Source organism: Oratosquilla oratoria, unplaced genomic scaffold (assembly GCF_046742065.1).
Source record: "Oratosquilla oratoria isolate Oo_2021 unplaced genomic scaffold, ASM4674206v1 SCAFFOLD52, whole genome shotgun sequence".
In the NCBI taxonomy this organism is placed as follows: domain Eukaryota; kingdom Metazoa; phylum Arthropoda; class Malacostraca; order Stomatopoda; family Squillidae; genus Oratosquilla; species Oratosquilla oratoria.
Window position 1 is genome coordinate 1,670,799 of NW_027467716.1, and position 144,179 is coordinate 1,814,977.

The following is a 144,179-nucleotide window of genomic DNA, read 5'->3' on the forward strand; positions in this document are numbered from 1 at the left end:
TTTTTCTTCATCAAGTGCAATAGCGATTATTGCCAACTCGGCGTCAGAAAAGTCACACATCCTTCGTAACTGATGGTAAGACTTCTACTGGTGTCGAGGGAGGGGGGATGACGGGAACGAGAGCGGACCGATAGTGTGAATACCTCAGAACCGAGAGCGGAGCGCGACCGGACCGATAGTGTGAATCAACCCTGAATACCTCAGAACCGGAGCGGAGCGAGAGTGGAGCGCGACCGGACCGATAGTGTGAATCAACCCTTAAGGTCATTCCGTCGTCATTGACGTAGCTTGGACGGACCTCCACTGTCCCCCACTGAAGGATGTTCCCTCAATGAGGCTTGGTAAAGTTGTGTGATTCACCATGGTCTTGGACCACGTGTTGGACTCGTGATCTACTGCTATTTTCCTCCCGGAAGAGAGCTCAGAGCTCATATATGACCAATCTATGGGTAATGGTGTGACCTTACACGCACATACACCCAACTCCCCGCCCACGAAAGTTGGTGTAACAACCCACAGCGCAGCGATACTGAAATTATTTTAGCCCTGGGTGGGATTCGAACCCAGATCGCCGTAGTGGCAGGCGGGGAGTCTAACCACTGCGCCACGAGGTAAAAGGTGCATGTGAAGTGGTTTTTGGTATGTTTTGAACAGGCTGTGGTTTGTGAATGAAATCTGAAATCAATGTTATCAGATCGTACTGATTACGTTCTAGCGTATAATTACGACACTAAACTATCGTATCTCTAATGTATCGTAACTCTATCGTAACTCATTGTTAAGAGAGTTGGAATGCAATAAAAGTACTTATATACTTCACGGGGATCGAATCCGGATCGTCCACATTCAGAGGTATTGAAAGCTACCCATTGCACCATGCTGACCACTAAATTCACTTTGGTAAATAACCTTTAATACTTTAAAGAAGAATGATAAAATAAGGTGATGTCTTGAAGAAATAGAATTTTTCGTGAGGTAATTTTAGATTTTCCGTCAAAGTCCAACTAATATCGTTCTGGGAAGATTTGTCTCCCAACTGTCGAGTCTAAAGAAAGCTAATTACTTCCTTACTAACTTAGTACTTACATGTGTAATCTGGCTGCTTCTATTCCAGTATAACGCAAAAAAAAAAAAAAAAAAACTTTCTTATTTTATTTTTATTCATTTATTTATCTATTTATTTATTTATTTATTTATTTATTTATTTATCTATTTTGTATTTTAAATATCTAGTCTTCTATGAAGTGGTTACGTTAGGTTAAGTTGGTTAGGTTAGCTATGTTAGGTTAGGTTTAGGTTATATAGTAATAATAGTATGATCGCCTAGTGAATTTCATGTTAAATATCCATGTAAACTTTAAACCCACAACCGGAGAAATAATATCAGAAGTACAGGAAATCTGTATATTTCGACTACTATCTGTAGTCCTCTTCAGCAGAATGGTTACAAGAAGATAGAGTATAGGTATAAATGAGGTAGTGAGGAGTACAGACAAGGGGACTTTTCACTTCCTCTATCTTCTTGTGACTATTCTGCTGAAGAGGATTACAGATAGTAGTCGAAATATACAGATTTCCTGTACTTCTGATATTATTTCTCCGATAGTCGCATAGTGGGTTTAAAGTGTACATTTACAAATGTGTAATAACATTACACTTTTCCATTAAATATCCTTTATTTTATTTCATTTTATTTGATTCGGATTCAATCATATATACAGTAAAATACAATACATGTAAGACTCATATTATACATAGTAGGTACGCGCGAATCCACGCTCGGCGCCACTGTCGACCATGTACTGTTTACATCGCCATTTTTTGCGGCCCACTAGCTTTTGATTAGCTTGGTTTGAATGCTTGCTGCGTTCAGCGCATGCGCAAGATATTCAAATTACCTTGTTGTTTTACAAATGTATGCTTAATTCTTTAAATAAAAAGAAAAATCAGCGATTTAAACGGAAATTTGGTTATCAAACTTGGCAACATAGTTTTCCGAGTAAAAATATTAAGGTAAGGCATTATTAAATATTATTTTAATTTATATAATCATGTTTATCAACTTATTTTCTCCCGGAAATGAGAAGCTTAAGATCGTTGATCACTTGGTGTTTGAGCTTAGGGTCATCACATGTAGGCATATGGTCACGCGCGAAACCATGCGCGGCGCCGATATCGCCATCTTTTGCGCCCCGTCCGTTGGATTTTGATTTTTGTTTGGCTTAGTTTGAATACTTGGAGCGTTCAGCACATCCGCAGGGTATTATCTTGTTGTTAAACAAGTTTATGCCCAGTTCTTCAAAACCTTACTAATTCTTGCCGGTTTCAACGCAATTTTTTACATTAGCCTTGGCAAATTAGTTTTCCGAGTAAAAGTGTACAGGCAAGAAACTAAATCATACAATATTGAATGTAATAATGTTGTTTATTAGCCTCTATTCTACCGGATATGAGCAACTTTAAAATCGTTGGTAATAGTGCAGTTGTGCAATCTAATGATATTAGCCTGATTATCCTGCAAGTTTTTCACTAGTGTGCTAAGGTCATTATTTTGAGTTTCCGTGCTAACTACATTTGCCTATCAATTCTTCCCTATTTTCTAAATGTAAGAGTTTATATTTATTTCCACCTGCAGAATCCATTACCTTTAAGGACCTGAGTACCTTGGTGAATCTGCGAAAATAGTTTTACTATAAACTAATAAAAGGGCTTATAAATATTTTATTTTGTGTGTAAATTGTTTAGGTTATTTTGGTTTACTATAGTGGCTTTATGCAGGTTGTGATAAACTAGTACACTAATTTCAAATGAACTATAGTTTTTGTCCTGAACATTGTCGACATTTTTACAGCCGAAAGTGCTTAGTACGGCGGGAGCGTTCTTTGTTTGAACGTATTCTTTTCTTTTCTATCATAGTAAATACACTGCGCCCCCATAAGCTGGAAGCCCAGAATAAGAGAATGCGTTTTCCACAACTCACTAGAATTATCAGGTAAAGTAATTATGAATGTAGATGTTGTCGTTTGTTAAGTAATGATAAAAAACCCAATCAATCAAATTTTTATCTTAGGTGGCCGTTTACATCATTATCATATCGACTTCTATGGCGAGAGCGATGTGCCTTTTCATATTCGTTATTTTCGTATGTGAAATATAAGGAGAATGTTTGGATATTCACTTAATGAATAAATGAATATTTTCTGGTTTTGTTGTATCAATGTATACAAGAAAGTACTCTCAAATCGTGTGTACCATGAATACAAAGCGAATCCAAATATCGAATAATAACGCCTAGAAATGTAGTGAGAAATTAATTCAAATTAATTGGGTTGTTCTAGGTACTCATGAGCGAAGGATTTCCCGGAATAGAATTAAATATTTTGGAGAAACCTAGTGTAAATATTCAAAGTAATGCAACTACTACGCAAGTTAATAGTTCGGGGAAAACTAGAATAATTATAATGATGAATCTATTGGATATCCCCACCTTCCCTTCCTCCTACCCCTTCTCCCCGTCTTCGGCATACATGAACTCGTACACGATACGAGCATAGCTCCCCTTTCCGTAAGATACAACCAGGTAAATGCATACGGATACATACATACATGCACGCATTCACACACGTGAGCACAGACGTGCACTCGTGCACGCGCATGAAGACGTACACATACACCCGCATGGGTTTGGACAAATACACGTTTGCACGCATACACCTTAAGTGACCTTTGGACACAGGGAAGCATATACGCGCGCGTGCGCACACACACATATCCTCGTGGCGCAGTGGTTAGTTCTCGCCTACCAATACGGAGGTCCGGTTTCGAATCTCACCCAGGGCTGAAATAATTTCAGTATCGCTTCGCTGTGGGCTGTTACTCCAACTCTTGTGGGCGGGGAGTTGGGTGTGTGTGTGTGCGTGTAAGGTCACAGTATTACCCATAGATCGGTCGTACGAGCTCTGAGCTCTCATCTGGGAGGTTAACTGTTGATCACAAGTCCAACACGTGATCCAAGACTGTGGTAAATGGTGAATCACACACACACACACACACACACACACACATGCAGTGGATAGAATTCCTGGCTGCCACTACGGTGGTCTGGGTTCGAATCTCGCCAGGCTGAAATAATTTCAGTATTGCTGTGCTGCGAGTCGTTACTCCAACTCGTGAGTGGGGAGTTGGGGTGTGTGTGCATGTAAGGTCATAGTGTTACTCATAGGTTGGTAATATATGAGCTCTGAGCTCTCTTCTGGGAGGGAAATGGCTGTCAATCACAAGTCCAACATGTGATCCAAGACCATGGTGAATCACACATGCACACATATACATGCATGTACCTATACTAGGCACACACACACAAAATAACATGAACGCTGATGCATTATGGGAATATATATATATATATATATATATACACACACATTAATTACATTCGTAAATATCAAAACCAAAAAATTTACTACTACTGGACAACATTGTGCAGCAAATTTTCCTACCAAGTTGAGGGAATGGGCAAACCATGGAATATATTGACAAATGTACCCCTTTCCTTAGTGATGGCCTGTAGTCCATTGTATTTACCACTCATGTTACTTGCATTGTCATAACTCTGGCATCTACCATCTTCAGAGCCCTTACATGCCTAAGTGCCACCCCAGAGGCAAAGTTCTCAGTGATGTCCCCCCCCCTTCCCATCTCCACTATTCCTGACTGCCTATTAAAGCTATTGGCTTGTGAAATAATTAAACAGATTTTAAAATTGTTATTTAATGTCCCTGTTGCAGAAAAGACCAGGAAAAATATTTCATTCAGTTGATTCTCATACAAAATTTGTATATTATGGTAAAATATTCAGGGCTCCTCAGACTTTTTTTTATTGTATTTATTTTGTCAGCCTTATGGGCGGCATGTCCAGACTAGAATTGGCGCCCCCAGGCATATGCCCGCCCCCAGCCCCCCCATGTGAGGGCCCTGACCATCTTCGATGTTGATTTCCCTTTCTGTAAAGAAATCTAGTAAACTGTCAGTAAGATTTGCAGAACTAGGTCCTTCCATCTTGAAAAAAAAAATTATAGGTATTTCTACTGATCCAGAAGGCAACATATATTGCACAATTGAAGTAAGTTGGTCAATGTGTGCTAAATCTGGTGTTGAATCCAGTGAAACTGAATAATACTTGCACTTTTTAATTTCATAGATTATTTGGTCAAGTATCTTGGTCCCGATCAGACTAATAAACTCTGCACACACATCTTTGAACAGATATGAAGTATGGACTTTTCCTTTGTTCCCATGAGCATTTGTGCTCAGATAGAAATGGGTCAAACTTGGCCAGCAGTTATAGCAGTCCAAGGAAAGGGAGACCTTGTTCTGATGAAAACTTTAAAACTTCTACAACACAATCAACCGCTTTTCACCAGTACTGATGTTCATATTCCATCTGTTTGACAAGTACAGCATCAACACTATCACCCTTCTTCTTCTTCTGAGCTAACAAGGCAGCAATAGCTTTCTTGTGCACAGTACTTTCTTTGTGTCAAACCAGTCCAGTGTTAGCATTCTTGCAATTATCAAAATCTTCCTCGGCAAGCTTAGAAGGGAACTCTGGGCTCATAACTTTGCATGGAAAGCAAAATAGGTGGCCTTGGCTTGTTGAGTAACAGAGCCAACATCTTTCTTTTATACATTTTATAAGTTTGTGACAGAGAGGGGGGGTCGCCGAATTTATGAAGTGGCCTTGCTGTGGATGTGCTGTGTCTTGCGACTGCTTCTGACCCAGAGTAGTGGACAGGATGCAGGGATGACCCGTCATCCAGGAGGTGCCAAGATAAGAGGGAGGGAGAGAGGTGGAGGGGAGTGGAATATGTAGGAAATGGAATGGGTGGAAGTGTTTTCTATGACTTTTTCTTTTTGGCTAACCCCCCCGCGTAAGGGAGAAAAAGCCTTTGGTATATTTAAGATTGTGAACCCTGTTAAAGTAACTTTTCTTATAAAATCTTGTTTTATTTTCACTTTTGTATTATCTTCTGGAGGAAATAAACTCAAAGTATTTATTTTGACAGTCCTAGTTTCCTTTAGCATTCCAGTATTCTTTCAGAACCTCATCAAATTTTGGTGGCCACTTTCCTAGAGAAGTGGAAAAAAAATGTTTTTGTCCTCCACATCTTTTGACACTGGTGTTAAATCTATTGTTTCTATATTTTGGTATTCTTCTCTACTGTGTACCACTGTTTTGGCTTCTTCCAAATGGTCAGGCTTGAAACTGTTATCCTCATCATACTTGGGTGGTTTCTTGACCTCATCTTAAGTTCAACAACACTTTCATCAACTGATGTTAAAGGGTGGTGTCCACCTTCAGGTTCAGATGTGTCAGTGTCACTAGGTTTTATCTTAAAGAAAGTAGTTAACTTTGGACACGGCCACTATCTCCTTCAGTCTGTCCTCCTTAGTTGTTGTTGTTGTTGTTTTGTATATATATATATATGTATATATATATACATACACATATATATATACATATATATATATATACATATAATATATATAAATACATATAATATATATAGATACATATATATATAATATATATAGATACATACATATATATAATATATATAGATACATATATATATATATATATATATATATATATATATATATATATATAACACGTCCAGACAGTAACTGTACCCAAAATCTTGTTAACAATTCACCATTAATTTTTCTGGAAAAAAAAAAATTGCCAGAATAAAAAAAAAATAAAATAAAAAAAAAGGCATAAAAAATTAAATGACAGCCAAACAATAATTTAAGATATATGATAAGCCAGTTATTACATATTGCATAGCTTGCCAGTTATACAATATGCAATAACCAATATAAATACAACCTAACATGACCTAACAAAACTTGGCTTAGTATTTAAGTAATTATAAAGTATTTATCAAGTTATTAAGTATTTAGGTGATTCTTAGATGACACCACCTGAAACCACTTTTCTCACCTTTCTCGATGCTGGCTATACATTAAAGAAGACTAAAGAAGAACTTTTCTAGGAATATGATATTATATCATGGCTTAAAAGCATTAATGGCTTTCTTTACAGAAATACAACCTAACATAACATAACCAAACTTGAATATTTAAGTAATTATTAGATAACACTCAGAATCTCACTTTTCCCATTTTTCCCGATTGTGCCTGTTATGGCGGGGTAATTCCCAAACAAGGCAGTTTGTTTCTTAGCTTTTAATCCTGACCATGTTTACATGGGCCCCGGCATGTCTCAAAATCATTAGTACAAGTATATCTATGCCAGGTGTCAGTGGGCAGTAACAAAATATAAACAGTCAAGTATTATGAAAGAGAATCAGAACAAATATAGCTTAGGATCAAACTCTAAGTAGTAAATGAGGGATTTATACACTTATACAAAAACAATGATAGAGGTAAATGTATATACAAGAAACATACTGAAACACAAACATGAATCCTTACATCCTTTTTTTTTTATGACAACCAATTAGGGTGCCACAACCATACAGCACTACAAATCAAGGCGATCTGGAGGGTTTATAAGTCTGCCAGATTTGGTTCTATTCTCACGTTCCCTGATAGGAGATTTAACCGGAGAATTGTTAATGTGAACCTTGTCTTTATCCGGGTCATCAGGAAAATTAACATCAGTGTTAGGAATATCACATGAAGGTTTGTTATGAGCATCAGAAGGGCAAGACTCATCAACAGAACTATTATCCATTACTACAGGAGTTATAGGCTTTTTAACCTCTTCCATACGGTGCCGCCTACGTAGGCGGCATGAGGAGCAAGTGGATACGCGAGGCTGCCATATCGGCGTCTTGATTATAATTATTGTATTTGTCCCTGCGTAACTGACATACTCTGTAAACTGGCTTCATCATATTTTCTATGGTCATCAAAATTCATGGGTGAAAGAGAGAACGATCGATATAAGCGGTGACTATTTTTTATGATGTGAGTATTATGACGCAACATCGTACGTCTGGCAGCTAATGCTGCCCGCGAGATTTTGGCCTGAAGTGAAGTGGTTAACACTCTGAGCCACAGTGGTTACATATCTTGGCATAATCTGATCAGCATGCCTTCTCCAAAATACATTTCCATGATCCGTTAATTGAATCTTATAATTACGTACACCTAACTCTTCAATTTCTTTTCCTGGCAACCATTTCTCTCCCTTTCCATAATTTCTTACAAACACAGCATCCTCTAACTTATATTTGGATACACCTACAACCTCTTCCTCAATCTTACTTCTCTTCTTTTCCTTTTGAAGGGAGTGCAAAGGTCCCTTAAAAGTTCTACCCATTAACATCTCTGAGGGTGTTTTGCCTGTGGAAGCACTAACAGTTCTTCTCTGATTATATAAAAATCTACATATTCTAAGATGAATATCCCCACTTTCAAATTTACGCAATCCACTTTTAAAGGTTCTCACTGCACATTCTGCTAACCCATTTGAGGAAGGATTGTATGGTGCTGGCATCACATGTTTAACACCATTCTTAGACAAAAATTCCTCCATTTCTGCCGAACAAAAATTTGCAGCATTATCTGACACTATTTGGTCAGGTAAGCCAAAATTTGCAGATGTTCTTTGCAACAACTTAATAGTAGCTTTTGAAGAAATGGTTTCAGTAACATGCACATCCATGAATTTGGAAAAAGAATCAACAATTACTAAAAAATATTGTCCATCTATAGGTCCTGCATAGTCAATGTGTAATCTTGACCATGGTATATCTGAATCTGGCCAAGCAAGAGACTGAGATTGGGGCTGCTGGTGATTAGAAATAGAACAAATAGAACAACTTTTGGTAACTTCCAACAGATCTTGATCCAGCTTAGGCCACCATACTCATTTTCTTGCTTCAGCTTTCATCGCATTTACTCCATTATGACCTAAATGCAAATGATCCAACACCACTCCTTAATTCCGACGGAATTACCACTCTATTTCTGAACAACACAATTTCATCATGAAAGCTAAGATCATTTTTGATCTTGGAGTACTCTGAAACATTAGGTTTATTTTGCCAAATTTAAGGTTATTTACAACATTTTTAAGAACTGGGTCCTTTCTGGTATACAGTTTGACTTTGTCCAAAACAATATCACTATATGCCATTACCTTGATTAAATTGACATATTCAACAGGTACACTAGATTCATTGTCTGAATCTACTATGGGTAATCTACTTTAAGCATTCGCAACATGATTTTCTCTGCCTGCTCTGAACACCAGATCAAAGTTAAACTGTGATAACAATATAGCCCAACGCTGCAATCTGGCATTGGCATGAATTGGAATTTGTTTCTGTTTACCAAATAAACCTAACAATGGTTTGTGATCAGTTTTTACAACAAATTCTCTTCCTAGTAAGAAATATTTCAACTTAACTACTCCATAAACCACCGCAAGAGCCTCTCGATCCAGCTGAGAGTAATTCTTTTCAGCGGAAGATAACTTCTTACTAGCAAAATACACAGTCTGTTCTTCCTTATTCACAACTTGTTTTAAAACACATCCAACTCCAACTGGGGATGCATCAACCTCTAAGATAAGGGGAGAACAGCCATCAAAATTTGACAAAACCCTTGAGTTACACAATTCTTTCTTAATAATCAAAAAAGATTTTTCTTTTACCTTAGTCCACTTAAAAGTTGCATTTTTCTGTAGATCATACAAAGGAGCAAGATTGTAGCAAATTGTGGAACAAACCTACAATAATAAGTTACTAAGCCAACAAATGACTTTACTTCTGCCACCAAGGTAGGAGCTGGGGCTTGGGCAATTGCTCTTATTTTACATTCAGAAGGTTTTATACCCTTCCCACTCACATCATATCCTAGATATTCAATTGAATCAGCTTTAAGTACATATTTACTTTTATTAACCTTGACATTGTTCTCTTGAAGTATGCTTAGTACTTTTAAAAGTCTTTCATCATGTTCCTGTTCAGTGGAACCAGTTACAAGAATGTCATCCAAAAATACTGCTACCCCTGGAATTTTACACTGAACCATGAAGCGCTGAAAAATAGCAGGAGAGGAAGCAAGCCCAAAAGGTAATCTGTTGTATTTAGATAGACCTTTTGGAGTGTTAATCACTAAGTACCTCTGAGCCTCTTCATCTACTGCCATTTGCAGGTAAGCATTTTTTAAGTCCAGCTTGGAAAAGAGTTGTCCCTTTCCAACTACAGACAAAAGTTCATCCACCTTTGATAATGGATACTGATCTACTAGCAAAAACTGATTGAGGTATTTAAGTCTGCACATATGCGTACAGATTTCTGGTCTTGTTTTAAAACTGGTACTATCGGGGCTGTCCATTCACTGAATTCTACAGGGGAAATGATACCCTCCTTAAGTAGGTTGTCCAACTCGTCTTCCACTAACTTCCGAAAATGGAATGATACTGTACGAGTTTTGTAACACTTAGGTACAGCTTCAGGTTTAAGATGTATTGATGCCTTAACACTAGTTATGGGTTTTGTTGAATCAACTGTGTACTCATCTAATAAGGTACTAACATTCACAATATTATTTACTCTAGACACTCCAGAGGCATCAGGAATACCTGTAAGAGAAATTCCTACTTTTTGCTGTAAATCGTTACCACATAAATTTGTATTACCAGAAGCTACAACACAAATGTATGTTCCAAGACATAATTATTATATGATACTGTAACATCCACTTTTCCTAAAACATCAATGGCTGTGTGACCATAAGCACGCAACCTTTTATTACCAGGTGACATGGATAGTTTTAATGAATGTACCCAATTTTGTGATTATGTGGAAACACAAGCACCTGTATCAATCTCAAATGGTATTAAATTGTCATTAATCTTGAAGTTGACTAACTCAGATTTAACAGAAAAGATATCTGATTTAACACCAAACAAATTGTTATCTGCACTGTCTGAATCTGAAGAATCTTCCAGTCTGTTTGCAGCTGCATTTCCTTTTCCCTTACTTTTCTTTTCAAACTTTGAATCTTTTAATCTACAGACTGCTTTCAAATGTCCCTTTTTACCACACATGTTGCAATGTCTATCTTGAAACCTGCATTTTTCACTTGCATGGGGAAAACCAGTGTTTGCATGTGAGCTTAGACTTACTATTACCTGATTGATAATAACTAGAGGTCTTAGGGTCATGTCTACTTCCTTTTTTCTTATGTAATTTTTTACTCTGATACCGCTCTTATACTGTTATTTTCACCCACAAATGCCTGTTCCATATTTAATATTCTATCAAAAGTTTTCTGGGAAGTCAAAGTTTGTAATTTGAAATTTTCTGCCACTAGATTGGGAAAATAAATTTCATTGTCCACTGCCATAAATAATTGATCTCGTTCATGGTTGTCAAACTGGTCAGCGAAATTACAATCTTTGGCCAGAGCCTTTAAATCTGCATATAGATTATTTAAACTTTCACCTGGCCGTTTTTTTCCTTTGTTGAAATGCCACAAGACTTCTATGGTAGGATGGAGTGACTATATAGCACTGCTTTAACGCTTTCACTAACTCATTAAATGATTTTGTATGAGGGAGATCAGGAGCACAGATCATTCCCAACTCTGCGTACACAACACTTTTGACAGACACTAATAATAAGTTTTTCTTCTTCACTAAATCTTCTTCACTGTTGCCAGTTATTCCTGTATATTGGAAGTGAGCTTCCAAAAGACTCAGCCATAGGTCTAGTGAAATCCTATCTGGCTCAAATCTGTCAATCTGTCTGTCCTTAGACATTTTTGTGCAAACACTAAGAATTACTGCCGATGCAAAAGCCGGTGCCTAATCTGAGGCTAATAAATGCATTGTAGACATACTTAGTCGTGTAATCTCAATGTCCACTTTACCATAGCACTCATAATCTAATCTCGCCCTTGTTGCCACTGTTATGGCGGGGTAATTCCCAAACAAGGCAGTTTGTTTCTTAGCTTTTAATCCTGACCATGTTTACATGGGCCCGGCATGTCTCTAAATCATAAGTACAGGGATATCTATGCCAGGCGTCAGTGGGCAGTAACAAAATATAAACAGTCAAGTATTATGAAAGAGAAACAGAACAAATATAACTTAGGATCAAACTCTAAGTAGTAAATGAGGGATTTATACACTTATACAAAAAAATGATAGAGGTAAATGTATATACTAGAAACATACTGAAACAAACATGAATCCTTACAGTGCCTATACGGTAGAGAAGAAATTTCCCAGAAATTCTATATTGTATTATTGAGGACATTATTTATTTATTTTCATTATTTATTTCATTCTGGGTAGATATAAATGAGTGCATAGAGGGATTAGGGAGAAATGTCAATGTAGTTGTATTGGGAGACCTAAATGCTAGGGTAGGAAATGAACCAATTGACGGAGTGATTGGAAAGTATGGAGTGCGAGGCAAAAATCGTAGTGGAGAGTTAATGGTGGAGATGTGTCTTGAAAGAGTTGATGACAGCAAATACAGTGTTTAAGAAGAAAGTCAAGTATAAATACACATGGGAGAGGGTGGTGGATGGAAGGGTGGCAGATAGAGCGTTAATGGACTATATAGTGGTGACTAGGAGTATTTTTAGGAAAAGTTAAGGATGTACATGTTCAAAGGGGAGAGAGTGGGGGAATATCAGATCATTTCCTGGTGGAAGGTAAATTGAGAGTGGAGAAAGAGGAAAAGGGCAGAAGGTAGGGAGGTACTTAGCATAAAATGCTTAAATGAAGAAAAAAAAAGGAGAATGAGTATAAGAAGTTGAGAGAGGAGTGGGAGAGAGTAATGGATAGAGTAGAACTAGGAGTGGAGGAGGAATGGGGATGGTTCAAGGAGGGAGTCATAAGGTGTGCAAAGATGGTGTGTGGAACAAGGAGGGTGGGAGGAAATAGAAAGAAGGGTAGTGAGTGGTGAGATGAGGAAGCAAAGAAGGGTGTAGAAGAGAAGAAGCAGGCATTCATAGATTGGCTACAAATTAGAATGAGGGAATTGTATGAGAGGTACAAAGTAAAGAGAAGGGAAGTTAAGCATAAGATAAAGGAAGCAAAGAAGAGAGCAGATGTGAAATGGGGAAAGAGTATGACAGAAAATTTTGAAAGTAATAAAAAGATGTTTTGGCCAGGAAGTTAAAAGAGGAAGAGGAGGCTAATCAAGTAAAGAAGAAAAGGTAAAAGGTGCAGATGGAGATGTGATAATGGAAGAGAAGGCAGTGAGAGGAAGGTGGGCAGAGTATTTTAGGGACTTGCTAAATGTGAAGGAGGATAGGGAGGGAAAGGTAGTTGCAGTGGGAAGCGCTAAGAAAATGAGAGTGATGAGTGAGGAAAATGGAGGAGAAATAGGGAAGGATGAAGTGAAAGTAGCTGTTAAGATGATGAGAGCAGGTAAGGCACCTGGTCTGGATGGATGCCATGCAGAATGTCTGAAGAAAGGAGGTACAGTTATGGTGGACTGGTTGGTGAGGTTATTTAATGTTTGTTTAAGAGAGGGTAGAGTGCCAGAAGACTGGAGGAGTGCCTGTATAGTTCCACTTTACAAAGGAAAAGGGGACAAGTGTGAGTGTAGTAGTTACAGAGGGATCAGCTTGTTGAGTATAGTTGGGAAGGCTTATGGGAGGGTCTTGATTGAGAGGATTAGGAGAGGAACAGAGGGAGTAATTGGTGAGGAACAGTGTGGTTTTAGGATAGGTAGGGGATGTGTAGATCAGATTTTTGTGGTAAGACAGATATGTGAAAAAGCTATAGGAAAAGGTAAGGATGTTTTTTGGGCTTTTATGGATCTAGAAAAGGCTTATGACAGGGTAGACAGGAAGGCACTGTGGGAGGTACTGCAGATATATGGGATAGGAGGAAAGCTGTTAAGAGCAGCAAGAGTTTTTATGAGAGTAGTAGAGCTTGCGTTAGGATTAGAAATAGAGAGAGTGAATGGTTTGAGGTAAAGGTGGGACTTTGTCAGGGGTGTGTTATGTCACCCTGGCTGTTCAATCTTTACATGGATGGGGTGGTGCGAGAGGTGAATGCAAGGGTAGTGGGTCAGGGGTTGGAGATGATTAAAGAAAATGGAGAAAAGTGGGAGGTAAGCCAGCTGTTGTTTGCTGATGACACTGCGCTTGTAGCAGGATCGGAGGAGGGATTGAGGAAGTTAGTGACAGAGTTTGAGAAGGTGTGTGAAAGAAGGAAGCTGAAGATAAATGTGGGCAAAAGTAAGGTGATGAGATGTACAAGGGGAGAGAGTGACAGTAGGCTGGAAGTGAGCATTAACCACTTCCATACGGTGATGCCTACGTAGGTGGCATGAGGAGCAAGTGGGTACTCGATGATGCCGACGTCGCCATCTTGATCATATTTATTGTAGTTGTACCTACGTAATTTCCATTCTCTCTAAACTGGCTTCATCAATTTTCTATGGTTATCAAAATACACGGGTGAAAGAGAACGAACGATTGAGCACTGACTTTATTTTTTATAATGCGATTATTATGACGCAACATCGCACGTTGGGCAGCTAATGCTGCCAGACGTGCTATGTGCCCCGGAGTGAAGAGGTTAAGAGTGAGAAACTGGAGGAAGTGGATAGTTTCAGATATTGGGTGCAAATGTGACAGGGAAGGGAGGAGTGGGGGTCGAGGTAGAATGTAGATTGAAAGAAGTGAGTAGATGCCTTGGTGGATTAAAAAGTGTAATAAGAAATAAACATCTGGGAATGGATGCTAAGAGGAGGTTATATGAAGGAGTGATTGTGCCAACAGCAATGTACGGGCCAGAAACATGGAACATGAAAGAGGAAGAGAGAAAGAGTTTGAATGTGTTTGAGATGAAATGTCTGAGAAGTATGATAGGGGTTACTAGGCTAGATAGAGTGAGAAATGAGGAGGTGAGGAGGAGAACAGGGGTGGAAAGGGAGTTGGGAGATAGGGTTGATGAAAGAGTATTAGGATGGTTTGGACACATGGAAAGAATGAGTGAAGAAAGATTAGTAAAAGAAGTGTGGAAGGCAGAGGTAGAAGGAGTGAATATGAGGAGGCGTCCTAGGATGAGATGGATGGATGGGGTGAAAGGGGCTTTACAAAAGAGAGGAATGTCTGTAGAGGAAGGATGAGAGAGAACAGAAGATAGGGGTGAATGGAGAAGGTTTGTATATAGATGAGACTGTGATGCATGAGGGGAGTGGGTGGGGGATGGGGGGTGAGGAAGTATGTATGAGAAAAAATTTGACGCAGCCCGAAGGGATTTCTCCCTGTCTTCTCCTTTTCTGCATGAGGGGATGGAGAGGGGGGGTTGCTGAATTTATGAAGCAGCCTTGCTGTGGATGTGCTGTGTCTTGCGACACTGCTTCTGACCCAGGGCAGTGGACAGGATCCAGGGATGACCTGTCTTTGTATCTTTCAGCATCAAGTTTTTTTCTTAAAGTCTTGAATAGTATTTGCCAGGTAGGTGCCCAGATAGGAGGGAGGAGGGTGGATGGGAGTGGAATATATGGGAAATGAAATGGGTGGGAGTGATGTCTATGCCTTTTTCTTTTTGGCTACCCCCTGTATAAGGGGGAAAAAGCCTTTGGTATATGTTTGTATGTATTATTTATTTATTTTATTTTTTATTTTTTTCCTTGGCCATAAAAAAGCTGGATATTATCAGTCATGTCAAACTCAAAGTCCACCATGGGCCATATTAAAGTTGTTGTTAGTGCTGCACTTGCTCCAATTAAAATTATTTAATACATCATTAAATGCAATTTATTAGACAAAATTATTGACAAAATATGCAATTTATAGACAAGAAACCAAGAATCACAAGGTTGTGAGATCAAATGGCACACTCGAGTAACACAACAATGCACAATAAAACACACACAACTGGCCGAGAATGTTTTCATGTTATAATCAAATACCAGTGAGTTTGAAGGATTCCTGTATCAAGGGCGCAGCACTAACAGATCATTATTGGTCGAATTCGAATGATTGTTGTCTTCATGTTTGTACGTCTGTGTGCAAATGTGCATGCTATTTTTCATATGTTCCTATGAGTAGTTTTTCCAGAGCGCTTCTACATTTGGATGCCATAATTGATGCGACTCTCTGCATGTGCATAGGCATATAACTTTTTAAATTTACAAAATCAATTGATAAATCTACTGTTAGTCTGTTAATGCTCTTATTATCAGACTTGTTATACAATGCTCTAATGAAGTGTTCTATATTTTTATTTAATAAAAAAACTCGGGAAAATTAGTAATTTTTTTCTTGGGCTTTTGTACGTACATAAGGGCAAAAACTTAATTATATTTTTTACACCACAGGGCCCCCTGAAGCACGAGGCCTGTAGCATGTGCTTTATGTGCTACTAGGTTAAACCAGCACTGTATACAGCTATTACTATGGGTGTGTGTAGAAAAATGGAAGAGAATGGGGCTTACCAGTCACCAAGGAACAGTGTACAGGTCCAGGATGAGTTCAAAGCACCCCTTCCAAGGGCTTCAAAGGATATGGAGGGTCAATAAGTATGGAAAATGGTAAGCAGCGCTAAGATGGGTGAGTAGACTATAGAAATATTAAGTTATATGGCAATATTTTTGCATTTTTACTATGAATTGCTCATGTAATTTGAGAGGTTGCTGCTTTTTCCCAAGGGGGGCTCCTGGAAATTACTGACCACCCCTAGGAGGAATGCACTCCCCAGGTTAAGAACCACTGAATTAGATACTTTGTGAAGGCACATTGATGTAATTGCACAAATAACAAAATTGAATTAGTGTAATGTAATGGTGTAAAAATTGTGTTGGGTAAGGTTATGATCGTGTGGAAATAGGCAGAAAAGGTTGTCATGGCTTGGCTTTGCAAAGATTTGAAAAGGTTGTCCACATCAATCGCAGGCACACTCATGGCAAACCAGACCAATGTGGAAAAGGCAGGTTCCGCGAACAGTGTCTGCAGGAGAATTAGTGTAAGGTGTGGTGGTGGAGGCGGCACGAACATCCTCCTAGTTGTATTACATGGAAAGGGAGCTATACTAATGTTGACCCGTCTTTGAATCTTTCAGCATCAAGTTTTTTTCTTAGTCTTGAATAGTATTTGCACTCACTGTTTCTTTAAGTTATTCCAGATATAGCACTCTGTCTGGGAAGTTTTTCTCTTTTTTTTTTTCAGATCTCTTCCAGTTATCCTTTTTGAGTTTCTTTTCATGACCTCTTGTTTTTCCATTGTCATTTTTTAGTAAATCATTCCTATCAAGGATTTCCATTCCTTTCATGATTCTATAGATAGTAGATCACCTCTTTCTCTTCTCTGCTCCAGTGTAGGTAGTTCCAATTTGGATAATCTTTGTTCATATGTTAATTTGGAAAGAGCTGGTGTCAACATTGTCATTTTACAAAGGATTACAAAGGTGGAGCATGCCGACAGGAGACCTTTTGGTCCATAACTAGGTTGGATGCAAAAGAATATATACATACATTTACCAAAGGGTTTTTCCCCTTACATGGGAGGTAGTCAAAAAGAAAAAGGCATAAAAACCACTCCCACCCATTCCATTCCCTACATATTCCACTCCCCTCCACCCTCCTCACTCCCTCTTATCTTGGCACCTCCTGGATGACGGGTCATCCCTGCATCCTGTCCTCTGCCGTGGGTCAGAAGCAGTGTCACAAGACACAGCACATCCACAGCAAGGCTGCTTCATAAATTTGGCGACCCCCCCCCTCTGTCCCCTCATGCAGAAAAGGAGAAGACGGGGAGAAAACCCTTCGGGCTGAATCAAATTTTTTCTCATACATACTTCCTCACCCCCCATCCCCCACCCACTCCCCTCATACATCACAGCATCATCCATACACAACCCCTCTCCATTTACCCCTATCATCTGTCCTCTCCCATCCTTCCTCCACAGACGTTCCTCTCTTTTGTAATGCCCCTTTCACCTCATCCATCCATCTCATCCTAGGATGCCCCCCTCATATTCCTTCCTTCCACCTCTGCCTTCCACCTCTGCCTTCCACACCTCTTTTACTAATCTTTCTTCACTCATTCTTTCCATGTGTCCAAACCATCCTAATGGTCTTTCATCAACCCTATCTCCCAGCTCCCTTTCCACAAAAAATATATAAATGATAAGAAATATAGATAAAATAAAATAAAAATTATAATAATATAATTGATAATAAATAAAACAAATAATACATAGGTATAGTTAAATGATAAACAGGTAAATAGTAAATAATAATAAACTGGCAAGTAAATAATAATAAATAGAAATAAGCTAATAATAAATAAACAGACATAATAACAAACAATCAAATACAGTAGAAGCCCGATTTAACGAATCTCAATTTAGCGGAAGCTCAAATTAGCGAACTGCAAATAGCAATAACGAAAATGCTCAACTTAGCGGAAATGGTCCGCTAAGTTGACCATTTTCCACTAGCTGGCCAGACGCATGTCTACGGAAATAGCTCAATTTAGCAGGAACGGTAAGCTAAGTTGAGCATTTTCCATCAATTGGCCACATGCGTGTCTCAGAGTCCAATGTTACCAGATGTTACCAGATTGTGGTGGTGGAGTCAAGGAAAAATTTATAATTTAGTACTTTGGAGGTATATAAATATATATATATATATGTACGTACTATAATATATATACAATAATATATAATTCAGTATATGTATAAAGTATAATTGTAGCAGAAATATATTCAAGTAGAAATAGATGGTATAATAGGAAAACAAAATAATGAAACGGTAAGTTGATGGGAAAATTCAAAATCAGTAAGCAAGAGTAATCACCACGAAAAACACTTCCATAATAACGAACTACGTTTTCTGCAACAACACAACAATAACGCTCACTATCCAAAAACCAACTGCCCAATCCTATTAATCGCTAGAATTATGTACATTGAACCAAACACGAAGCTATGACTAATATTCCGCGAAATTCACACAGCTCATATCATTGTTACACGACACACACACACACACACACACACACACACACACACACACGGCTCAGTGGCGGATTGATAAAGCACTGGCCTCACAAGCCAGAGAACCGGGGTTTGATTCCCCGGCCGGGCGGAGATAAGTTGGGTTTGTTTCCTTTCACGTGTAACCCCTGTTCACCTAGCAGTGAGTAAGTACGGGACGTTAGTCAAGGAGTTGTGACCTTGCTGTCCCGGTGTGTGGTGTGTGAGTGGTCTCAGACCTACCCAGAGATCGGCAAATAATGAGCTCTGAGCTCACTGCCGTAGGGTGGTGTCTGGCTGTCTTGACAGAAACTGCAGCAGATCTGAGGTGAATACACACACACACACACACACACACACACACACACCAAAGAAATCTGCTGGGAAGAGATGACCATAAAGGGTGGAGAAGACTCATGGGGAAATGTTCTACTTGAGATGATTATTGACCACACAATGACACAATGGATCCAAGAGAACACTAGGTATAGAAATGAAGACGAACCATCAAGACTAGACCTAATAATCACATCAGAACCTGAAATAGTGGAAAAGATAGAATACCAGGTACCGATAAGTAAAAGTGACCACATATTGATAGAACTAGAACTAAATGAGAAAAAATACATGAAAAGAAATGAACAATATAGAAAAGGAAGAATGATGAATAAAAAAACAAATTTTGATAAAATAAGAGAATTCTTTCAAAATGAAAACTGGGAAAGAATACACAAAGAAGATACAACAGTAGAAGAGAAATGGAATATTTTGACAAAAATTAAAAAAAAAAAAAAAGTGTGGGAAAAGTATGTCCCAAGACAAAAACAAGAAAAAGAATATGTAAAGTGCTGGTACAACAAAAGTTGTAGAGTGTTAAAAGACAAAAGAGACAAAGCTTGGACCAAATAGGAGAAAGACCAAAGACCTGAAAAATGGAAAATATATACTTGTTATAGAAATGAATATGTACAAGCGTGCAGAGAGGAAAAGAGAAAATATGAAAAAGATGTCATAGAAAAATGTAAAGATCAACTAAAACTATTCTACAGATTTGTAAACAAACTGAAAAATAAACAAGACTTGGAGAAATTAAGACAAGGAGGAATTGAATACACAGAGGAAATAGAAATGGCAGAAATTATGAACAAGCATTTTAAATCAGTGTTTACAAGGGAGAATATACAACCGGAAGAGATCGAATGGAAAGAGAAAGTCCCCCCTATGAAAGAAATAGAAGTAACAAAGAATGAAATAATGAAACACTTGAGTAATCTTGATGTTAGAAAATCGCATGGACCAGATGAAATAGCAAACTGGATTTTGAAAGAATGCAGAAATGAACTGGCAGACAAAATACATAGCATAATAGATAGTTCCTTGAAAGAAGGAAAAGTTCCAGAAGATTGGAAAAAAGCAAATATAGTACCTATATATAAAGGAGGTAATAAAGAAGACCCTACCAACTATAGACCAGTCTCTCTAACAAGTACATACATATACCAAGGCTGTTTCCCCCTTTCAAGGGAGGTAGCCAAAAAGGGAAAGGCATAAAAACACTCCCACCCATTTCATCCCTAAATACACTCCACACCCCTCCCACCCTCCCTCTCATCTGAGCACCTCCTGGATGACGGGTCATCCCTGCACCTTGCCCACCGCCCTGGGACAGAAGCAGTGTCGCAAGACACAGCACATCCACAGCAAGGCCGCTTCATTTAATCTGCGACCCCCCCTCTCCGTCCCCCCTTGCATATAAGGAGAGGACGGGGAGAAATCCCTTCGGGCTGCGTCAAAATTTACTCACACATACTACCTCACCCCCCACCCCCCTGCCCATTCCTCCTCATGCAATCACAACATCATCCATATACAACCATTCTCCACTCACCTCTGTCTTCCGTCCTCTCCCTTCCTTCCTCAACAGACATTCCCCTCTTCCCCAAAGCCCCCTTCACCCCATCCATCCACCTCATCCTAGGACGTCCCCTCATGTTCACTCCCTCCACATCTGCCTTCCATACCTCTTTTACTAGTCTTTCTTCACTCATTCTTTCCATGTGTCCAAACCATCCTAATATTCTTTCATCAACCCTATCTCCCAGCTCCTTTTTCACCCCTGTTCTCCTCCTCACCTCCTCATTTCTCACTCTATCCAGCCTAGTAACCCCCACCGTACTTCTCAGACACCTCATCTCAAACACATTCAAGTTCCTCTCTTCTTCTCTTATGTTCCACGTTTCTGCCCAATACAGTGCTGTTGGCACAATCACTCCTTCATACAGTCTCCTCTTTGCATCCATTCCTAAATGTCTATTCCTCATTACACTCTTTAATCCACCCAGGCATTTACTCGCTTCTCTCAATCTACATTCTACCTCCACCTTCACTCCACCTTTTCCTGCTACACTTGCACCCAAGTATCTAAAACTATCCACTTCTATTGTATTCATAAATTTAGATAGCATTAAACTACATGTAGATTTAGATAAATGCGTAGTTTCTGTATGTGTGTGTGTTCGTGCGTGTTTCAGCGTGAGTGTTCCAGAGTTTCTAGAAAGCCGTTTGTACCTGTTGAATTAATTGTCAAATAGATTGTAATGCGAAAGTTGAGTGAATGGGATATAGATCATCATTGCTGTAAATTTAAGTTGTTACAAAGGATTACAAAGGCAAAGCATGCCGACAGGAGACCTTTTGATCCATATCTAGGTCGGATGCAAAAAAAAAAAAAAAAAAAAAAAAAAATCATATTAATAATAAATTAAAACTATAACAATGTAAATAACAATTAAAATACATAAATAAATGCATTGGTATAGTTGAATAACAAACAAACAGGTAAATAGTAAATGATAATAAATTGACATATAACTAATAATAAATGAAAATCAGACAGACAAATTATAACAGGACAGGATCAAATAATATAACATAAATTATAATAATTACAGCATCTTACTTAGGTATTTATCTAAATGATTCTTAAAGCTTCGAACTGAACTACGTTGCACTACCTGTGCAGGAAGTTTATTCCATTCATTAACTACACGGTTGGCAAAGTTGTTTCTACCTACTTCCAAATTGAATCTATTTCCGGACAGTTTGAGACCATTGTTTCTTGTCTGATTCTCATTCAATGTGAAAATTTTGTCACTTTTGATGTCAATTCCCTTTAAAATCTTAAAGACCTGTATCAAGTCACCTCTGAGTCTACGTTTTTTTAGGGAAAACAGATTCATGTGCTTAAGGGACTGTAGGGCGCGAAAACACGAAAAATTCTGGAAAATCAACGAATTTTAGGTAAACATTTCAAAAGATTCTCTATGATGGTGGTAACACTTTAGCCAAATATTACAGCTCAATTCCGTTTCTTTTCTTATATATAAAATAAAATAGATAAATTTTTGGCAACCTCTGGCAACCCCATTGCATGAAAAAACATTCTGTATATTGAAATAAAGTCAAAATTTTGATACCCAGTTCTGTTTTGTTTACTATAATTAATATATATGGAGATATCTGGCAACTTGCCCAACACTAATCGTCAATCACCACAAGGATCTCAGTATCTCTTCAAAGCTAAAGGAGAAAGGATGTCGCCCTGTCGCGTATCTGTTAGCCTACCAGTCATGCATGCGATCGTATTATCTTTTATTCTACCAACAGGTATTCAAAAGATTCTCTATGATGGCTGTAACACTTCGACCAAATATTACAGCTCAATTCCGTTTCTGTTCTTATATATAAAATGAAATAGATAAATTATTGGCGACATCTGGCAACCCCATTGCATGAAAAAACATTCTGTATATTGAAATTAAGTCAAATTTTCGATAGCCAGTTCAGTTTTGTTTAAAGTTTTAAACGGAAACGTAAAAAAAATAGACAATGTCACGAGTGAGTACGCGGCCGGAGGATTTTAAATGCCGGTGCGCTCCTTTAAACTTTAAATGCCTCTCCTGAAAAGTTTATGTTTTTTATATTTAAATAGCCATATCTCTGTTTCTTTTTGTCCGATTTCATTCATTCTTTCGAATTTGTAAAGAGAAAGAGTAATTCTTTAATTTGATCAGGAAAAAACAAAGGAAACTGTAACTTAATTTTTTTGTTTAATTTATCATAGCAGATTTTCACTGAAGTTTCTACTATTCAAAATAAAAAAATCATAAAAAAGAATAAAAGAGAGTAGGAAAAAATCTAACTCAATGAAGTTGTTTCCAAGACTCTAATCTTTCATTTCCTACATAGTAGGCTGATTACCTATGCCTGTGGATACTTCAATGATTACAGATACTATCATAAAAAAAAGAAAGAAAAAAATTAACTACACGTAATATATACATGTTACTAAAACAATTTAGTATGCAATAATACTCTTTCCGATAGAGTAAGTATACATAAGTTCACCAAAGAAATTGAACAACTTTTATGACACGTTCACCTATAAGCACTTCCCACAGTCCCTTAAGTCGATTTTCGTATGATTTATTTTTGTTGTGTAACTGAAAGTGAATGAATGTAAAATTTCTGTGTGCAAATGAATAATTAAAATAATTAGATAAATTAAATTTAGCAACTGTTTTGTGGATTGAATCGCGGTGCTTTGTCACGCACCACAACAGATTTTTGTGAGCTCATTGCGTACGGACGAGTGCATTTTCCGTGACTGTGGTGAAGAGTGAAGACGAAGTTGTACCTAAATTCTACAAATATTAACTTTAAATACACGAAGTGTTTCACTACACCTTTATTGTACCAAAAACAATAAATGGTGGCGCGGTGTTGAGAATTAGAAGTGCTCCCCCGCCCGGCCTACCCACAGCGTCTACGCCATTACGTAAATTGGCAGTGTACAAGTCTCTGCATTGTTTACAACAGAGTGAAGATCTGTGTGACCCTTATTCCAGTCTGCGCTCCTTGGGTGATCCCAAATTGAATTTTCAAGCAATTCTCTGCCCTCCAAACGGCTTTCCACAAGGCGCTTATAGGGTCACCTCACCTGCCCAACCGAGTTCGTCGCTACCCAAGCTCGAAGTGTCTTCGCCCGCATTTCCCGTCTTTCACTCTCACCGTCACCCTTCAGCTCGCCCCCCTACCCAGCTGTCAATCATTCGTACGGTTCAGCTCACCCACAGGAAGTACCTCACAGCATACGCGTGACTCCAAATTCCCGCAGACGCGTACTTCCAGTATCATCTCCTTCTTCAAGTGGATTACGCAGTTCCAGTCTCTGCTCCACTTCTCCACTTCCCAAGTGGAATTCCGGAAACCACGAGCGTTTGGAAGTCTTCCGCTCCAGCTTCAACCACTTCCACGGACGTGCTGTACTGTGCTGTGCCTGCTGTGCTGTGCCCAACGTATGTGACCTCCACCTCCACTTCCACTGTCCAGCATCGTGACGTCAAACGAGGTCACCATCTTCCAGCCCTAGCTGCATGCGTGACGTCACGACCGTCCTCGCAAGGCACCATCCACCTCCATCCGCTCTATGTTCCTCACAGCGGACCAAGCGGCCTACACCTCCACTGCACACCATCCACCTCCATCCGCTCTCCATTCCTCACAACGGACCCCAACGGACTACACCTCCACTGCACCCCAACCGTCTCCGCGTCCGACGCCCCACGTTCGCTCACCACCTCCAAAAGTGACATTCTTAAACTTAAGTTCCAGTGCAGTTTATTATTATACTCTTAACTTTACAGTGTTTGTGTGATATAATGATAAATCTTTACAAACAATAGTGTTACCTTTTGTTTTGTTTTTATGTCATTACCATTATTATCTGCATTTTGTATATATTTACCAATAATTCTGTGTGCCTTTACTAAAATCTTCCACTGTTTGCAGCCAAGTTCCACTGCTCTTCCATTTCACATGTGTGTTTCTCCATCCCTCTGTGTCTTCTCTCTACATCTCAAGACGTCTTCTTCTAATATTTCTAAGGTAAGTGGAAAACCATTTTGGCAGTCAGTGCATCCCATATGACAGACTTTCCTTGTAATATTTTTCGTAGCCCCTCCCTCCAGAGTCTACCTTCATCCACAGAGTCAACACCTTCACCTCATCCCTCCCCGAAATTCTCATCGCTACTCAGTGTGTCACTAAACGACCTTCCACCCCTACTTTCTTCTCCGTTCTCATCCCCAAGTTTAAGCCCTACCAACATGGCTTCTTCCTCATCCCAACAACCCCGTCAACTCATGACTATTGTACACGACACGGTAGATGTACCCAAATTCACAGGTTCCAATATTCCCTTCCATTCATTCCTTAACAATGTCGAAGCAGCTATTAATTGTAGAAATTGCACTACTGATGATGAAAAACTCAGTGTCCTACGCAGCTTTGTTGATCAGAACTCCGTAGCTGGAGACATCCTGCAAACAGATGCATTTCAAGAATGCAACACTTATACTACTTTTGTTGACTTAATTAAGACTCAATTTGGCCAACACACTACCCTTGGTGTTCTCACTCCCCTATATGACCTTGCCTTACAAATAAACTCTCCTCCTTATGTCAGAAAAGAAAAGGCTGCAAGACTTGCTTCAGACCTAAAGGCTCGTCTAAAATCCACTCTAGCATCGTCCAACTGGGTTGATGCCGATGGAAAAATCTCCCTTAACCAAGTTGCATCCCTCTTTGCCTACTTTCGCTTTCTTTCTCTTCTCCATCCAGACACCTTAAACAAAACTAAATCCATACAGTTCACTCCAAATATGACCATCTCAACTTTGTCTCATCAGATCCAAGAGTCACCAAAGACACTGACAGACATTGATGCCCAGCCAGCCCCAATCCCCAAACCTACCTTAGCAGTTGCACATGTGTCCCGATCTGCCTCTCGGCAAAGATCCACCTTCCGTCCCAGATCCATTTCTCGACCTAGACAAAGATCCTTCTCACGTTCAACTGTTATTTGTTACTATTGCAAAACCCCAGGCCACTATGCTAACAGATGTGCTATTCGTCTCTCCACTCCTCCTGATAAAGATTGCCCTGTCCACGGTAAATGTTTCCACACAGCTGCAGAATGTCGTGTTTTGGACTCCAACCCCTCTCAACAGACTTTCTCTTCCCGTCGAAGTTCCCCTTCTTCTTCTCCTATATGACTATCTCCCTCTCCTTCTCTCAGCACAAACCCTCCTAGCATGCCTCTCCCATCCCCACCACCCACCCTTCCCATTTGTACTCTTTCTAACTCTAACACATGGTCCAATGCTATTTCCATTCCTGCTATGGTTCATACCTTTCCTATATCTCTCTTCATAGATACTGGTTCTCCTGTAAATATCATAACTTCTTCCACCTTCCACAAACTCTGCCTATCCTATAAGCATGTTACAATCTTGGAACCTTCCGATCTCCAACTTACTAACGTAGATGGTGTTCCATTTCCAGTTTTAAGGTCAGATATCAAGACTTCCATAACTTTTTGTATTTACAGTTTAATGTACATAAAAAAGCATACTGACAGTATTCTATATAATTCCACAATCTACATCTTATCAAATTTGGCAAAAACAGTTGTTTGTCTTCATCTCATTGTGTCGTCTGCTATTCGAAACAACCCGCCCGTGCGCTTCGAGACGTTTGGGGAATTCCGCGTTCGTGACGTCACAGTTGCCAAACAATATTGTTATTCTGAGAGTGCATCGTATTGCTTTTGCATTGTCAGTCGTGTGTCATCTCTTGAGTGTCTCAATTTTTTTTATTTTATTGTCACAAAATTGTGATAATAATGGTGTACTGCATTGCCGCAGGCTGCAACAATGGTAGTGGAAGTGGGAGGAGTTTCTTTCAATTTCCTACGGAGCCAGCCCGATGATCGGAATGGATAGAAAGGTGAACAGAGCAGGCAAAAGACCGGGCAAACTGTGGGAGCCTTCGAAGTTTTCAGAACTTTGCTCTGACCACTTCGAAGAGGAATGCTTCGAAATGAATCTAGCGTTATCGATTGGATTTATGGAGAAGACCAGGAGACATCTAAAACCTGATGCCGTGCCCTCAATTTTTGCAGCTACTACAAAGCATTCCACGCCGAAACCAAAAAAGAAAAGTAGGAGGTAAGCGTTTGATAAACGCCGGAGGCTTGAGGTACCGTAGGCAGTTTACTTTTTCTGACTCCATGCATCATGTGCATGCGTTAGGCTTAGGCTGCCTATGTCAGAGAGGGCTTGTTATAAATTCCATGGACATGCAGGATGGCCTATATAGGTCTAGTAGGCCTAGTGAATTAAACTGGCCCTGAAGCCATGGACCGGAGCAGTGGCGGCGCCATGGGTGGGCTTTAGCCCCTCAAAAAAGTGGCCAGGCCCCCCCCCATTAGCCCCCCCAACTGAAATGAGCAAATTGAAAATTTAAAACACTCATTGAAATAATTTTATTAAGTGGAATTTTTAATTGCCAGGGCTAAAGATTTGTCAGCCATCAGTGCTAGCCCTACCATTAACCCCCTCCCCTTCTGAAATGAGGATAATATCTGTATATTATCATATTACTAATAGCCCCCCAAAAATTTGCTCAGCCCCCCCCCCTTAGCCTCCCCAACTAAAAATTCCTGGCGCCGCCGCTGGACCGGAGGTATAAAATATTGCAGATACCTACAAAAGACACACTAAATCAGATGTAGTGTCTGAAAGACAATCGCGAACACGGTTTAATCATTGAAGCACTGACTAGGTTGTGTACAGCAGCAGTATTGCCATCACATTTACATGATAAAGAGTCAACAGACTAGTACATGGTACATGAGTTTGTAATCAAACTAACAGTGATTTCATAAGTCCACATTGCTTCCTGATATTTATATCACATGTCATTGCGTTCACATCAAACTTGGGGATATTTGAAACCACAGTATGTATAGTCCTCACTTTCCCACTGTGCACGAATTCGTGAGACTGCACAAGATGGCAAAACTTTTTTTTTTTTTTTTTTTTTTTTTTCCTTTTTTTTTAACAAGGATGTGGTAAATCCATCTGGTGAAGTGCCGGTAAGCAATATATCTGTATAGCCTGAAAGAAACAACTGCATAAATATTGATAATCATTTTATGATGTTTTTCCTTGTACATATTTTTATTTTTATGCACTTTACTGTGTTTAGTAAAATAGAAAATACACAGTTGACAGTACTTATTAAAAGATTATTTGGCTTCATTTTATTTACATGTATTCATTCATTCATTCCAGTATTTTAAATGAATAATCTCGATCTTGCAGGAAGAAATGGCCACAAGGCAATTCATATCATTTAATTTTCCCCCCATGCTTGGAATTTTAGAGAGAGACTGACAAATGATCGTCGACATAAAAACAAAGGACCCCATCCCATGCTTGCAATGATAGCCTAAATAAGGTAAGAATAATGCACTGAATTTCATACCAGTTGGTATTCCCAATCCTATGAGAGTGGTCAGATCTTTTGCGTTTGCGTCTAGGAGGGGTGGTAGGCCCATCTTGATTCTCGGCACCGTCTAAATCAACGTTGCCGTCGAATTTCGTCTCCTCCCCCGTGGTCTCGGGTTCTGAATCTGCCAAATCACTTTCCCCTTCTTCTTCGCTATTTTGTTCACCACTTTCTTCATCTTCACTTGCACTGTATTCCGACGAAGAAACGGGCTGTCCTATTAATTATCAGTTCGAACTGGTAAGGCTTTACAATGCGATGTTCGGCGACATCAAACTCCTCTTCCTCTTCTTCTTCCACCATACATACTATCCTTCCGAATTGGAATGCACAATGGGCCATATTTGCGAACAAATTTGGATTAAAAACGAACATGAAGATGAATAACTCGATTGGAATGACTGAGCTGAACTACAGCGTGTGTTTCTTTGTCCGATTGTTTGGCAACTGTGACGTCACCGCCGGTTCACCTAGCGGCGATTACTGGTACTAATTACTAATCGACTAGAACATCTAGACTTCGGAAAAGTGGTATGTGAGGCGCAATTAAAAGTGAATTTTCTGAATAAATTCTTCTGTAACAGGTAAAATCTTTATTTGTATGTTTTTAAAAAGTACTTTTTCGAGCAATACGATGATTTTTAGCGAATGGTATATCTGTTGATATCTGACCTTTTAGGTAAGATCCATCTTCCAATAATTCTTCATCCTAACAGTCAAGAGATTCATATCCCTCTCTATGTGGCTGATGTACAGTTTCCTGCAGATGTCCTTCTGGGACTAGCCACTATGCAGCAATATGGAATTAGCGTCTTTCCCCAACACCATGGCATTGCTTACGGTCGTCATTTTATACCTGCCCTACCCTTGGCGACTACTTCTCACCCACCTTCTGCAAATTCCCCCTCCCACAGCATGCCAACTGTGTCAGTGCCCACTATTGTTGCTCCTCCTACCCCCTCTACCCAGATTCAGATAACTCAGACTGAGAGTACTTCCTCCCTTTCTCCTCTAGCTCCCCCGTCCCAGGATACTGTACAATCATCATCTGAACCTTCTCTTCAGAATTCACTTCCTCCTTCTAGTGAACATACCTTGCACAAAGTTCCCACCCGTACAAAGCGTTTGCGTTCTTCTCGCATGCCTAAATCAAGGAAAAGGAATACCAAATGTTCTCCCCCTTGTACAGAATTCTCTCCAATAGAAAGCCAGATTTCTCCTTCCTTGGATGATTTAGTAATTACCTCCTCCCCTGTCTCTGATGTGCTTTCCACAATGTGTCGCACTACTCATGCAGTGTTAACAAGACCTGTGACTCTTCCACCACATGAGTATTTCAAAGTGCAGCTTCGCATTTTCCAAGCTCCGGAATGTGATGTTCTCTGTATGCCAGAATCCACACGTGTCAAAGGCATATCACTAATTTCAGCCTTATGCACTACCTCCAAGAAAGGTCGTACTTCTTTTCTTGTTGCCAATGACACTCATGCTCCCCTCCACCTCAAACTTGGTACTAACTTATGTGATTTTCTTGTGTATCCTTCAAGAGTAAAAGTCATTGATGACCAAAATTCTTCCTTGCCAGTTTGTACCATTAACTCCGATGTGCATCAGGCACAGGTTCCTATTGAAGCATCTCACTTCAAAACCCTTGACTTCCCCGATGCTCAACAGGATTTAATTTCCTTATGCAATGCCTTTCGCCATGTCATTGCCTTGCCAGGTGAATCCCTAGGTTCTACAGACCTCATTCACCACCACATTCCCCTTCGTGATGGCTCTAAACCTTGCTATATTCCGGCTTATAGACTCCCGCACAGTAAGCGCAAGATTGTGGACAAGCTCATTGCAGACATGCTTGCCCAAGATATCATAGAACCTTCTATTTCCGAATGGAACTTTCCCCTATTTGTTGTTCCCAAACCAGATGGTACATTTCGCCCTGTTGTTGATTTTAGAGAGCTTAACAAAATCACTGTCCCCGAAAGAACGCCCATTCCCGTTCTCCAGGAAATCCTACATTCTGTTGGTCAGAATAATACTGTCTTTTCAACTTTAGACCTAATGTCAGGATATTTTCAAATTCCTCTTGCTCCGGAAAGCAAACCTCTAACAGCCTTCTCTACCCCTTCTGGTCATTTCCAATTCAAACGTTTGGCTATGGGTCTCACCTCTGCTCCTTCTGTCTTCACACGACTTATGCATACCGTACTTCATGGCTTAATTGGTGAAAATGTCTTCATGTATTTGGATGACATCATAATAGCTTCCAAATCTGTACCTGACCACATTAACACACTTCAACAAGTCTTTTCTCGTCTTGCAGATGTCAACCTTAAACTTAAACTCAGCAAATGCTCCTTTCTTAAGAAAGAAATTTGTTTTCTTGGACATGTACTAACTTCTAATGGCATTCTTACGGTTCCTGATAAAGTCAAAGCTGTTGCTGACTTCCCTCATCCAACGGACCTTGAGCACCTTCGCTCCTTCCTTGGTCTTTCAGGTTATTACCGTAGGTACATCCGCAATTATTAAAAATTGCAGCCCCTCTTACTTCACTACTAAAGAAAGATGTACCTTTCCACTGGTCGTCTGCCCAGGAACAAGCCTTTGCAGACTTAAAGAATGCCCTTACCACTGCTCCTGTCTTAGCCTTTCCTAACTATGACTTACCCTTTATTCTCTACACCGATGCCTCATTCCAAGGTCTTGGTGCTGTCCTCATGCAAGAACAAGACACACACCTTCGCCCTATTGCCTTTACCAGCAGACTCCTTAACAAAGCTGAACGGAACTATTCTGTCACAGAAATTGAAGCTCTTGCTGTAATATATGCACTTAGACATTTTAAGGAAATCATTCTAGGCTATCCTGTCACAGTCCATACAGACCACCAGGCACTTCTTCAACTTTTCAGAGGCAAGAACTTGTCCGGGAAACTTGGTCGCTGGTTCTTGACTATTCAAGAATTCAGTCCCACCTTCTCATTTGTGCGTGGATCAGCAAACCATGTTGCAGACGCACTTTCTAGAAATGTTGCTGCTATCAATACCCTCCCTCAGCCAGTCACTCTTACTCATGCGTGTATACAAGCAGCTCAAAGATCCGACCCAATGTGGAAACGTGTGATATTCTCTCTCGAGTCAGGAGATACATCTGATCTTACAGACTTACCTACCTCCTTGGACCACTTCAGACTTGTCAATGACGTTCTTTATCACGAAACCACACCTTCCAACAAGCATGAACCAAACAGACTTGTACAACAACTCGTAGTTCCTTCTGACTTAGTACCTGAAGTTCTGTTCCTTTTACATGATTCTCCACTTGCTGCACATCCAGGAAAAGACAAATGCTTAACACAGGCCAGACTTCAGTACTTTTGGCTTACGATGAGAAAGGATATCCATAACCACATTGACGCCTGTCATTCATGTGCTTGCCATAAAGGTCATATTCAGAGTAAAGTTCCAATATTGACATACCCAATCCCTAGCAAACCCTTTGATATGGTTGCAATTGACCTTCTCAAATTACCACTCACTTCTAGTGGAAACCAGTACCTGTTTGTGTGTATGGATCATTTTTCCAGATTTTGCATACTTGCACCTATCCCAGACAAGACTGCGACAACAATTGCAAAGACATTCATTGACAAAGTTATTTGCCCCTTCACTACTCCCAAAGTTCTTCTCTCTGACGATGGCACGGAATTCAACAATGAGATTCTTTCCAATATTTGCAAGTCCTTTCAAATCACAAAATGTAATTTTGTTGCTTACTACCCCAGTTCAAATGGCCTTGTTGAACGGCAGAACAGAAAGATTCTCAATGTTCTCCGACACCTCGCTTCTGATCTCCATCTCTCCTGGGATCACCATGTCCCTATGATTCAGTCTTGCCTTAACAGTGCCATCAATAGGTCCATATCAGAGTCGCCTCACTTTGTCATTTTTGGTTCCGACAAGCGACTCCTTGCTTCAGAAATAGGTCCCATTGACAACCTTGATGATTTTGTAAAGGTTTCACTTTCAAATTTCAGCTCTCTCTTCAAGAGAATTACTCAGTGTCTTTCTCTCGCTAAAGACGAGATGGCCCGTCTTCACAATAAAAATGCTAGAGAATCTACCATTGCAATAGGTGACATTGTATATGCCCAGAACCATTCTCCATCTTCCAAGCTTTCACCAAAATTCCTTGGTCCTTTCTGTGTCCTCGCACTAGAACCTACAAACAAAGTCAAACTAAAACACTTGCATTCAGACACAGAATCCATCATGCACCTGGACACCCTTAAGCTTTTCTCTCGAGGTGTAGACTGTGACAATGACCCTCCGACTCCCACAGAACCCCTTCCTCCCTCCCCTCCCATTTCAACATCCCCTGTCTCCCACCCATATAATCTTCGCAACCGTCATACTTCTTGAACTTTCAATCCCTATAGCTGCCAAAAATGTTCTCCACTACCTTCCTTTAATAAGTTAATGTTCCATGTATGTTCTCCATGTACATACATACATACATATACCAAGGCTTTTTCCCCCTTACAAGGGAGGTAGCCAAAAAGGGAAAGGCATAAAAACACTCCCACCCATTTCATCCCTACATACACTCCACACCCCTCCCACCCTCCCTCTCATCTGAGCACCTCCTGGATGACGGGTCATCCCTGCACCCTGCCCACCGCCCTGGGTCAGAAGTAGTGTCGCAAGACACAGCACATCCACAGCAAGGCCGCTTCATTTAATCGGCGACCCCCCCTCTCTGTCCCCCCTTGTTCTCCATGTATATATATATATAATGTTCATATGCCAGCAGGTACTAATTGCATTTATATCTTTTGTACGTTACATTGTAAGTCGCTGGGGCCAGCTCCTTTCACATGGCCGAGCGTTTATTGTATTCATAAATTTAGATAGCATTAAACTACATGTAGATTTAGATAAATGCGTAGTTTCTGTATGTGTGTGTGTTCGGGCGTGTTTCAGCGTGAGTGTTCCAGAGTTTCTAGAAAGCCGTTTGTACCTGTTAAATTAATGGTCAAATAAATTGTAATGCGAAAGTTGAGTGAATGGGATATAGATCATCATTGCTGTAAATTTAAGTTGTTGTGTAACTGAAAGTGAATGAATGTAAAATTTCTGTGTGCAAATGAATAATTAAAATAATTAGATAAATTAAATTTAGCAACTGTTTTGTGGATCGAATCGCGGTGCTTTGTCACGCACCACAACAGATTTTTGTGTGAGCTCATTGCGTACGGACGAGTGCATTTTCCATGACTGTGGTGAAGAGTGAAGACGAAGTTGTACCTAAATTCTACAAATATTAACTTTAAGTACACGAAGTGTTTCACTACACCTTTATTGTACCAAAAACAATACTTCCTCCAGTCGCTCTCCCGTAATGTTCACTTCCAGTCTACTGCCACTTTCACCCCTTGTACATCTCATCACCTTACTTTTACCCACATTTATCTTTAGCTTTCTTCTATCACATACTCTCCCAAACTCTGCCACCAACTTCCTCAATCCCTCCTCCGACCCTGCCACAAGTGCAGTGTCGTCCGCAAACAACAGCTGGCTCACCTCCCACTTTTCTCCATTTTCTTTAACCATCTCCAATCCCTGACCAACTTCCCTAGCATTCACCTCTCGCACCACCCCATCCATGTACAAGTTGAACAGCCAGGGCGACATAACGCATCCTTGATGAAGTCCCACCTTTACTTCAAACCACTCACTCTCTCCATTTCTAATCCTGACACAAGCTCTACTACTCTCATAAAAACTCTTGACAGCTCCCAAAAGCTTTCCTCCTATCCCATAAATCTGCATAACCTCCCACAGTGCCTTTCTGTCTACCCTATCATAAGCCTTTTCCAGATCCATAAAAGCCCAAAAAACATCCTTCCCCTTTCCTATAGCTTTCTCACATATCTGTCTTACCACAAAGATCTGATCTACACAACCTCTACCTATCCTAAATCCACACTGTTCCTCACCAATTACTCCTGTTCCTCTCCTAATCCTCTCAATCAAGATCCTCCCATAAGCCTTCCCTACTACACTTAACAAGCTAATCCCTCTGAAACTACTACATTCACACTTGTCCCCTTTTCCCTTGTAAAGAGGAACTATACAGGCACTTCTCCAGTCCTCTGGTACTCTACCCTCTCTCCAGCAAACATTAAATAACCTCACCAACCAGTCCACCATCACTGAACCTCCCTTTTTCAGACATTCTGCATGGCATCCATCCAGACCGGGTGCCTTACCTGCTTTCATCATCTTAACAACTGCCTTCACCTCATCCTTCCTTATTTCTCCTCCATTCTCCTCACTCATCACTCTCATTTTCTTCGCATTTCCCACTGCAGCTATCTTTCCTTCCCTATCCTCCTTCACATTTAGCAACTCCCTAAAATATTCTGCCCATCTTCCCCTTACTGCCTTCTCTTCCATTATCATCTCTCCATCTGCACCTTTTACCTTTTCTTCCCTACTTGATTTGCCTCCTCTTCCTCTCTTAATTTCTTTCCAAAACATCTTTTTATTACTTTCAAAATTTTCTGTCATACTCTTACCCCATTTCACATCTGCTCTCCTCTTTGCCTCCTTTACCTTTTGCTTTACTTCTCTTTTCTTTTCTTTGTACGTCTCATATGACTCCCTCGTCCTCTTTTGTAACCAATCTGTGAATGCTCGCTTCTTCTCTTCTACAGCCTTCTATGTTTCCTCATCCCACCATTCACTACCCTTTCTTCTATTTCCCCCTGTCCTTCTTGTTCCACACACCATCCTTGCACACTTTATGACTCCCTCCTTGAACCATCCCCATTCCTCCTCCACACCCATCTCTGCTCCATCCTTTACTCCCCCCCACTCCTCCTTCAGCATCTTTTCGTACTCTTTCTCCTTTTCCTTTTCATTCAAGGAGTTCACTCTAAGAACCTCCCTACCTTTTGTCCCTTTCCTCTTTCTCCATCTATCCTCCACTCTCAGCTTACCTTCCACCAAAAAATGATCTGATATTCCCCCACCCTCTCCCCTTAGCACATGTACATCCTTAACTCTTCCTAACATAATCCTATTTACTACTACATAATCCATTAGCGCTCTATCTACCACCATTCCCTCCACCACCCTCTCCCATGTGTACTTATGCTTGACTTTCTTCCGAAACACTGTATTTGCTATCATCAACTCTCTTTCTAGACACATTTCCACCATCAACTCTCCACTACGATTCTTTCCTGGAACTCCACACTTCCCAACCACTCCATCGATTGGACCATTTCCCACCCTAGCATTAAGGTCTCCCAGTACTATTACATTGACATTTCTTCCTAAACCCTCTATGCACTCATTTAAATCTATCCAAAAGGCCTCCCTTTCTTCCACGCTCTTCTCACTGCCAGGCCCATATGCACATACAAAGACCCATATCTCCTTTCCCAGTTTCACCTTCATCCACATTATCCTTGAGGAAACCTTCCACTCCACTACCTGTTTACCTATCTCCTCACTAGAATAGCCACCCCTTCCCTCCCTCGCCCTCTCTTCACTCCTGATAACCTCCCACTTACACTCCCAAACTTACACTCACCCTTCCCTTTCAACTTAGTTTCACTCAAAGCCAACACATCCATCTTTCTTCTCACAAACATACTACCTATCTCTTCCCTTTTACTCTCATCTGTACCACATCCACGCACATTAAAAGACCCAAACCTTAGGGTGCTGGTCCAAGGCCCTCCAGCACCCCTTATGCCTTCACTTTTATTTTTAGGATATATTCCCCGTGGGGCTACAGGGAGAAGGATGCCTAGTCCCACTCCCCGTCCCTTTCTTCTCGCCTCATACGATCCAAGTGGGATACTTGATGGCAGTATTCTTTTCCCCCACCACAGGGAATTCCCCCATCACAGAAAGAGAATACTCAGAGAAATGGTACAGGACAGCAACAAGGGGTTGGGGGACAGCATAACGGAGGGACAGTCGTAGTATAAAAGTGTCATCATTTCTCTATGAACAGAATTTTCTTCTATCATAGACAAAATGATGTGTGGCTCTGGTCCATAGGGGCGCCCCATATAGACCCTAAAGTATCGACTGCATGCTACTTTGCCACAATAACAAGCAGCCAATACCCCAGACGGTACTCTAACAAGTACAATAGCAAAAATTTGTGAAAGAATTATCAAAAGTAAATGGGTAAAATATTTAGAAAAAAACAGCGTGCTTAATCCAAGACAATTTTGATTCAGACAAGGATGATCATGAGTCACTAATTTAATGTTTCTATTCAAGGCTAGTAGATATAATACAAGAAAGAGATGGATGGGCTGATTGTGCATTTCTAGACCTAAAAAAGGCCTTTGACAAAGTACCACATAAGAAGTTGCTTAAGAAATTAGAAACTGAAGGAGGAATACAGGGCAAACTGCTTAATTGGATGGAAGACTTTTTGCTAGAAAGAAAAATGAGAGTAGTGGTAAGAGACAAACACTCAAGATGGGGTGACGTAATAAGCGGTGTTCCACAAGGAACAGTTCTGGCCCCAATAATGTTTGCTATATATATTAATGATATGGATGAAGAAATTGAAAGTTATATGAGCTTCTTTGCAGATGATGCAAAACTATTAAAAAAAGTGAACACGGAAGATTGTGAGTCACTACAGAGTGATCTAAATAAAGTATGGTAATGGAGTAGGAAGTGGGAGATGGAGTTCAACACTAAAAAGTGTAGTATTATGGAATTTGGAAAAAGCAAAAACAGAATAACAGGATCAAAAAAATTGGGAGAAGGAATAAAAAAAGGTAGAAAATGAGAAGGACCTGGGAGTCATTGTTATGAATAATATGTCACCTGAGAAACATATAAATAAGATTTTTGGAGAAACTTATAATTTAATAAGAACAATTAAAGTGGCATTTACATACCTGGATGAAGAAATGGTGATGAAAATTCTAATCACTGATAAGACCAAGATTGGAATATGCTGCAATGATGTGGTCACCAAGTACAAAAAAATGGATAAAAAAACTTGAAAGAATACAAAGAGCAATTACAAAATTGGCACCAACACTCAAAACTATCATATGAAGAGAGACTAGCAAAACTTGAACTACAGACACTAGAGCAAAGAAGAGAGAGAGGAGATTTGATAGCTATTTACAGAATCATGAAAGGCATAGAAATTATTGATTGAGAGAATCTGATAAAATGGGATGATAGAAATACAAGAGGGCACGGAAAGAAAATCAAGAAAGACAGCAATAGAAGAGATGTGAAAAAGAACAGCTTTCCTCACAGAATGATAGACAGTTGGAACAAGTTAGATGAGAAAGTCGTGTGTGCAAAAACGATACATGAATTTAGAAATAGTTTAGATAAAATGAGATATGAAGACGGGACACCACGAGCATAGCTCCCCTTCCCGTAAAATACAACTAGGTAAATACATGTTGCAACAAATTACTGCACGTTGCTGTTCGTTTGCAATTCATGATTGTGCTGCCTATAATTCACTTACAATAATATATATATTGTATGTGTGTGTGTGTACACTAGGGAATTTTTAGGTACGTATCATTTTTATAATCCGCTCTGGCAACACTGTTACACCAATGCTCACTCGCTCAATTTAACGGAAAATTCAATTTAGCGGACTGGACCTTGGCTGAATTAGTTCGTTAAATCGGGCTTCTACTGTAATATGAAATAAATGGCAGTCATTACAGTATCTTGCTTAAATGTTTATCTAAACAAATCTTAGGGAACCTGGGAGTTCTTATATGTGAATGTGTCATAAAAGTTGTTCAACTTCTCTGGTGAACTTGTGTATAATTACCCTTTTCAATAGAGTATAATTCCCCACTAAACTGTTTCAGTCACATGTATATGTTAGGTGTAGTGAATATTTTTATTTTGTAGAATAGTGTATAGTGAAGATATATCTAAACATGAAGGTGTCCATATCAACCGCCTTTGCAGGAAATGAAAGATTAGAATCTTGGTAACAACTTGGTAAGATTATATTTTATTTTATTTATTTATTTATTTTTTAATAGTGAAAAATGCTGTGAAAATCTGTTAGGATAAATTAAAAAAATAAATTAAGTTAGTTTCCTTTTTTTTTTTTTTTAACAAATTAAAGTATGACATTTTCCCTTTACAATGGCACAACAATCAAAATCATATGTAAAATAGAACCAGAGATATAGCTTATTAACCCTAGAACCACATCGTTGTTTTTGACGAACGTGAACCACATTGCCGGGAGAATTTTACCCTTTTTTGGAAAAAAAAAAAAAAAACATGCTTAACTTCAAAACAGGTTTATTATAAAATAAACATTGAAAGAGTAACTCTTAAACTTTAGAATATGTAAACTTAATTAGTACTTTACGTTAACCCTGTAAGTGATTTAATGCAAAGTAAGGTAAAATCACTAAACGAAAAGTATGTTTAGGAAAAAAATTCGCAAAAAAAAAAAAAAAAATACTGCAGCTGGCGACTTCTCTTTCACACTTGTTGCTGAATAGATGGACCCTTACCTCAGTCAGGTACAGCCCACTGTTGCCACTAGAAACTGTATGGAAGATGCGCAAAAAGTGGCTGTATTTTTTTTTTTTTTTTTTTTTTTTTTTGAGGTTTCATTTTTGTTTTTCATGCTTTCTACAAAGCTTATGGCCACTTATTTCAACACGGATAACCCTACAATGAAGACACATAATGAAAAATTAACTTACCTCTTACAGACAGTCACCACAGACGGGGTATGCATGCCGAGGGCACTTCGGTAGTGCACACTTGATGCAGCGGTGGCGAGTCTTCCGGTCTGACTTGTTAGGACAGGCCAAACAGTGTACCAGGGGCGAGTTGCTATCTGAGATTGAAGTCCCTGGTGCCCCAGTAGCCATGCCCACTGATGACAGATCCAACACAGTTGTGATGAGAGTGGGAAGTTGTCTTGACATATTAGGTGACGTCATGTGCATCTGGGCCCAGGGAGTGATGAGTGCTGTGGTGATTTCCATCATGAAACTCCTCCTTGCTGGTATCTTTCTTCCTGTTCTTCCACAATTCTCTGAGCTTATAATGTATGCATTGACGATTGCTGCATTTAGGATGCCGTACCACACACATAGGGGCCAATGTCGTGTCTTCCTTGAGGTGGAAGTTATAGCACACATTTGATTGAAAGTATCAACACCTCCTTTAGTTGAATTGTAATATTCAATGACTTTGGGTTTGCTACTGGGTGCAATGGTAGGCTGGGTGTGCTGCAATGACAAAAGGAGAACCATCTTCAGTACCTGAGATGTCTTTGAAACATAGGACACAAGCATCATCTCTGTTGTGAATAAGAAGGCACTTGAGTCATGGATGCGGGTTTCTTTCACCTTCATCTCGGGTGGAATTTCTGTCTTGTTGGCTCGAATAGTGCCAACAAGTGTCATCCCACAGTTGTTCAGCAGGTTGGCGGTAAGGGGAACTGATGTAAACCAGTTGTCAGTGGTGACATTTCTGTGGAATCCATGGTATGGCCTGGTTAGTTCTTTCGTATAGTAGTGTCCGAGGCTTATTCCGTCCTGTGGCAGTGTTGTCCCCCCCCTTCCCAAGGTAGGGTTTGGCACCAAGCATTTATCTAGTGCTTGCATCACATATAAGGACAAGCTTGATCCCATACTTTGGTGGTTTGTTTGGGATGTACATTCTGAAGGGGCACCTCCCTCTAAATCCCAGCAGTTGCTCATTGAATGTTAGGTTTTCCCGGGGGACATAGTACTGGGTACACTTCTTGATGAATTCTTCCCACACTTTCCTTATAGGGGCAAACTTGCCCTGCTCCTGCCTCTCAATGCAGGTTTCAGGGTCATCAAACCTCAGGCAGGATATAAGGAATTCAAACCTGCCCTTGGACATTGCTGCTCTATAAATAGGACAACCAGTCACCTGACTCCACATCTCAAGGACAGACAAATTGTTGCCCTGCTGCTATGAGCACTCCCAAGAGTGCTAACATCTCTTTTGGCTCTGTTTTTGCATATGTGCCTGACTGGGTTTTCTGCTTTGATGCAACAAGGTCTATACGTTTATTTGTCCAGGTGACACATTCCTGCACAATTGCATCTGTAATAAAGAGCCTAAAAGGCTCCTCTGCTCCCACAGTGTGTCGTGCCTCATGAGCTGACCCTGGAGTGAATGATGCCATTACATTCCTTGCCAGCCACTTCCGTGATTGCCCATGTTGAGGATCACACTTCCACTTGAAATTACTTCTTGAGGAAATCAATGTTTTGTTGAAGTCTATCACAGGTGGAACTTCAACCGCCTGGCCTCGTCTTCCTCGCATTACAGGGGTGGCAGCAGCAGAGGTAGTGGCAGGGGTGGCAGCAGCAGAGGTAGTGGCAGGGGTGGCAGCAGCAGAGGTAGTGGCAGGGCTGGCAGCAGCAGAGGTAGTGGCAGGGCTGGCAGCAGCAGAGGTAGTGGCAGGGGTAGGCATTTTGACAGGTGTGGATGTGTACATCTTCCTCCTTTTTTTCTTTGGGGGAGGGTCTTCACATTCTTCACTGTCATCATTTTCAGGTTCTAACGTAGGAAAGTGTCATTGTCACTGTCATAGAGTAGGTCTATTTCTAAATCATCATCAGGTTCGCTTTCTAAATCACCAATTGATTCCACATCTTCAATGTCACTACCCATAAGTGATGATGCACCAGTTTGGTTCATAAAGTCAACCAGCTCTTCATCATAAAGTGTTTTGCCTCAGCCAGCCATGGTAAGGTTATATATGAAGTATATCACTCTTAAACTGAAAAGAAACACACGAATCACATATCTCAATATCACATTATATATGGTAAACCACATCGTAGGGAAATTTCCACCCAGGTAAAAAGTCCGACGGTCACCACATTGCAGGGTGGAAAACTCCCTAAATCACAAACTTTCCCCCTCTCTGGACAATTCCAGGCAGAGAGCGGGACAGCGCACCCACCCATCACCCCTATCTTCTGTCCTCTCCCTTCCTCTACAGACATTCCCCTCATTTGTAATGCCCCTTTCACCCCATCCATCCATCTCATCCTAGGACGCCCCCTCATATTGACTCCTTCCACCTCCGCCCTCCACACTTCTTTTACTAATCTTTCTTCACTCATTCTTTCCATGTGTACAAACCATCCTAATACTCTTTCATCAATCCTATCTCCCAGCTCCCTTCCCACCCCTGTTCTCCTCCTCACCTCCTCATTTCTCACTCTAGCCTAGTAACCCCTATCATACTTCTCAGACAATTCATCTCAAACACATTCAAACTCCTCTCTTCCTCTCTCATGTTCCATGTTTCTCCCCCGTACATTGCTGTTGGCACAATCACTCCTTCATATAACCTCCTCTTAGCATCCATTCCCATATGTCTATTTCTCATTACACTTTTTAATCCACCAAGGCATTTACTTGCTTCTCTCAGTCTACATTCTACCTCTGCCCCCACTCCTCCCTTACCTGTCACATTCGCACCCAAGTATCTGAAACCATCCACTTCCTCCAGTTTCTCACTCTTAAGGGGGTATGCGACACATGGAGGTAATTTTCTAAACTATTTAGAGTAAAGAGCTGAAACTTCTCAGGTGAATAGGTATCCATGTTGCCTACATTTTAGGTGAAACAGATTGATGTATGTACACATGTACACATATACATATACCAGTAGCGACATTTAAAAGTGCACAGCACCATAATACGTGGACCAATTTGTTTTATATTTTGGCTATGATTAGTCAGTAGGCACACCTAGGGCCGGTCATTGAGTAATTGAACAATTTCCTTTATACTTTTGCATACAGGCATTTCAATTTTAATGTCCAGCAAAAATCGTGAAAAATAATTTTTTTTTTGGTCTTGTTTCCATTATTACTCCAAACTCTTTCATTCTATTCAAAATATTCAAACGATCGGTCCTAGCAGTTACTAAAAGTAATATTCCCTGTAAGTTTCATCTAAATCTGATGTATTTTAGATTTTTTTATTAAAAAAAAAAGTAAAAAAAATATCGAAAGGAGATTTGGCAACTTGAAATATAAATATATCTGTACCTTGCTTATAGTTTCACCAATTTGACTGATTTTTTCATGGCTTAATTCTTATTATATAATGAGTAAGTACAGTAAAAGTCATCATTATATGTTAATTATAAGTACTTTAAATACTGAAAATATAAAGTACAAGTATATCACAGTAGTGACGATGCACAGACGACACCATCATATAATTTGCTTTTTTGCACTTTTGGCGGTTTCTTCATATGAAACCTCACTGCTGGGGGTCTTCAGGGTATCTAAATCATTGGAAAGAGGTTTATTTTCCAGCAGTGGGCGCCTTCTCTTTCCTCATCAGATTCCCCTCACCAATCTATGTTGGTAGGGCACCCCCTCCAGCATCATATGATGTCCCTTCTTTCTTCCTGTATAGCCTTGATCTTTTTCCTCTTGCTTTCTTCTTTGGATTTAATCTTCCTCTTTGAATTGTTTAGTCTAATGTTGTCCCTTACCTCTGTCACTGTCACAGAGGTGCAGGTGAGGGCGGTGGTGGAGTGAGAGGTGGTGAAGTCTTGGCTAGTCGGCTTTGACTGCTTGCCATCTTTAACTGCTGTTTTTTGTCATTGTGGATGTTCTTTTGTTCTTTTTGCTACCCATGATGACTGTACTAAAGAGTAATATGTACTAGCTAAAGTAATAGATTGCAATTAGAGCTCATGAGACATGCGCACTTTTCCTTTCAGAGCTAGCCGGTAACTGATGCTTAGTTTCGCTCAAAGTTGGCAAAACTTCTCCCTCCACCTTCCTCCCTTCCCCTCCACCATCATACTGGCCATTGAAGCACTGGGCGAGCGTAAATTCAATCAAATTTCAACGTTATTCGATGCGCCTGAAGGTCCTAAATGGCACGCCTCTCTCTAGTGTGGGTTGCGCCTTTAACTCTGTCCCTTTAAACCTCACCCAAGACCTTTAAATTGCGTGCGGCTGGAAAATTATTTGTCGGGATTTATTTCTAAATGGTATACGAACATTTTGAACACAGTTTTGAAAAATGCCATATCTTGACCAAATTCACCCCCCCCCAGGTGTCGCGTACCCCCTTAATGCTCACTTCCAACCTACTGTCACTCTCTCCCCTTGTACAGCTCATCACCTTACTTTTGCCCACATTTATCTTCAGCTTCGTTCTTTCACACACCTTCTCAAACTCTGTCATTAACTTCCTCAATCCCTCCTCTGATCCTGCTACAAGTGCAGTGTCATCAGCAAACAACAGCTGGCTCACCTCCCACTTTTCTCCATTTTCTTTAATCATCTCCAACCCCTGACCCACTACCCTTGCATTCACCTCTTGCACCACCCCATCCATGTAAAGATTGAACAGCCAGGGTGACATAACACACCCCTGACGAAGTCCCACCTTTACCTCAAACCATTCACTCTCCATTTCTAAAGGCCCCTACACACTGTCAGTCATGATTGCACAATATTCATAATTGCGCCAGCATATCCTGTGTGAGTGGGTGTGATTGAGTGTTTGCGCAGATGATTGAGGAATTATCAACACGGTTTGATTTTGTAAGTTCAAGCACAGTAGTTACACCATCATGAGTGATAGTGTGATGATTGCGCCAACAGCTCAGTCTTTCCTTTGTAACCATGGGGAGTACACAGGACACTCAGGAATTTTGGAGGGAGTTTATCCAACTCCAGAAACTCCAATCTTACTGGTAGTGTGTGGCCCAAACACTGCTTGCACAATCTTGATGACTGTGCAATCATGACTGACAGTGTATAGGAGCCTTAATCCTAATGCAAGCTCTACTACTCAAATAAAAACTCTTGACTGCTCTTAACAGCTTTTCTCCTATCCCATATATCTGCAGTACCTCCCACAGTGCCTTCCTGTCTACCCTGTCGTAAGCCTTTTCCAAATCTATAAAAGCCAAAAAAAACATCCTTACCTTTTCCTATACGAGGGTCATTCAAAAAGTTCTGAGCCCCCCTTCACAAAATTTTAACCCCTTCCATACAGTGCTGCATACATAGGCGTCATGAGAGCCCAACAGCATATACGGTGCCGCACACGTAGGCGTCATGATTTAATTTTGTTTCCGCTCTTGTTGCGTTATCTCGTATGTTGTACTGGTAGTAAGTAAAGATTCCGTATGCTGTACTTGGGATTCTGTTGCTCCTCCCACCATCCTTGTTCCCACAAATCACGATAATGAGCTACAATATGCCCCGCCTTCTATCTACATTGAGTAAGTCTCATTAGGTAAAGCTCTCTCTCTCCCTCCCTCTTCTCTCTCTCTCTTTCACTCCTCCCTCTCTCTCTCTCTCTTTCACTCCTCCCTCTCTCTCTCTCTTTCACTCCTCCCTCTCTCTCTCTCTCTCTTTCACTCCTCCCTCTCGCTCTCTCTCTCTCTCTCTCTCTCTCTCTTTCACTCCTCTCTCTCTTTCACTCCTCCCTCTCTCTCTCTCTCTCTTTCACTCCTCTCTCTCTCTCTCTCTCTCTCTCTCTCTCTCTCTCTCTTTCACTCCTCTCTCTCTCTCTCTCTCTTTCACTCCTCCCTCTCTCTCTCTCTCTCTTTCACTCCTCTCTCTCTCTCTCTCTCTCTCTCTCTCTCTCTCTCTCTCTCTCTCTCTCTCTCTCTCACTCACTCCTCCCTCTCTCTCTCTCTCTCTCTCTCTCTCTCTCTCTCTCTCTCTTTCTCTCCTCTCTCTCTCTCTCTCTCTCTTTCTTGCCTCTCTCTCTCTCTCTTTCTCTCCTCTCTCTCTCTCTCTCTCCCTCCCTCCCTCTCTCTCCCACCCCCCCCCCCTCTCTCTCTCTCTCTCTCTCTCTCTCTCTCTCTCTCTCTCTCTCTCAGAGCTGGACGCTCGGGTGGTAGGGCAGCTGGAAGGGTGGAGGTGACAAAGATAATGCGCTTGCTTTCCCCCGCTGAACTCATTCTCTCCCTCCCTCCCTCCCTCACTCACTCACTCACTCACTCACTCCCTCCCTCCCTGGGCAACCAGCAGCAGTGAGGTATAGGCTGCAGGTGCATCCTCCCTCCCTCCCTCCCTGGGCAACCAGCAGCAGTGAGGTATAGGCGGTCATACGACTGGTAACTTATCTGACCTCTTCTGCTCTCTCCCTCCCCCCCTCACTCTCTCCCTCTTATACACACACACACACACACACACTTTCAACGAACGGACGGCTTGAAGAACGCTCTGAAGAAAAGTGCAGATTGTGGATACCAACGCAAAGAGAAGTGCCTTTTTGTATTTGCAGGGGGGGGGGAAATTGCTCGTGAGGTAGTGGGAAAGTAAGAAAAGAGGAGAGGGGGAGGGATTGCTGGGGAAATGGAAGGTAATGAGGAGGTGGAGGAAATGGCCCTGACGGGCCGCCGGGTAGACAAAAGACCCCAAGACGAGTTGGATGATAACATGTCTAATAGGAATGTGAAGATTAGAGGTATAGATAGGAGCAATATAGCAGAAAGTGATGAGAATATTTTCAAGGGATTTAAAGAGAGTGGGGGGGACACAAACCCCCCCCGACTGACAAGACTAGAGAAGAAGGTTGATAAGGTGATCGAGGACTTGGAGAGTAGGTTAGGTCATATGAACACCATTTTAAAAAGGGTTGAAAGATTGGAAGAACTGGAAAAGGCGAATAAAAACTTAACTGATGAAATAGAAGAACTAAAAAGACAGTTAAGAGAGGTAAAGGGGGAGAATGAGGAATTGAAGAAGAATAGTAAAGAAAACAGAGAAACAATAGCTAAAGAAAGTAAAAATTGGAAGCAAACCCAAGAAGGAAATAAGATTTCATTCACTGACATAGTCAAACAGCAATTGAAAGAACATACTGAAGACTCAGTTATTAAAGTGATGAGACAAAAGGAGAATATAGTAAGGGATTTAGCAGACAAGAAGAAATGTATAATTATATTAGGAATGGAAGAGAAACACAACACAGATAGAACCACAAGAATCAAAGAGGAAAATGAAAAAGTAAGCCAATTACTAGAATCAGTTCAGGAAGATGAACCAGGAATTATGAAACAAATCGAAGAGAAATTTAGACTCGGAAAGTATAGCACAGACAAGACCAGACCAATTAAGATTAAATTCAAGTCACAAACAACGGCAGAGAATATCTTATCCAAAACAGGGAAACTAGCAACAAGTGAACAACACAAAAAGATATGGATAAAAAGAGAAATGAATAAAGAGGAAAGAGAGGAAGAAAAGCAGAAAAGACTGGAAGCTAAGACAAAAAACGAGAACAGAACGGAGTCAGAGAAAGAGAGATTCTATTGGAGAGTAGTGAACATGAAACTAAGGAAGTTCGACATACAAAAGAAAAACATAAGGGAAACAGAGAACACAATGGAAGTGGCAGAAAACTAAGAGTGTCTTACACAAATATAGATGGATTAATAACAGGATTGAATGAGCTGAATGATTATTTGAAAGAAAAAGAACCGGACATAATGGGAATTGTAGAAACAAAATTAAAAGGCCCACTACCACCCAACAGTGTAGGACATGATGCATACAATTATTGGATTAGAAACAGAGAGAAAAAGCAAGGGGGTGGAGTTATGTTCCTGACTAAGAAGGATATAAACGTGAAAGGTGTCATATATGGAAAGAATACAGTAGAGATGATTATGATAGAAGTGGAAGACAGAGATAAGAAGAGCAGAAAATTTGTGATCAATTATGTGCCTCCGAAAACAGCCTCATGGGAGGAGAGTGAATATAAAAGTATGTTAGAGGACACAAAGATAGCATTAACTAAAATAATGGAAGACGGAGGAAGAATAGTTATGATGGGCGACTTTAATTGCAAAGAAATCTGCTGGGAAGAAATGACAGTAAAGAGTGGTGATGACTCATGGGGAAATGCTCTACTTGAGATGATTACTGACCATTCAATGACACAATGGATACAAGAGAACACTAGGTATAGAAATGAAGAAGAACCATCGAGGCTAGACTTAATAATTACATCTGAACCTAGAATAGTGGACAAGATTGAATATAAAACACCAATAGGTAAAAGTGACCACATATTGATTGAACTGGAACTTAATGAAGAAAAATATATGAAAAGAAATGAACAATATAGAAAAGGAAGAATGATGTATGAAAAAACAAACTTTGATAAAATAAGAGAATTCTTCCAACAAGAAAACTGGGAAGAAATATACAAAGAAGAAACATCAGTGGAAGAGAAATGGAATATTTTGACAAAAATTTACAAAAAAGGAGTGGAAAAGTATGTCCCAAGACAAAAACAAGAAAAAGAATATGTAAAATGCTGGTACAACAAAAGTTGTAGGGAGTTAAAAGACAAAAGAGACAAAGCCTGGACCAGATGGAAAAAAGACAGAAGACCTGAAAAATGGAAAATATATACTGGTTATAGAAATGAATATGTACAAAAGTGCAGAGAGAAAAAAAGAAAATATGAAAAAGATGTTATAGAAAAGTGTAAAGATCAACCAAAACTATTCTACAGATTTGTAAACAATAAACTGAAAAACAAACAAGACTTGGAGAAATTGAGACAAGGAGGAGTTGAATACACTGAGGAAATGGAAATGGCAGAAATTATGAACAAACATTTTAAATCAGTGTTTACAAGGGAAAATATACAACCTGAAGAGATTGAGTGGAAAGAAAAAGTCCCCCCTATGGAAGAAATAGAAGTAACAAAGAATGAAATATTGACACACTTGGGTAATTTTGATGTCAGAAAATCGCATGGGCCAGATGAAATAGCAAACTGGATTCTGAAAGAATGCAGGAATGAACTGGCAGACAAAATACATAGCATAATAAGCAGTTCCTTAAAAGAAGGAAAAGTTCCAGAAGATTGGAAAAAAGCAAATATAGTACCTATATATAAAGGAGGAAATAAAGAAGAACCTACCAATTATAGACCAGTCTCTCTAACAAGTACAATAGCAAAAATTTGTGAAAGAATTATCAAAAGTAGATGGGTAAAATACTTGGAAAAAAACAACGTACTAAATCCAAGGCAATTTGGATTCAGACAAGGACGATCATGCGTCACCAATTTAATATGTTTCTATTCAAGGCTAATAGATATAATACAAGAAAGAGATGGATGGGCTGATTGTGCATTTCTAGACCTAAAAAAAGCTTTTAACAAAGTACCACATAAGAAGTTGCTTAAGAAATTAGAATATGAAGGAGGAATACAAGGTAAATTGCTAAATTGGATGGAAGACTTTTTGCAAGAAAGAAAAATGAGAGTAGTGATAAGAGATCAGCACTCAAAGTGGAATGAAGTAATAAGCGGTGTCCCGCAGGGAACAGTTCTGGCCCCAATAATGTTTGCTATATATATTAATGATATGGATGAAGGAATTGAAAGCTATATGAGCTTCTTTGCAGATGATGCAAAACTACTGAAAAGAGTGAAAACTGAAGAAGATTGTGAATCACTACAGAGGGATCTAAATAAAGTACAAGAATGGAGTAGGAAGTGGGAGATGGAGTTCAATACAAAAAAGTGTAGTATAATGGAATTTGGAAAAAGCAAAAACAGAATAGCAGGATCATATAATTTGGGAGAAGAAGGAATAAAAAAAGTAGAAAATGAGAAGGACCTGGGAGTCATTGTTATGAATAATATGTCACCTGAGAAACATATAAATAAGATTTTTGGAGAAACTTATAATTTAATAAGAACAATCAAAGTGGCATTTACATACCTGGATGAAGAAATGGTGAGGAAAATCCTAATCACCCTGATAAGACCAAGATTGGAATATGCAGCAACGATATGGTCACCAAGTACAAAAAAATGTATAAAAAAACTTGAAAGAATACAAAGAGCAATTACAAAACTGGCACCAACACTCTCAAAACTATCATATGAAGAGAGACTACAAAAACTTAAACTACAGACACTAGAGCAAAGAAGAGAGAGAGGAGATTTGATAGCTATTTACAGAATCATGAAAGGCATAGAAATTACTGATAGAGAGAATCTGATAAAATGGGATGACAGAAATACAAGAGGACACGGAAAGAAAATAAAAAAAGACAGCTATAGAAGAGATTTTAAAAAGAACAGCTTTCCTCACAGAGCAATAGACAGTTGGAACAAGTTAGATGAGAAAGTGGTGTGTGCAAAAACAATACATGAATTTAAAAATAGTTTAGATAAAATGAGATATGAAGACGGGACCCCACGAGCATAGCTCCCCTTCCCGTAAAATACAACTAGGTAAATACAACTAGGTAAATACACACACACACACACACTTCAGCGAATGGACGGCTTGGATGACGTTCTGAAGAAAACTGAAGTCTGTGGATCCCAACGCAAAGAGAAGTGCCTAGTGTTTTTTGCAGGGTGGGGGGGAAATTGCTCGTGGAGTAGTGGGAAAGTAGGGAAAGAGGAAAAGGGGAGGGATTACTGAGGGAAATGGAAGGAAATGAGGAGGGAGTAGACTTGGCCCAGCCAGACAAGCGGAAGGTAAACAAACGACTGAGTGAGGATGACATGTCTAATAAAAATGTAAAGATTAGAAGTATAGAGAGGAGCAATACAGAAGAAAGTGACGAGAATATGTTCCAGGGATTTAAAGAGGGTGGGGGGGGACACAACCCCCCCCCCCCGACTGATAAGACGAGAGGAGAGAGTTGATAAGGTGATCGAGGACTTGGAGCGTAAGTTAGGTAACGTAGACTCCATTTTCCAGAGAATTGAAAGGTTGGAACAACTAGAGAAGGCTAACAGAAACTTAACTGAAGAAATAGAGGACCTAAAAAGACAGTTAGGAAATGTAAAGGAGGAGAATGAGAAATTGAAGAAGAATAGTAATGAAAACAGAGAGAAAATAGCTACAGAAGCTAAAAATTGGAGAATAACTCAAGAAGGGAATAAGGTTTCATTCACTGACATAGTCAAACAGCAATTGAAAGAACATAATGAAGACTCAGTTATTAAAGTGATGAGACAGAAGGAGAATATAGTAAGAGAATTAGCTGACAAAAAGAAATGTATAATTATATTAGGAATGGAAGAGAAACATAACCCAGATAGAACCGCAAGAATCAAGGAGGAAAATGAAAGAGTAAGCAGTTTATTAAAATTAGTCCAGGAAGATGAACCAGAAATTATAAAGGAAATTGAGGAAAAATTCAGACTCGGAAAATATAGTACAGATAAGACCAGACCAATTAAGATTAAATTCAGGTCACAAACAACGGCAGAGAAAATTCTATCCAAGACAGGGAAACTAGCAACAAATGATCAATATAAAAAGGTATGGATAAAAAGAGAAATGAATAAGGAGGAAAGAGAGGCAGAAAAGCAGAAAAGAATTGAAGCTAAGGCAAAAAACGAGGAAAGAACGGAGTCAGAGAAAGAGAGATTCTATTGGAGAGTAGTGAACATGAAAATAAAGCAGTTCGACATACTAAAGAAAAACATAAGGGAAACAGAGAATACAATGGAAGTGGCAGAAAACTAAGAGTGTCTTACACAAATATAGATGGATTGATAACAGGATTGAATGAACTGAATGATTATTTGAAAGAAAAAGAACCGGACATAATGGGAATTGCAGAAACAAAATTAAAAGGCCCACTACCACCCAACAGTGTAGGACATGATACATACAATTATTGGATTAGAAACAGAGAGAAAAAACAAGGGGGTGGAGTTATGTTCCTGACTAAGAAGGATATAAACGTGAAAGGTGTCATATATGGAAAGAATACAGTAGAGATGATTATGATAGAAGTGGAAGACCGAGATAAGAAGAGCAGAAAATTTGTGATCAATTATGTGCCTCCGAAAACAGCCTCATGGGAGGAGAGTGAACATAAAAGTATGTTAGAGGACACAAAGATAGCATTAACTAAAATAATGGAAGACGGAGGAAGAATAGTTGAGTAAAGGCAGCAATGACTGCAACAGTTCTGTAGGGAAGAGGCCAAACGCAGAGTATGGGAGTCCAATATATTTTACGTTTCGCCCAGCAGAAGAAGCCCTGCTGGGCGAAACGTAAAATATATTGGACTCCCATACTCTGCGTTTGGCCTCTTCCCTACAGGAAGAATAGTTATGATGGGCGACTTTAATTGCAAAGAAATCTGCTGGGAAGAAATGACAGTAAAGAGTGGTGATGACTCATGGGGAAATGCTCTAATTGAGATGATTACTGACCATTCAATGACACAATGGATACAAGAGAACACTAGGTATAGAAATGAAGAAGAACCATCGAGGCTAGACTTAATAATTACATCTGAACCTAGAATAGTGGACAAGATTGAATATAAAACACCAATAGGTAAAAGTGACCACATATTGATTGAACTGGAACTTAATGAAGAAAAATATATGAAAAGAAATGAACAATATAGAAAAGGAAGAATGATGTATGAAAAAACAAACTTTGATAAAATAAGAGAATTCTTCCAACAAGAAAACTGGGAAGAAATATACAAAGAAGAAACAACAGTGGAAGAGAAATGGAATATTTTGACAAAAATTTACAAAAAAGGAGTGGAAAAGTATGTCCCAAGACAAAAACAAGAAAAAGAATATGTAAAATGCTGGTACAACAAAAGTTGTAGGGAGTAAAAGGACAAAAGAGACAAAGCCTGGAACAGATGGAAAAAAGACAGAAGACCTGAAAAATGGAAAATATATACTGGTTATAGAAATGAATATGTACAAAAGTGCAGAGAGAAAAAAAGAAAATATGAAAAAGATGTTATAGAAAAGTGTAAAGATCAACCAAAACTATTCTACAGATTTGTAAACAATAAACTGAAAAACAAACAAGACTTAGAGAAATTAAGACAAGGAGGAGTTGAATACACTGAGGAAATGGAAATGGCAGAAATTATGAACAAACATTTTAAATCAGTGTTTACAAGGGAAAATATACAACCTGAAGAGATTGAGTGGAAGGAAAAACTCCCCCCTATGGAAGAAATAGAAGTAACAAAGAATGAAATATTGACACACTTGGGTAATTTTGATGTCAGAAAATCGCATGGGCCAGATGAAATAGCAAACTGGATTCTGAAAGAATGCAGGAATGAACTGGCAGACAAAATACATAGCATAATAAGCAGTTCCTTAAAAGAAGGAAAAGTTCCAGAAGATTGGAAAAAAGCAAATATAGTACCTATATATAAAGGAGGAAATAAAGAAGAACCTACCAACTATAGACCAGTCTCTCTAACAAGTACAATAGCAAAAATATGTGAAAGAATTATTAAAAGTAGATGGGTAAAATACTTGGAAAAAAACAACGTACTAAATCCAAGGCAATTTGGATTCAGACAAGGACGATCATGCGTCACCAATTTAATATGTTTCTATTCAAGGCTAATAGATATAATACAAGAAAGGGATGGATGGGCTGATTGTGCATTTCTAGACCTAAAAAAAGCTTTTGACAAAGTACCACATAAGAAGTTGCTTAAGAAATTAGAATATGAAGGAGGAATACAAGGTAAATTGCTAAATTGGATGGAAGACTTTTTGCAAGAAAGAAAAATGAGAGTAGTGATAAGAGATCAGCACTCAAAATGGAATGAAGTAATAAGCGGTGTCCCGCAGGGAACAGTTCTGGCCCCAATAATGTTTGCTATATATATTAATGATATGGATGAAGGAATTGAAAGCTATATGAGCTTCTTTGCAGATGATGCAAAATTACTGAAAAGAGTGAAAACTGAAGAAGATTGTGAATCACTACAGAGAGATCTAAATAAAGTACAAGAATGGAGTAGGAAGTGGGAGATGGAGTTCAATACAAAAAAGTGTAGTATAATGGAATTTGGAAAAAGCAAAAACAGAATAACAGGATCATATAATTTGGGAGAAGAAGGAATAAAAAAAGTAGAAAATGAGAAGGACCTGGGAGTCATTGTTATGAATAATATGTCACCTGAGAAACATATAAATAAGATTTTTGGAGAAACTTATAATTTAATAAGAACAATCAAAGTGGCATTTACATACCTGGATGAAGAAATGGTGAGGAAAATCCTAATCACCCTGATAAGACCAAGATTGGAATATGCAGCAACGATATGGTCACCAAGTACAAAAAAATGTATAAAAAAACTTGAAAGAATACAAAGAGCAATTACAAAACTGGCACCAACACTCTCAAAACTATCATATGAAGAGAGACTACAAAAACTTAAACTACAGACACTAGAGCAAAGAAGAGAGAGAGGAGATTTGATAGCTATTTACAGAATCATGAAAGGCATAGAAATTACTGATAGAGAGAATCTGATAAAATGGGATGACAGAAATACAAGAGGACACGGAAAGAAAATAAAAAAAGACAGCTATAGAAGAGATTTTAAAAAGAACAGCTTTCCTCACAGAGCAATAGACAGTTGGAACAAGTTAGATGAGAAAGTGGTGTGTGCAAAAACAATACATGAATTTAAAAATAGTTTAGATAAAATGAGATATGAAGACGGGACCCCACGAGCATAGCTCCCCTTCCCGTAAAATACAACTAGGTACAACTAGGTAAATACACATACACACACACACACATACATACATACATACATACATACATTCTGTGATGCATAATCAGGAGAGGGAGAGAGAGAGATAGGGAGGGAGGGGGGATGTGTGTGGTCAGAGTAGGAATAGCAAATGTTCCAGTGAAGGGAAAGAAGGAGGTTAGCCTATGCCTGGATTACTCCATCACCCCCTGGGAGTTCGCGTAAGACATCGTCATTGACGAGAGGATTTCTATATGACTGGTAACTTGTTTGATCTCTTTCTCTCTCTCCCTCCCCCCTCTTTCTCTCTCCCTCTTACACACACACACACACAAACGCGCACGCACGCACGCACACATTCTATGATGCATTATCAGGAGACGGAGAGGAAGAAAGGGAGGAAGAGAGAGAGAAAGAGATAGGGAGGGAGGGAGGATGGATGTGTGTTGTCAGGGTAGGAATAGCAAATGATTTCAGTGAAGGGAAAGAAGGACGTTTGTTTAGCCTTTGTCTGGATTACTCCATCACCCCTGGAGGTTAGCATAAGACATCGTCAACAACCAGAGGGTTTATTTTTACCAGGGATGGGCTCTTCCTCTGTCTATGATGCCTTACAACCCATTGTCTCTCGTCTCTCTCAGTACCTCTTTCTTTTAGGCTTGTTGTGCCAGATGTCGAAGTGTTCCATGGAACACAAGCCTGGTTGGTCTTCACACCCAGGGCAGAAATAGAGTGTTTCCCTATGTTTAGGGTAACAGATTCTGCATCTTTTCTTTGTTCTTGTCTCCCGCTTCACAAACCGGTGGGTTTCTTCATATGAACGGCGGCCCCCTGTCCTGAGTTCTTTTCTTCTCTGTGTGAAGAACGTTGCCAGAGCAGCTGCCCCCAAATTGTGTTCAAGCAAGATTTCTTTAGTCAGTGAAGTGATAAACTCCAGGAGAGGAGTCTTTTCATCAGTGAAATTTTTTAAAGTAATGTGGGCATCAGCACCATCCTGAAGAGCATGTGTATTCCTATTTTCTTGAACCATGCCATACTTTTTCTATGTGGAGTGTATGGTTCAAGTAATTGATCTGCTAGATCTACACTGCCCATCTTTTCATTATATTTCTCAATATGAAGTGGCTTATTGTAGAATACGGTTTTATTTCCAAAATAAGTTTTGGTTTTTTCTACCATACCAGCATGGTATTTGGTAGTCAGAACTACAATATCTTTTTTGTCCGCCCACTTCACTATGAGTACATTGCCATTTCTCGCAAATGCTGTTTGGTAAGTTTCCAGTGCCATGTCCTGCACTTCCTTTGGAGGCCCTCTTCCATACCTCACAATGCCAGTAATCTTTGTCGTTCTCCGCTCTAGGTACCTAGCCAATCTCAGGCTAGTGTACCAATTGTCAGTTATGACATGCCTCCCTTCATCTAGCAGATCTTTCATCAGAGAGACAACAATTCTCTCTGATACAGACAAGTGGGAGGCAGACTCATCTTGTACCTGGTAGGTATCTTTACCGTAGTACAGATCTATATTCCACGAATAGCCATTCCAATTCTTGTCTGATGGGCATAGCACGTAAAGCTTCACTCCAAATCTTGCTCTCTTACTTTTTATGTACTGCCTGAAGTGAAGCCGCCCTTTCCACAAGATAAGGGCTTCATCAACTGCCACATGGTATCCAGGTCTCATGACCATCTGGCAGTTTTCTCTAAGCAAGCACATAAATGGCTCAATACGTGTGCGAGGGTCAGTTTTTACTACCTTCGCAGGTGATGAAAAGCACAAGAACTTCATTATGCTAAAAAATCTATCCCTGCTCATCACCTGGGAACAAAACACTGGTGATCCAGTTCTTATCCAGTCACTTGCCCAGTAATCGTGCATCTGAGGAAGTTGATTTAGTCCCATTACTAACACAAGGGCTATGAAAGTGTACAGGTCACCTTTCGTCACTTCCTTCCATACAAGATTGTGTATCTTCCTCTTTTTCTCTGGATGCACATTGAAAAAGCGTTCTGCTTTTTCATTTATCCATTGGCATAATGTGTTCATCACCACTTCACTAAGAAACAATGTGAAGGCATCTAACGGTGTATTACAGTTATAGCCTTCCAATGCTTCATTTATGCCTTCATATAAGGCAGTGAGGGGAGGCACCTCGTCGGGGCGGTTATCGCTGAATGGATCAGCGAGCAATTCCCATCCATCACTAACAACTTGTTCATCGTCACTTGATAAGTCATCAGTGAAATCACCCTCAAGGGTGTCTTCACTCTCCGAGTCACTAGATTGGGTCGGCACCCATTCAATATCACTTTGTTCGCTCATGTCTTACCAGGTCAAAGGCTCAACGGTTTCTGCTGTATTCGATACAAGGTCAGAGGGAGAGGGAGGGTGATAAAAGAAGGCATGCAGGACAACAGGATATGCTTGTGCGTAAACACACACACAAGCACGTACACACACACACGCATGTACACACATACACACGCACGTACACACACACTTTCAACGAACGGACGGCTTGACGAACGCTCTGAAGAAAAGTGCAGATTGAGGATACCAACGCAAAGAGAAGTGCCTTTTTGTATTTGCAGGGGGGGGGGAATTGCTCGTGAGGTAGTGGGAAAGTAAGGAAAGAGGAGAGGGGGAGGGATTACTGGGGAAATGGAAGGTAATGAGGATGTGGAGGACTTGGCCCAGGATGACGGGCGGAAGGTCAACATGAAACGACCACCGGATGACGAAATGGCAAATAAAAATGTAAAGATTAGAAGTATAGAGAGGAGAAATACAGTAGAAAGTGACGAGAATATGTTCCAGGGATTTAAAGAGGGTGGGGGGGACACAACCCCCCCCAGACTGATAAGACTAGAGGAGAGAGTTGATAAGGTGATCGAGGACTTGGAACGTAAGTTAGGTAATGTAGGCTCCATTCTCCAAAGAATTGAAAGATTGGAACAACTAGAGAAGGCTAACAGAAACTTAACTGAAGAAGTAGAGGACCTAAAAAGACAGTTAGGAAATGTAAAGGAGGAGAATGAGAAATTGAAGAAGAATAGTAATGAAAACAGTGAGAAAATAGCTACAGAAGCTAAAAATTGGAGAATAACTCAAGAAGGGAATAAGGTTTCATTCACTGACATAGTCAAACAGCAATTGAAAGAACATAATGAAGACTCAGTTATTAAAGTGATGAGACAGAAGGAGAATATAGTAAGAGAATTAGCTGACAAAAAGAAATGTATAATTATATTAGGAATGGAAGAGAAACATAACCCAGATAGAACCGCAAGAATCAAGGAGGAAAATGAAAGGGTAAGCAGTTTATTAAAATTAGTCCAGGAAGATGAACCAGAAATTATAAAGGAAATTGAGGAAAAATTCAGACTCGGAAAATATAGTACAGATAAGACCAGACCAATTAAGATTAAATTCAGGTCACAAACAACGGCAGAGAAAATTCTATCCAAGACAGGGAAACTAGCAACAAATGATCAATATAAAAAGGTATGGATAAAAAGAGAAATGAATAAGGAGGAAAGAGAGGCAGAAAAGCAGAAAAGAATTGAAGCTAAGGCAAAAAACGAGGAAAGAACGGAGTCAGAGAAAGAGAGATTCTATTGGAGAGTAGTGAACATGAAAATAAAGCAGTTCGACATACTAAAGAAAAACATAAGGGAAACAGAGAACACAATGGAAGTGGCAGAAAACTAAGAGTGTCTTACACAAATATAGATGGATTGATAACAGGATTGAATGAACTGAATGATTATTTGAAAGAAAAAGAACCGGACATAATGGGAATTGTAGAAACAAAATTAAAAGGCCCACTACCACCCAACAGTGTAGGACATGATACATACAATTATTGGATTAGAAACAGAGAGAAAAAAACAAGGGGGTGGAGTTATGTTCCTGACAAAGAAGGATATAAACGTGAAAGGTGTCATATATGGAAAGAATACAGTAGAGATGATTATGATAGAAGTGGAAGACCGAGATAAGAAGAGCAGAAAATTTGTGATCAACTATGTGCCTCCGAAAACAGCCTCATGGGAGGAGAATGAACATAAAAGTATGTTAGAGGACACAAAGATAGCATTAACTAAAATAATGGAAGACGGAGGAAGAATAGTTATGATGGGCGACTTTAATTGCAAAGAAATCTGCTGGGAAGAAATGACAGTAAAGAGTGGTGATGACTCATGGGGAAATGCTCTACTTGAGATGATTACTGACCATTCAATGACACAATGGATACAAGAGAACACTAGGTATAGAAATGAAGAAGAACCATCGAGGCTAGACTTAATAATTACATCTGAACCTAGAATAGTGGACAAGATTGAATATAAAACACCAATAGGTAAAAGTGACCACATATTGATTGAACTGGAACTTAATGAAGAAAAATATATGAAAAGAAATGAACAATATAGAAAAGGAAGAATGATGTATGAAAAAACAAACTTTGATAAAATAAGAGAATTCTTCCAACAAGAAAACTGGGAAGAAATATACAAAGAAGAAACATCAGTGGAAGAGAAATGGAATATTTTGACAAAAATTTACAAAGAAGGAGTGGAAAAGTATGTCCCAAGACAAAAACAAGAAAAAGAATATGTAAAATGCTGGTACAACAAAAGTTGTAGGGAGTTAAAAGACAAAAGAGACAAAGCCTGGACCGGATTGAAAAAAGACAGAAGACCTGAAAAATGGAAAATATATACTGGTTATAGAAATGAATATGTACAAAAGTGCAGAGAGGAAAAAAGAAAATATGAAAAAGATGTTATAGAAAAGTGTAAAGATCAACCAAAACTATTCTACAGATTTGTAAACAATAAACTGAAAAACAAACAAGACTTGGAGAAATTAAGACAAGGGGGAGTTGAATACACTGAGGAAATGGAAATGGCAGAAATTATGAACAAACATTTTAAATCAGTGTTTACAAGGGAAAATATACAACCTGAAGAGATTGAGTGGAAAGAAAAAGTCCCCCTATGGAAGAAATAGAAGTAACAAAGAATGAAATATTGACACACTTGGGTAATTTTGATGTCAGAAAATCGCATGGGCCAGATGAAATAGCAAACTGGATTCTGAAAGAATGCATAGCTCCCCTTCCCGTAAAATACAACTAGGTAAATACAACTAGGTACACACATACACACGCACGTACACACATACACACGCATGTACACACATACACACGCACATACACACTCGTGGGCGGGGAGTTGTTGTTGTTGTTGTTGTCGTTCCCTAGACTGTCTGTCCGAGCAGTCCCGTCTCCCCAAGGAAGGCCACAGCCGAAACTGGGTTTTCCCACAAATCCTTTATAGAGTGTATGTTGTGTTGTTTGCGTGCATGATTGTGTATAATACAGTCTTCCATTATGTGTTGTATGGTATGGGGTGAAGTGTTACATCCTGGGCAGCTGTTCACAACACGGTCGTCCAGCCTCTTCTGGTAGCTTAGAAGTGCTGGGTGGTGACCGCATCGCAGTCTGGCCAAGTGGACTCTGTCCTTTCGTGGGAGAGAGGATTCAGAAGGGTGGATATCAGGAGGTCTGGCATGCAGCAGTGTGTTGTCTTTCAGTGTGTTAATGGAGCGGTGAGTGATATGATTATGAATATGTTTCCGGAGGCTGGTATTTGGTGGTTGTGGAGGAAGAGAAGAGAGTATCTGTGCGTAATAAAGGTCTTTGGGTGTAGTTTTAATGTTTCTTGGTGTGTGTGGGTGTTCTGCTATGTAGTGTAGCGGGTGTGATGTGTTTGTGGTGGCTGCAGCAAGTGTTTGTGTGCCTCTCATGTCGAGGTGGTCCTTGACTTTGAGGACTTTTGTTTCATGGTGTAAATGGTCTGTAGGTGATGTATTTGTGCAGCCTGTAATTGTTTTTAGGGCTTTGTTTTGTATGATTTGAAGGGTGTTGTGGTGTGTCTCACTGAGATTAGGAGCCCATGCAGGACTCGCATAATTCATCACTGAGCGTATGCATTGTTTGTATATTGTTATATTAGGGCGGGGAGTTGGGGGGGGGTGTAAGGTCATAGCATTACCCATAGATCAGACCTACGAGCTCTGAGCTCTCTTCCAGGAGGGAAATAGCTGTCGATCACGAGTCCAACACGTGATACAAAGACTAAGTAAACACACACACACACACACTCTATCTCTCTCATATTTTCATGATCAATGGAAAAGGTAAATAAAACAACATATCAGTTTTTTTCTTTTTATTATTCAAAATTGGTGGCGGTGGTGGTGGTCGTGGTGGTGGTGGTGGCGGGGTGGTTGGGCGTGATAGCTCGGCTTCTTCCTGGCCCCCATTGCCCAAGTACTTCCTGGAGTGGTGGGGTGGAGTCTCTTCCCTCAGCTTGGTAGTAATTTACCATCGCAATGGTATTCCCAAGCTATATATAAAAAGAAAAAAAAATGATACATTAGAATCTTCCTAACAAAAAAAGAAAAAAAAAAAGTGATATATACATTTTTTATTGTTTACACAGCATATTGTTTATTTTCAACTAGGTAATGAAGTAAATACGTACAGAGAAATGAAACTCCAGCTCCATGTCTGGAAGAAGGCGAGCTTCACTTTTCTCACCTCAAGATATCACGTTCATTGCATATCTTGTTGTCATGACTAATATGATTTAGCAGCAAAAGGTGTAATTGCAGATAAAAACGAGATGTCATTGGTTAGGCTTTATCGAAGTTAGTGATTGGCTGAGCTCAATTGTTTCCGCTCTAGTATTTCCATAATGAATTATTTTTTACTACTGAAGACTGCACCCATCCTTATGGATATTATATCAATGGCTTCGTTATTAGTTGTAGTAACATACATACATATACCAAGGCTTTTTCCCCCTTCCAAGGGAGGTAGCCAAAAAGGGAAAGGCATAAAAACACTCCCATTTCATCCCTAAATACACTCCACACCCCTCCCACCCTTCCTCTCATCTGAGCACCTCCTGGATGACGGGTCATCCCTGCACCTTGCCCACCGCCCTGGGTCAGAAGCAGTGTCGCAAGACACAGTACATCCACAGCAAGGCCGCTTCATTTAATCGGCGACCCCCCCTCTCCGTCCCCCTTTGCATATAAGGCGAGGACGGGGAGAAATCCCTTCGGGCTGCGTCAAAATTTACTCACACATACTACCCCACCCCCCCGCCCATTTCTCCTCATGCAGTCACAACATCATCCATATACAACAATTCTCCACTCACCTCTGTCTTCCGTCCTCTCCCTTCCTTCCTCAACAGACATTCCCCTCTTCCCCAAAGCCCCCTTCACCCCATCCATCCACCTCATCCTAGGACGTCCCCTCATGTTCACTCCCTCCACATCTGCCTTCCATACCTCTTTTACTAGTCTTTCTTCACTCATTCTTTCCATGTGTCCAAACCATCCTAATATTCTTTCATCAACCCTCTCTCCCAAATCCTTTTTCACCCCTGTTCTCCTCCTCACCTCCTCATTTCTCACTCTATCTAGCCTAGTAACCCCCACCATACTTCTCAGACACCTCATCTCAAACACATTCAAACTCCTTCTCTCTTCTTCTCTTATGTTCCACGTTTCTGCCCCATACAGTGCTGTTGGCACAATCACTCCTTCATACAGTCTCCTCTTCGCATCCATTCCCAAATGTCTATTTCTCATTACACTCTTTAAACCACCAAGGCATTTACTCGCTTCTCTCAATCTACATTCTACCTCCACCTTCACTCCACCTTTTCCTGCTACACTTGCACCCAAGTATCTAAAACTATCCACTTCCTCCAGTCGCTCTCCCTTAATGTTCACTTCCAGTCTACTGCCACTTTCACCCCTTGTACATCTCATCACCTTACTTTTACCCACATTTATCTTTAGCTTTCTTCTATCACATACTCTCCCAAACTCTGCCACCAGCTTCCTCAATCCCTCCTCTGACCCTGCCACAAGCGCAGTGTCGTCCGCAAACAACAGCTGGCTCACCTCCCACTTTTCTCCATTTTCTTTAACCATCTCCAGTCCCTGACTCACTACCCTAGCATTCACCTCTCGCACCACCCCATCCATGTATAAGTTGAACAGCCAGGGCGACATAACGCATCCTTGACGAAGTCCCACCTTTACTTCAAACCACTCACTCTCTCCATTTCTAATCCTAACACATGCTCTACTACTCACATAAAAACTCTTGACAGCTCCCAAAAGCTTTCCTCCTATCCCATAAATCTGCATAACCTCCCACAGTGCCTTTCTGTCTACCCTATCATAAGCCTTTTCCAGATCCATAAAAGCCCAAAAAACATCCTTCCCCTTTCCTATAGCTTTCTCACATATCTGTCTTACCACAAAGATCTGATCTACACAACCTCTACCCGTCCTAAATCCACACTGTTCCTCACCAATTACTCCTTCTGTTCCTCTCCTAATTCTCTCAATTAAGATTCTCCCATAAGCCTTCCCTACTACACTCAACAGGCTAATCCCTCTGAAACTACTACATTCACACTTGTCCCCTTTTCCCTTGTAAAGAGGAACTATACAGGCACTACTCCAGTCCTCCGGTACTCTACCCTCTCTCCAGCAAACATTAAATAATCTCACCAACCAGTCCACCATCACTGAACCTCCCTTTTTCAGACATTCTGCATGACATCCATCCAGACCAGGTGCCTTACCTGCTTTCATCATCTTTACAACTGCCTTCACCTCATCCTTCCTTATTTCTCCTCCATTCTCCTCACTCATCACTCTCATTTTCTTCGTATTTCCCACTGCAGCTATCTTTCCTTCCCTATCCTCCTTCACATTCAGCAACTCCCTAAAATATTCTGCCCATCTTCCCCTCACTGCCATCTCTTCCATTATCAACTCTCCATCTGTACCTTTTACCTTTTCTTCCCTACTTGATTCGCCTCCTCTTCCTCTCTTAATTTCTTTCCAAAACATCTTTTTATTACTTTCAAAATTTTCTGTCATACTCCTACCCCATTTCACATCTGCTCTCCTCTTTGCCTCCTTTACCTTTTGCTTTACTTCTCTTTTCTTTTCTTTGTACGTCTCATATGACTCCCCTGTCCTCTTTTGTAACCAATCTGTGAATGCTCGCTTCTTCTCTTCTACAACCTTCTTTGTTTCCTCATCCCACCATTCACTACCCTTTCTTTTATTTCCCCCTGTAGTAACATACCAAACCAAAAAATCATGAAAAACAACAATATATATATCGAGTTTTGAACACTGAATAAATTGTCTACAAAGAAAATTTCAACTTGCCTTCTCTTTATCAGTCAATAATTCACAACTTTGTGAGTCAACATTCGAAGGTAAATGCATTTTTATTAGCAGAATTTTATGAGGATTCTCACAGTATTATCAGATTTTCAATTGAACAATTAGCACCCTGATTATAAGCAGAAATGTATAAGTTTTCCCTGAAACACATTCAAGTAAAAGGTGGTAACTGCAGATAAAAATGAGATGTCATTGGTTAGGCTTTACCGAAATTAGTCATTGGCTAAGCTCAATTGTTTCCGCTCCAGTGTCATTATCCATAATTTTTCACTGCCGAAGACTGTACACATCCTTATGGATATTATATCACTGGCTTCGTTATTAGTTGTAGTAACATAACAAACAAAAAAATCATGAAAAACAATAATAAATATATCGAGTTTTGAACGCTGAATAAATTGTCTACAAAGAAAATTTCAACTTGCCTTCTCTTTATCAGTCAATAATTCACAACTTTGTGAGTCAACATTCAAAGGTAAATGCATTTATATTAGCAGAATTTTATGAGAATTCTCACAGTATTATCAGATTTTCAATTGAACAATTAGCACCCTGATTATAAGCGGAAACGTATAAGTTTTCCCTGAAACACATTCGTATTCTCGCTAGGCCTCCCACCCCATATTGCTCGCCTGCGCACAGTTTGAATGCCCAGAGTGAAGTGGTTAATCAGAAGATTTATTACAAAAACTTTATTTGTCACTTTCAATATATTCTCCATTCTTGGTTATGATGGCTTCCCAGCGCTGAGGAAGTTTGGGAACACTATTTCCCAGGCCTTCACATTGGATGGTCTTCAGGCGGTTGGAAACGGCGATGTTTATCTCATCTTCGTCCTGAGGGTTGCAAACAGGTGGAAGTCACATGGAGAGAGGTCTGGGGAGTATGGAGGATGTCCAAGGACTTCCCAATCCCAGTTGTCCAGCTGATTCACCACAGAAGCTGCCCGGTGTGGACCTGCACCGTCATGCAGAAGAATTGGACCAGCCTCAAGGATCTCCGGCTGCTTCTTGTAAATTGTGGGTCTCAATTTGTTGATGAGCACCCAGCGATAAAGTTCAGCATTCACAGTGGTCCCCTGAGGTACTGCGTAGTCCACCAAAATCTTCTTTGAGCTGTAGAAGACAATGTGCATTGTCTTCAGTTTGGCCAAGCCGCGCACAGCCTTTTTCGGTCATGGGGATTCTGGAGATTGCCACTCTGCACTCTGTCTCTTGAGCAGTGGCTCATAAGACCGCATCCAGGTCTCATCCCCGGTTACTATTCTGTCCAAGAAAGCATCTCCTTCCCTCCTGAACTGTCGAAGATGCGCACGAGCCAGTGTGATGCGGCAGGCCTTCTGCTCGTCGGTGAGGAGGTGTGTAACCCACCACGCACACTTCTTCCGCTTCTGCAGTTTGTTGTGGAGGATATCCCAAATGCTTCCTTCAGATATCCCAACCTCCAAGCTGATCTCCTGAACTGTCAGACGCCGATCTTCTGCTAACAGCTCCTGCACCAGCGCCACATTGTCGTCTGTGGTCGCTGTTCTTGGTCGTCCACTTCTGGGGGCATCCGAGACTTCTGCTTCTCCTTCACGAAACTTCACCGCCCAACGCTTCACAGTGGAAAGGCCAGGTGCAGATTCCTCACCAAGAACTTGGGCAAGTTCTGCGTGGATGGCAGAAGCCTAGAAGAACCAAAAATTTGATGATCGTTTGCACTTCTTCCTTTGAGAAGCTCATATTTCTGAAATGGAACAAAGTGTGTTGATCAAGGTCATCTTTGTACTAGTAAATGATGAATATATTTAACAAAATTCAGCTCAATGTTACATTACACATATACAATCAGGACCTAGAAGTTTGATCACGTTTTGTTCACTGTGGCAAATTTTATGAGGGGGGGGCTCAGAACTTTTTGAATGACCCTCGTAGCTTTCTCACATATCTGTCTTACCACAAAAATCTGATCTACACAACCCCTACCTGTCCTAAAACCACACTGTTCCACACCAATTACCCCCTCTGTTCCTCTCCTAATCCTCTCAATCAAGACCCTCCCATAAGCCTTCCCAACTACACTCAACAAGCTGATCCCTCTGTAACTACTACACTCACACTTGTCCCCCTTTCCTTTGTAAAGTGGAACTATACAGGCACTCCTCCAGTCCTCTGACACTCTACCCTCTCTCCAACAAACATTAAATAACCTCACCAGCCAGTCCACCATAACTGTACCTCCTTTCTTCAGACATTCTGCATGGCATCCATCCAACCCAGGTGCCTTACCTGCTTTCACTTCATCCTTTCCTATTTCTCCTTCGTTTTCCTCACTCATCATGGTCATTTTCTTAGCGCTTCCCACTGCAATTACCTTCCCCTCCCTGTCTGCCTTCACATTTAGCAACTCCCTAAAATACTCTGCCCACCTTCCTCTCACTGCCTTCTCTTCCATTATCATCTCTTCATGTGCACCTTTTACTTTTTTTTCTCTACTTGATTCGCCTCCTCTTCTTTTAATTTCCTTCCTAAACCTCTTTTCATTACTTTCAAAATTTTGTCATACTCTTTCCCCATTTCACATCTGCTCTCCTCTTTGCTTCCTTTATCTTATGCTTAACTTCCCTTCTCTTTACTTTGTACCTCTCATACGATTCCCTCATCCTAATTTGTAGCCAATCTATGAATGCCTGCTTCTTCTCTTCTACACCCTTCTTTGCTTCCTCATCCCACCATTCACTACCCTTCTTTCTATTTCCTCCCGCCCTCCTTGTTCCACACACCATCTTTGCACACCTTATGACTCCCTCCTTGAACCATCCCCATTCCTCCTCCACTCCTAGTTCTACTCTATCCTTTACTCTCTCCCACTTCTCTCAACTTCTTCTTTAAGGTCCCCTTAAAGCTTTGAAATGAACTACATTGCACTGCCTCTGCAGGAAGTTTATTCCATTCATTAACTACACAATTGGCGAAGTTGTTTCTACTCGCTTCCAAATTAAATCTATTTCCTGACAGTTTGAGACCATTATTTCTTGTTGGATTCTCATTCAGTGTAAGAATTGTGACTTTTGATGTCAGTTCCCTTTTGTATCTTAAATATCTGTATCAAGTCACCTCTGAGTCTACACTTTTTTAGGGAAAACAGATTCATATATTTTAGTTGGTTTTCGTATTTGTTTTTTATATTTGGAATCGGTTTTGTGGCTCTCCTTTGTACTTTTTCCAATCTGTCAATGTCTTTAATGAGATTTGGTGACCATACAGAAACAGTATATTCCAAATGTGGACGAACTAACAATTTATATAGCTTGTTAATGAGAGATGAGCTTTTGAAGTTAAGATTGTGTGATCAGTCCTAGAATCTTACTTGCTTTCTCAGAGGCTGAAATACACTGTTTGGATTATTTGAGATCGTTACTGGTAATATGCTGAGATCCTTTTCACTATCCACATTTGTTAACGAATTTCCGAATAACTTGTAATTGTACTTACTGTTATTTTTACCTATGTGCATAACCTTGCATTTACTTGTGTTAAATTTCATTATCCACTTTTCAGACCATTGCTGTAATTTATCAATCTTCTTGAATATCTAATTGATTGAAGTGATCATTTGCCATCCCGCACAAATTTTGTATCATCAAATTTGGAGACAACAGATTTTAGTCCGTGGTCTTTATCATTTATAAAGGTGTGTGAAAGAAGGAAGCTGAAGATAAATGTGGGCAAAAGTAAGGTGATGAGATGTACAAGGGGAAAGAGTGACAGTAGGTTGGAAGTGAGCATTAAGGGTGGGAAACTGGAGGAAGTGGATGGTTTCAGGTACTTGGGTGCGAATGTGACAGGAAAGGGAGGAGTGGGGGCAGAGGTAGAATGTAGATTGAGAGAAGCGAGTAAATACCTTGGTGGATTAAAAAGTGTAATGAGAAATATACATCTGGGAATAGATGCTAAGAGGAGGTTATATGAAGGAGTGATTGTGCCAACAGCAGTGTATGGGCCAGAAACATGGAACATGAGAGAGGAACAGAGAAGGAGTTTGAATGTGTTTGAGATGAAATGTCCGAGAAGTATGATAGGGGTTACTAGGCTAGATAGTGAGAAATGAGGAGGAGAACAGGGGTGGAAAGGGAGCTGGGAGATAGGGTTGATGAAAGAGTATTAGGATGGTTTGTACACATGGAAAGAATGAGTGAAGAAAGATTAGTAAAAGAAGTGTGGAGGGCGGAGGTGGAAGGAGTCAATATGAGGAGACGTCCTAGGATGAGATGGATGGATGGGGTGAAAGGGGCTTTACAAAAGAGAGGAATGTCTGTAGAGGAAGGACGGGAGAGGACAGAAGATATGGGTGAATGGAGAAGGTTTGGGTATAGATGAGGCTGTGATGCATGAGGGGGAGTGGGTGGGGGATGGTGGGTGAGGAAGTATGTATGAGAAAAAATTTGACGCAGCCCGAAGGGATTTCTCCCTGTCTTCCCCTTTCCTGCATGAGGAGATTGAGAAGGGGGGTCAACGAATTTATGAAGCAGCCTTGCTGTGGATGTGCTGTGTCTTGTGACACTGCTTCTGACCCAGGGCAATGGACAAGATGCAGGGATGACCCGTCATCCAGGAGGTGCCAAGATAGGAAGGAGGGTGGAGGGAAGTTGAATATATGGAAAATGAAATGGGTGGGAGTGATTTCTATGCCTTTCTTCTTCTTCTTCTTCTTCTTCTTCTTCTTCTTCTTCTTCTTCTTCTTCTTCTTCTTCTTCTTCTTCTTCTTCTTCTTCTTCTTCTTCTTCTTCTTCTTCTTCTTCTTCTTTTCTTCTTCTTCTTTTCTTCTTCTTCTTTTCTTCTTCTTCTTTTCTTCTTCTTTTCTTCTTCTTCTTCTTCTTCTTCTTCTTCTTTTCTTCTTCTTCTTCTTCTTCTTCTTCTTCTTCGTCATGACCAAATGTTTGCACTTGTATACATAGTGATAAATTCACATTTTGTTCTACAATGATGTTAGGCAATATACTAATTAGTAAACACACACTTGGGAAAATAAACACTCATAACAATCAGGTATATAACAATTATTATTATACACAAGAAAAATAGTCATAATGAAGGAGCAAACTTAAATATGATACATTACATCATTAAATGCTAGCCTAACTGTCTATACCTCTCTATCACACACACTCTCACTCTCTCTCTCTCTGTTATAAAAAGAGCTTTACACTTCAGGAGATTTCAATAGATGCAAGACCTCTGATGGCAGCTGCTGTAGCTTATGCGTACATTTCTTTTGGAATCCAGCAAGGACGGGATCTGATATTAGTAGCAGCCAATGCATGAGATCAGTGTTGGACCTTATTCTTGATTTTTTGCAGGTATGGTTCTCTCTTGCATTCCTCAGGATCTTGTGTGTTCTCTCTAGTCCCTCTTCAGATGCATGTCCCACAGGTACACAGAGGGACTTGATCACTTGACTGCCATGCATTAACATCTTGTGAACTGAAACAGGCATATAGTACCACTTGTAGAGTTCAACATAGAATTTGGCAGTTTTCTTAGCATATTCTTCATAGCTGGTACTGTCCTATGTCATATCCTGCATTAAGAGCACACATCAGAACAGAAAGTTGATGAATTATCCTTGCATCAACTCCAGTAATCCTTGATATATTTTCTGGATCTGCAAAAAACCTTCTAGCTGTGTTTCCATTATTTGTAGTTTCAGATCCTTGAGCCGGACAGTCTACATTTAGGCCCAATTCATTCTTTTTTATTCCATGTATATCCTCTTTTTTCTTCATTGTATATCTTCTTTTTCTTATCTCCCTTTATCATCCACGTTATTAGCTTCATTCTGTATCCTATATGCAAAATGCATTCCATATTGTTGATGAGGAGGTGCAGTGGAGATAGTCCAAAGGAAAGTGCATTTTCATCAATCTCTTTTTCCTCTATAGTTTGCAAGTTATTCATAGCAGATGGGTTTGTCTTTGGTTTGCATATACAGCAGGATTCTGCAGATGGGAGTATTTTAGTTGATTGATTTATGAAAATTTTGGCTTGGAGGCCAAGCGCTGGAGCCAGTAGGCCATTCAGCGCATATTTATCTTATGTAAGTAGATGAAAATTCAAGTAAAACAGTAAAAAATATAAGCACTCACAAAAACACATCGGAACAAGATACACTCACAAGCATTCATAAACACAATTTTAATTTTCATAAAATAGATTGATGTCTTTTAAAACCTTTAACATCCTTCACATGAGCTTCCTCCCCTAAAATTTCTTTAAAAGATGAATTTGTTAAAAAGTTTGCCCTGACATTGGGGGGCCAGCCTTTCTGCTCCACTTGTCATACAAAATTTATGGGTAGTGTAGGAATGGCCAATTCTTAATCTTGTTAAAACAATACTTGATCTTCTGTCCAAAGAATGACACTTCCAAGGGTTCACCAAGGGGTGAATCTCTTTTAACTTGTAACTACTGTCCAGCCTTGTCCATTATTCTTGCCACTTCTCCATTGCATAACAATGGATTACTTGTTTGAAGTCTGTATGTGGGATTTTTTGGTCTGTTATATGGCTGAGCGCCTAGTAGTGGCTTTGGCTGCAGCATCGGCCTGTTCATTTCCATTGATACACATGGGACGGCACCCAGCAAAAGTTTACTTTTATTTTCTTTTGATTGTTAATAAGAATCAATCAGTCCTGTATTTCTTGGGACTATAAAGTGAAGAGGCAATAATGTACTTAGAGAGGATAGAATACTCATGGAGTCTGTAAAAATAACAACATTCTTATTAGATGGAACAGAATTAAAAACAAACTTCAGGGCATTGCTAACTACCAGCAGTTCAGCAGTAAAAACAGAGCTAAAATGAGGCAACTTTCTCTTTAAAACTGTGCTATCAGATACAACAGCACAACCAACAGCAACTTGGGATTTTGATCCATCTGTATAGATAAAAACTGAATCAGCATGTACTGATAAATGTTCTAAAAATTTACTTTTTATCTTTACAACAGTTCTATTTTTCTTGTTTTGAAGAGGACAAATTACAGTGGGGCACTGGTTTCAAGAAGGGAATTTGGGAGGCGTGATCTTGGCAATTGTAATAGGAACAAGTCCTACCTCCTCTGCCCCAACTTCACATCTCACTTCTAAAGGTTTCGGCAGAGTACTTTTTCTTGGAGCTCTGTCTACCGGCTGCTTTATATATTTGAAGTTTAGATTTTGTTTTGATGTCAAGACACGAGATATATATCTAAGGCTTAATTCCTCCCTGTGAATATAGAGGGGAGGAATTCCTGTGTCCACATACAAGCTATCCACTGGAGATGTTCTATAAACTCCTGAACAGATCCGCAAAGCCGTATTGTGGACTATATCAAGCTTCTTTAATAAAGTTTTACATGCTGATCCATAAATTTGACATCCATAATCGATTTTGCTAAGGCACAATGTTTGGTAAAGCCTTATATAATCTGCTCCCCAGTTGAAGAGAGACACTACCTTTAGTATATTAAGTTGCTGTGTAATAGTGCATATAACCTAGTTTATGTGATGAGTGAATGCCAGCCTTTTGTCCAAAACCAGACCCAAATATTTTACTTGATCTTCATATGGTAATATGACACCCTCTGAGAATAATGTTGGTATCTCTTCCTTGCGTCTTAGTCTAGTGAACCTTGGCTTTTGTTTTTTCAGCAGAGAATCTGAATCCTCTGCAATTAGCCCATGCTTTTACTAAGTTAATAACCTCTTGAATCTTTTGGCCTGTTTCTAATGTTGTCGATCTGCACACAATAGTGAAGTCATCAGCATAAGCCAATCCATGAACTCCTGCAGGAACTTGTTCTAACATACTATTGATGTCTGTGTTGAAGAGTGTAGGACTCAGAAAACTTCTTTGGGGAATCCCTTCCTCTTGAAGAAATGCAGAAGAGAAAGAAGAGCCCACTCTGACTTTTAGATAATGGTCAGACAAGAAATCCTTTAAACAATTGAAAATATTACCCCCGATACCCCACTCTGGAAGTTGCTTCAGAATGCTTCCCCGCCAGGTAGTATCGTAGGCATTTTTCAAGTCAAAAAGCAAAGCAATGCTTGAGTTCTGAATTGCAAAGGCATTCTGAATCTCACGAGTGATAAAAAGTAAGGGGTCCAGAGTGCTTTTATTTCTTCTAAATCCAAACTGTCGGTTAGATAGGAGATTTTTAGATTCCAAAAACCAAACTAAACGCATATTAACCATTCTTTCATAGATCTTACAAATGCAGCTAGTGAGAGCAATAGGTCTGTAACTTTGTGGGTCATGAGAGTCTTTTCCTGCCTTTAAGATTGCTATGATAATTGAAGTCTTCCAAGATTTAGGAGAAGATCCAGAAGACCAAAATTTGTTCAGCACATTTAAAAGGAATTTCTTCGACGATATGGATAAGTGAGCAACCATGGAATAAAGAATGTCATCCTCTCCAGGAGAGGTTGGGGAGGATGAAGATAAAGCATGATCCATTTCATCTAAGGTGAAAAGAAGATTATATGCCTCCGAGTTCATATTGGTAGGAGGAATAATCGTGGTCTTTGCTCTAATTCTTCTGAAATCATGTGAATAATGTAGTGGACTTGAAATATCAGCATAATGTCTTCCAAAAGCCTCTGCTACTTCTCTTGTATCTGATATAAAAGAGTCATTTATCTTGAGAATGGGCAAAGGAGATGGAGTAAACTTTCCTTGTAATTTTCGAATCCTATTCCATACTAAGGTAGGGGAAGAGTCATATTTCAATTCGCTAATATATTTAATGAAGGATTCCCTCCTTGCTTTCTTGAAGATTTTCTTCTGCTTTGCTTGAGCTCTTCTGTATGTTATCCTATTGACTAAACAAGGATATCTCTGATATCTCTTATAGCGGTAGAGTAAAAAGAACTTCATTCGATATTAGAGGGATACAGGTGTTGCCTGGCTGTAGAACAGAAAACCGATATTTTTCACACGCATCTACAAAAATTAAGGCGGATCTCCCCCTTAAGCAAGTATGTACCGCTAAGGTCTCGGTCATTTTTTTACCATTAAAACCGTTTTTTTATTTATTTTTTTTTTTTTTTTTTTTTTTTTTTTTTTTTTTTTTTTTTTTTTTTTTTTTTTTTATTTTTTTTTTTCCCTGCACTTTTTTTTAATTTCTCTATAGAATTAATGTTACTTCTGTGATCAGCATACGAAACTGTATTAATTGTGAAAGTTTCATAAAAAAGATTCCGCGTGTCGCCAAACGAAGACCCATGTAATTAAATGGGTCTTCGTTTGGCGACACGCGGAATTTTTTATACGAAACTTTCACAATTAATACAGTTTCGCATGCTGATCACAGAAATAACATTAATTCTATTGAGAAATTAAAAAGAGTGCCAAAAAAAAAACAGTTTTAATGATAAAAACTTACCGAGACCTTAGTGGTACATACTTGCTTAATGATACAAGTTTAACCGGTAAAATTAGCGGGGCACTGGGCCTGTCACCACTGTCACTCAGTACCACCAAGCTGAGACATGCTTACCGCTCTCTTGAGTGTTATGGTATAGCTTATTGAGTTATCGGTTAACGAAGCTTTACAGGTAGCAGAATTTTTGTCGGTAAGCTATCATTAAGTTTGTTGCCGATAAAACCGGTAATTTCACTGGTAGCTGCCCACCACTAGTGCCAACAGATAACTGCCGTCAAAGCTCATTTTTTCAATGATAGCATCAAAGAAAACCGAGGAAAGACATTTTTATGGTAGACTACACGGTGCCGCTTTGGTATGCGATCTGAGCGGTTGTGTGATCTCAGTGAGTTTAGATTTTACTTTGGTATGTGATCTGAGCGGTTGTGTTAGCCCAGTGAGTTTAGATTTTACTTTGTTATAATTTGCATATTTAACATATATAAAATATATGATTTGCAAATAAAATAAAATAGATAAAATATGGCATATTTGAAAAAAATAAAATATTAGTAATAAGGAATTTATTTATTTATTGGTTAATTGATACAATATCTGATAAAAAAGCAAGAAATAGATCAATAGACGATTTCCTCATTTTTTGCCAACGGAAATAATCAAGATGAGATTGAAAGGTATTTGCAGGTACGCCTCTCAATTTTTTTAGTATTCGATTTTGGGAATCTAACCATGACCTTTCGATTGCCTGAGTATGGGCTCCAGTAGCTGGGTCTACATAATTTACTTGGTGATTAACTGTCTGGTGATTGTAATTAAAGTTAATTAAGTTTGAGTATGAAGGCCATTCATCCGAATGAATGACTGAATTTTCTTCTACTTCTCTCAGAATTATGGGTATAAGCGTATCTTTATCTCTTTTCTGTACATAAAAATATCTGCAGTCATCCCCTTTCTTCAATCCAAATACCCATGGCCCGTCAATGCGTCTTCCATGGTTTCGGTTGTTTTCCACATCGGCTTCACTGTCAATTGAATCTGGTGCATGATCTCCCTGCAGCATTCGTCCTCTGTTATATTTCCGACGTCCAGCAAATCTTGCTTCATCTATTTGAACTGGCTCTTCTGCAGTGCCAACCAGTTTTCCGCGATTTGTTACGGAAATTATTTGTGAGCATATTTCACGACATAAATTGAACCAATCACAGATAGCTTCAGTTCCTCGACCAGTCAGTGTGTGGACACTATCATATGGTAAATCCTGAATGAAATAAAATATCAACTCTAAAATCTGACAGAGCGTTAGTTTGCAATTTACTCTATCATTTAAATCAGTGAAATGGAAAAATTTGTTTCCACAGCGAATAGAGCGATAAGTTTGGCATCTTGCATTCTTGCAACGGAGAGCTGGTGTGAATTCACCTTTTCTATTTCTTCTTTGGACATCCTTCATTTCTCCACCACAGCGATGACAAGGAGCGACATTTTCTTCTTCAGCTAGTAGACCATGTCTTCTCAAAAAAGCAACTGCTTTAATTTCATCAGCAATTTCTTGATAAAATTCCGTAGCTAACATCTTGATGGGTTCCGCTTCTCAGAACTATATTGGAAAGGAACTAAATTCCATGAGAATATCTCTTGCTTATATATGAATTTCGAGTCTAATTAGGAAAGCTTTAAATGCTTATATACGAATTTCGAGTCTAATTAGGAATGGTTTAAATAGAGATCAAAATAGATTAAGATCTCCTGGATTTTCAGACTGGCTTAGATTAAGGTCACAAATAGATTAAGATTAAGCGAGATCACGTTAAGCAGTCAGATCGCATACCAAAGTAGTTTTATGATGCACCGACTACACAATTTAGAAGCATTTTAGGAGAAAAAACGAAAATGCAAAATTTTTCGATTTCTGCTTCATGGCCCCCCATTACATCACTATAGTATCATGGCACCACGGAGGGAGAGAGGGGGGGAAGGGGAAGAACAGATAGAAATGACGGAAGGAAGAGAGAGAGATAGGTTTCCGGGCTTTCGGCATGCAGGTAGTTCCTACATCAGTTAGGGGGGGGGTAGAGCCCACGCCGCCACCCAGACAAAGATGGAAAGGTGTGTTTTGGTTGAGGCAGAACTTAAACCTTATAACTTAATCACTTAGACAAAATGTTGTAGCACATTTGTAAATAATAATCACGAAGAACCCTCAGCCCTGAAGAGGACTATAGCTATTAGCAGAAATATAGAAGTTACACGTTCTTCTAAAGTTTCCTTTTATTCCGACTGTGGGTTCTTCGTGATTACTAATAACTTAATCCTATTTTTTTAACTTGACTCTTAAGTTTTGAATTTTTGATGTCTTGATGTGTGCCTATGCTCGCTTTTTATTATTCATGAAAAAGATGGGGTATAAATTACGTCTGAAAAAAAGGGGTTTGTGATTACGTTTGCGATAAAAGGGGGGTGTGGGATATTAACCCTCGGTCATGATTCTATTCCTACGTATATAGTGTGTATTGTGTGGTGAGTAGATTGCCGCCTTGTGTTCTTTCGAAGCTCAGCGGTAATCTAGCGTGTTCCCATGTAATGAGAGTGTGTTGTCTGTGAGTGAACGTGTAGTTTCAGTGTTGATTTGTATGAGCTTCTCCCATATACGAGAGGCACACTCGTGTAGATAAGTGTTTAGTGGTTGAATGTCAGCCTCCTCGTGTAGTGTTTGTGCTGTTTTTATGTTAGGGTAGTACGTGTTTGTAATGAATTTTAGTGCTTTGTTTTGAACCGCTTGCAGTGTTTGCATGCCTATCTTTGATAATATGGTATTATTGGATACATAAGCATGCTCCGTATAAGTGCGTGATACTTTTTTTTTGTTTACTTAACAGAGAGGTTTTTGAATCTCTGCAGCCGTTGTCGGCCGAGAGATGCAAACACCTTCCTGTCGCGCACATTGGTGGTAAACGTCCAGCCGAGTATCTTGCCCTTATCTGCGTAATTGCGCGGAGCCCTGTCAATGACGACGGGTTCACGCCTACGTCCCTGAATGGGAATGAGTTTAGATTTGTCTGAGTTTGTTCGTATTTTGTGTTTCCGCTCGGATCCACGACATTTAGGCACAAGACATTTGGGCAGAAAGTGGCAGGTACGACATTTGGGCACACTATGAAATCATCATAGTAACAATCAAGCAAATTAGTCTTTTTTTCAACAACTGAGCTTTATTAATTCACACTGCTGTTTCACTTGAGTAACTCAGAGGTTCAAGAGATTACATCACTGCTTTTGTACAGCAAAAAATAGTTAAAATTGTAAATTAATAGCCAAGTTTGTCACGATGTCTTTATAAATCTATGTTATGCCTATCAATAAAATAATGTATTTGTCTATCAAAGTACTAAGTCAGGCACTAAAATGAGTACTTTTTTCAAACTAAAGTTTATTCATCACTGTCACGTCTTTATAAATGCATGCTATGCCTATCAATAAAATAGTATTTTGTATCAAGAAAGTTACTAAGTCTAGCAATGAAATGAGTATTTTCAAACAAAACTTTATTCATCCATGAGGATTTGGAGACCACAGATCTTCAGATTTAAGGTTCATCAACATTGTTCACAGGTTTCCAGCGGATTTTGTGGCCGGCACCTCTCAGGCACTCTTCAACTGTTTTGGGTCCAGAAGCTCTAGCCTGGCACAAGGTCTTCAATATCTGCTGAAGATCAGTGTAGACTTTACGCATACGTTTCATAGGTGGCTGTCCTTTGGCATCCTGCTGTATTGTCACTGATACAGAGCATTCGCCCTTCTTGAGTGCCTGTATAAGCTTCCACACAGATGGGTGGTTGTGGCCAACCAAGTTGGAGAATCTGTTATTCCATGCCTCGCAGAAGTTGTTGGTGCGTGGCTCATCGTTTAGTGTGGCCTCCTGCACATTCCAGAGATGTGGAGGGAACAGTGGCGGTAGTCTTCTCATCTGTATACCAGTCTGACCTGGGATCGCTTGGGCCTGCCGGAACGTACCTGTCACATACGTCCTGTCGAAGTACTTGACAAGTGGCTTGGCACCATCGGGTATATGGTCCTTCAGCCACCAACACCCATCCTCAACATCAGAGTGTGGCAGAAGAGCGAGCGCATCCAGCATCCCACAAAAGTTTCATATCTTCATTTTTGCTTTACAGCTGCACAAGACCAAGTTCTTGTAATTTTCGTCTTGTGCTCTGGGTTAAATGGAAAAAGCACCCACAAACTTGAATGTGCTCACCAAGGACAACCCTTACAGCACTGATAACTACTTGTTCGAAGTCGCATAGGACAGTGGTCGGATCTGGATAAAGGTCCTGTCTGCGCAGTGGTCCAACACTATCTGAATAAGATCTTGATAGGTTTCCTGTGATTTTCTTTGAAGAAGCGCATACACTGTTGTCACTGCGGTGTTACCAAGCGGTACCCTGATGATGTAGAGTTGGAGGAAATGACGTGGTGCCATTGAAAAGTTGCCATACATCATCCAGGTATCTGCATGGGCTAGGGTTCTCAGGGCTGTAGGGGATGCAAACACAATGATCCTTGAGTCAGCATTCTGGCCATTGTCGTGGATCAGGAACCTCTGTGGTGAATCGCTTGCTGTTTCAGCCCACTCGCCATCAATGATCAGATCTTCAGTACTCGCTGGTTCCATTGGAATTTGCCTTCCTTGTTCGGTGTCGTTGAATAAAACGCTTTGCTCACTTACCCATAACATGTTTGCAACAATTTAGTTATTTGGATTATTTTTATTTAATTAATTTTCATGTTTTTTCCTTATTCATAGAGAATCAGAAACAATGCATGTCTCTAATGCTCTGTGATTCTCATATGTATGTCTGAAAGTTTATGGCAGGAAACTAAGTAATTTATCATCTTTTTGTATTCGTCACGTGGCACAGTAAAACCCAACTAATATAAATTATTCATGCCTAATTTAAAATTTTCATGCCTGTTGTTCAACAGAATCATCTTTTATTATTTTTTCTTGGTTTGGGATCATAATATACAGCACGAATTATGCTGTGCCCAAATGTCGCACCCAGTATTTTGTGACCAAATGTCTTGTGCCTAAATGTCCTGTGCCCACATGCCGTATGCCCAAATGTCTAGATAGCATGGCCCATAGTGGTTTTGTATACGTATGCAAGCAGTTCGGTCTGTAATGAAATCACAAAGTGTTCGTGTGAATGTTGGGTGCATGTTCATCTGTATCAGTTTGTGTTTCAACCCGAGCCACCATACCTTGTCGAAGGCTTTTCTCACGTCCCGCAAAAACAGATTAACCTGCATTTTGCGGGCTTTAGCAGCAGCAATCGTCTGGTATGTTGTGGCAAGAGCTGTGTCTGTGCTGTGTAAGGCTCGAAAGCCATGTTGATTATGAAGCAGTATGTTGTTCGTTCTGATGTGTGCTTGGAGGCGTCGGGTAAGTATTTTTTCAAATACCTTCCCATGTGTTTCAAGAAGTGATATAGGGCGGAGGTTGGTGATGAAATGTATGTTTGTGCCTGTTTTAGGTATAAAGATCATAACCGCCGATTTGAATGCGTCAGGGAAGTATCCTAGAGCAATTGCGGCACTGTAAATTTCCGCCAAGTTACATAATACTATTTCTGGGGCATTAGGGAGCATAGGCTTAGATATTTGAGTTTTGCCTGGAGTTTTACTGTGCATTAGAGATAATGCACTCTTAACCTCCGAGACGGTGACTCTAGTTGCAGAGCCTCTCACAGGAAGACGGGATATGAGGGCGTGGGGGAGGGGGGAGGTGATGGATGTGTGATGTTGCATGTCCCTCGTTATGTCATCTTCGTAGTTTTGATCAAAATCCTGATTTTCCTCTGAGGAAATAGGATTGTCTGCCAGTGTTGACGTAGAGCAAGTTGTTTGTCTTCGACATCGTGGTGTCTGATGCCATTAGTCTCAGTGATGTATGGTGTTACATGGCTTACTACCGCCGGAGAGCTTCCTGACCGACCACCAGAAGGCTGCCGGGTCAGTACTGAGGTCCATTCGGTCTATCTATTGTTGCCAATTCAGAGCTGCTTGAGTGGCGTAATGTTTGCGTAAAATAGGTCTGATTTGATTAAGTCTTCGTGTGTGGTGGGAATAGCAACCGTGTCGTGTCATGTATTTGTGGGTATGTCTCGCTTGAAAGAGGAGACGGTGTATTCTGTAGTTTATTGTTGGGTGGATGAGTTCTGTGTGCTATTTTTGGGATTGTGAGGTTGGCTGCCCTGAGTATGGCTTGTTCTGTGTGAGTGATGGCAAGGTCAATGTCCGCCTTCTCGGCTCCCTCCAGGTCTAACGGTCAGGATTGTTTGAGGTGGTATGCGTATCTGTCCCAATGAGCTTTTTTGTGTGAGTATCTGCATGTAATGGGTATCTGTATTAGATTTGTGGATAGTGTTAGAATTACGAATATGTGGTCGCTCGTTGTTTGTGTGCCAGGCTTGATGTAGTGATTGTGTGCTGCGTGTTTATTTGCAAGATTTATGTCTGGTGTGGTGGCTGTGTTTGGTTCTCTGATGAATGTGGGAAACTCAGGCCCCAACACGTTTACGGCGAGATTCCTGGTCAAGTAGTTCAGCCCTCTTGCCGGGGGTTTTAGAAGCTGAGTGACCCAGCGTGTGGTGTCGTGCGTTTAGGTCGCCCAGACTGTATGTGGGATGGTGGAATTTGGCAAATCTAATGAAGACTGGGTATGGGGAAAATTCCTTCTGTGAGGAATATATGTAGTAGCAATGGTGGTGGGACCTAGTGTTGTTTCTATGGTGATGGGTAGTGTGTCAGAGAAAAAAATTGTCAATGAGTGTATGTTTAATGTGTGTTTGTACTGATATGCTGAAGTGCACGACAATTCGTCGAATGGGACAATTTGTCGAACATAACATTTCGTCAACACGTAAAAATTGTACTTTTGGTGTTATATTTCTAAAATATTTGGTAATATTTGTGTTCTGTGTGAAATTTCCGATCATTTGATGTATTACTCAACATAATTGGATGACCAGGCTCAGAGTTATAACTGTTTGAAGTTTTAGACAATTGCACTTTTCGCCGACACCTTACTTTGTTGCCATTAGAGCCATCTTGATTACCTAGATCAGCAGTAGATCATTGCCAGAGCCAGCCTATTCTCCAAGCAGATCAGCAGATTTTCTTGAAAGGATCAGCAATGGAATGTAAAATTTAATTGGATATTTGCAATTTATTTCTCAATATTGTGACACAAGTCAAAATAAATAATTGCATACAATATATTTCAGAATAGTACACAATTTCAACAATAATTTCAACCAATGTAAGACAGTGAATTGCAGTACAATAAAAATATTAACAATTTGAATTGTAAACACAAAAAACAATTGCAAACAAAGTAAAAAAGAAAAAAAAACAATTATTGCATATAACCAATGTTGTACGGAGGCCCAGAAGGTAATTGAGGGTAGACCTCTCAGCGTACTGGTTTACAATGTTAGCAATATGGTTCTTGCGCAGGCGCATTTTCTTGTGTGGTGGCTCAGGATCATCGCCAGCAAGTAGCTTCTGGATCAAGGTCTCAGTGTGGCACTGCTCACTGCACAAACTCTGGATAAATTCAAACAAGTTCGGGTGGGCCTTTTTGATACAGTTTTTCATCCTGTGATGCCAACCTTCCAACGCATTTGTTGTTTTGGGCTCATCAGCTAGTGTCCGGTCATACACACTCCAGAGATCGGAAGCAAACTTGGGAGGATGACACGTTAGTCTGAGTTGCAGGCCATTACCATCAGCACGATACGAGCCAACGTAGGTGTTCTCAAAGTATCCCACGTCTGCAGTTGGAACATACGCCATGGCGAAGATCATTCGACAGTTCAGAGCGAACTCCTCATCTGTTGAGTAGCGTTGATTGAGTCCCAGAGTCGCGAGGTGACGATAGTTCGCCTGACAGAGGTGGAAGAATCAGCCCTCAGCCTCAACATTCAGGATGTCTGTGGCTGCCGTGATACACGCCTCCTTGTAGTCACAGCGGTACTTGGCGACGTTGACTTCCAGAATCTTTTCCTCCAGCGTGCGTAGAAGTGTCGTGAACATGTGCGTGTACACAACCTGGATTTTGCGTGGTAGAAGGAAGTACACCAGTGGCATGATCTTCCCAAACACGGGCGCATGAAGAGTGTACAGCTGATAATACAGGGACGGGACTATTGAGAATGTTCCATCGCCGTACCACCTGGTTGCTGACGACAAGTACCGAAGGTTTTGATCAGTAGCAAACATCAGGATCTTCTGGTTGTCGAGCGTGGTACTGGTCGCCCAAGGTTCCCCAGAGGTGGTTTTGCTCCAGGTATCGTCTAGGTCAATGTCCATAGTTGTCTGGGGCAGGGGAGGCTGATGTTGGCGCCTGGTTCTCTGGATAGTTCTCTTCAGACTCGCTAGCTTAGGCAGAGATGGGTCACCAGTGAAATAGAAGAAATGACATAAGTACACACGAAAAGACTGCAAAGATGTGACATTAAGGCAATATGCAATAGCATAATAATAGTAGTAAATAATAAACTATGATAGCAGTAGTAAATAGTTTCAAATAGTAACATGTACAACAATAATAATACAAAATATACCTGTGTTTTCTAGGGGTCTGGTGATCATCCGGTTGACTATGGATGCCGTTGTCTCAGTTGAGTGAGCAGCAGCTTTCATTTTGCTTATCTGAGCAGTAACTTTGGTTTTAGTCACATCCGGAACATGTGAATGCTCTTTGGTGGACAGAACATTGTTATCTTCTGTGATAGCTCGACCTTTACAAGTACGATCAGAGCATTTCCAGTAAATCTTCGTGGCTCATTCACGATCTTTGGTGTAGGTGTAGCCTTCAAAAAGCCATTATCAAAATGTATCAAAGAATGTTCTGATTTTTGTAGGATATGGTCAGACAGTATCGACCATTGGGAGAGTGCACGACAGTTGGTCAAAAGACTTTGGAATACAGCCATGAAAAAAAAATCCTGATCAACTGTGATATGCTAGTGTGTACGGAAATACTGTAAAATTATCCTTGCCAAAACTTACATTGATGTATTTAACATATAATGTGTAATTATTTTATCTTATTGCAATGTCTCAGTGTCGCCAATCAATGAACAAATGGCGGCATAAGTCCTAAATATTCCTTTTAATTCATTTGATATTGTAACTTTTTCTCATGGAATGTCATCTAAACCACTCTAGCATTCCTCCAAAATGAAAATATATGAATATATTGATTAAATTAGTACTTTAAATGTATTTTTAATATCTGTCGATGAAATGTCACATTAGACGAATTGTCGTTCGACCAATGATTGTAGACCCATATGCTGACGCCAGCATGTGTTTCTGCATATGTGTTTTTTGTGTATGTGTGGTAACCAGGGATTCTGATCAGATGTTCTTTAGAACACCCGTGTGCATTCGTAATGATGATGTTTGTGTAAATGTGCTTGTATGTGTTGATGAACTCAAAACGTCTCGGCCGGCAAGCCAAGACGTTGTGTTGGAGGATGGTGATGGTGCTGTGCATGGTTATGTGCTACCTGTGTTTATTTCTTCTTGTTACGTCATGTGTTGGTTTGTGTGTGTGGGGGAGGAGCTGATCAAATTGCTCTTGACCGATAACTTTGAATTGTACTTGGGGGATGTACTTATTCTGTTTCCAGTCGTCGTATAGTTTTGGTGTCTTTGGGTCATTGAAGTTGTGTATTTTGTATCCGTTTTTCTCTATTTATTTTAGTATGTCTTGGTGTTTGGCGGTAGTGGGGAAAGGGTTATCCATGTACATGTAGATTTTTATGTTTTTGGTCCTTGTTTGTGGTCGAGCCTGTTGTGGGGGAGGTTTTGGAGGAGGAGGAGGAGGTGTTTTTAGTTATTGTTGAGCTTGAGGTCAAGATGTTGAAGTTGGATGCGGGAGGGCAGGTTGTAGTGGTGGGGGTGGAGGGGTGTTGGAGGAAGAGAAGTGGATGCCTAATAAGGCAGAGGAGTCGGGGTTTTCACCAAGGTTAACTGTGGAGAGGCTGTTCAGTTTACATAGTTCATTTAGTTTTGAGGAGAATGAACCGGGATGTTGAATGTTATGTAAATGAGCTTGGTAGATGATGCCCACCATTCGTAGTTGGGCAGTGGTGGTAAAATGAAGATGAGTGGGAGTGGATGGGGTTGCAACTGAAGAATTATTCTTCGTGACGGAGGCAAAAAAAAACATAGCCTCCGGCCGTTTCACTCAGTCGGGTCACTGGGATTTCCATTTTGCAAAGGGTCGTCAACGTTGTCTTGTATTTAGGTTTGGTCAAGATCCATACAAACAGGTCTGCCAATGTGAAATCGGGTGAGGTGTCTGTGACCTCACCTGAGCCCCTCTTGAGCAGTAGGGCTCAACTAGGCCAGGGTCCGTCCCATCCATACCTCATTCTCCGTCAGGGTCCGTCACATTCATACCTCATTCTCCGTTACTAAGTTTTTCTTCCCTACTTGTTCAGTTTTAAGTGACTATTTCCAGTTACAGTATAAATTGATTAATTTCTAAGTACTGTCAATGTTATATGGAAAATCCAATTTAAAATAAAACTATATATATGAATGAAACTTTATTGAGACAACTTCTTTAGTAACAAATGTTAAGCCGTATGCCATAAAGTATGTTTTTAATTTCTATCTTGTATAAATATACACAGCAATAAATCACTTTACAAACTCTTTAAATGGGAACCTGCACCCAGTGAAATCATGAAAATGATGCATGTTTTGAACAAAATAAAGGGAATTCACATGTTAAAGATTCTCATAGTTGCATTACATTAATTTCTTTGTTTTGCGAGCCTCACTTCTGCATTCTCTCTTTTTTTTTTTTTTTTTTTTCCCAAAACTAGAAGGTTATTGAGATGCCTCATTGTAAAGTACAAGGAAATTTTAAGCAAAAAAAGCTATGACACCTTTAGGTAAGTCAATATTTGCACTTTCAAGATCAGAAGTGAGAGTTTTCAAACAATTGGTTCCTTCTGTAAGGTTTTCAGAATGTAGAGCCTTGAGCACCTCTCTCATGATTGTTAACTGGGAAAAGAAATGATCAGAAGGAATATACAGATTACCTCTATTTACCATATCTATCCATGTCTTATATGAGGATGGCTGATCACACATTTTTCCGTAACCGAGGATACTTTGAAGCAAATTTCTTTGCTATATAACCTCCTATGTATCGCAATGACTCTTCTTCAATTACTGTTGCAATAGAGTTTACTCCATCTTCAGATATATCCACCTCACTCTGTTTCCATCTGATGATGGCAATCCCTCAAGGTTGAGGATGATAGTCTTCGTGCAAAGCTACTGGTGAGTCCGTAGGTGACTGATAAGACCGATTCTTGCTTGAAAAGATTGGTCGCAATGTGGACATCTTGTGCCGGAAGGAAGAGTCAGCCGTGGTTGTTGTTGGCGCTCCTTCCGTCGTCGTCCTTTCTCCTCCAGCTCTGTAGACCTTCTTGACTCGAAAGTCGCTGTTCCCTCATGGATGGTGGTTTTCCAGAGTCGTCTATTTTTAGCCGTTTCCTCCCAGTTAAAGAAGTCGATGTTGCACTTTTTGAAGTTCGTTTTCAGGGAGTCTTTGTAGCGTTTCTTCTGGCCTCCTTTTGTACGCTTGCTGTCTTTGAGTTGGGAGTAGAAGATCTGTTTGGGAAGACGTTCGTCCGTCATTCTAACCATATGGTCGCTCCATCTTAGTTGGCCTTGTTTAGTTGTTTCCATCTATGTCAGCATCAACATCAGTGTTATCAGACTGCAAATCAACATCCATGTTTTTAAAAATGAGACTAGTTAAGCATATTTCCACTGCTAGCCTTCTCTTATTAGATGTTTAATTTATATCTTGATTTTTCCCCTGAGACGCATGACTTGAAAGGCAGTCATAATCGCTATCCTTACTTCTGGAATTTGCTTTGTCACTAACTAATGTGACTTCTTTCCCTAGCAACACCTTTCTTAGCCTGAATTTAAAACGTACAACATTTGGGTGCTCGAATGGACCACTCATTTGTCTAATGCACCCGAAAAAATGCTCAAGACAATCCTGGTTAAGCCTTTGTGTGAGTATGTATTTAACATCATATAACTTCTGAACCATTTGAAATAGACCTATAAGTGACTGATTCGATAACATTATTCCCTTCTGAAACTTATAAGGGCTCTTTAATTAATTTTTTTTTTTACTCTCATTGTTGCCATCAGGTCAGTCATCTTATTCAAAATGTTTATCTGATTATCTAACTGAATTCCAAATGCATTGAGTGAGCTTTTGTCACCATACATGGAATAAGAAATCATAACATCAAACCACTCGTCCACCAGACTTATCATTTCTGCAGTTTCAAACCAGTTAGGACTTTCGAACAGTCCTTTTTCTCCTAGATATTTAACTGAACTTGAACATGACTGTGAAAGTAACTGCATGTTTGACACGTTGTCTTTGGTGCTTACGTACATTCAGGTGCATATCATTCAGTATATAAACTAAACCATATTCTGTCTTGGTTTTGACGAACATTTCCCGAATACAGGGATCAGAAACAAAACTTCCATCCTTCAAGAAGAACCCTGAATCCACAAAGTTATTTCTAATCAGTTTGATCAAGTGAGGAGCGAGCATCTGCAAATACAAACACTTCTCCTCTATCAGCACATGGGTTTCTGAAGGAAGTTTTCTTTGCTTCAATTGGGTCAATACCAAACTTTTCCCATATATGCAAGTTAGTAGATCCTAAGTCATGTACCACTGCAACAACAGGATAACCAACATATCTGACTTCTTTAATTATGTCTTATAACTGATCCTGCATATTCAATTCATCAAACTGAATATATATTGGTTGCTTCCACTTCCATACAAGACCTCTTAACATAACAACCTGAACACTTTTATATGGTTTATAAAGTACATCATTCCCTTTGTCATAACTCCATTGTTTTTCAATACTCATTTCATCCAATGAGAGTACTGTAAGCTTTTCAACTGTCCCTAACATTTCAGATTTAACAACAGATGGTAAGAGGCCAGGCTCACAAGCAAACTTCTGTGCTCAGTGATTTAAAGTGGAAACAGATGGCAATGGAAATCCCTTTTTGTTCCTATAACATCTTGGACTTAAACTTCTAAGAGTAAGGGCGGATGCTATATCTTCTTCAGTCCACGATTTTACTTTCTTGCTTTTCATAATTAGAGCACCTATTTGGGTTTGGGCTACATGGCTTTTCGCCACCGTTCACATTCGCCCCCTTGACAATTTGCCACCTGTTTAGATCGCCACTGAGACTTATCACCACTCATTGGTATTACATGCTAGACATTTCGCCACCCATTCGTTGGACTTTTCACCACTAATTGTTATATTGCGCTATAATTCTACATACATACATATACCAAGGCTTTTTCCCCCTTTCAAGGGAGGTAGCCAAAAAGGGAAAGGCATAAAATCACTCCCACCCATTTCATCCCTACACTCCACACCCCTCCCACCCTCCCTCTCATCTGAGCACCTCCTGGCTGACAGGTCATCCCTGCACCTTGCCCACCGCCCTGGGTCAGAAGCAGTGTCGCAATAATTCTACATACATAGCATTAATACAATTAATCAATGTCTAAAACAAATTTATTAATAACAAGGCCACGAATAATGCCCGGAATAATGTCTTTATCGCCGCCTGATCGTTCTGGTAAATTAAGATGTTTTGATCCACATGGCGTACGGCAGTGAATGCACATCATGCAGAAGATGCAAACACTATAAGCTACTATAAAGCTCCCTTACATCATTTATGATATGTTTTGTTTTTCTTCTCTGAACATGGCACTCCTATTTCAACAAACATTCTAACTGTTTGTATTAGCGCCGCTGCCAGGCTTGTTACAAATGAAGTTACCGGCTGTGCTTCCCCTATCCTGAGAAAAGTGTATTATTTCCAATACAGACAAATGATAATTATTAATGCAGACATATTTTTTCCTTTCTACTTGTTGTTGTTGTTGTTGTCGTTCCCTAGACTGTCTGTCCGAGCAGTCCCGTCTCCCCAAGGAAGGCCACAGCCGAAACTGGGTTTTCCCACAAATCCTTTATAGAGTGTATGTTGTGTTGTTTGCGTGCATGATTGTGTATAATGCAGTCTTCCATTATGTGTTGTATGGTATGGGGTGAAGTGTTACATCCTGGGCAGCTGTTCACAACACGGTCGTCCAGCCTCTTCTGGTAGCTTAGAAGTGCTGGGTGGTGACCGCATCGCAGTCTGGTCAAGTGGACTCTGTCCTTACGTGGGAGAGAGGATTCAGAAGGGTGGATATCAGGGGGTCTGGCATGCAGCAGTGTGTTGTCTTTCAGTGTGTTAATGGAGCGGTGAGTGATATGATTATGAATATGTTTCCGGAGGCTGGTATTTGGTGGTTGTGGAGGAAGAGAAGAGAGTATCTGTGTGTAATAAAGGTCTTTGGGTGTAGTTTTAATGTTTCTTGGTGTGTGTGGGTGTTCTGCTATGTAGTGTAGCGGGTGTGATGTGTTTGTGGTGGCTGCAGCAAGTGTTTGTGTGCCTCTCATGTCGAGGTGGTCCTTGACTTTGAGGACTTTTGTTTCATGGTGTAAATGGTCTGTAGGTGATGTATTTGTGCAGCCTGTAATTGTTTTTAGGGCTTTGTTTTGTATGATTTGAAGGGTGTTGTGGTGTGTCTCACTGAGATTAGGAGCCCATGCAGGACTCGCATAATTCATCACTGAGCGTATGCATTGTTTGTATATTGTTATATTAGTTTCTTTGTTTTGTCCAAATGTTGTTCCAGTGATTGACTTAAGTGCGTTAAGTCTAGGTGTGCATTTGTTTTTTATGTTTGTGAGGTGTTGTTTGAAAGACATGGATGTATCGTATGATACACCAAGAATTTTCGGTGTGTTTGTGTGTGGTATTAGAGTGTTGTTGATGTAGAGATGAGGTATGTATTTGTGTTCTTTTGTCCAGTTGGTGAGAAGTGTTGCTGTAGATTTGGTTGGAGCTATTTTGAGTCTGTTTGTGATGAACCATGTGTTGAGTGTGTCAAGGTAAGGCTGGATTATTTCTGCAGCTTTGTCTGTGTTACGATGTGTGCATGTGATTGTTATGTCGTCTGCGTAGGAAGAGATTTGTATTTCTGAGGTGTCTGGCGTGGGTAAGTCATGCATGTATAGATTAAATAATGTGGGGGATAGAACCGAGCCCTGTGGTACTCCGTTCTTAATGTTTCTGATGTGCGATAGCTGCAACGTCTACGTCGTGGGACCACCCCCCAACCCCAAGAGTTGGGGGCCAAACAGCAGCATCTACCCCTGGCCATCAGCTCTACGCAGATGGCACCGATCCCCAAGGAGGAGCTACGCCTACCTGGGGGAGTACCACAATCCTTTTTTTCCAACACACAATGTTACGTTTTTTCTGCACTGAGGGGTCATTTTCCGGCGATCACCCCTCTTCTTCTACTTTTAGCCGGAGATGTAGAGAGCAATCCTGGGCCCACCACAAAATACACATGCCCAACATGCTCTAAACCCATTACTTCGAGCAGACAGACAAAGGGCTCAGTTCAGTGCAATATGTGCAAAAACTGGGCCCACCTCACTTGTACAACACTTGCTGACACAAACCAATACACAAACACTTGGACATGTTCTACCTGCCCTCCAGTAACCCCAATCCCACCTCCCCAACCACAGCCAACACCCTTACCCACTCACAATTTCCCTTTGCCCTTACCCCCGATTAGTACTCCCCTTCCTTTGTCCCCGATCTCTCCTTTCCCCCCCTCTGACCCAGATCCTACACCTTCCCCACTACCACCCCAACCTCAACCCCAAACGGCAACATACAACACATACAAAACACACAACATCAACATATTACAACACAACATTGACGGTATAAACACTAAAAAACATGAACTTGAACACTTTCTTAAACAACACAACATACACATTGCAATTCTACAAGAAACAAAATTAAGACACTCACACAAAACACCATCATTTCATAATTACACCACCATCAGACAAGACCGGACTGACGGCAATGGCGGTGGACTCATCACCCTGATCCACCATTCCATCTGTTTTGTGGACACAAGTGCCACAACCAAAATTCTCCTCCCTACCACAGATAACACAACAGAAACCCAATCCATTCGTATCCGTACAGGCAACAATTCAACACTAACAATAATTAACATGTACATTCCCCCCCAATCATCCCCCACAGTTCCAAACACCTTCAGACCTCAACTCAGCCAACTAACCTCAATCCCCAACCTGATCATGGGTGGTGACTTCAACGCCAAGTCGTCTGCCTGGTTTGTCGACAACCCTGACACAGACAGAGGGCTTGATATACAGACTCAATTCGACTCATTGACTATCATGAACAACACACATAATCATACACATATCCCATACCAAGCCCTCTACACTCCCTCCTCTCCTGATATCACCTTTTGCTCCCCCTGCCTAACCCCAACAACATCATGGAGAGTGGTCGGAGCCCTTGGTTCTGACCACCTTCCAATCATCATCACCACCAAAACAAGATGCACCCCAGCTGGCCACAGACACACTTACACCAATTACAAGAGAGCTAACTGGGAAGCCTTTAATGAAGAGACAGAACAACATTTTGAAACACTTAACAGTACACCAATCACAAACATAAACAATGCTGTGCACGCTTTTAATACAATCATACAAAACGCAGACAAGAGATACATCCCTAGAGGCAACAGAAAATCACACAACCCCAACTTCACACCAGAAATCCAAGGCCTCATCAGACAACGTGACACACTTAAACACGATACCCCCACACCTATCCCTCAAAACATAGCAGACCAAATACAAACACTAAACACTGTGATTGCCAATAAAATACATGAACAAAAAACACAAAATTGGCAAAACTTTATCAATACACTTGATCACAAAACAAACACCAGCAAATTGTACAAAACACTCAACAGCATCACACTATCCAACACTAACACTACACGCTCTCACGCAGCAATAATCACAACAACAGATAATCTACCCTCAAACAGACAACAAGCAAACGCACTCATACGTCATTTTGCACAGACGAGCCATCTTACATCTCACCCTGACGACCGATGCACCATTCGATGTAAGAAAGACTTTCCCACAGACTCAGACTATACACCCTTCATAGACAGTCAGACAAAACTCATATTGCATAGTCTCAAGCACTCATCTGCCTGTGGCCCTGATAACATAAGCAACATACACCTAAAACACATTGGACCACAAGGTATACACGCACTCACAAACATTGCAAACTACAGCTATTCACACAACACAATACCCGACATCTGGAAGCATGGTAAAATAATCACCATTCCAAAACCGAACAAAGACCCAACAATCCCAACATCGCACCGCCCAATCACACTTCTCTGCACCCCCTCTAAAGTCATTGAACGCCTAATACTTAAACTTGTCACACCATATATTCCCCTTGCTGACTCACAACACGGTTTTAGGCCACTACACTCCACAAACACTCTTCTGACAAACCTCACACAAAGAATTTTAGATGGCATCAATTCAGATAGGCCCCATCACAGAACACTTCTTATAACATTGGACATTAGTAAAGCTTTTGATGCTATCCCCCGCCACAACCTAACAAATAAAATATATAACACAGACATGCACAATAACACCAAAAGATGGCTGGCCAATTACCTTTCTACTTGTTCATGTATTTGATTAAAATCCAATAGAACTGGCCCTCTATAGTATAGGCATATTGTTGCCCATGTCTACAAATATCAATATCAGGTTAAAGTCACATAAAAGACATTGACACATTTTGTCTCTTGATCTATCAGTTTATCCGCTCCTGGGTATTAAACATTTTGTCTCTTGATCTATCAGTTTATCAGCCCCCGGGTATTAGATCTATCTGTATCGGCCATGAACTGTATGTAAATATTTTCAAAGCGTTTTTGAGTTTGACCTTGAAGTTTTGAGCTTAAGACAATTCTGCGTGTAATCTTGTCTTTTATAAGTACAAAATACATTGACAGAAATAGGCCTAGCAAGTTCAAAATCCGCAATCTTTTTTTTTTTTTTTTTTTTTTTTTTTTTTTTTTTTTCAAATTTGTCATTCACTCATTCATGATGGGGTATTCATGATGCTGTACAGCTTGATGTGTGTTTGAATTAAGTTAATTCCCAAAATATATCAAATGCGGGTGCACTGAGCATTGAGTGGGTTATTGATTGATTGACTGTGTGAGTGATTAATTGATGTACCTTATCCACATCTTTATTTAGCACTCCCAGTTATTAAACGCTTGTGAGTTTTAAACAATTGGAATTTTATTATATTAACAGAACACAAAGTATTCTTATTTTAATTTATATTTATAATTCATTAAGCCTCAAAAGATCATACAAGTCGTATAATAATTTTTCATTTTCTAATGTTAGGACTTCCAATGTGACATTATACAAATAGTAAATATTTTTCATAACGCCTTTAAACTTTTAGCCATCTCAGCGGCCGACTAGCTATAAATTTTATCCCTTCATTTTGTCTAATCATACATGCATTTAACAGAAATTGTGCTTAAATGCTTCATAATATATGTTTATGAAAGTTGTGTTACATACTATAAGTTATGAAACAGCTTACCACTTTCCAATATCTAATGCCACTTCTATAACTTTGCAGTATTAGGTAACGTACATACACAATATCCAAACATGCATACAGACCTGCACAGCTTTACTAAATTGCCATACTTGCACAATCTCAACTATGATACACTCAATGAACAGTGCAATTGCTCTGTGGTTTCAGTACATCATTGTATTAAATTGTCTACATAGTTTTATTATCAAGGAGTGTATACACTCTTTGCTTCTTTACACATGCTGTATTGTTGGATATTCTATAAACAGCATCTTGTTATACAATAAACATGTTTTGGTCCGGGGTTTTGGTATTCATCTACAGTCGTGTGGGCGGCTGGTAAATCTTAATGATTTTCTTCAACAGGGTTGTGGGTTCCAGTGCCTTCGGTCCCTTGGTGATGAATCTTTGCCATAGGGCGAAGATTTTATCTTATTTCTGGAATCTCGGACTTTGGGATCATTTAAGCTTCTCGTTGGATACAAATTGGACGAGAAGCACATGTATCAATGGATAGAACGGTAGATGATGCCTGTGAATGATGGTATTCAATCGGCGATGCTACCCCTCGGTGTCGTTATTTGTTCTAACTGAATGCATGTATACGGACCATGCTGATGGAGGCCATATCTTGCTTTTCATCCATGTCGAGTCTATGTAATCCAGCAGCTGGGGAAGTGGTTCTGCCATGGGCGTTGTTGGAGTATCCAAAGCCGCCATTATCTCAGCCAGCAAACAAAGATGAAAGACGCCGCTTGTGATGCATTCAGGGGGGAGAAATGGAAGGCGACGTATCAACTTATGAGTACTCTTGTTCTGCATATATGCAACTGCCAAACCAAGTTCTTGCACCTTTTGCCAAACCGACTGTGCCCAATGGAAGGAGCAGCCACGAATTTGGACTTCTGGCAGTACCTGCTGCAACGCTGTCCAAACGGCTGCCTCGTCATCTAACAACACTGATGTCACTGACGGGGTGCCAAACTCAAATGTACTGTACATTATATTACACATTGTACATTGTATTATATTTTTAAAGATACATTGTCAAGCTAATTTTGCACTCGACTAGGCCTTACATGGAGTTGTTAACGATGTCTGGTGTAGATAAGATGTTCTCATGACAAGTAGAGTTGGTGATACTTTCAAGCAGGGGGAAATCCAGCAAGGAAAGATTTACACCCAGGGACAACCTTGTCGATTCGGCTGCAGGGGGTTGTAAAGCAGTGAGTTCCCTTTTGTAATAAGATTTCGGCTAAGGCTTCACGTGGACTGGCAATGCCAAACCACCATGTACGATTTCGGCAAACATTGCCGGTGCATTGTCTCTGATGGGAGTATCCACCGAAGTATCCAAAATGACTGACCGTGTTCTGCCTTCAACAAGGGTACAAAGTGATTGGGAGTCCATGTATGCCCTTGTACTTTTGCAACTGTCCCCAGAGTATGTGTCCACATAATGACTACAGGCGATCTACGCTTGGATCTTTGAGCCTTGAAAGTTCTACTGAGGAGTGCCACAGTTTTGTCCTGGATACTGTTTAATGCTGGATATATGAACTCCACTGGTCGGTGAAGGATGTTTGCTGCAGCCTGCATATGCCAGGTACAGGCATATGCCCCAAGATCGATGGAGGACAGCAGCGCTGTCTCATATGTCGGTGAAACAACTGACAGGCCACTAGTCCTGTGTAAGTGTTCATGGGTCTCTCTGTTGACCACCAAGTCAACACATATGCGAACACGAAGTTCCACCATCAGCAAGGTGTCGCCGCAGACAGCCGGACAAGGCATGTTACAGGCAATTACCGTCTCCTGGCACTGGCACTGGTATGTGTCCTGCATATCCGCCCACTTCTGACAGGATCTTTGCAGAGGGTGTGTCTACAATACCACAAGCAGAATTGGCATCAGTGGAGGCTGTGGTCTTCTGGATTGGAGGAATGTCTCTCATCAAGATGGCTTCTCTCTTTGCTGCGGCTTCCATTGATCTCATGCTGTGTCTTGCAAAAGACAATCGTTGCAACGCCGCATCAAAGTCAAACATCCCTCCAGCATTCTTACTGCAGTTTCTACAGATGTAGTCGAGGGGACTGCCTTGCAAGATGTTGACGTGATTACATGTGAGACCCTCACATTTTGTGTGGCACCACCTATCACAGAGTTCACAGCAGATTGCGTTCGTGTTGTGGGCACTGGCATTACATATGCCACATGGCCAGTCGACAGGAGGATGCTTCTTCAATGACTTCTTGGGAGGCATTTTCTTGACGGAATGATAAGTAGATCTATTGACGTTGATTTCTAAAACTCAGATTGAAAAGTGAAATCTGCTGACCGAAGTTGTATATTCATACAAAACTCACGTACCTTTCAATCCCTAAAAAGGGGCGAGATCCAATCACAGTACCACGAGCTTTGTCAGCCAGGGTTGAAGGGCTGGGGTTGGCTGGGGCGTTGGCTCCCTGACCCACATGATTTTCCAATAAAAATCCCATGCTATCCGGCTCTAGTATCTGGCTCTGGGCTATAGCCAGGTCGCTTGTTGTTAGAGGTATCATACCACGTCAATTTCTATTAGCTAATTCCACCACAAACGTGATAACAGTCCCACCCACCTCTTTCACCCAGAGGAAAAATAATTAACTATCTATGCTATTGCATGTTGTTTTCACACATCACTTGTTCAATGATTTACCTTGGTGTATGGTAAACTACATTGTATATTATGATTGAATAAGTATATTTCCACTTTACTTTAATAAGATAAAATTTAATGTTTTGTATATGGGCAATTTTACAGTCGCTCAAAAGTGTCTCATAGGGTCAAAATTTAGAATTCAATTAAGCAGCCAAAAGGCCGTGATTCTCTGATTACCTCGAGGTTGTATTTCTTTTAAGATGGAGTAGAGTGCATATCCCAAGTTTTACTATGCCTTATCATTCATTTTCTGGTGTTAACAACAAGGTCTTATGACATGTGGATGTACACCTCTAAAAATGCTAAACTGAGGAGGGAAAATCATTTTCCGCATAGGGACCCTATTATCCCTAGACTTTCTTTGCATAAAACTTACTTCAAATGCCCGGCTTCAAATATCTGAAACTGACCCATTATTCTATATATACAAACAATACACTATAGCTTGCTTCATACTGTACAATAGTGTTTGTCAGATCTTATACGTATTTCACAGTTATATAACTACGGTTGTGTGTGCTTATTGCAAATTTTGCATTGACAACGTTTATGTTACCTTCATAAATTCCATCTTTCATTTATAATAATAACAGTGGCTGTAATTTGCTGTGTTACTGAATGCATAATTTAAAGAGATGATAATACACATATTATACACATAAACGTTTGAACAATACAATTTTCAATTCTAAGCTGTGCACGACCTGTACAAATGTATTTAGTTAATTAGTTAATTTATTACTTGTAGATATGTGTAGATGTGATGCCTTTTCTTTGATTTAATAGATGGTATTTCAAAGAAATCGTCTCACACCATACAGAAGTTACCAGTTCTACAGTCCAACTTGTAACTCAGTCTGGGCGTCAATACTACATTGAGCATGTACACATACCCAAAGCTTTTTTTTTTTTTTATCACAGTGTAAGAACTTATTTTTCGAAAATATTGCATTTTAATAATATTATGCATCAATAGCTATACTTGACAATAAAGGCCACAGTAGTTCCCGGGTAAGTGACAAGTTAGATTGCATGATTTATCTCCAGCATAAATCTGGGGGCGCAGATAACCTATATTGTTTAGCCGGGCCACAGGTTTCCAGCTTGCCATATTACGATGTTCGATGGTCTTGCATTCTGCTTCCGACATTGTAATAGCTTTATTTCTATCTCGCATACGTTTAATCCCTCTTTCTGTGTTGAATAGAGGCATATGGAGTTAAGTACAGTAATATTTTCAATAAATTTCTAATGGTGGCGAATTGTCCAAAGAAAAGGTGGCAAAAAGTCCACTCAACAGGTGGCGAAATGTCCATGCAATGGGTGTGTGGTGGGAGTCAGGGATAAGGAGAAATGACTAAGCGGTACTGACTTCTTCACAGAGACTGTCACCTGCATTTATTAGCTCTATTTATAGGTAACATAGCAGAGCATTGTGGGAACTTTGCCAAAGTGGATCAATCAGGAGTCAGATATAATGTATAACAATTAGATAACGTATTGACAAACAGACATGGGGAAAATATTATAAGTATAAATTCTTAAAATATTAATTACAAGTGTGAAAAGTTATGAAATTAAACAGAGGCGAAGAAATAATTTCCATCCGACCACAGCGACACGGGCCCAAACAAACATAGCAACGGGTACACACATTTTCAATATTTAACAATAATACACTTGTACGTGAGTAAACAGGAGTGTTTAATATTAATTTATGGAACAAACTTCGTAGGTATACAAGTGCCATTTCTACAGAATTTGCGTCATGCGGTATTTTCTTTTCGTATGTAACTTCGTATGCTGCATTTGCTGCAGGATGCCACAGGACTCCCCCACCAGATGTGGAGCATATCAGATGTACGGAGGTCAATAATAGGAGAAATCTGGGTCTTGCTTGAACGTGACTTTACGTCTTGATCTGGTATACACTGGTGCACGTGGAGTATACTCTGTCTCGAATGTGGGTACGTTAGTGGTGCACTGTGGTTCAACGAGTCCATCATTCGCGGAAAGAACTGGCGCTGGAGTAGGTGCTGCTGCTGGCGGTGTTGGGAGATGAGCCGGTTTTAACCTGTCGATGGAAACTGTTTTGTTAGCACCGGACGGAAGTAGTATGGTGAACGTATTGTGAGAACGTCGGAGCACCTTGAAGGGGCCGTACGGCGCTTCTAGGGGCTTACGGACACACTCCACTCTAACCCAAACCTGGGCACAACTCATCAGCTGGTGTGGAACAAATGGCTTAGCAGAGGAGTGGTCAGTCGTTGCAGTGACCTGGTGAAAATCAAGTTCTGACATACATGCGCAGAGGTCACGGACGAATTTGTGTTGAACACGGGTGGAATCTAATTCAGTGTTGACTAGGACGCGAGGACACATAAGCTGGCTGCCTGTAATGGCAGTGAATGGCTATATGCCAGACTCGCCAGGTAGTAAGCGGACTTTGAGCATCACTACGGGCAGTGCAGATAACCAGCATTGACGTTGCGCCATCATAGATGTCATGATCACACAGTGAAGGCGCTCAATCAAGCAGTTAGACTGGGGGTGGTAGGATGTGGTGCTTAGACGATGGAAACCGACCCGTCGTGATATCTCTTGGAACAATTCGGACTTGAATTGGGTACCATGTTCAGTCACCACATATAGTGGGACACCGAAGTGTGACACCCAGTGAGTGAAGAAGGCACTGGCCACGGAGGCTGCGGTAATCTCCGTCAACGGTACTACCTCTGGCCAGCGGCTTACACAGTCGATGCACGTCAGTAGGTAGCGGTACGGTGTAGCGTGTGGGTGGCCCACGTCAATCGCTGGTGGAAGAGGACCTACGATATCCAAGTGCACACACTCGAAGTGCGTACTCGGCACAGCAAAGTTGGCCAAAGGGGACTTCATATGGCGACAAATTTTGGCCTATTGACACGCGAAGCAGCTGCGGACCCAGGCTTTCACGTCCTGCTTGATGCGCGGCTAGACGTAGCGTGATTTGAGCAGGTGGATGCTGCCGTGAATTCCCGGGTGAGATAGGCTGTGGAGACGTTGAAATACAGGTAGACGCCAGGGCTGTGGTAGGAATGGCCAGGGGTGAGGCGTAGACGTATCGCACAACACTGACAAGTCACCAGAGAGTTTGAAGGCAGCAGACTTGGTTTCTTCGTCTTCCGCCTGAGCACGTGCAATGGCCGGTAGGTCAAACACGTCAACTTGGACAGCACTCACGCTGCATGAGAGACAGTCTGCGACGGTGTTCCCTGCGCCTCTGATATATTGTACATCTGACACGTACTCGGTGACGTAGGACCAATAGCGCTGTTGACGGTTGGATTTGGCAACGTATGGACTTTTGAATGCCGATACCAGCGGCTTGTGATCCGTCAACAGAGTAACAGAACGGCCCTCTAGGAAGTGTTGAAAGTGTACTTTGGCGTAGTATGCTGCCAGTAGCTCGCGGTCGTAGACCGAGTACTTGCGCTGAGCGGTGGTTAGCTTCTTTGAGAAAAAGGATATGGGACAAGGGAGACCGTCTACCATCTGATGGAGTGCTGCTCCGGCAGCAACAGATGAGTAGTCGGTGACCAGCTGCAGGTGCGTGCAATCAGGCTTCGGGTGAGGTAGTGTACAGGCGTCAGTTAGTGCTTGTTTGACGTTGTTGAAGGCAGACTTTTCGTTCTCCTGTAGCACAAGTCGTTTGGCATTGGGCTGTAATCTGCCAAGTTCTGACAGAGGATGAACAATAACAGTGAAGCTGGGTATCATACAACGGTAATAGCCAGCCGTACCGAGAAATCTACGCAGAGAAGCAGAGTCAGTAGGCTCTGGAAAGTCTCAGATGGCTGCTGTCCTGGACTCAGATGGTCGTATGCCATCGGCTGTTATCCTGTGTCCAAGGAAATCCACACTGGTCTGGATAAATGAGCATTTCTCGAGAGCTATACGCAGGCCATATTTTTCAAGCACTTCGAACACAGCTGAAAGATCGCGGTAATGCTGCTCTTCATTGGCTGAGAATACTAGGACATCATCTAGGTAGACGTACGTGCAGTCTAGGTGGGTGAAAACGGTGTTCATCATGCGCTGGAAGGTGGCTCCAGCGTTCTGGAGGCCCATGGGCATGAATAAGTACTCAAAAAGACCGAAGGGTGTTACGACGGCAGTCTTGGCTATGTCTGTGTTGTTCATGGGTACCTGATGATAGGTTTGAAGCAGGTCGATCTTGGAGAAAATGTTTTTGCCATCGAGATACACCGACAGATCCTGGATGTGTGGCACTGTCTTGGCGTTAAGTGCTCGGTAATCGCCTGTGATGCGCCACTCGTTTGGTGCTTTCTTGGCCACCATGTGCAGCGGAGAAGCCCAAGGAGAGTTGGAGCGACGGACGATGCCGGCTTGCAGTAGATCTTCGAATGCTGCACGCGCGGCCTGTTCTTTATCTGGTGTCAAATGACGGGGGCGAGCAAAAACAGGTGCTGCACTGCCGGTGTCAATATAATGGCATACTGGCATGGTAGTGCAGGTGGATGAACGCGGTGCAACCAGGGCAAGGTGACTGGCAAGCAGCGGCTGCACAGGCGAAGGGAGCTGGCTGAAGTCATTTACTACCAGGCTCACAGATTGCTCACTGCTGACGGTGGTAGGGACACATAGCGACATGGTAGTATCTCTGAGACATCTTCCGTGGCAATCAACTACCAGGCGAAAGTGACTGAAGAAGTCGTGACCCAGTAATGGCAAAACTGCCTCAGAAACGATGAAGGGCCAGTTGAATTTACGACGCAGTTTTTGGAGTACTATATCAAGCCTAACCTCACCATGCACTAACATAGGACGGCCGTTGGCTGCTGATATTTGGACGGAAGAGGGCTGTATCGTCAGTTGGTTCACTAAGTTCTTTGGAACGGTGGAAACACCGGCACCGGTGTCGACGATGAAATCCACCCAGCTGTTCTGGATACGGGCTGCGACTTTGAGGAGTGGCAGGCCATATGGTGCAGCAACCATGACCTGCCGGTCTAGTTTTCCAGCATCGATGGTTTGGAGTGCACAACTGGGGAGGGAGAAGAGCTTCTTGACGACAGCTGCATGCTTAGAGTAATTGGCTTATTCGGCCACTGACACCATGGCTTTCAGGTGCGAGCTGTAGTTCCAAAAAATATATGACCACGGCAGACTTTTGGTCGTTGGTCACTATAGAAGGTTTTGAGCCAATGTGACGACTGGTGGCGGGCCGCATGTGTTTTTGGCGCTCTTCTTGGCGGCGTGCAGGCTGTACGGCCGTAGCAGCTGACATAGCGAGGCACTGGGACTGCGCTTGTGCTAGTGGCATAAGCTCATCAGCCAGTTTCCCGAGTTGGTCCAGTGTGTTTGTTGTTGTGCTGCCAATACAGGGCCGATAGCTGAAGGTAATGCTTGGGTAAACTTGTGCTGGACGAAGTCTTCCAACACACCAGCTTTGCGGGCTTTGGACTGGAGTTCCAAAAGGTACGCTGATGGACGGCCCGTCATAGTAGTAGTCGCCATTAACTCTTTGAAAAGCTCTGGCTTGGTTTGCTCGAACAGTTGGATGACGGCAGACTTCAGCTCTTCATATTTTTGCGATGTTATGATGGAAGGCGACAGTTGGCTGATAATTTCCGTCGGGAGTGCAGCAATGACGTGAAAAAAATTGGTCGTATCTTGGGTGATGCCTTGAAGGTGAAACTGAGCGTCCATGATGGTGAACCATCCATCCACAGCATTGTGCATGAATGCAGGGGGCTTGATTGCAACCCGGTGCACCGTACTGCCGGATGCAGGCATTTGGTCGGGCGGGTTCACCTGTTCATCGGTCTTTATGTTCTCCATCTTCTAAGTGTTCGTCACTCCGGGGTCACCAATGTGGTGGGAGTCAGGGATAAGGAGAAATGACTAAGCGGTACTGACTTCTTCACAGAGACTGTCTGTCTGTCACTACTACAGGATAGGATAGATAAGATGGAGGAGAGGGGGGAAGGGTTGGAGGGTGTGTGTGTAAAGGAGGAAATGGAAGGAAGTTAGTTATAATAAATGTGGGGCAGACCCACTTGCTACTTTGGTCATACATAATTATATACATATTTTTGTTTGCTGTGAAACTATGCCAAGTTATTCTTAATGTTGGTTGGAGGCTGGTCCGTCTTCCGCAGGATCAGGTCGTCTGTTCTTCTTCTTGAGCTGTTTTTGATTGTTGTTGGCTGTTATTTTGTTAGTTTTTGACATTAGTATAGATTTTTTTTCCTTTCTAAAAATGTGTATGACTATTTCTTGCCTAATTATAGGTTTTTGAATTATTTTAGGGGGTACATATTTTTTATATATTTATTTATTTTCTTTTAATTTGTGTTTTTTTTTTTTTTTTTTTTTCTTCTTTTCAATGGGTATGAATTTTTTTCCCATTGGGATGATGGCTAGTGATTTTTAGTGATCTATTTTGCATTTACAATGTTGGGGGAGGGTAGTAACTCCTATTACCATACTCATCGATTTGTATGATATCACATGCGATTGATTTCGTACGTGTTATAATTTTTAAATAACAATACTAATAATAATAGTAGTATTAGTGATAATAGTAGTTATATTGTTAGTTGGGTTAGTATGGTTAGTAGAACAATGAAGGATAGTGATGAATTTTTATGTTTGTGTTTAAAGTATGTATTTAGGTTCGGGTGGGGGCCGGTTATGATAGGGGACACTCTAGGCCACCAGTTGTGATCGTGTCCGTCTTCTGTGTCTATGTCTTTGCTGTTTTGTACTATTTCTGGGTTTGTTATTGTAAGTCTGTTCCATGTTCTGTAAGCCATAGGTTCCCAAACTTTACCATGCCAAGGACCCCCCAGATATTTAAGTCCCATCCGAGGACCCCCAGCCAATCAAAAGTTATTATTACCATACCAAGATACCCATTACATGATTATAATGCAGTAAATTTACAATTTGCATATTCCTACACAAAGAAAGTATGAAAATAAGCATTTAAAATATTTTCAAAATTTTGTCGATTTTAGTTTTAAAAACTTTTCCCTCTTCAGTTCACACTTTCTGTAAGCATAGAATAAAGCTTGAATGAATATAAATAGCAATTAAAAAGAAACAAATGAAATATTATGACAGATATGAAAATGTAATAGAGAAGTGCTGGCTGATTGCACAACAAAATATATCACTGACACTATAATGACAGAATCTGTATTGTATATTTTTATAATTATATAGTTTTTTCTGGAGTTAATATTTTTCCATTGTGTCGCGGACCCCCTAGGACCTTCTCAGGGAACCCCAGGGGTCCGGGGACCCCAGTTTGGGAACCACTGCTGTAAGCTAGTCTGTGAAGTCTTGTGTTAAGTGGTTTGAGTTTATGTTGTATGTCTCTTCAACTGTGTTAAGGTATGGGGGTATGGAGTGTGTGGTGAATCGTAGTGCTTTGTTTTGTATCGACTGTAGTTTTTGGAATTGACTTGGTTTTAATGTGATTGTTGTTATTGGTATGTATTCTAGTTGGGGTCGTACAAGTACTTTGTATAGTCTTAATATTAGTTTGGTGTCTAGGTTTCTGAATCGTTTTAATGTCTGTAATGTTTTTTCTGCTTGTATTTTCCTGTTGTTTGTGTGTGTTTGTAGACCTCTGTTTCCAAGTGTTAATCCTAGTATTTTTATGTTTCTTTGTTTGCGTATATGTGTGTCTCCTATCCATATTTCTGTTGGTTTCTGTGTTGATATGTTTAGTAGTTGGAATTTTGTTGTGTTTGTTTGTATTTTCCATTGTTGTTCATATGTGTTTATGGTCTCTATTGTTCTGCTTGTTTTTAGTGCTAATATGTTTTTGCCTTTTTTGCTTGGGTATGTGATTATCTGTGTCAGGTCATCTGCAAATTGTATGTGTGTGACTCCGTGTGTTGGTGTGGGGATGTCGGGTGTGTAGAGGTTGAATAGTGTTGGTGAAAGGATACTTCTTTGGGGGACTCCACTGTATATGTTGAAGGGTCTTTCTGTATACTGGTGTATTCGTATTTGTGCTTGTTTGTTGTCGAGGTAATTGCAGAGTATCCTTGTTAGTATGTCTGGGAGGTGTGTTTGGTGTATTTTGTATTTAAGTCCTGTGTGCCATATTTTGTCAAATGCTTTTGTTATGTCTCGCGATACTATGTTACATCCGTGGTTGTGTCGTTGACTTATGGCTACTGTTTCGTATAGTGTGGCTATGGCTGTGTATGTCCCTCTTCCTCTTGTGAATCCATGTTGGTTTTCGTTTATTAGGTTGTTATTGTGTAAGTGTTTGAGTAGTCTTTGTAGTAGGAGTTTTTCTAGTATTTTTCCTGGGACTTAGAGACTTCGAGTAGTGATATTGGTCTGTAGTTGTTTATGTCTGTGAGGTTTTTTTTTCTTCGTTTGGGTATGAATGTTAGTGTAGCTGTTTTGAATATGTCGGGGAAGTATCCCATGCTGAATGTTTCATTGAAGATTTCTGTGAGTAATTGTAGTGTTGAGTCCAGAGTGTTACTTAATGTTATTTTGTTTTCTTGTGACTGCCCAGGTGCCTTGTCTTTGAAGTTCTTTATTATCTGTTTGACGTTAGTTAGTGTAAAGGGTTTTGCGAGTGTGTTGTCTGGGTCGAGTTGTCTCATGTCAGCTAAATTGATAGGGGTAATGTCGTCTTGTATTTCTTGTACTTGTGTTATGATTGTTTTTTTGTGTTCCATGTCAAATGTTGTGTTTTCTGCTGGTGTGATTCTGAATATTTGTCCAGTGTTGTCTGAATATGTGTTTTTGTCTTTGTGTATCTTGTGGTTGTTGTGTATGATGTAAGGGGTGGTGTTAGTAGGTGTTCCTGTTAGTCGTTTAATTTGTGTCCAGAAGTATTGGGTGTCATTGTATTGTAGGTTTATTTTTCGTATTTCATTGTTCCAGTGTTCGTCGTATAGTTGTTTGTTCTCTTCTAGTAGTTGGTTTTGGATGTCGCGTAGTGCTTGTTTTGCTCGTGGTGTCCATGTGCCGGTATTGTGTGCTTGTGTTTGTAGCTGCTGATATTGCCATTGTAGTAGCTTTAATGTATATGATTGTCTTGGGTGTGGTAGAATTTTATTTTTTGTTTTGGGAATGTTTGTCCATGGCTTGTTGTATCATAGTGTACCATGTGTTGAGTTTGTCGTCAATGTATTGTTTATTATGTGTTGTTCTCCGTCTTTTTCATATTTTGTTCTTTCTGTGATTAGTGTGTTCTTGAATCCTATCCAATCTGCTATGTGGAATGTGTATCTTTCTGATGTAGGTATTGTTATGGGTTTTGTTGGCAGTGTTAAGTATATTGGGATGTGGTTTGATGTAGTTAGTTGTCCTGATGTGATTCTGTAATTTAAGTGATGATGTCTGTTTGTTAGTATTATGTCTGGTGTTCCTTGTCCGTTGTGTGTGATGCAGGTGGAGAAGTCTGGCCCTAAGTGTTAAGTGTCTTCTCTGTATTAGTTGTGCTATCTGTCTTCCTGTGGATTTCGCTTTGTTGTGTCCTAATGTGTGATGTTTGGCGTTCATGTCTCCTAATATGTATACTGGTAGTCTTTTCCTTGTTAGTATGTTATCTATAGGGAGGAGGGGGTGTCTGGGGGGTAAGTACAGAGTTACTATTATTATGGGTCCTTGGTTTGTGTCAATTTTGATTGCTAGTATTTCGTCCAGAAAGTCGTCTAGTATTTTGTGTTTGATGGCTATTGCTATGCCTGCTTGTGCTTTATTAGAGTCGTTTCTTCGGTGTACTGTGTAATTGTATATTTTGAGTCTGTCGGGTGTACCTATCGAGTTTAAAAGTATGATGCCTGGTGTTATGTTGTATATGTTACAGAGTTCGTTTCTTCTGTCGAATGTCCACTGTATTATGTTGTGTTATATGATGTATATATGTTCCATGATGTTGAGGTAGAAGTGTGTAGTTGTTCTTTATTTGGCGTTGTGTGTCCAGTGTGGTTCGTGTTCTGTGCTCTTGTCGTGGAGGTCGAAGTGTCCTTGTTTGAGAGTCTTGAATTTATTTTCACCTATTACCTATGAGTAGTTGGTTAAAGGTCAGATATCAACAGATATACCAATTGCTAAAAATCATTGTATTGCTCGAAAAAGTACTTTTTAAAATCATACAAATAAAGTTTTTACCTGTTACAGAAGAATTTATTCAGAAAATTCACTATTAATTGCGCCTCGCATACCAATTTTCCGAAGTCTAGATGTTCTAGTCAATTAGCATCAGTAATTGCCGCTAGGTGAACCGGCAGTGATGTCACAGTTGTCAAACAATCGGACAAAGAAACACACGCTGTAGTTCAGCTCGGTCATTCCAATTGAGTTATTCATCTTCATGTTTGTTTTCAATCCAAATTTGTTTGCAAAAATGGCCCATTGTGCATTCCAATTCGGAAGGATAGGTGGAAAAAGAAGAGGAAGATGAGTTTGATATCGCCGAACATTGCATAGTAAAGCCATACCAGTTCGAACCGATAATAGGACAGCCTGTTTCTTCGTCAGAATACAGTGAAAGTGAAGATGAAGAAAGTGGTGAGCAAAATGGCAAGAAGAAGGAGAAAGCCATTTGTCAGATTCAGAACCTGAGACCACAGGGGAGGAGACGGAATTCGACGGCGACGTTGATTTAGACGGTGCCGAGAATCAAGACGGGCCTACCACCCCTCCTAGACGCAAACGCAAAAGATCTGACCAGTCTCATAGGATTGGGAATACCAACTGGTATGAAATTCAGTGCATTATTCCTACCTTATTTAAGCTATCATTGCAAGCATGGGATGGGGTCCTTTGTTTTTGTGTCGACGATTTAGGCCCCTATTTCGATTGTAGTCCAGGCCTACATGATGGTATAAGCCTACCAATAAATTTTTGCTCTTTTTTCCAAACTTTTAATTTCAGAAGATTGAGGACATAACCCTGGGGCCAGCCTCTGCGCCGAGGTCCTTCTAAGTCCAGCTCAACCTTTTATTTCATTTGTAGATAAATTGACTTTTTTATTTCCAGGTGTACATGCGGACACTGCCTACCCATGCAAACAGCACCCCATAATGTCTGCGATTCTAAAAATGACAGAAAAAAAAAAATCACAAACGATCCAATAAAATGGAGCCCAATCCCTTGCACCGTGGAGGTACTCCATGTATCAGATCTTTCAGTGTGACCTGCACCCGTGTACCGGTACCTTGGTGGTAGCATGATTTTCACTTTCAACATGTTCAAGATAAAAAAATACACATACCCATGATGTCTGGGAACCAACTGGCTTGGTTATAAGACTGTCTGTTTGCACAGAAATGCTGGTCGATATGCTTTCAGTTAGGTCAGGCTCTGTCGTGTCAGCTGCAATTGTTGAGATTTCAAGCTCGGAAATGTCAGAGACACTATGAACTGGCATACTACCGGCACCCTCTTCTTGGTTTTCATCATGTTCGTCCATCAACTCGGATATAGTCTGGAAAAAAATATTGGTAGGACAATTACTACATAATCATGATAATAGGCCCTCATTCACTGGCATAGCCATAGGCTAGGACCACGATCCAGACCACGATGCACATGCATAGCCTGGCTTCAGGTAGGCCTAGCCCTCGGGCCATGGGGGTGGGTAGCCCTCGATCCTCTCGACTCGCGGCTTCAACTCTTATTTTATACCTCCGGTCCATGGCTTCAGGGCCAGAGTTTAATTCACTAGGCCTATATAGGCCATCCTGCATATCCATGGAATTTAGAACAGGCCCTCTCTGACATAGGCATAGGCCTAAGCCTAACGCATGCACATGATGCATGGAGTCAGAAAAAGTAAACTGCCTACAGTACCTCAAGCCTCCGGCGTTTATCAAACGCTAACCTCCTACTTTTCTTTTTTGGTTTCGGCGTGGAATGCTTTGTAGTGGCTGCAAAAATTGAGGGCACGGCATCAGGTTTTAGATGTCTACTGGTCTTCTCCATAAATCCACTACCATAGTTGCAGCCTGCGGCAACGCAGTACACCATTATTATCACAATTTTGTGACAAAATAAAAAATTAAATTTAGACACTCAAGAGAGGACACACGACTAACAATGGCATAATGCAAAAGCGATACAATGCACTCTCAGAATAGGAATACTGTATTGTTTGGCAACTGTGACATCACGAACGCGGAATTCCCCGAACGTTCCCGAAGCACACGGGCGGGTTGTTTCGAATAGCAGACGATGCAATGAAATAAAGACAAAACTGTTTTTGGCCAAATTTGATAAGATTTAGATGGTGGAATTATATAGAATAGTATCAATATGTTTTTTTATGTACATTGAACTGTAAATACAAAAAGTTATGGAAGTCTTGATATCTGACCTTTAAGTTGATTGTGTCATTGGCTATTTTCTCTATTATGTCTTTTTCCTGTTGTGGTGATGTGTATATTATTTTAATTTTTTGGTTGTTGGTGAGTGTTGTGTGTGGGGTCTGTTGGTATCTTCTGTTACTGGTGTTACAATTTGAAGTCCTAGGTTGTTTGGTTTTTGGTTGGTTGGTCTTTGTTTTTGTGGGAGATTAGTGTCATCGTTGGCTGCTGCAGGTCTTTTTAGTGTTTGTTCTGTTGTCTCCATGGGTTCTGTGATCTGTGTGTTGTTAGGTGTTGTGATGTGTTGTGTTTGGTCTTTAACTGCCTTTGCTAATAGGGTTGTGTTGATGGCTTGGGGAGGCATTATGACTGTAGGGAGACTGTTGGCTTGGTATATGGCATTGAGTGTGTTTTGGAATGAGCCTGGTTCTACTGCATCCATAAGTGTAGCTAGTGTGATGCCTGTGTTTACTGTTGTCATTTGGTGAAGTGTTGAAGTTGCGGTTGTTGGTGTAGGGAGGAGTGCGGGCTTTGACTTTGTTGATTTCCTTCATCTTTTCCTTTTTCATGGAGCACCGCATTGCAATAGCTGGGTGGTCTCCCTGGCAAAGGAGGCACTGTGGTATTGCACAGTGGCAGTCGTTCCTTCTGTGTTCCTTGGATGCACAGTTCCAGCACTCCATGTATGGGAATGAATGTGGGCATTGTTTGCGTGTGTGGTCGAGTGAAAAACAGTTGTTACACTGTGGGATGTATGTGTGTGTCTTTTCTAAGTGCATGTGTGGGAAAGGATTGGCAGAACATCTTGATGCCTTTCTGAAGGCAGTCTTTCACCATTTGTGTTGTTTCGAATCTGATCTTTATGACTGTGCGTGGGAGTATGATGACTTCAGTGACTTTAGTGTTTATGTTGAGTCTTTCAATTTCTACTTTGATTTCTTGTTGTGTGTGGTTTGTTACGTGTGGGTCAACTTGTGTGATTATGAGTGCTCTATTAGCTTTAAGTTCTGGTGGGTCCTGAATGTCGAATCCGTTGTTTGAGAATTGGTCCTTAGTTTGTTTCTGGCATAGTGTTTCAGTGGTTGTGTCGTCTGTAAGTAGAAGAAATGCGTTGTGTTGGTGTATGAGTTTATGTATGTATATGTTGTGTTTGGCTAGAGTGCCCCAAAGTTCCTTGGTTTGTGACTGTCGGTTAGTGTTGGGACTTGAGTCCCGGATCCTGACTCGACCCATTGCACCGAGCGCAATGGGTTAAGTTGGAAATACCACTTTGGTATGGGACTACAATTGCTGGGCAATATAAACACGTATGGTGCGTTGGCTCTATTTTATTATGTGGGTTATTTTAAATATGTTTCGGAGTTCGACTACGGGAGGTACGGAAATGTGGCAAGATGTGGCAACTGTACTTACACTGCGTAGTAACCTTACTCTTGGCGATGGTACTACGTCGTGACCGCCTCCGTCAACCTTTGGCCCTGGAGTGCCGCCTCTCCCGAGCGGGCTTCCTGCTATGCGTTGTCCAATCACCTCTTAGGCCTACAACCACGTGACCTTTCATGGGGCGGAGTTAGCCCGGAACAAAGGGTGCGTCCCTGGGAAGCGTGGTAGCTGGGCACGACCAAGCCAAGCCAAGCTAGGCCCTTGTTTACGATACGTGCCAAAACCTACTTGCGCGTCAAAACCAACTTGCCACAAAGCGTCCTTGTGTCCTAGTGTTTTTGTTTGTTGTACATGTTGGGTGAAGGAGTGGTTATTGTAAAGGGATTGTTGTAGGGGTGGGTGGCGGGGCGATGGGGTTAATCGAACGGGTTAGCGGAAAGAATGTAAAACGTAGTCATACACTGACATTGCGCGAGCGTTAAACGGGGGCTGAATCTCGACGTGGGAGGTGATGCTTGATACGGGAGAGTGAGGGAGTCAGGTTCAGACTGGTCAAACATGCGTGCCTATGCCCGTTGTGCTACAAGAGGCACGAGACCGGGAGGGAGGTTTCCCTCCCCCTCTACTGCAGAACAACCAAGTTTTACAGACCGCAGGGGCTATGGTTGCCTACAGCAGAGTTAAGGGGGACATGAATCGTCCGACAGAGCGAGATCTCGGAAGAAAGCGAGAATAGCTCGGATATCGGGAATTTTTAATCTGAGCTTCGGCGATACGTCTTCACTTCACTACAGCTGGTTGGGCAATGATAGTAATCGGTGGAGGAGGGACGGTGAAATGCCTCCGCACTACAGTAACATTACATCACTATAATATCATGGCACCACGGAGGGAGAGGGGGGAAAGGGGAAGAACAGATAGAAATAACGGAAGGAAGAGGGAGATAGATAGGCTGCCGGGCTTCCGGCTCGCAGGTATTTCTTACGTCGTCAAATACAGGGAGGGTAGAGCCCGTGTCGCCCAGACGAAGGTGGGAAGGGGTGTGTGTGTGTGTGTGTCTGTCTGTCGGTTAAGGCAAAAACTTAAACCTAAACTTAAATCTAATGACTTAAGCCTACAAAACTTAAACCTATACTTTTTTATCTTAACTCTTAAGTTTTGTATATTGATGTGTGCCGATGCTCGCTTTGAATTATTCATGAAAAAAGCGGGGGGGTATAGTTACGTCTAGAAAAAGGGGGGGATACTTCCCTCAGTCATGATTCTACTCCTACGAATATATTGTGGAGTGGGTAGATCACCGCTTTGTGTCCTTTCGAAACTCAGCGGCAATCTAGCGTGTTCCGCATGTAGTGGGAGTGTGTTGTCTGTGAGTGAACGTGTAGTTTCAGTGTTGATTTGTATCAAGATCTAAATATACCAGGTCTGACCGCTGGAGCAGTTCTGCGCAGCTTCTGACGTCGTTTGGATGTTTCTGTTTTCTCTTTGTGAAACACCGAAGAAAACTGTGAAACGCTAAGGAAGACTGGAATTATTATATTTCCCCCCTCCCTTATATCTCTCTTTCTAGCTTATTGCTATTATCAGTGTGTGTGTGTATTTACCTTGTTGTATTTTACGGGAAGGGGAGCTATGCTCGTGGTGTCCCGTTTTCGTATCTTATTTTATCTAAACTATTTTTAAATTCATGTATTGTTTTTGCACACACCACTTTCTCATCTAACTTGTTCCAACTGTCTATTACTCTGTGAGGAAAGCTGTTCTTTTTCAGGTCTCTTCTATAGCTGTCTTTTTTTTATTTTCTTTCCATGTCCTCTTGTATTTCTGTCACCCCATTTTATCAGATTCTCTCTATCAGTAATTTATATGCCTTTCATGATTCTGTAAACAGCTATCAAATCTCCTCTCTCCTTTGCTCTAGTGTCTGTAGTTCAAGTTTTGCTAGTCTCTCTTCATATGATAGTTTTGAGAGTGTTGGTGCCAATTTTGTAATTGCTCTTTGTATTCTTTCAAGTTTTTTTATACATTTTTTTGCACTTGGTGACCATATTGTTGCTGCATATTCCAATCTTGGTCTTATCAGGGTGATTAGAATTTTCTTCACCATTTCTTCATCCATGTATGTAAATGCAACTTTTATTGTTCTTATTAAATTATAGTGTGTCTGTGTGTGTGTGTGTTTTATGAAAAGGGGATATATCGTCGTGTATACTTATATGTGTACATGTTCACATGTGTGTGTGATTCATCTTGGTCTTTTGGATCACGTATTGGACTCATGATCGACAGCTATTTCCCTCCCGGAAGAGAACTCAGAGCTCGTATGTCCGATCTATGAACTTACACGCACACATCTCTCAAACTCCCTGCCCACGAGAGTTGGAGTAACAACTCGAAGCACAGCGAGACTGAAAAAAAAATCATCCTGGAAAGGATTCGAACCAGGTACCGTCTATATCTTGCCATTGTACGTCAGACTCTCAGCCAATTGCGCCACCGAATCAATAGTTTATTTATGTGTGTGTGTGTGTATTTATATAGTTGTATTTTACGGGAACGGGAGATATCATCGTGTGTACTTATATGTGTACACGTTCACATGTGTGTATATGTGTGCGTTTATTTTATGTGATATATCGTCGTGTGTGCTTATATGTGTACATGTTCACATGTGTGTGTGATTCATCTTTGGCTTTTGGATCACGTATTGGACTCGTGATCGACAGCTATCTCCCTCCCGGAAGAGAGCTCAGAGCTCGTATGTCCGATCTATGAGCTTACATGCACACATATCTCCAACTCCCCGCCCACGAGAGTTGGAGTAACGACTCGAAGCGCAGCGAGACTGAAAAGAAAAAAATAAACTTGGACTGATTTCGAACCAGGTATCGTCGACATCTTGACTTTGTTTGTCCGACTCTCTACCGATTACGCCACCGAGAAACTTGATAATAGAAATTGTATTTGTATCATTTTATTTTACGGAAAGGGGGAGATATCGTCGTGTGTACTTGTGTACACGTTCACATATGTGTGTGTGTGTGTTTTATATACTTGTATTTTACGGGGAGATATCGTCGTGTGTGCTTATATGTGTATTTGCAGAGAAACGATGAAAATTAACATTTGGCTTAATTCCTCTTTGGTTTGAGCCACAAACCTTTATGGTACAATAAGCCATATTGTCAAGATCTATATATAATGGTATATATAGATCTTCATTGTCAGAATATAACTAATTGCGTGGAGCGGTGCGAGCGGAGGCAGCGACACTCCCCGTACGACGAGCCAGCTACAACTAACAGCAATGGGACGTGCGAAGCCCACTTTGAGCATCCAGGTGATGTCACGGGCCCGCTGCGCCAACTCTCTCGAAATTCGGTCGGAAGTGGTTAGACCTGGTATATCTAGATCTTGATTTGTATGAGCTTCTCCCATAGACGGGAGGCACGCTCGTGTAGGTAAATGTTCAGTGGTTGAATGTCATCTTCCACGTGTAGTGCTTGTGCAGTTTTTATGTCAAGGTAGTGCGTGTTTGTAATGAATTTTAGTGCTTTGTTTTGAACCGCTTGCAATGTTTGCATGCTTGTCTTTGGTAATGTGTGTAATGGTATTATCGGGTACGTAAGTGTGCTCCGTTTAAGTGCGAGATACATTTTTTTATTTTTTTTTTTTTTTATTTAACAGAGAGGATTTTGAATCTCTGCAGCCGTAGGCCGAGAGATGCAAGCACCTTCCTGTCGTGTACATGGGCCACTCCACCATTGGTGGTAATCGTCCAGCCATGTATCTTGCCCTTATCTGCGTAATTGCGCGGAGCCCCGTCAATGACGACGGGTTCACGCCTATGTCCCTGTATGGGGATGATTTTAGATTTGTCTGTTTGTTCGTATTTTGTGTTTCCGCTCGTATGCATTTACTTGCTTTCGCAGTCGTTAAGGCAATACGCTCCGAGCGGCCAGGATATTTTATAATCTGTGTGATGTCATCTGCGTATATTATGTTTTGACAGTGTGGGTGTGGTGAAGGGAGGTCTTTTAAGTAAATGCGGTTCTCCACAGAGTGGAGCGAAGTATGGCCCATAGTGGTTTTGTATACGTATGCAAGCAGTTCGGTCTGTAATGAAACCACAAAGTGTTCGTGTGAATGTTGGGTGCATGTTCATCTGTGTCAGTTTGTGTTTCAACCCGAGCCACCATACCTTGTCGAAGGCTTTGCTCACGTCCCGCAAAACCAGATTAACCTGCATTTGCGGGTTTTAGCAGCATCAATCGTATGGTATGTTGTGTCGAGCTGTTTCTGTGCCGTGTAAGGCTCGAAAGCCATGTTGTTTAGGAAGCAGTATTTTGTTCATTCTGATGTGTGCTTGGAGGCGTCGGGTAAGGATTTTTCAGATACCTTCCCATGTGTTTGTAGCAGTGATATGGGGCGGAGGTTGGTGATGGAATGTATGTTTGTGCCTGTTTTGGGAATAAACATCATAACCGCCGATTTGAATGCGTCGGGGAAGTATCCTAGAGCAAGTGCGGCACTGTATATTTCCGCTAAATTACATATTACTATTTCAGGGGCATTAGCGAGCATAGGCTTAGATATTTGAGTCCTGCCCGGAGTTTTATTATGCAGTAGAGATAATGCGCTCTTAACCCCCGAGGCAGTGACTCTAGTTGCACAGCCTCTCACAGGAAGGCGGCATATGAGGGCGTGGGGGAGGGGGGAGGTGATGGACGTGTGTTGTCGCATGTCCCTCGTTATGTCGTCTTCGTAGTTTTGATCAAAGTCCTGATTTTCCTCTGAGGAAATAGTCAGGATTGTCTGCCAGTGTGGACATAGAGCCAGTTCTTTGTCTTCCACGTCGTAGTGCCTGATGCCATTAGTCTCAGTGATGTATGTTGTGTAACGTGCCTTACTACCACCGGCTAAAATCAAGAAAACCTTTCTTTAAAAAAAATACACGAAAATTTCAACCTAAAAGAAGCCTGGCAAGAAGAATGGACAAGGAAACTACCCACTGGGGGAAACTTAGTAACAGACCCAACTGAAATACTACCTGGATTTTCCAACCTAACCAGAAGAGAATGGACACAAGCCAACAGGCTGATATCACAACAAGGCAAAACAGCCGTTAACCTGCATCGCTGGGGCTACAAAGACTCCCCAATGTGCCCATCTTGTCATAACTCACCCCAAGATACAGACCATCTCGTACTGCACTGCCCAATCACAGCAGTGCCTGGGGGTTACCAGACTATCTATGAAGCAAATCAAACATTCATAGACTGGCTAGTAAATACAAAGTTGGAGGTGCAAGAAAGCCATACAATACTAGAAAAAAAAAAATAAATAAATAAACCGCCGGAGAGTTTCCTGACCGACCGCCAGAAGGCTGCCGGGTCAGTACTGAGGTCCATGCGGTCTGTCTGTTGTTGGCAATTCAGAGCTGCTTGAGTGGCGTAATGTTCGCGTAAGATATGTCTGAATTGATCAAGTCTTCGTGTGGTGGAGATTGGAACCGTGTCGTGCCATGTATTCGTGGGTATGTCTCGCTTGAAAGAGGAGACGGTGTATTCTGTAGTTTATTGTTGAGTGGATGTGAGTTCTGTGTGCTATTTTTGGGATTGTGAGGTTGGCTGCCTTGAGTATGGCTTGTTCTGTGTGAGTGATGGCAAGCAAGGTCAATGTCCGCCTTCTCGGCTCCCTCCAGGTCTAACGGTCGGGATTGTTTGAGGTGATGTGCGTATCTGTCCCAACGAGTTATTTTGTGTATCTGCATGTAATGGGTATCTGTATTGGATTTGTGGATATTGTTAGAATTACGAGTATGTGGTCGCTCGTTGTTTGTGTGCCAGGCTTGATGTAGTGATTGTGTGCTGCGTGTTTATTTGCAAGAATTATATGTTGTGTAGTGGCTGTGTTTGGTTCTCTGATGTGTGTGGGAAACGCAGGTCCCAACACCCATACGGCGAGATTCACACTATCGGTCCGGTCGCGCTCCACTCTCGGTCTGCTCTCGGTTCTGAGGCATTCACACGTACGGACCGTCTCGCTCCCGTCATCGCCCCTCCCTCGATACCAGTAGAAGTCTTACCATCAGTTACGAAGGAAGTGTGACTTTTCTGACGCCGAGTTGGCAATATTCGCTATTGCACTTGATGAAGAAGAAGAAGAAGGAAAACAAAATAGAAAAAGAAAGAGATTGTGGGTTCATCCTATGTTGCAAGATAGGAAGACTGAAGGAGAATTTCATACTCTGTATCCTCGTCTTATTGATGATGAGAGTAAATTCCACAGCTATTTCAGAATGAACAAAGGAACATTTGAGAAAATACTATCCAAAATTGAGGATGACTTGAAATGTACAAGAAGATGCTGCACTTCCTGGCACTGATGTGCTTGTACCATACGTTATAGTGGGAGATGAGGCTTTCCCGCTGAAGAGAAATTTGATGAGGCCCTACCCAGGTTCACAGACTGAACATAAGATAGAGAAGAGGATTTTTAATTATAGATTATCTAGAGCCAGGAGGATAGTTGAGTGCACATTTGGTATTCTAGTGCAAACCTTCAGAATATATTTAAGGAAACTTAAAGCTATGCCTTCTAACGCTAATGTAATCATTACAACAACATGCATACTTCACAATCTGATACACCCAAATGCTGTTGCATTACCAGATACTGTTGTCATGCCTCCATCAAACACAGTACGTCCAATGAGAGGAAGAGGGGGAAATGCTACAAAGGAGGCTTTTGGCGCGAGAGAAACACTGAAAGATTATTTCAGCTCCCCAGCTGGTTCAATGCCTTGGCAAAATGATAAAATATAAGTAGACAAACAAACTTGTGTAGGAATATTTGTTGAGGGAGCTAAGGAGATGCATTTCCGCAGTGGATAATAGGTTGTTATTTTACATATGGAATTTCTTTCTTCAGTTAATAATGTGTATTTTTTTCTCTCAGTACCTTGGCAATATGATAAGTATGCAAACATTATCACTGTAGTGCAGCGAAGTCAGGTCATACAGCTCTGGTTTACCTTTTGACTAATTCTATTAGCATTTCATCTAAATCCACAAAATTAAAGTAAGTTTTGTAGGTTATATTGTATTCAGTTGGTGCTTATGAATATCCTCGCTGTACGCATTGTCATTGTATCAGTGATAAATAAAAAGAAAATGTATTTTTATCATTTTTCTAACTTTCTCATGATCCTATTGTGGTGTTTCCTTTGGATTATCCATGGTTTGGTAGGACAGAGGGTAACACTACTTGCTTATATGAAGGCTGAATCTCGACTGGAGTGGAGCAGGACCGTGGCAACTGAGTTCACACTGGCGCTCACGGTCCAGTCTCGCTCCAGTAAAAATATCTTTTGACGGAACCGTGACTGGAGCGAGAGCGCCAGTGTGAATGCTTCCATTGAAATTAATGAGACAATATTGGACCGGACCGAGAGCGTAGCGGGAGTGGAACGCGACCGGACCGATAGTGTGAATCAACCCTTAGAAGCTGAGTGACCCAGTGTGTGGTGACGTGCGTTCAGGTCGCCCAGAATGTACGTGGGATGGTTGAATGTGGCTAGTCTTATGAAATCTGGATATGTGAAAATATTCCTTCTGGGAGGAATATAATTATGTAGTGGCAATGGTGGTGGGACCTAGTGTTGTTTCTATGGTGATGGCTAGTGTGTCGGAGAAATTTTTTTCTATGAGTGTATGTTTGTATTGGTATGCTGACGCCAGCGTGTGTTTCTGCATATGTATTTTTCGTGTATGTTTGGTAACCGGGGATTCTGATCGGATGTTCTGTAGAACACCCGTGTGCGTTTGTAATGATGATGTTTGCGTTAATGTGCTTGTAGGTGTTAATGAGCTCGAAATGTCTCGGCCGGCAAGACGTTGTGTTGGAGGATGATGAGGGTGCTGTGCATGGTTATGTGCTACCTGTGTTTTATTTCTTCTTGTTACATTGTGTGTTGGTTTGTGTGTGGGGGGGGGAGCTGATCAAATTGCTCTTGACTGATGACTTCGAATTGTATTTGTGGTGTGTGCTTGTTCTGTTTCCAGTCGTCGTATATTTTTTGTGTCTTTGGGTCATTGAAGTTGTGTATTTTGTATCCGATCTTTTCTATTTGTTTTAATATGTCTTTTTGTTTGGTGTTGGCTGTTGAAGGGTTATCCTGGTATGTGTAAACTGTAATGCTTTTTGGAACGCCGCCGTCAGTCTGGTTCTTGTCTGAGGTCGAGTCTGTTGGGGAGGAGGAAGAACTGGAGGAGGAGGGGGGAAGGTGGCTGCCGAGTCCTTGGGGACTGATACCGACGGGTAAGTGATTGTAGTTGAGGCGGTGGAGCTGTTTTTGGATATTGTTGCGGTTGAGGTGGAGGGGGTAGCGGTTGAGATGTTGGAGTTGGAAGCGGAAGGGGGGGGGGTTGTGGTGGAGGGGGTGTTGGAGGAGGAGAAGTGAATGCCTAATAAGGCAGAGGAGTCGGGGTTGTCGCCTAGATTCACTGTGGGAAGGCTGTTCAGTTGACATTATTCGTTCATTTTTTATGAGAAGTAACCTGGGTATTTAATGTTATGTAAATGAGCTTGGTAAATGATGCCCACCATTTGTAGTTGGGCAGTAGTGGAGAAATGAAGATGATTGGGTGTGGATGGTGTTGTGATGGGAGAGTTGTTCCTTGTGACTGAGGCGTATGAGACGGCGGTAGTTGTGGTTGTTGACGGCCTGGGGGTCTGCTGGATTTTGGCGGCTTTCTTCCACTTGGGGCAGGAGCGGGCGACGGCCACGTGATTGCCCGAGCAGTTGATACACCTGAAGTTTGTTGTCGAGCAGCTCCGATGATCGTGTCCTTCCTCAGCACACCTTGAGTAAACCGAGGATTTCCTTGGTGCAGGATCTTGTGTTGTGGGAGTAGGAGTAGCAGCGGTAGCATTGCTGCACCGCTACGTATTCCTCACGTCAGATGTTGCATTGCATGGGGGAACTACGAGGTTGAATAGACGTAACCCTTGAAAGAGGGTCGCGTCGGCTTCCTCCGTAGTTCCGAACGTGATCTTGAAGATTCTGTTGCTGTTGCCGAGCTTGGTGACGTTGGCGGTGGTGATGAAGGTGTGTTTTTGAGTCAATTCGGGCTTGATTTCTTCCGCCGTGCGATCTCCAATCCAAGGCTGGATTCCGCGGCAGAAGACGGAGCGTTGAGCTAGATGTTGCGGAGTTAGGACCGGAGCCAGTCCAGCTTCCTTCAAAGGAGAGTTCTTCAGGTTGAAGATGGGTTGTAGGTGTTTTTTATTCAGGCAAAAAACCACGTAGCCGTCAGCCGTTTCAGTTAATCGAGTTATCAGGATTTCCATATTACATAGTGTAGTCAGTTTTTTCATAGGTGGGTTTGGTACTTGTAGCCGCCCGTAGGCGGACTTTGGCACTCAGTGTGTTTTATGTTATGATGTAAGGAATGATGGCGGTAAGAAAAAGACATTTAAAAAGTAAAAGGATGGTAGAGAAGGGGGGGGGGAGGGTGTGGTGTCACGGTATTATATTTACCTCTGCCGCTAAAGCAATTGTGGATGTAGGCCAGCGTTGAGTGTTGGGGAGATCTTGATCACCGTGGCCAGTCCTCATGGGCAACTCCATCAATCAATCAATCGGTGGAGGAGGCGGCGGCGGAAGATAGGATAGGTAAGATGGAGGAAAGGGGGAGGGAGTGCAAGAGGTAAGGAGGAAATGAATGGAAGTTAGAGGTTCAATAGATGTGGGGCAGACCCACTTGCTACCTTGATACTATTTTAATTATTAATTTTTATGTTGTGAAGCATATTGTGCTTGTAAAGGTTGAAGGCTGGTCCATCTGCAGGATCGAAATGTTTGTTCTTCTTCTTGAGCTGTTTTGATGGTGTTGGCTGTTATTTTGTTAGTTTTGTATTATTTACTTATTTATTTTTTATATATTTTTATTTTTTATTTTCCTTATTTATTATATATAAAAAGTATACGACTATTACTCGCCTATTTATAGGTTTTGAATTTTCCTAGGGGTATATATTCTTTTTGTCTTCCTTTTTATTTTTGTGTTGTGGGGGTGGGGGAAGTCTTGATTCCTATACTTCGTATGATTTTTTTTTTCAATGAGTATGATTTTTGCCCATTGGGATGACGGCTAATGATTTTATTTTTTTATTGTACATTTACGATGTTGGGAGAGGGCAGTGACTCCTATTTGCCATACTCATTGATTTTAGATTATATCACGTGCGATTGGTTTCGCACGTGTTATCATCTTTTTTGATTAACAATAATAATAACAATAATAATGTTAGTAGTAATAGTAGTTATTGTTAGTAGGGTTAGTAGAACAATGAAGGGTAGTAATATATTTTGTGTTGTTATTGTGTTCGTGTTTAATTTATGTATTTAGGTTCGGGTGGGGGGCCATTTATGATGAGGGACACTCTAGGCCACCAGTTGTGATCGTGTCCGTCTTCTGTGTCTATGTTTTCGCTGTTTTGTACTAATTCTGGGTTTGTGATTGTAAGTCTGTTCCATGTTCTGTAAGTTAGTCTGTGAAGTCTTGTGTTAAGTGGTTCGAGTTTATGTTGTATGTGTAGTTCTTCTACTGTGTTAAGGTATGGGGGTATGGAGTGTTTGGCGAATCGTAGTGTTTTGTTTTGTATTGACTGTAGTTTTTAGAGTTGATTTGGTTTTAATGTGATAGTTGTTATTGGTATGTATTCAAGTTGAGGGGTTCCATGTCGTTTCGCCCCATTGGCTTTTCGCCCCCAGTCAGTTCGCCCCATCTTTGGTCGTTTCGCCCTGAGAGGTTTGGTTGTTTCGCCCCAAGCTGTGGTCGTTTCGCCCCTACCTACCTAGTCTCGGTTTCGCGAGGTGTGAATTCTTTGCAACGCTGTGCTATGAGGCGCTAGTTAAGTAAAAATTCAAACGTCAGTGATTGCTTGCCGTTGCCTTGAGGTATTAACATTCTTAAAATTTAAATGTTTTTCATCTTCAGTCGTCTTTACATCATTATGACTGCTCCCTTGAGTATTCCTTCTGTATTTGGTGCGCTTGATCGACCGTCGACGATACCATAGCCCTGCCTAGCGGAGAGGTTTGGAACCAAACTAACTTTTCAATTCGGGATATGAGAATTGGAAAAGGATTTGGTTTTTCTATATTCTGATATTTCCCTTTTCTGATATTTTTCCATAAGCACCCGTCCTCAATGATAATATCATTGAGAAAGGGTGTTAGTTGGGGGCGGGGGTGATGTTTTTCAACTCAAGATATCATATTTTATTCATATTTCAACAACTCATAATCCTACTTCAACAATGCGTCAAGTTCATGTGTGGATGCAATGACCTGCACCACACCCGTTTTCCGCTCAAATGAGGGCCGATTGATGTCATTGCATTAGCCTCTGTGAATCCTTGAACACATAAAATCAAAATTAGATTTTGTACACAAATAATTTATTTGAACAGGAATCAAGAAATAAAATAAACAATACACAAGTCAAAACCGATGACCATGACAGATCATACATATAATTTCACAGGTAATGGTTTATCCCGAAATGAAAAAAATCCAAAATAATAATAAATTCATGATAAATTAAATTCCGTTTGGCATAGATGCACTGATCCAAATATGGGAAATCATGAATACAAGGGAACCTGCCAAATTGAACACCATATATTTGAACAATCAGGAGGGATTAATACATCCCCGCCAAAGCACATTAGTTCCTCATGAAACGACAGGTCCATTCAGATATGAGCACGCTTTCATTAGTTGTTTTGCTGTTTTCGTTCCTTTATCGTAAGCATCCCATAATAAGAATATCTTCTGCTGAAGTTTCACGTACTTCTTTCGCCCATCCCGAGACAGCTTTCCATCGGAAACAAGTCGAACGTTAATTTCCGTTATGCGGCATTCTTCATACAGTAGACCAATCAGTTCGTAAAAAGGCAAAGAGCATCGACCTCCAGCCCGACGATTGAGTGCATGATGTCGTTGTTTGTGCGGATTGGGCGCATGTAAATGCTCCAGGCAGAAGGCGGCCAGACGGTACTTTGTATCCACGTGTTATCGATATAATCTACGAATTTCTCCAGCTCACTTGAGTTCGCCTTTGACTTCAGTTCATTGAATTCTAATTGAATTTTGTCCGCTGGAAGAAACGGCAGTGCCATCAGCTTACGGACGTAGGCGGAAATGTTCTTTTGAATATGAAACTTGAAGGCCAAGTTCTTGAATTTTCCGCCAAAGTGCTTGCGTCCAGTGGAAAAGGCATCCAATGATTTTCACTTCTTTAAAAAACTTTGGGAAACGCTTTCCACATGGCCATTTCATAATCAATAACTAGTTGCTGCAGCCGGGTTGTTGCGCCATCTGTTTCAAGAACCTCCTTCAGTTTTTTCAGCAATCAGATTTTTTCTTCCCAGACATTAGGACAAACACCATTGGGACTTGTTTGATGTTGTCTTCGCTCTTAACAAATGCATTTATAGAAAATAACTGCTTGAAGGGTTCCCGGACGAGTTTAGATGTAGAATCTGCATACCAAGTCTTTGCCTTGCGAAGTAATTTCAGTTGCTGTTCTGATGCAAAAACGAGATGGCGCCTATCTTTTACTTTAACGTCTTCGACAAGAAAATCATCGGGTTTGTGTTCATAGTTTAGTTCGAAGTTCAAGTCTTTAGGATCTTTTGGCCGGTTCTTCTGTCTCAAACGGTTCGTTGCTCTCACAAGATTGCTTGTAGTGGGGAGGGAAGGGCAGGGAGCGGCGCCGACGTTTTCCAGTAGAACTTCAGTGATGATAGCTGATGCAGGTTTGTACATGTCCGTTGCTGCCTTGGCCTTGACGCTTGCGGAGATCTTTGTGGCTATATCAGTTCCCGGTTGTGCGGCGTGGTTGTGGACGTTTTTTCCCACGATAAACTCGTTTCCTTTCTGCACTACCGTTGCGCGACACTGGTTTCCTTTTGGGCGGACCGTACATTGCCAATCAGTTGTTCCAGTAGTTCTTCGTCTCTTCTCGTTATACGAATAACCACGATTATCGACCCACTTTCTGCATCTGCGTTTCGTGCCATCTTCTATTATCTCGAATGTTAATCGGAATTCCTCAGCAACAGCCGAAACTGTAGAAGCGTCTTTAATTGAAGATTCACCAAATTCCGTTGGGGAAGGGACAGCATTGTCGAAGGGACAGCATTGTCGTGACTGTTATCTTCTTCCATCAATGATGTGTCGATCACAGACATACACGGCACATCTCGTAACGAAGGCAAAATGTCGACAACTGGACTTGATGTTAGTGGGCACTGGCTGGATTGGCGCTTGAGCTGAGAAAGCTTGTGCAGGTAATCAGTGGTGGGTGTTTTTTCTTGGTCGCGGGCTTGTCGTTTGCTAGGTATACCTGAAAAGATCAATAAACATTGACAAGACGTACCGATGTTATCAGGGCTGTGATCTGTTTGAATATCATGTTTTCGTTTGTTCGATGTATCTAGAAGCGGTACAAAGTGATTAGGTGTCCAGATGCCACGGTCTGTACCGATGCTGCCGAAAAGCGACCACATAACGTGTATGCAGTTCTTTTGACTCGTGGGGTGCCGTATTCCACGTGGATTGAAAGTCGTGTTCAATCGTCCGACAGCAGGATCTTGAAGGCTATTCATTGGAGGATAGATCGATGTTATGTGTGATGACGTCACAGTAGCAAGGGCATGAATGGTCCAAGCAGACGACTCGTTTGATCGGATGCAATCTTGAATGGCGGTGTCGTAGTCCGGGCTGAGGGCTTTTAAATTAGGATCATCATTTTGTTTTTTGTAAAATGTTGCCTGGGAAATCATCTCAATCGCTGTTCTCATACGTAGCTGTTTCGATAGCCCTGTATGTCCACACAATGCGACCGAAATTGAGTGGAAAAGACAACTTCCATCCCCTGGTACGGATACTGGTATTCGTTCATGTCTTGTACCAAACTTCGAAAGTATCTCCTGGGCATTCCTATCGACTTCATGAAGGTTTTCTTGGAATCTGCTGAAGCCTGGTGGCGCAGGTGGCAGCTGGATGTTCCGAAGAAATATCTCCTCCTGTCTGGCAGCTTGTTTCAAAAGTTTGAAATCGAGAGTTGTGGCATCCCTCAGTCTCTGGAGCGACAGACTGTAGCAAAAAGCGTTCGGCTCGAAAGTACTGGTGGTGCAGTGGGTACACCAATACGCCAGTGGCATCTTTCCCAATTCTTTCATCATTGCAATCGTAAGGCCTTCCTTGGCATTTTCTGTGAAACCAACTTCGGCAGCTCTCGCAGTAAATGACGTCGTTCTGGCACTCAATCTTGCAGTCACCGCAGGGGTACTTCGGATTCGTCATTCTGTGTCGTAAATGATTCGTGTCTTGGCAATTCTTTCGGAATGTTGAAGGATGATATGACCAGTTGAGGAATACACCCATTCTTATACTGTCACTGGGTAAATTTCATTGGATCACTCCTAATTACTCGATAGCGATTGGCCCAAAGTTAATTGCTGAAAATATATTGGCTGCCATGTCCTTGCAACCTTAGCAACCCGTCCCTTGCGTTCCGTAATTAAGAAAACTTATTTTAGTTACTTGTGAGAATTCGGGTTGGAAACAAATAAACGATATATAACTTCCAGGCCTGAGGTTTAGATACGTGGATAAGAATTAAACATGACGGCCGGCTTTTTAGCATCACAATAACGACGTGCTGGATCCTTTCTTACCTTGTAATTTGTATGTTATCAATAAATTCGTAATTTGCTAAAAGTCGTTATTTTAATAAGTTTTGGTTTATGATTTCTGTTTGATACGGGCCTTCTAAACTTTAAAAACTGTCTCCGTATGAGGAACCTACGAGTTAGGCCCGCCAATGGATTTAGGTTAGATTTTATACCGTTGCTGTAATATTCAAAACAACCAGAATCTATTTCTGAAATTTTCAACGGCTTAAAGGGACACCTGCTAAATCAAATTTATAAATGTCAAATTTGAATTTAATTCATTAAAATGACCCGTGGCATTTTTTTTCGAATAGGTCAATCATCACCATCGTTTTGATAATGTTGCTGTACATGCCAGGTTCCAATGGTTTACCATAGACATTAATGTATAAAATGTATTGGTTTGTTTTCCAATCACAGGAGACCCGAATCAGTATTTTCGCAAACTTTTCGCTCACGTGTCACCTCCTCCTCCTCCTCGCATATGTCATCTCATTTTAGTGTATTGAGCATTCGTGTTACCTCATCCTCATCACATGTCATCTCCTCATTTTAGGTGATTAGCATTCGCAACCAAATAGGCAAACACACTCCTGGGGTTGTTTAGTGTGGAACCAATTACCCAATTGCCATAATCACATTCTAACAATGCCCCAATTAACCGACTTCTTTAATTACTAAATATAACTCATATGTCACCTCTTGTTTGTTGATAGAGCTTGATTGCTGATGTAACCGTTCTGTTTACTGTACGGCAATGTGTTTATTATGCAGTAATTATATCCTGCGTGTGGCAACCAGATAGTCATTCTCAAGTAAAATTTATTGCAGAAAATCTTATTTCTGGGACAATTTAACATTTAAAACAGGAAAATGTTATAGCTAGTTGTCAATAATTCAGGATCTGTTTGCATTAATCACAGATGATTTCTATGCATTTGTTCTGCCAAGTCCAGTACCCTTTGTGCTTGAAAGTGGTGGCTTAATTAGGATTAAACTGATAAGGTTCACTTGTGTACATAGCAGAGTTGTTCTTTGATCTTGTGCTGTTCCCGCCTTCAGAGGAGCAAGGGGCTCCAAAACGGTATAATAAAACTCAACTGATGATTTTCCTAGGCCGTATGGAGAGACGGGAAACGGTCCCCTTATGCCATAGAGGTATACTATACCTCCATGCTTATATGCCAACGGAGACAAGGAAAAATCAACGACTATCACTATAAAACTATAAGGGTCAGAAAGCCAAAGCCAAATAATTAAATTTATAGTTAAAGGGACTCATCCGAAAAGTTATTTCACGCCAGGAACTACAGTACTGCCATCTAACGGCAGTAGCAGAAAGCGTTTTTCGCAAGATAATATGCTTCCAAAATCATCGCATGCCATATTAAATGCCACAGCTTGGGGGCGAAACGACCAAAGATGGGGCGAACTGACTGGGGGCGAAAAGGCAATGGGGCGAAACGACCGGTTACCAAGTTGAGGTCGTATAAGTACTTTGTATAGTCTTAATATTAGTTTGGTGTCTAGGTTTCTGAATCGTCTCAGTGTCTGTAATGTTTTTTCTGCTTGTAGTTTCCTGTTGTTTGTGTGTGTTTGTAGACCTCTGTTTCCAAGTGTTCGTCCTAGTATTTTTATGTTTGTTTGGGTATGCGTGTGTCTCCTATCCATATTTCTGCTGGTTTCTGTGTTGATATGTTTAGTAGTTGGAATTTTGTTGTGTTTGTATTTTCCATTGTTGTTCATATGTGTTTATTGTTTCTATTGCTCTGCTTGTTTTTAGTGCTAACATGTTTGTGCCCTTTTTGCTTGGGTATGTGATTATTTGTCAGGTCATCTGCAAATTGTATGTGTGTGACTCCGTGTGTCGGGTTGGGGGTGTCATGTGTGTAGAGGTTGAATAATGTTGGTGAAAGGATGCTTCCTTGGGGAACTCCACTGTATATGTTGAAGGGTCTTCCTGTATAATGGTGTATTCGTATTTGTGCTTGTGTGTTGACGATGTAATTGCAAAGTATTCTTGTTAGTATGTCAGGGGTGTGTGTTTGGTGTATTTTATATGTAAGTCCTGTGTGCCATATTTTGTCAAATGCTTTTATGTTTCTTTGTGACGGCGACGAGTCGCGAGGCTCGGATAGAACGAGTGGGAGGAGATTGAAAGAATACTAGGTCATTATAGACCCACTGGAGCAATTTAGGGGAACTCCACTGTATATGTTGAAGGGTCTTCTTGTATAATGGTGTATTCGTATTTGTGCTTGTGTGTTGTCGATGTAATTGCAAAGTATTCTTGTTAGTATGTCAGGGGTGTGTGTTTGGTGTATTTTGTATTTAAGTCCTGTGTGCCATATTTTGTCAAATGCTTTTATGTTTCTTTGTGACGGCGACGAGTCGCGAGGCTCGGATAGAACGAGTGGGAGGAGATTGAAAGAATACTAGGTCATTATAGACCCACTGGAGCAATTTAGGGTAACAAGTAAAATTCATAATAATATGTACTTTTACTGAGTTCTGGGTGCCAGTTCTGTCATGACCGAGGACCACTTGGTCGCAATATGGATGAGGTACAAAGTATAGAAGGAACAAGAAAATAGCATATGTGAATGCACTATATATATATATATATATATATATATATATATATATATATATATATACATACAATTATTTCAGACAAATGAGAGAGAATGTGGGTGGGGAAGGGCAAAAGAAGATGTGTTGGGAATAAAGTTTATTGCCCTAATGTTGCGACCAACCCGGTCTTCTTCAGAGGACTACAGCATTACAGATGGATCACAATTCTTATATTCGTAGTGAGAGGAAACCCGCCAAGGTATGAGCGGAAGGGTCATGTTTTCCATTTGGCTAACGATTTCACTATTAGGACACTTGCTGCTTTCGAGAGGCATTTAAATCCGTCTCTGTCGTTGTTGTTCTTGTTGGTGGCAATATGTGCAGCTTCCACAGTTTTTTTTTTTTATCTTCTTTTCAAATCCCTCGTGTAGAATTTCTGTGTTGTTCCAATCAGGTAAATGTCCACATTTGTCCAGGTGACGAACCAGGGAGTTAGATGTTCTATGTGCCCTGAGGTCGTTTTTGTGCTCACTCAAGCATTTATTGATCCCACGACCTGACTCACCGAAGTATGATGATGGACAGCCGCTACATGGAATACGGTAGACGACACTGAGATTATTACGAATATTATTATGTTTCTTAAATATTTTTCCTATTTTATTGAAAGATGTTTTTGCTACATTTATGCCAATTTTTAACAAATAATCATAAATAGCTATGGTGTTTGCAGAATTAGGGTCAGAAATAAAATGTGACTTATCTTTTCCCGGGGTCCGGACATTTGAGCCATCGAAGATCTTGGCTTTCCTCATTGTCCTGGTGACGACACACTTAATATCAAGAGTAAACGCCGTAATTAAATACACTTGTAAATGCACTCTAACGTCAAAAATTATTGCCGGGTGTGAATTAGGCTGTGCTAATATATCATACTGATGTGAATGGTTATTTCGGAAATATGAGCAAAAAACGATGGGTCAAAGCCGCTGAAATACTTAGTAGTTGCCAAATGTGAAAGTCTCGGGCAACTGCAAGTAACCAGTGACTGTCACCAAGTTGTGGAATCCATTCTCATTATCTCATTAGTCGAAAGAATGGTATCAATGGAGGAGGTGCTTCTGTTGGCTTTGCTGGTCAAGAAAAAGAGACGGTCGGTGACGGCAATCGCCAGTGACGGTCACTTGTTACCGGAGCGGGCAACAGCTATAGCCTGTTGCGCAACCGGGCAACCGCAGTGACGTAGTGTGAAAGGCTCAATTTAAGACAATAGTAGGCAACTAGTGACGGTCACTAGTTGCCCATTAACGATCACACTTGCGAACCAACGTGGTCCGCCATGGATCCATGAACCACAGGATTAGAACCAATGCCCTAGTGTATTATAATCAGCTGTCGTCAGGCGATTTTATTAACATCTGGAAGACCTCCCTCCCTTAGTCAACATTAGTCCTTCATATCATGTGTTTATTTGTATAGTGACCGCCACTCCATACTCGAACAAGTGTTTGGAGGGCCTGCACTCCACTCAAGGAGGTACTTTTGTGTGGAGGGAGTGCCCTCCATAGGCAGGTGGAGGATGTGCACTCCATTACAGGACGTTATGTAAATATGGACAAGAACTTCGGGTTTGAATGCTTAGGATGCAATGGGTTCCAGGATTGGTCGACACTGGAATTTGGGCAGGAGGAGAGGGAAGATAATGAAAAAGGGTGGAGGAGGAAGAGGAGGAGGAGGAGGAGAGAAGAGAAAGAGAGGGGAAAGGGGAGTAGGAGAGGAGGAAGAAAAAATGGAAGCGAAGGAGGAGGAATAGCAGGAAGCAAAAGAGAGCAGGAGAGGGAAGATAATGAAAAAGGGTGGAGGAGGAAGAGGAGGAGGAGGAGAAGAGAAAGAGAGGGGAAAGAGGAGTAGGAGAGGAGGAAGAAAAAGAGGAAGCGAAGGAGGAAGAATAGGAGGGAGTAAAGGAGAGCAGGAGAAGGAAGATAATGAAAAAGGGTGGAGGAGGAAGAGGAGGAGGAGGAGAAGAGAAAGAGAGGGGAAAGAGGAGTAGGAGAGGAGGAAGGGAAAAAAGAGGAAGCGAAGGAGGAGGAATAGGAGGAAGTGAAGGGAAGGAGAAGGAAGATAATGAAAAAAAGTGGAGGAGGAGGAGAGAAGAAAAGAGAAGAGAGAGGGGAAAGAAGAGTAGGAGAGGAGGAAGAAAAAGAGGAAGCAAAGGAGGAGGAACAGGAGGAAGCGAAGGAGAGGAGGAGGAGAAGATAATGAAAAAAGGTGGAGGAGGAAGAGGAGAGAAAGAAGAGTTGGAGAGGAGGAAGAAAAAGAGGAAGCTAAGGAGGATGAACAGGAGGAAGCAAAGGAGAGGAGGTGGAGGAAGAAGAGAGAAGAGAAGATAAGAGAAAGAGGGGAAAGAAGAGTAGGAGAGGAGGAAGAAAAAGAGGAAGGGAAAGAGGAGGAACAGGAGGAAGCGAAGATGAAGAGATTAATCTACTCGCATAAGAAAATATTTTTTAACTTCTGATAGCCATCTTTTCTACTGCCCAGTAACTTACCAACTCTGATTCCACATGCCCAACGCGATACTGCAAACCTTCCCCAGTGCAATAGTGCCATCCTCCCCCAGTGCGATAGTGCCATCCTCCCCCAGTGCGATAGTGCCATCCTCCCGCAGTGCAATAGTGCCATTCTCCCCCAGTGCGATTGTGCCATCCTCCCCCAGTGCGATAGTGCCATCCTCCCCCAGTGCGATAGTGCCATCCTCCCCTAGTGCGATAGTACCATCCTCCCCCAGTGCGATGGTGCCATCCTTCCCCAGTGCGATGGTGCCATCCTTCCCCAGTGCAATAGTGCCATCCTCCCCCCAGAGCGATTGTGCCATCCTCCCCCAGAGCGATTGTGCCATCCTCCCGCAGTGTGATAGTGCCATCCTCCCCCAGTGCGATAGTGCCATCCTCCCCCAGTGCGATATTGTCATCCTCCCCCAGTGCGATAGTGCCATCCTCCCCCAGTGCGATAATGCCATCCTCCCCCAGTGCGATAGTGCCATACTCCCTCTACCTATCACCCTCATCATTCCTCTCCCTCCCTCCCTCCCTCCCTCCCTCCCTCAATTTCCCTCTTCTCCATCCCTTTTCCCTCCCTTATTCACTCTCCTTCACCGCCCCTCTCTCTTCTTCCTTTCTCTTCTTCCTCTCTCTGCTCCCTTCCTCTGCTGTTTCCCTCTGCCCACACCACCTTCCAGTTTCTTTCCTTTCCCTACTCCTCTCACTTTCCTTTCTCCTATCGCTCCTCTATTTTCTCCTCTTCGCATTACCCCTCTCCCTTTCCCTCCCTCTCCTTCCCTCTCCCTTTCCCTCCCTCTCCCTTTCCCTCCCTCTCCCTTTCCCTCCCTCTCCCTTTCCCTCCCTCTCCCTTCCCCTCCCTCTCCCTTCCCCCCCTCTCCCATCCCCTCCCTCTCCCTTCCCCCTCTCCCTTCCCCCTCTCCCTTCACCCCCTCTCCCTTCCCCCCTCTCCCTTCCCCCCTCTCCCTTACCCTCCCTCTCCCTTCCCCCTCTCCCTTCCCCTTCCTCTCCCTTCCCCTTCCTCTCCCTTCCCCTTCCTCTCCCTTCCCCTTCCTCTCCCTTCCCCTCCCTCTCCGTTCCCCTCCCTCTCCCTTCCCCTCCCTCTCCCTTCCCCTCCCTCTCCCTCCCTCTCCCTCCCCCTCCCTCTCCCCCTCCCTCTCCCCCTCCCTCTCCCTTTCCCTCCCTCTCCCCCTCCCTCTCCCTTTCCCTCCCTCTCCCCCTCCCTCTCCCTTTCCCTCCCTCTCCTTCCCTCTCCCTTTCCCTCCCTCTCCCTCTCCTTCCCTCTCCCTTTCCCTCCCTTGCCCTCCCTCTCCCTCCCTTCCCCTCCCTCTCCCTCTCCCTTGCCCTCCCTCTCCCTCTCCCTTGCCCTCCCTCTCCCTTCCCTCTCCCTTCCCTTCCCTCTCCCTTCCCTTCCCTCTCCCTTCTCCCTCCCTTCCCCCTCCCTTCCCCTCCCTCTCCCTTCCCCTCCCTCTCCCTTCCCCTCCCTCTCCCTTCCCCTCCCTCTCCCTTCCCTTCCCATCCCTCTCACTTCCCTTCCCCTCCCTCTCCCTTCCCTCTCCCTCTCCTTCCCTCTCCCTCTCCTTCCCTCTCCCTCTCCTTCCCTCTCCCACCCTCTCCCTCTCCCTCCATCTCCCTTTCCCTCCCTCTTCCTCCCTCTCCCTTCCTCTCCCTCCCTCTCCCTTCCTCTCCCTCCCTCTCCCTTCCCCTCCCTCTCCCTCTCCCTTTCCCTCCCTCTCCCTTCCTCTCCCTTCCCCTCCCTCTCCCTTCCTCTCCCTTCCCCTCCCTCTCCCTTCCTCTCCCTTCCCCTCCCTCTCCCTTCCCCTCCCTCTCCCTTCCCCTCCCTCTCCCTTCCCCTCCCTCTCCCTTCCCCTCCCTCTCCCTTTCCCTCCCTCTCCCTCTCCCTTTCCCTCCCTCTCCCTTCCCCTCCCTCTCCCTTCCCCTCCCTCTCCCTTTCCCTCCCTCTTCCAATTTCCTCCTCCTCCCGCCACCCTGCTCGTCCACCTCCTCCACCTCATTTTCTCCACCTCCCCTGTACCTCCTCTTGTCTCTCTTATCTTCTTTTTCTTTTTGTCTTCTTACCCTCTGTCCTCCTCCTCCCCTCTCTGTCCTCCTCCCTTTTCTTCCCATTTTTTCTCCCATCCCCTTTTTCTTTTCTTCCTCTCTTTCTCTCTCTTTCCCTCACCTCCTCTTTTTCCCCTTGTCTCACATTTTCTCTTCATACCACACTCACTCATTGTCTTCCTCTTCTTTTCCTCCTCATCCTCATCCACACCCTCAACCTCAGCCTCACACTCATCCTCACCCAGGCCTTCATCCTCAACCTCACCTTCGGCTTCAACCTCACCCTCAACCTCACCCTCAACCTCACCCTCAAACTCATCCTCAACCTCACACTCATCCTCACCCAGACTTTCATCCTTACCCTCAACCTCACTCTCAACCTCACCCTCACTCCCAGCCTCCCTCACCCTGAACCTCACCCTCAAACTCACCCTCAACCTCATCCTCACCCTCAACCTCACCCTCAACCTCACCCTCAAACTCATCCTCACCCTCACTCTCACCCTCACCCTCAATCTTACCCTCACCCTCACCTTGACACTCACCCTCTTGCTATCCCTGTTCCCTTCTTTACTAACCCCCCCCTCCCCCAACTCCCTCTGGCTCCCACGACTCTCTCTGCCTTTCTTCTCTCCTGCCTCCCGAAATTACCCTTTTTCATCCCAATGTTTATCACCTTTACTCCTCCTCCTCCTCCTCCTCCTCTCCTTCCCCGTCCACCTCCGCCCTCCACGTCCACCTCCTCTTCTTCATACTCTTCCTGCCCCTGCTCTGGCTCCTCTTCCTCCTCCTCCTCCTCCTCCTCCTCCGCCCTTTCCTCCCCTCCTCCCCCGCCCTCTCCTCCCCTCCCCCTCTCCTCCCCTCCCCCTCTCCTCCCCTCCCCCTCCTCCTCCTCCCCCTTCTCCTCCTCCTCCCCCTCCCCTCCTCCTCCTCCCCCTCCCCCTCCACTCTTTCCCCTTCCCTTTCTCCCTCCTGACCTTCTCTTATCTCCTCCCCCTACTCCTCCTGTCACTTCCTTTCCCCCTCCTCCTCCTCCCCCTCCTCCTCCTCCCCTCCTTCTCCCCTCCTCCTCCTCCCCCTCCTCGTCTCCCTCCCCGCCCTCTCCTCCCCCGCCCTCTCCTCTTCCTCCTCCCCCTCCTCTTCCTCCTCCTCCTCCTCCTCCTCCTCCTCCTCCTCCTCCTCCTCCCCGCCCTTTCCTCTCCTCCTCCCCCATCCTCTCCTCCCCTCCCCCTCTCCCCTCCCCCTCTCCTCCCCTCCCCCTCTCCTCCCCCGCCCTCTTCTCCCCCTCCTCCCCCGCCCTCTTCTCCCCCTCCTCCCCCGCCCTCTTCTCCCCCTCCTCCCCCGCCCTCTTCTCCCCCTCCTCCTCCTCCCCCTCCTTCCCCTTCTCCCCCTCCTCCTCCCCCTCCTCCTCCCCCTCCTCCCCCGCCTTCTCCTCCCCTCCCCTTCCCCCTCCCCCTCCTCCCCCGCCCTCTCTTCTTCCTCCTCTTCCTCACCTATATCTTTTAGGCCAATGATACGTTGCATGGTTGCAAATGACACGTATTGCAAAGTATTGCATCACTGGGGGATTTATCCTCTGTTTTCCATTTTACATTTCCTCACTCCGTTCTTTGTTTCTATCTTCCTCAAATCCCTCATCCTCGCTCGTCCACTGCTTCTGCTTAAATCCTTCCCTCACACACTCACTCCCTCACTCTCTCCCTCACTTCCTCTGTTCCCTCAACCATCACTTCCTTTCCCTCCCTCCATTCACCTCTCTCATTTTCTACTCTTTATTTTCTTCTCTCCCTCTCCCTTCCACTCTCCCTTCCCCTTCCACTCTCCCTTCCCCTTCCACTCTCCCTTCCCCTTCCACTCTCCATCTCCCTTTCCCCATCCCTCCCCTCTCCCTATCCCTCTTCCGCTCCCTCTCCCTCCCCTCTCCCTCTCCCACTCTCTCTTCCTCTCCTACTCTCTCTCCCGCTCATTTTCCCTCTCCCTCTCCCGTTCTCTTTCCCACTCTCCCACTCTCTCTCCCGTTCCTTCTCCCTCTCCCGCTCCCTCTTCCGCTCCCTCTCCCAGTCCCTCTCCTGCTCCTCCTCCCTCCCTCTTCCTCTCCCGCTCCCTCTCCCACTCCCACTCCTCCTCCCTCTCCCACTCCTTCTCCCTCTTCCGCTCCTTCTCCCTCTCCCGCTCCTTCTCCCTCTCCCGCTCCTTCTCCCTCTCCCGCTCCTTCTCCCTCTCCCGCTCCTTCTCCCTCTCCCGCTCCCTCTCCTACTCCCTCTCCCTCTCCCAGTCCCTCTCCCGCTCCCTCTCCCAGTCCCTCTCCTGCTCCTCCTCCTCCCTCCCTCTTCCTCTCCCTCTCCCACTCCCACTCCTCCTCCCTCTCCCGCTCCTTCTCCCTCTCCCGCTCCTTCTCCCTCTCCCGCTCCTTCTCCCTCTCCCGCTCCCTCTCCCGCTCCCTCTCCTACTCCCTCTCCCGCTCCCTCTCCCTCTCCCAGTCCCTCTCCTGCTCCTCCCTCTTCCTCTCCCGCTCCCTCTCCCACTCCCTCTCCCACTCCCACTCCTCCTCCCTCTCCCGCTCCTTCTCCCTCTCCCGCTCCTTCTCCCTCTCCTACTCCCTCTCCCGCTCCCTCTCCCTCTCCTACTCCCTCTCCCGCTCCCTCTCCCGCTCCCGCTCCCTCGCCCTCTCCTACTCCCGCTCCCTCTCCCGCTCCTCCTCCCTCTCTCCCTCTCCCGCTCCCTCTCCCGCTCCTTCTCCCTCTCCCTCTCCCTCTCCCTCTCCCTCTCCTTCTCCTTCTCCCTCTCCTACTCCCTCTCCCGCTCTCTCTCCCTCTCCCGCTCTCTCTCTCTTTCTCCTGCTCTCTCTCCCTCTCCTTCTCCCACTCCCTCTCCTTCTCCCACTCCCTCTCCCTCTTCTTTTTCCCTGTCAACCTTTCTCTCTCACCTTAAATATCCCTCTCCCTCTCATTTTCAATCTCCCTCTCCCTCTTCCTCTCACTCTCTCTCCTTACCACTTCCCCCTTTTCCCCTTCCCTTTTCTGTAAGGCCCTATTCACACGAGCGGTTTGATTTGTGCGGAAACCGCGGCGGTGCCGCACAGTCAAGGAAAAACTGCACGGTTGTGTGTGAACACCTCCGTTGACTTACATTGCAATTGAACCATCGCGGTTCAGACCGCTAGTGTGGACAGGGCCTAACGGTACCAAAAGACGTTATATACGCGGATGCATTTGGCATAGCCCGACACATTATTATTATTTTTTTAATCTTATTTTTATTTATTTAATTCCATGAAAATACGTTGGGCCGTTTAAAGATGAACTACGAAGTTCGTATAGAGGAACGTGAATTATGATATAAAGAAAGAATTCTTATGCTCACAAATGACCTGCAGACCATATAGAAACATAATCCATTTTCGTAAAGATAGAAGATGCGCGACGTTCAATAAGGAGCTACAAATCAAATCCCAAAAAATATTCCAGAACTGTAAAAATAGATCTTTGAGACATGGTCAAAAAAAAAAAAAAAAAAAAAAAAAAACTGATATCTCCAAGATTTCCAGGGTCACGGTGAGGTCAGTCCACGTCACAAGCAGGTCAGTCCAGGTCATGACGGATGAGTCATCTCACCCCCCCCCCCCCCATCCCTAGACCCGCCAGTGACTCACCGCCTTCGGATATGGTAACGTAATCCACGAGCGTGAGACACATCGATCCGTACGCGGAATCGGCCGCAAAGGTCAGTCGTCTACGTCGGAGGGTCACGGTGAGGTCAGTCCACGGTCAGTACAAGATACGTTGAGACGAGACTATCGCCGCTAAAACGACGATATCACGGTTCGAACAGTCTCGTCGTCGAAATTGCTGTTTTACGTAAGGCTGAGCCTATTTGGCAATACTTACATATTCTAACCTAACCTGATCTGACTTAACCTAATCCAACCTAACAACCTGACTTAACCTAGCCCAATTTAAATTAACCTAATCTAACCTAATCAAACTTAATCTAACCTAACATAGTAGAACAACATAACATAATCTAACCTAGCCGAACTTAACCTAACCTAACCAATCCTACTTTATACTACCCTACCCTAACCTTACCCAAATTAAGGTAACCTAACCTAACTAATCACACTTTGTTACCCTACCTAACTTAGCCTAAGTAATCAAAAGACCTCAGAAAACCATATAGTGACGGCGATATTCTCGTCTTAATTTACCCGTGTAGTCGGAAAAGGAAGACCATAGCATTTCCGTGACGTCATTCCCACACCATAAACAGTGACAGTTAAATCAGTAGTTCTAAATCACCCGTCTTCAGCTGCACAATCTAACAAGTGCCACCTCATTGTAGGGAAAAATATTATTCTTCGTCGAGGTTCGTCTTATCTGGACATGACCTTATTAGGAAGAATAGCTCCAGAGGTGTCTCAAAGGACCAACCGTTCGTACTTCGGATATGTCGATCACAGACGGGTCAACGACTTTCTCGGTCCACATTTGGAGAAAATGTTCCTCAAGATTTCTTACCCTTAAATGTCGTTCTTTTTCAGATATATCTTTTCAAATGACACCTTTACGTAAAAATAAGGTTTTCATGGACTTTTTCTGAAGGAACCATTCACAAAGATATCTCCAGAGAATATATTCTTTTCAGAGGTGTCTTTCTCTCAAGTGTCTTTGAGGGGATTTTGCTGAAGACGTTTTTACTGAAAAAAGAAAAGAAAATTAAATTATTTCCTGATGATCATTTTCCTAAATATATTTCACACGAAGATACCTATCCTGAATAAATACATATATATATATATATGTATATATGTATATATATATGTATATATGTCTAATTTTTTTTCTCTACGAAGGCATTTCGAAAATACTTTGTCGAGCATTCTAACCGCACACGATATGGTTTCTTGGTCCCATGTAATTTACCTGTCACCGTTCATTACTTGTTGTTCATAAATAAAACCTCTTATCCTCTTAGCTTTATTATATTGATGTAGACATGATCTCCCTGTGTGCTGTTCGCTCCTTTCCGGTACGCATATTACAGAGAAGATATATTACCCACCGCGCTGTCAGTTGATGGGTTATTACATTTCTTTCAGGCATTGACATGCAACCGGTGGCCCTGTCCCCAAATGAATAATTGAATAAATATAGTTGTCAAGATCCTGGCCCTTCCCCGGGGATCGAGTGCCAGTTGACAAGGCTGCACTCCCTCCTATTCCCGGTGGTTGTGAGGAAAAATGGTTTTGTTTTCGAGAACCGAGATGCTCCATCTGGACTCCACCTCCACATTTTTTTTATCAAATCATTTGACGATAACCAGAAGCACATGAGCCCTGTATAGTTGTGGGAAGGTTAATCAAAATGTGCTTAAATATTTCGTTATGCAGGATGAATAAAATCGCCAGGCGGCAGCCATAAGAAATGTACTGGTCAATAGCAGGACTACCGTTTGTATTCGTGATTGGCATGGGCTGCACGGTGCCTATTCGTCGATCGTGCAGACTATGTACGACTATATATAATATATATATATACACATAATATGTATGTATATGTATATATATATATAAAATGATCCTTTTTACGGTTACAAAATTGTTGGTTGCATTATACTTTTAGTATAATTTTTATTATTTCTAGTATTTCTGTCACCATCATTATTTTTTATTGATGTCTTTGCTGTTATTGTTTAAAGTAGATACACTAGCAATAAAAGTGATATCATCACTGTTATCATTGTTATCATTATTGCAATTATAAGAGTATCAGAAGCAGAATAGAGGAAACTGCAAGAGACCATAAGGCCTACACTAGGCAGTTCCATGTCCTTACCACGTGTCGCCCCTATTCATGAAGTTATTTTAATCTTCTCTAAAAGCAATAAGTTGTTTCAGTGCTCAACTACATAGTTGCTAAATCTATTCCATTCGTTAACTATTCTGTTGGTAAACCAGTTGATGATTGTTTCCTTCCGAAGACAAAATTTGTCCATTTTGAGTCCATTACAAAACATTGGCTACCCCCTTTGTAAGGGGGAAAAAGCCTTGGTGTATATATATATATATATATATATATATATATATATATATATATATATATATATATATATACAAAACATTGTAGTGCAGATCATAGTGTTAGGCATCAGTTATGTAACAATAGTAATGAAAAGTTTCTTAACTGGGAATCTCTATGTTCGGAACTTTCCAATAATCGGAACGATTTTATTTCCAAAATAAACAAGACGAGAAAGTATTTCTGTTATCCGATTTTTCGTGTATATATTATTAGACATTTTGTTCCAAACGCTGGAGAGCTTTTCAACCAGAGATTATAACAAGGATGAATTGTCTACCGCTTCTACTATTGCCTTTAGCTCGAGTACCGTTGCTAGACTGCCATACGAAACGTGGCAACATTGCTTTTGTTTACATCGTAACAAAACTAGTAGACTAGGCGGAGTTAGACCCATACATGTGTTAGATAATCATTCATAATGTTATCACATCTCACAAAGCATATCATCCGTTGAATCGTTAGGTTTACGCAGGCACAGTGGTGCCACGTCTTACAAAATGCGTAAAATAATTACAGTGGTGCCACACTTCACAAAACTTCCAACCACTGTATATTATCACGACCACGAATATAAAACCCATTTTGAGATTAGATGGCCACGCCAACTTCATCATTTAGATATTCTGCAGTAAAGGCTATTATTACACAAGATATATTTCGGATTTAGACCTTAGATAGCATCAGATTTGTGGCGATTCTTGAAAGGGAAAATGTGCCGCTATTAATCATGGAATTAGGCGCCAGGAGGGGAGGAGGAGGAGGGGGGGGGGTGATGGAAGGAGAATGAAAAAGAAAGTGAAGGAAGAGAAAGAGAAGAGGAGAAAGTAAAATACGCAAATAGGGAAGCAGTAGAGAGGGAGATAAGTGATAAGATATAGAGATAGAGATAGATACAGGTAAAAGGAAGGTGAAGGGTGAAGGGTTGCACGGGGTGAGGAAAGAGGTCACCCACTCGATACCATGGTTGATTTATGATCTGTTTTGTTTGTCGCCAAATTATTTTATTCAGTCCTGGCAAACGAAAGGCTAACAAAGGTGTAACAATGAAGGGATAGAGCTGATAATCCCTTCATCACAAATACGTGTGTGTGTGCGTGTGTGTGTGTGTGTGTGTGTGTATGCATATATATATATATATTTATATACAGTATACTGTATATGAGAGAAATTCGCTAGTAACAGCGACATTAATCTGATAATTTTTATGACAGTCTGTGAAGGTGATCTTACGGGTCGCCGAAAGCAGTGGGTTCGAATCCTGCATGCGACTGTCATAAAAAAATGTCGTGTATATATATATATATATATATATATATATATATATATATATATAATGTATGTATATATATGTATAATATATAATTGCATTCAATAGTAGTTTATTTTGATCAACTAGTGGGTTATTTCGAGGGAAAATGAGCTAAAAGGATAAATAGAGAGAAAGAGGGAGACATGTATGGGGACAGAGGGTGAAGTAGGAAGGGAAAGAGGGGGGTAGGGGGAGAAGGAGAGGGAAAGAGATAGTGGAATAAAGAGGAAAAGCAAGAGTCAGAGGTGTGGGGAAGAGGAGGAATGACAAAGAAATAGAGAGACTGAGAATGTACATGTATTTGTGTATGTGTGTTTGTGTGTTTGTGTTTGCATGTGTTAAAACTAACGAATGTTCCAAAGTATATGTACAGGTTTTATTAGGCGTGTACATTTTCATAGAATACGTTAATGTGCGCATTTGTACGGACATATAATTGTTTACATATATATGAATAGCACATTTATTTGTGCGTGTGTGTGTGTGTGATTCACCATGGTCTTGGATCACGTGTTGGACTCGTGATCGACAGCTATTTCCCTCTCGGAAGTGTGTGTGTGTGTGTGTGTGCGCGCGTGTGTGTGTGTGTGTATGTGTGCGTGTGCGTGTGTGATTCACCATGGTCTTGGATCACGTGTTGGACTCGTGATCGACAGCTATTTCCCTCCCGGATGTGTGTGCGTGTGTGTGTGTGCGTGTGCATGTGTGAGTGTGTGTGTGTGTGTGTGTGTGATCTACCATGGTCTTGGATCATGTGTTGGACTCGTGATCGACAGCTATTTCCCTCCCGGATGTGTGTGTGTGTGTGTATGTGTGTGTGTGTGTGTGTGCATGTGTATGTGTGTGCATGTGTACGTGTGTGCATGTGTATGTGTGTGTGCGTGTATGTGTATGTGTGTGTGTGCGTATGTGTATGTGTGTGTGTGTGTGTATTTGTACAAGCGTGCGGACATGCACGTGGTTGTGTACGTTGTTGCTAGCATTCTCTTGTTCATACACGAAATTGCCAATCCAAAGTTTTATTGTTTGGTCCTTGACAACTCATCTAAACTACATACAAGCAACTTTAGAATCTGGTCAGATTAGAAGCAAAATGCGTCATGGGCAATTTGCAAAATCACATATGAAAAGTCAACCCCGAGATGAAAAATACACATTGCAATAAACAAATGCACTCCAAACGTAGAACCCTCGTATGTACATAGCGTATACACACACGTTTACACATGACTGTTTTTGTATGTATGAATTTAGAAGAAGATATGTACGAGTGTTTACTCATGAAAAGGTACGTTCACGCACGCACACAAACGCGTACACGCAAAAGTACACATAGACAAACACACACGCATGCACACAGACCACTACGGCTGTCCGGGTTCGAATCCCGCCTTGGGCTGAAATAATTACAGCATCGCTGCGCTGCGAGTCGTTACTCCAACTCTCGTGGACGGGATTTGGGTGTGTGCAAGGTCACAGCATTACCAGTAGATCGGTTATATATGAGCTCTGAACTCTCTTCCGGGAGAGAAATAGCTGTCGATCAAGTGTCCAACACGTGATCCAAGACCATGGTGAATCATCACATACACATGCGCGTGCACACACACACACACATACGCACACACACACACACACACACACACACACACACACACACACACATACACACATGAACAGATACCATTAGATGTGCACGTATACTCACCTACAAATTCGTATGCACGCGCACACACACACACACACACACACACACACACACGAAATAATTTCATTGATATAAATCATAATAGCATAATTTATAGTAATAAGAAGAAAAGAATCAATATAACAATAAAGATAAGAATAAAGATAATAACGGCTTAGAATTACTAGCTGTAAAAGCAAACTTAAATATGATAGTGACGTCAATGACCTCAGTTCATAAAGGTTGAATTTTTATTTCAGTTGACCTTTTCACTACTACATTATATATATGCAATAAAAACACTAGGAGCGTGTGTTCACAAATGCGTAAGTAACCACTAGGAAAAGTAAACTAACGAAGCAGAGCGCTTTCGTATAATTACATCTTTAGTGCACTGAAGATATAATTATACGAAAGCGCTCTGCTTCGTTAGTTTACTTTTCCTAGTGGTTACTTACGCATATATATATATATATATATAATATTCTGTTCTGCCTAACGCCAAGTGATTCAATTCATCCTGAGGTGAGGTCACGTTCTTGAGCCGCTAATGACTCTCCGATGTCTCGGGTTGCACTGAGTGCCAGAAGCCTTGGCACCTTCCCCCTCTCGACGTGACGAAAGGTGCCATGGTGTCACGTGGCAAAGTGAAAAATGACACTTGGGTGTCTTGTTCCTTTGTTGAAATTTCCTTTGTGTCTATTATGCCTACACGTTCATTTCCTTTGTTGTAATTCCTTTGTATCTTATGATGCGTACGCGTCCATCTATGTGTGTGTGTATATATATACACATTATATATAATATATATATATATATATATATATATATATGAGTGGCAGGGTGGTGAGATAAACACCGAGAACCGTTGAAGTTTTATTAACTGACGTTTCGCTCTTAACAGAGCTTCTTCAGAGTGTACGCTCTGTTAAGAGCGAAACGTCAGTTAATAAAACTTCAACGGTTCTCGGTGTTTATCTCACCACCCTGCCACTCATTTTGTCGTCCATTCCTCAACATATATATATATATATATATATATATATATATATATATATATATATATATTTGTGTATATATATATATAATATATGTGTGTGTGTGTGTGTGTACATATGTCTTGGAGGTTTCGTGGGTGTCCATATAAGATGAACATCTCATGCTCGCATACACACACACATACACACACACACACACACACACACACACACACACACACACACACACAAGCAAATATCATCACATATAAAGGAGCGCAACAGATGTTTCACACATGATCACCTACATATACATAGAGATTACAGAAATGGCAGCACACGTGTACGACCACAACATAACTAGGGTGGAGGACTTTTGGCAAGAGCCTGAGAGCAATCTGTTTCTTTCCTAACTCCTTTAGGAAACTTATCATTGCTTAAATCCGAACCCAAGCCTAGATCTAATTCTGTACACAGACATAGACATAGAAATAGACATGTGCATAGACATATGTATAGACATAGACATGAACGTAAACGTGATCTAATTCTGTACACAGACATAGACATAGAAATAGACATGTGCATAGACATATGCATATACATAGACATAGAAATGAACATAAACGTGAGCGAAAAAGTAAGCAAAAAGAAAAACATTAATATACACCCAAGCATAAAATCAGTCGTAAATACAAACGATAACGGTAAAATAAATGCAATAGTAAATGCAGAAGTCAACATAAACGTAAGCATGAACATAAGCATAGATATAGGTGTATAGATACATAGACATAAATGTAGGTATAGATGCAGGTATGCAAATGTATATACAGATATATAGATAATATAGATAAGGAGACATATAGATATGTATGTGTATATGTATGTATATATATATATATATATATATATATACATAGATTTAAAGATATGTAGATATAGTTATAAGCATAAACACAAGCAAAAAAAACATTAACAGGATCACTGATAAAAAAATCTTCTTGACCCTTCCGTTGCTGCAAGCAATACCGGAGGAAAAACGCATCGAAAGAGATAAAGCGATGCAGTATGATCGTATAGACTAAAAATGCATTGCAATGCAATATAGCAAAAATTACTATTCCGTGGAATCCAGCAACATAGCAAAAATTACTATTCCGTGGAATCCAGCAACATAAAACGAATTGCCATGGATTAAATTCATTGCCGTACAATATACAATGAAACTCGGTACAATACAATAAGACTAGTTTAATGTAAAATAGAAAATAATAATTTAAAGAAAAACATAATAATACAGTACATATCACTTACAGTAAAATCTTTTCGATGTGACCATGTGCATCAATACAGTAAAATTTAACACCATGTTCTATGTCTGGCCTACAGTAGAATGCAATACTGGCTTATACATTACAATTCTCCTGAAAATTGTGGCCAACGCTGTCAAAATGTTTCGCTTTCTGTGGTTCCTTTATGGCGAAAGCTGCAAACTTGGACGCTAAGTCAAGCGGCCACGACCTCAATGGGAGTTTGGCTTCGTTGTGACGCGCGATCAGACTTGATGTTTCTGATGCGGAGCGGCTGTCTTGAAGTACAAACGATACAGACTGAGAGAGAAATAACGACATGAATAGATAATTATATTAAGGAAGTAAAATAGATATATGAATATTTAGATAGGAAATTAAACAAGTAAATAAATAAATATTTAAAAGTTAGAATTAAAAATGGATTGATAAATATATAAGTTAATTGTACAGTATAAGTGAATAAAAAGAGAAATTATGTAAATATATATATAAATATATATATATGTATAATATATATATAATATATATATATATATATATATATGTATATATAATGTAGAATTAATATTACCATAGTGATATAGATAAATTAATAATTTCATAAACAATTTAATATAAATGTTTCCCAATGGCCTTATTTGCGTTTTCTTAGTTTGGGTTCGAATCCCACACTTCTTTCCAATTCCCAGCAGTGACTCTTGCCTTCCACAGTAGTCCTACCCACCTTCTTACAGTACGTGAGGGTAGGCAGAGTTTGAGGACACGACAAAGGTCCATATAGTCTTGGACACGACGACACCAATCCCCTCCTATCTCGACATTTCGGAAATGAAGAGACACCTTCGAAACGCCCATTCCTCTTCTCTTCGCCCACAACAAAATTGTGTGTGTGTATATATGTGTGTGTGTGTATATGTATATATATATATGTATATATATATATATATTTATATATATATATATAGAAAAAAGAATAGCTGAATAGAATCCCCCAACCAAAAAAATTAACTAGATTTTTATGATTTTAATCTTTCCTTGGCCTCAATCATTTTCTATGAGTTCTTTTCTCTCCTTATGACATCAAACAATGTATGTACACTATGGGTGCAGTTCACTGTGATGTGTATACTTTGCTGCACTAAATATATGAATGAATGAATGAACAAATAAATGGATAAATATATAGACTAGAATAGCCTCTCGCTAAACAATTGATTCTGTCTGATGTAGATACGTGCATTATTCCATTTTCTATAAGCGTTATCTATAAATACTTTAACTTGCATATATATATATATATATATATATGTGTGTATATATATATATATGTACATATATATAAGATACCTTTATAATTATATTATACGTACTAATGTGTTGTCATCATATGTGTTAGCTTGTGTAAATTAGTCACGCGAAAGCTTATAATATGAAAATAATATGTTTAGTTCTTGTCTAGTTGACTTGTGTATTTGTAATCCGCTTGACCCCAAATCAATTAATCAAATTAAGTGACATCTAACCGCCCTGTTCGTAATTCTACGTATAATTGAATGTATACTAAATTACTAATCGCAATACGAACATTCTGGCATTACACAATGAACATAAGAATAAATAGAAATGGTAAATTAATTCATGGGTTGTTTGTCTATGCATAAATAAATGACTAAATAGATAATAGAATAATAGAATGAATAGATAAACATGTATACAGAATAGATTATGAGCCTACGCCAGGAGGCGCTTAGCTACAACTGAAACCTTCACTGTTGCCCTACGCATTTGGGTTGCTGGGAATCAGATAGGAGTGCAGGATTCGAACTCGCACCTAAGCGAATGCGAGACACCAGCATCCTTTCCGATTAGACCACAAGCGCAAAGGAATACAAAGAAAAGTGTTTTGATTAGAGGTTTTTTAATTTTGCAGGAAGGTGATGCTGTACAGCGCCAAAATAAAAGGAAACATTTCCAGCACCAAAATACGAGGAAAACGTTTCTCCAGAATCAAATGGAGTAACATGCCACGAGACCCAGTAACCTTTGGTTGAACAAGTTCTGCATCAAGTTAAGTGAGAACGTGCACTTTGAGGGATTGTTCATTGGCAAATGTTGTTGACATGTGACAAGCTGAAGGAAAGGGTGCTACAGCAGAGCTGGGTGCGTTACCGCCGGACAGGTAGTGCGTTACCGAAAATCTGCGTATACATACTGCGTATGTGTATATACATATACACATACGCAGTAACCCGGACCGCTCTAAGGAAATCAAAATCGGTAGCACATTGACGGAAATGCTCCCCCAGATTTTTCGGTAACGCACTACACGTCCGGCAGTAACGCGCCCAGCTCTGTACTTCAGGTGTGTAAAGATAAACAAGTAATCAAATAAATAAAATAAAAATGAATTAAAAATGGGGGGGGCAGGCGACACCACATCCCATTTTAGGCCATTCCCGTGTGTTGTCACCTGTGTCTGCCCCAGCGGCAAGTACTTTTACTGATATCTTCATTGTATTACTCATAGTAACACTTTCATTAAGTATAGTAACTTAGCTCCCCGGTTAACCCCCAAAATGCAAGGTTGTAACTTTATTTTGTTGTCAAGTATCAGCCCCCAGAAAACACGCCCAACCGAAACAGCCAACGCTCCTTCCATCTTTTTGGAGAAGAGATGTTGGATTGTATTCTGTTTTGTATTTGTATGAGGCTGTGTCCCTGTCACCGGCTGGTAGGAGGAGGAGGAGACGGAGGAGGAGAGGAAGAGGAGATAGAGGAGGAGGAAGAGGAAAAGGAAAAGGGGAGCAATCATTGGTTGTCAGGGGGGGGAAAAGGCGAATCGTACGTACAATTGAAACTTGTATAAAATATCCAAATATCTAAACGTCATATGAAGAGGAAGGATTACGTACCGGTACAATTTATAAAAAAAAAAAAAAAAAAAAAGAAGAAAAGAAAATCCACGTATTGCAATCAG

General features: G+C 41.3%; 1 protein-coding gene and 1 long non-coding RNA gene across 2 annotated transcripts; one reads left to right on the plus strand and one right to left on the minus strand.

The window, feature by feature from the left end:
• Positions 1-2,876: 2,876 nt before the first annotated feature.
• On the plus strand, positions 2,877-83,192 carry LOC143023603 (uncharacterized). The gene is made up of 3 exons (XR_012966185.1): positions 2,877-2,992; positions 16,341-16,572; positions 81,349-83,192. It is a non-coding gene; the product is annotated as an uncharacterized LOC143023603 (long non-coding RNA).
• On the minus strand, positions 64,474-74,329 carry LOC143023606 (uncharacterized). Its single transcript, XM_076182192.1, has 3 exons — positions 73,454-74,329; positions 68,517-68,849; positions 64,474-64,968 (listed from the first exon to the last, which is right to left on the minus strand). The coding sequence occupies exons 1-3, from the start codon at positions 74,279-74,281 to the stop codon at positions 64,474-64,476; spliced, it is 1,656 nt and encodes a 551-aa protein (XP_076038307.1). The 5' UTR covers positions 74,282-74,329.
• Positions 83,193-144,179: the final 60,987 nt, after the last annotated feature.

Bases quoted from the DNA above. Each gene is read 5' to 3' on its own strand.
- LOC143023606 (XM_076182192.1), bottom strand. From the start codon at position 74,281: ATGTTAGCTACGGAATTTTATCAAGAAATTGCTGATGAAATTAAAGCA. The intron at 68,850-73,453 runs GCAATCGAAAGG...GATATGACATAG, and splicing joins CTACTGGAGCCCATACTCAG to GACAGTACCAGCTATGAAGA. The intron at 64,969-68,516 runs GTCTTGCATCTA...TGGTTCTTCTAG, and splicing joins TACAGCAGCTGCCATCAGAG to GCTTCTGCCATCCACGCAGA.